Source organism: Arvicola amphibius, chromosome 10, assembly GCF_903992535.2.
Source record: "Arvicola amphibius chromosome 10, mArvAmp1.2, whole genome shotgun sequence".
Classification (NCBI taxonomy): domain Eukaryota; kingdom Metazoa; phylum Chordata; class Mammalia; order Rodentia; family Cricetidae; genus Arvicola; species Arvicola amphibius.
In genome coordinates this window covers 75,779,867-75,908,970 of record NC_052056.1, presented here as the reverse complement: position 1 = coordinate 75,908,970, position 129,104 = coordinate 75,779,867, and the positions used below count along the sequence as shown (strand labels likewise).

General features: G+C 48.4%; 2 protein-coding genes across 3 annotated transcripts; one reads left to right on the top strand and one right to left on the bottom strand.

The window, feature by feature from the left end:
- The first annotated feature begins 9,749 nt into the window (after positions 1 to 9,749).
- Gnb1l (G protein subunit beta 1 like) lies at positions 9,750 to 92,244 on the top strand. 2 transcript variants are annotated; one of them, XM_038346865.2, is made up of 8 exons: positions 9,750 to 9,906; positions 10,026 to 10,106; positions 63,994 to 64,133; positions 64,484 to 64,609; positions 68,590 to 68,752; positions 72,718 to 72,816; positions 77,672 to 77,887; positions 91,738 to 92,244. In XM_038346865.2, the coding sequence occupies exons 3-8, from the start codon at positions 64,009 to 64,011 to the stop codon at positions 91,987 to 91,989; spliced, it is 981 nt and encodes a 326-aa protein (XP_038202793.1). In that variant the 5' UTR covers positions 9,750 to 9,906; positions 10,026 to 10,106; positions 63,994 to 64,008; the 3' UTR covers positions 91,990 to 92,244. The 2 variants fall into 2 exon arrangements, with proteins under 2 accessions (XP_038202793.1, XP_038202792.1); XM_038346864.2 differs by lacking the exons at positions 9,750 to 9,906; positions 10,026 to 10,106 and adding an exon at positions 15,307 to 15,325.
- Positions 92,245 to 112,975: 20,731 nt separating this feature from the next.
- On the bottom strand, positions 112,976 to 119,190 carry Tbx1 (T-box transcription factor 1). The gene is made up of 8 exons (XM_038346186.1): positions 119,007 to 119,190; positions 117,552 to 117,894; positions 116,025 to 116,126; positions 115,080 to 115,251; positions 114,450 to 114,605; positions 113,905 to 113,972; positions 113,720 to 113,820; positions 112,976 to 113,445 (listed from the first exon to the last, which is right to left on the bottom strand). Exons 1-8 carry the CDS (start codon positions 119,188 to 119,190, stop codon positions 112,976 to 112,978), a joined length of 1,596 nt encoding a protein of 531 aa, XP_038202114.1.
- Between the last annotated feature and the right edge of the window lie 9,914 nt (positions 119,191 to 129,104).

Below are 129,104 nucleotides of genomic sequence, written 5' to 3'. Positions count from 1 at the left end.
GCCATGATGAAGCTATGCTTCCCGCCATGATGAAGCTATGCTTCCTGCCATGATAAAAATGGGCTAAACCTCTAAAGATGTCAGCCAGCCTCAATTAACTGCTTTCTTTTCTAAGAGTTGCTGAGGCCACGGTGCCTTTTCACAGCAATAGAATACTTCCTAAGACACAGCCAGACCCCATATCAAGATAAGATAGCAGAAAGGGACATACAGGAGGAGTATATACCCTAGGAAATGCCTCTGTTGAGAAGAACGTTCTGCGTGTGGTTACCTAAGCACTTCCAGATGACAGGAATTCAGACTACTTATAGACAATGTATAGACTACTTATAGTCTATACATATAGACTACTTGTAGACTACGTATAGACTACTTGTAGACTACGTATAGACTACTTGTAGACTACATATAGACTACTTATAAACTACTTGTAGACTACTTATAGACTACTTCTAGATTACTTATGGACTACTTATAGACTACTTGTAGGAGTGAAAATAAAGATGGATAGGAAGCAGGGCTGTGTGTGTAGCTCAGATGGTACAGTGCTTGCCTAGTATCCATGAAACTCTGGGTTTGACCCCCAGCACCCCGTAATACTGGGCATGCTGGCACACAGCTGTCAACCTCAGCCTCCCAGAGGTAGAGACAGGAGGATCGGAAGCCCATCCTTTGCTACAGAGAAGCTGAAGCCCAGCCAGTGCTGTATGAACATTTTTTTGTTTTGTTTGTTTTATTTCCCGAGACAGGGTTTCTCTGTAGCTTTGGAGATAGTGCAGCTTGTCCAGGTGCTTGTTGCCAGGTCTGAGGACCCGAGTTCAATCCCTGGGACCTACATGGTAGAAGACGAGAACCAATTCCCGTAAATTGTCTTCTGACTTCCACACATGCCCTGTGGGGTCTCTCTCTCTCTCTCTCTCTCTCTCTCTCTCTCTCTCTCTCTCTCGCTCATCTCTCCTCTTCTCTCTCTCCTCTCCCTCGTCATCCTCTCTCTCTCAACTCTCTCGCTCTCTCGCTCGTGTGTTGTGTGTGTGTGTGTATACATAATAAATGTAATTTTAAAATGTTAAAGTCTGAAAAAAATCAAGTGTTGGGTATTTGAAAGATCTCCAACTTCAGTTATGAAAGAGAACACTATCGCAAAAGGCGCTACATGACAAGAAGAAGGGCAGGACGTGACTGCTCCGGGGGATGGAGGAGGAGGAGCTTATTATAGATAAAGGCAAAGCATAGCCAGAGCGGAAGCATCTGGCAGAGTCCAGAATGGACATTGCTCTGAGCTAAGTAAAGACATGGGTAGGGGAAGGGAAAGAAGAGAAGGTGAACCAAGTGCAGCAACCCATGGAGGCCAAAGGTACAAAGGCTAGTAACCAAAAATGTCTGAATTATATAGGGATGAGCCTCTGGGGGAAATAGCAACCCAGCCCTGGGCTGATAGTTCAGGGTAGAGGGCAGAAGTGTGCCAGCAAGTAAGGATTGAGGGACCCTGGGAAAACTGGAGCCAGGTCAGCTTTGATATGTTAAATAGCACCTGAGCCATTCCTCCCAGGTTTGAGACTTACAGGTATTGGTCACTGGAAGGCTAGTAGAGCACCCACCTCGCACATGTGAGCCCTTGGTTCATTCCCAGTGATGTGCACACATGTACACTCACAGTAATGAGCTAATAAAAGGAAGCGAAGTTTAATTCAACAAATTCGACAGTTTAGATGAAGTGGACATGCCTTAACTTTCAGAAATGGGAAATATAAGGAGGTGCTAAGAGTAGTGTATTAAAACTATATTATTGCCGGCACTGGTGGCGCACAGCCTTTAATCCTAGCACTGGGGAGGCAGTGGCAGGCGGATCTCTGTGAGATCAAGGCCAGCCTGGTCTATAAGACCTAGTTCCAGGACAAGCCCCGAAGCTACAGAGAACCCTGTCTCAAAGAAACAACAAAAAATTGTTATTTTTATTAGTTTTTATAGTGTATTACGAATGGGCTTTGTTATAAAACAGTTAGGTTTGTTTTAAAGTCTTATTTTTATTCTACATGTAGAGAGTGTTTGCCGAATGTCATAGATATTCACATGTATGCTGGTGCCCTCGGAAGGAAACAGAAGAAAGTGTTGGGACCTCTGGGACTTGCATTAGGGATGGTTGTGGCTTCTGGGAACAAGACTCGGTCCCACAATCAATTCCTTTAAGAAGACTTTTTTTTATTTGTTTAATTCTTTTGAGACAGGGGTCTCATTGTGTAGTTCTGGCTGGCCTGGAAGTCATATCCATCTGCCTTCCTCTGCCTCCCAGTGGTGGGATCAGGGGTATGGACTACCATGCCCAGCTTCACAGTTAAATTCTTGAAGCTGAATGTGGTGGTCTGGAATCCCCTAACATTCAGACTGAGGCAGAAGGATTGAGTTCAAAGCCAGCCCAGATCATATAGTCATACACACACACACAGAGGCATACACATGTGTATACACACATGAGAGAGAAGGAGGGGTGGAGGGAGAGCATCTCATAAAGAAAGCTCCCAGATAATTTAATCAATTTTTTTGTCAAAATATTTAAGGAAATGTAATGTCAATCACAGTAATTATTACAGAAAATACAGGAAAAAGAAACACTTTCCAAGTTTTGATCTGCTATCACTCTAGAAGGAAAGCCAGACACATCCCAACTTAGTGGTTCACATCCATAATCCTAACACTCTGGAGGGTGAGAAGGGAGTATTGTAAGGTCTAGCCTTGACTATATTGAGCCTTCCTGTCCAAAAAAAAAAAAAAAAGACAACGGGAGGGGTGGGAGTGGTCAAGAGAACCTCCATGGGTACCTGCATACACACACAGAAACATATAAAATACATTTAAAAATAGACAAAGACAATATCAATAATATATATATATATATATATATATAATATATATATATATAGAGAGAGAGAGAGAGAGAGAGAGAGAGAGAGAGAGATTTAATCCTTGTCTGGTCTACAAAAAGTTTCGGGGCCAGGCCAGAGACCTATATAGTGAGACCCTGCCTCAAAAATACACAACAACAAATAAAGAGATGCTGAGTGCTAGGAGCGCTTGTTGCTCCTGCAGAGGACCCAGGTTCCATTCTCATCACCCATGTGGTGGCTCACAGTCATATGAACTTCAGCACAGGGAATCGGACCTGAGGTCCTCTCTGACCTGTGAGGATACCAGCCACACAGAGGGTGCACATATATACATTCAAGTGTTAGGAATATTTTCTAATGCAAGCTCTCTGCCTACGCAAAAAGCCCATTTGAGGTGAATTAAAGGATATCCAGGTGGCCCCGAGGGGAACCACGAAGCCACCAACGAGACCATGGGGGGGGTGCACACACGACCACAAAGGGACTTTCTGGGGAGCAGTTTAAATAGACTTGGGGAGTTGTCCTGACCTCCTCTGAGGAGGGGCCAAGGTTTGGCGGGCACAGGGCCGGGATTTACAGCAAGCAAAACACACAAAATAAGTAAATCTAAATTTTTTAATTAATTTATTTTTATGTATATGTGTGTAGCAGTGTGAATGTGTGTGTACCATGTGAATGCAGGAGCCCCTGGAGGCCAGGGCAGGGCATCAAACCCTGGAAAAGCTGTTACAGCAGTTAAATTTAAAAAAAAAATAGACAATGACATTACAAACAAAGTTACAAACCAATACCTGTTTCAGATGTACATGTTAAATTCCCTTTAAAATATGAACATATTGAAGTTAGCAACACATACAAGGAATTTATTATGGCCAAATGGGATTTATCTCAGGAATCTAAGATGGTTTCTTTTGAACATTCAATTTATGTAGTTTAATACATTACCAAATGGTTAAAAAAATCAAACTACATTACTAGAGAAGACACATTTGGCTAAATTTATCATACTTTTTTTTTTTTTTTTTTGAAAACCACTCTCAGGAAAAAGAAAATTCTGGGGCTACAGAGATGACTCAGCAGTTAAGAGCACAGACTAAGGACCCACATGGTGACTCAAAAAGGTCTGTAACTCTAGTTTCCAGAGAATCCCATGCCCTTTGCTGGCCTCTGAGAACACCAGGTACACATGTGGTAAGATAAACATACAATACTAAACATATCGCATATAAAATAAAATTTAAGTAACAAAAGTTTAAAGAAAGAAAACTTCAAACTAGCACAAAGGTGGGATGAGTGACAGCAGCTGATGCTACACTTAGTTATTTCTGCTTTAAGATAGGAACGAGTCAAAGGTGTCCACTGCTACTATCCTTGTGTCACTGAAGTTCCTGAGCACTTCCAGGGGGCAATAGTAATAATAACAACAATGTATTTTTGCGATATGCACAGTGTAGGATGGTTGTGGTGGCTTGAATGAAAATGGCCCCCAAAGAGAATGACACTCTTAGGAGGCGTGGCCTTGTTAGAGTAGGTGTGGCCTTGTTGGAAGGAAGTGTGTCACAGTGGAGGCGGACTTTGAGGTCTCGTATACACTCAAGCCACACCAGTGTCCCAGTTCACTTCCTGTTGTGTGCCAATGAAGATGTAGGCTCTTAGCTCCAGCACCGTGTCTGCCTGCACGCCACCATGGCCCACCATCATGATAATGGACTGAACCTCTGAAACTGCAAGCCATCCCATTAAATGTTTTCCTTTATGAGAGTTGCTGTGGTCATGGTGTCTCTTCACAGCAACTGGAACCCTTACTAAGACAATGATATGCAGATGCCCTACATAAAATCTTTGTGGATTCTGAATCAATACATTCAATCAGCAGTGACAGAAAATATTTGGGAAGGGGGTGAGATAGTTCAGTGGGTAAATGTGCTCCTTGCTAAGCCTGAAGTCCTGTTTGATCCCTAGGACACACGGTGGAAGGAGAGAATTACCCCAAAAGTTGCCCTCTGACCTCCACACATGCACTGTGGCATATGTACACACACACACACACACACACACACACACACATTTAAAATAATGTTTAGATAATCTCTTGCTATAAAGGTCAAACTGGCCTCAAACTCAAGATCCTTCTGCCTCACCTTCCTGAGTTGTGAGATTACAGGGCTCTGATGCTATACTAAGTTTGCTGAAAAGGATTAAAGACTTAAAAAAAAAAAAAGAAAAGGAAAGGAAAAAGCATACTATGCTCACAGATTGGAAACTTAGTATTTTGTGCCGGGTCTCATTCATGCTGGCATGTGGGCTACTGCTGAGCCACAACCCTAGCCCAACAGTTTATTTATGGGGGTGGTGGTGAAACAGGGGCTTTCCTGGAACTTTCTATGTAGATTAGGCTGGTGTTGAGCTCACACAGATCCTCCAGCCCCTGTCTTCTGAGTTCTGCGACTAAAGGTGTACATCACACCTGGAGCCCCAGTCTAACGTGTGTGTGTGTGTGTGTGTGTGTGTGCGTGCGTGTGTGTGTGTGTGTGCGCGCGCGCGTGTGTGTGCGTGTGTGTGTGTGTGTGTGTGTGTGGTTTTTGAGAAAGGGTTTCTCTGTGTAACAGCCTTAGCTGTCCTGAAACTAGCTCTTGTAGACCAGGCTGGCCTCAAACTTAAAGAGATCTGCCTGCCTCTGCCTCCCAAGTGCTGGGATTAAAGATGTGCACCACCACCACCTGACCCCAGCCCAACATTTGAAAACATCAATATACTCTAAGTGATCTAAAGACTTAAGCAGTTACTAGTAATAATGGCATTTCAGAAAAATAGAAAAATCTACCCTAAACAGGACATGGTGGTACATGCCTGGAACCCCAGCACTTGTGAGAGAAGCTGAGACAGCAGGATTTCAAAAAAATGTGTGATATGCAGTATAGGTTGATATGGAGATATCTACAGTCTTCCACATCTGTGAACTCTACATCACACATCCAACCAGCGATGACAGAAAATATTCGGTGAAGGAATGAGATAGTTCATCTACAGAATGAGACTGCCTCAGTAAGAAAGAGAATAAGAGGAGAAGGAGAGGGAGGAAGGGAGGTAGAGAGACCCCAAAATTCACATAGTTTCAAGGAGCCTTTAGTAGCCCCCCTAATAAAAAAGTCAACTTGAAGGCCTCATACTTCCTAATTTCAAATTTAACTACAAAGCTACAGTAATCAAAACAGTATGGTACTGGCATTAAATCTGATATATAGACCAATGGAAAACTACAGAAAACCCTACAGATAAAGAAACACAGCTGGGCGATGGTGGCGCACACCTTTGATCCCAGCACATGGGAACCAGAGGCAGGCGGATCTCTGTGAGTTTGAGGCTAGTCTGACCTACAGAGCGAGTTCCGGGATAGCCAAGGGCTACATAGTGAAACCTGTCTCAAAAAAAAAAACTGAAAAAAGAAAAGAAACACACACATATTTAGAATCACTGGTGCTCATGTGATATTTGTAAGCTGTATGCAGTATCAAATGACTTCCTAAAAAAAGATTTTATGTAAGAGTATGGCTATTTTGTGTGTGTGTGTGTTCAGTTCCCAGAACCCACATGGAGCTATTAACAATCACCTGTAATTCCAACTCTAGAGGCACAAGGGGCAACTTCCAACACACACACACACACACACACACACACACACACACACACACACACACACACACGTATGCACTGACTTTGGAGACCAGAGGTGTTGAATCCCCAGGAACTAGAGTTGCAGCCAGTTGTGAGCTGCCGTCTCTGCAGCCCCACCAAATGACTTTTTTTTTTTAACGTTGAAGGAATTTATTTTAGATATGTGTGAGAGCATATTCAGAATCAGGGACATCTGAGAGAGTCCAGAGTGGACATGACCAGGCTGAGCTGGACCATATAGGGAGACAGAAAGGGGAGGGAGAGGAGAGAGGGGAACTAGGTGCAGCAGCCATGAGGCCAAAGGTCCAAAGCACCAAATAACGTTTAACAAAAGTGTCAAGACAGAGAAAGGACAATCTTTCTAGTAAATAGTTCTGGGAAACTAAATAGTCACATACCAAGCCAAGAGCCAAACTACTTTTTGGCAGGTTGTGGAGGAATTGGAACTCTTGTATGCTTCTGATGGCAATAGTAGATGATGCAACTATCTTGGAACACTGGCAGTTTATCACAAAACAAAGAAAACTTACTGTAAGACTTAGCAGTTCTACTCTTTTTTGGTGTATAGCTGAAGAATTAAAATTAGGGGCTGGAGAGATAACTCATTGCCTTAGAGCACTCGCTGCTCTCCTAGAGGACCTGGGTTCAGCTCCTAGCACCCACATGGCAGCTCACAACCACCTGTAAATCAATTCCAGGGATCCAGCACCCACTTCTGTCCTCTGAGGGTACCAGGCATGCATATGATGCAGGCATAAATGCACATAAAACATTCATAACACATGCATTTTTTAAAATTAAAACCAGGGACTCAAATCCATCTTTTACAGTGTGTCCTGACAGTCTTATGTCAACTTGATATAAACTAGCGTTATCAGAAAAGAGGGAACCAATTGAGAAAATGCCTCCATAAGATTCAGGTTTGTAGGGCATTTTCTTAATTATTGATTCATAGAGGAGAGCCCAGTCCATGGTGGGTGATGCCATCCCTGGCTGGTGGTCTGGTTTCTGTAAAAAAGCAGGCTGAGCAAGCCATGGGGACAAGCCAGTAAGCAACACCCCTCCATGGGCCTCTGCATCAACTCCATGCCCTCCAGGTTCCTGTCCTGTTTGAGTTCCTGTTCCTGACTTCCCTTGATGATGAACAGTGCTTTGGAAGTATAAGTCCAACTAAACCCTTTCCTCCCCAAGTTGCCTTGAGTCATGGTGTTTCATCGCAGCGATAGAAACCCTGACCAGGACATAGTGACTCCACAGCACTGTTACCCACAATGGCCAAGGTGTAGGCAATTTCAGTGTCAAGAGGGAATGAAAGGGAAACAAAATAAGAGGAATCAGTCACTTTAATCTTATTTTGGTGTTTTTGAGATAGGGTCTGACTATATAGACCAGGCTAGCCTGGAACTCACAGAGTCCACCTGTCTCTGCCTCCTGAGTGCTGGGATTAAAGTCTGGCTTTTTTTAAAAATGTTTTTGTTTATTTTCATATGTAAGAGTGTTGCCTGCATGTATGTATGTGATCCATGTATGTGCCTGGTGCCGAAGAAACAAGGAAAGATCACCATATACCCTGGAACTGAAGTTAGGGATAGTTGTGAGCCATCATGTGGGTGCTAGTAAACAAACCGAGGTCCTATACAAGAGCAGTTAGTGTCTTAATATCTGAGCCAGCTCCCCAGTCAGCACTGAAAAGGAAGACGATATAGACACATGCTATAGCATCGATGAACCTTGAAAACATACTAAATGAAATACATTCACAGATGGACATTGTGTGAGCACCCTGTGTGTGGGGTACACAGGCAAATTCAGACTTACAGTGGTGGACGCTCGGGGTTCGGAGATGAGGACTCTGTTTAACGGAGTTTCTCGTGTGTGGGATGGCTCTGGGAATGGTAGTGACGACTGCACTACCCTGTGAATAGTAATACTACTGCTGTGGCTACTGTAATACACCTTGTCATGCACATGTGAAGTGATGCCCTAAAATAAAACTAAAAGGCAGTTTGGAAAAAGGCCTATGTAGGAGCGGCTTGGTTGTGTGGTCTTTTGTACAAGCCTCCTGCTCACTCTGTTGTTAAGTCCCGAGTTAGCTCCAGCTGCTTGGGGCCTGAGGGTGATCGGAATTCACAGAAACAGCCCCTCCCTTAAGGGAGGAAGTTTAAATTATCAGGTCAATTAAGAAAGATACAACCGAAAAAAAAAAAACCCAAATTTCATTCACACTTCAAGGAGGTGTTTCCTGGTTGGGTGCCACTTTTATTATTTTTGGCTCAGGCTACTGAAAGCCCCACAGACCCTTGGAAGGTACAATGTGATCTTTGATTCCCGTTTCAGGGATCAAAGCAAGTGAGTTTGGGTGTAAACGCAGATAACATTTCAGAGATCTTTCAGGAAAGGAGTCACCAGAGCAGGGCAGACAGGGAGCTGGTGTGTTATGCATGTGCTTGCTTTCAGAAGTATTACCGTGCAGCAGAGCCTTCCAATCCCATCCAAGGACTGGTCGGTGGACCATCTAAACACATGTGTCTGGGTTGTGGGATGGCATCACGAGTACACGAAGGAGCTAGAGGGACAAACTCTCATATGCATACGAGGGGCACAAAAGCTCATCTCCTAGTCTTTTTAAAATGTCTGGGTGCCGACTGGGCTCCCTAACGCTGGGCAGCACACTAGGCTAGGCACTGCCCTGTCCAAGAGGCGTTGGCAGCCACCCTTCATCGTCCTCTCTAGGTTCAGACACACACCCACGAGACGAGGAAAGTCACAGGCCTTGCTTGCTTGTCACATAGCCTGCAGCTGCTATGATTATAAGTGGAGGGAGCTTGCCCTGCCTCTCGCGGCTGGGGTGGAAAAATGCAGACACGGGGCCTTCTCAGGCTGTGAGCATGGGCACCAGGCGGTGAGAGGTACTGTGTAGACCTGCCACTCAGAAGATGCGCTTCCCAGGTCTGCAGGCTCAGAAGCACCGGAGCACTCAGTACCGGAGCTTTCGCGACCCACGCTGGCGCAGGGCAAGCCTCCAGATGACAGCAAAGACTGCGAACGCAGCAGCCCCGCCTCTGCTCCTGGAGGCGTGGTACCAAGCGCGCGCTCCCATCACCCCCCGCGCCGCGCTGTCGCGCTGGCACGGTCGGACGTCTGCAAGGGAGCGGCCTCGCGGTTCACGGCGCAGGCGCGGCGAGCCTTGCGTGCGCGCGCAGCCCCGCGGGAAGGCGAGCGTGAGGCGTGCGGGGTTCCAGAGTGGGCGCGTCCGTGGCTGTGTGCACGCCGGAGGGGGGCGTGGCTGACGAGGCGCTCAGCGGAATCCTAGGAGCCGGCTGCGGCCCGCTAGGATCTCGGCAGCCGGGTTAGTGGGGCTGGGTCAGCGCGAAGTGGGGCGGCGGGCTGAGGTGTGGGCTCTGTCCCGAGGACTCACGCCCCGCTCCCCTGATCTCGCTCAGGCTCTTCTCTCTCTTCACTCTGCAGGTGGCTGTGGGATCTTGGCCTCGGAAGCACGCCGCTCTGGCCGATGTCGGTCTGCAGATCCTCTGACCCTGGCGGCCTCAGGTAGGTGGGCTTCATTGACCCGAAGCTTGTGAGCTGGGTGCCCTGCATGGCGGTTGCTGGCGGGCAGGTGGGCGGTGCAGATAGTCTAGCCTCCATTCACATTTTGGCTTTGGGCAAGTTGTGTTCCCGGGTTTCCCAGGTCTTGGAGCAAAGAACTCAGCCAGTGTGTCAGGTGCTGCCCAGCTTGCGGAGAAAGATTGCCACGCGTCGCGGCCCTCAGCCTTCTAGTAGATTGCTGTTCAGTCCAGGAAGAGAAGCGAAATTACCTAATGCCAGGCAGGGTTGATGGAGAGAAGAGAGAGTGTTCCACAGACTGCTAGGCAAGGGCCGTGTGGGGGAATCTTGAGCTCAGCAAGTGAGTGACTGGCTCAGGGATAGGAAGACCTAACTGAAAGCAGGAATTGATGTCTGTGCAAGGGTGGGGGCGCCTCTCTCCTAGGTTGCCAGAGGCACTCAGGCACCTAGGACAGACAACATCTAAGGTTCATAGTTGGGGCGGGAGGTCTGGGTGGCACACTAGCTTCTGGGCATGCGAAATGGTGTTCGTGGGCAGCCTGACACCTAGCTTTGGGAACTGGGATCTGACTTGTGGGCATTACTTCTTGAGAACTCACTGAGAGACTGGATCTGACTAGTGATTATGATGAGAATCCCAGGTCAAGGGCTGGACTTTGAGGTGTGAGTCAGGGGTCTGTGTGGGATGGTCCGGAATGCTTGGGTGCTAGAGGTAGGTGCTGGCAGTACTGGCAGCCAAGTGTTGCAAGCCCCTTGGGAGGTGCTGGCACCAAGATCAACCTTGCTGTACCTTTCTGGAGAAAGTGACTGGGTCGGGGGTAAACACATGGAAAGCCAGGTGTGAAGATATATGCTGGATTTGATGGTCCTAGGGAGAGCTTGTGGAGAACTGGGCTGTGTATGCAGGGATGAAGCAAAGAGTTGAGAGAGGTCCCAGGTGGTGGATTTCCCTCTCCAGAGAGACTGGAGCAGTGTGAGAACCCGAGAGGAGGGCTCCTTGTCCTCCTTCCTTGTGTGGCCTTGTGACCACAACTTGGAATAAGGGTGGGTCCAACCATTGAAGGGAGCTCTGGCCAGGTGCTGGTGGTAACAGGAAGAAACTCCAAATTGGAATTGCAGAGTTTCACCTTTGGGGGTTGTGCCAGGTTATTGACTGGACGGTGAGGGAGGTGTGCTCAGGATTGGGTAGATTTGCCTGCAGGTGGTCTCTGGAATCCTGGGAGCAGGATGAAAACAGTTCAAGCAAGGCAGCCTGTTTAGTCAGGTGTGTGTGGTGCTGGGTGTGCAAGGATGTTTTGGCATGCTCCGTTCTTAGCAGTTTATAATGTTCCAGCAGCCAGGAGCCCACTCATTCCACTCTAAAGGGTAGTCCATAGCCTGTGAAATGATTTGTGGTTAAGTTTGGCTCTATAGCCAGGTTCTCCTCTCTGCCATTTACTAACTGGTGTGTGGCTGCACACAAATCACTTTGCCACTCTCCGTAGCATGATAATAGTATCCAGTCGTGGGTAGTGGGTGGTCAGCATTCAGCACAAGTGGTACTGTGATATACCACAAATGGTACAAATGATAGTTGCTACTGTCATTGCGCTAATATTCCCTGATGGTCTGATCTGGCCCCTTCTAGAGTTGACAGTGTCTATCACTATACCTTTAAAGTCACAAGCAGCATTTGTTGTTTCTTTCACCCTCCCAGGCCAGCCCCTGGGCCCCTCCTTCTACTCTGAGCAGCTAATCAGGTCCCTGGGGGTTTTCTGCCTGATGCCGCCCTGCCAGCTCAGTGATGATGGTTGGGCCTTGTTCCTGCTCTTCCCCACCTTGTTATTGGACAGATTTCCTTGGATGATGGCCTGCATCTGACAGTCCCTCAACTCTTACCAGCTCAGCTCCCCTGGTCCTCAGCGTTTCCCTGGAATGGCAGTCTGCCACACCCTGTCCAGCTGCTTCTTGGCCCGTTGTGTTGTGCCTGCCTCTTCTGTCTGCACCAGGCTCTGAGTGAGCCCTTCTTCCCTCTACTCCCTGGCATGCCTCATGGCAGGTGCCATTGGCAGAGCCCTAGTAATCCCTACCCCAGATGGCAGCCAGTTCACCAGTGGACGCCGTTGTGCAGCAGACGGATGGTACCTCATGGCATGACCCCTTGGTGGATTCCTGGATTGAGAGACCCCTGCTGTGGGAACCCCTGTGTGTGTACACCACCATGGATTGGAATAGCACAGCTAATGATTCTTCTGGCAGTAAACCTACAGAAAGGGGCCCTCCAGCTGGATGTTGGCCTGTGACCCCTGGACTCTCGGGATGGACTTCTACTGGGTTCTTGGCTCCAACCTGGTACTTTTGATGGCTGTCAATGGCTGCTAGACTCCTTTTTTGGCCCAGCTGGGAGAGTATATGTCTTTCACTTTGAACACTATCAGGACAGTCTCAACTGTATCTGTGAGAGCCTCACTTGACTGACAGGTCTAGCCTACCTCAATAGGGACCTGCCCTTGCCTGATGATTATGAATTGTTCTGACAGGATCTCAAAGAAGTTATTCAAGACCCAAACAGTTTTGTTGCATACCAGGCCACTGGTGGAAGGCTGAGGACAGGAGACACTGTCCTTTGCCTTCCAACAGTGGCCCCATAGCTGCCCACAGTAAGACACTGCATAGTTGGGTTCAGGCCTAAATACACCCAGAGTTCTTGGCCTTAGCAGCAGCTGGACAGGGAGAGCTCCCTGGCCCCCAGGGGCCCCTACCCAGTCTGGTTCTGCATGCATCCATGATTGTAGTGCTGTGAGGCCAGCTGCTCCCGTTTTCAAAGGAAAAGGACCCAAGCTTGGCTCAGTACTTTCAAAAATTCGTTAACTCCTGTTCTTAGAAGCTAGTATCCGTCATCCAGAGAGCTGAGAACCTTGGAAAATAGAAGAGTTCTAAACCCTAAGGAGAGCAGGAAATACCTCTGAGTACCCCGCGGTGGCTGGACAATGTCCCAGGTGTGCTCTGAACATAGTCTAGATGTGCAGCAGTACTCCTCCTGATGCACAGCGAGAGGCCCCACAGCACCCAGACAGTCAGCACAGTGCTGCTTACAGATGACTCCGCCTACCCACGGCTGGAAAGTCGCTGAGGTCCTACCCCACACTGGCGTGGCTGCTCCACCTGGCCACTTCCTACAGGAAATACCCTGTAGTCAGCCCCCATCAGATTGTAGCACTGTTGGTGTTTCTGGGCCCTTGCCCTGCTCTCTGACCTGTGATGCTAGGCTACAGTGGAAAGAAGGCTGCTTAAAGGAAGCCTCTGCTCCTTTTTAAATCGTTAGGTTGGTTGGTTGGTTTGGTTTTTTGTTTTTGAGACAATGTTTTACTCTGTAACCTTGGCTGGCTTGGAACTTGATATGTACTTGAACTCACAGAGAACCCCCTGCCTCTTTCTTCTGAGTGCTAGGTTTTTTTCAAATGGTGTATCTGTGGAGTATAATATAATTGGATGCAGAGATATATAACGATCCACTCTGATGATTGCCATTTTTCTTTTCTTAAACGTTAATCATTTCTTTGTATAGGATTATATTTGCACTCCCCATGTGGTTCCTTGTAATATATGAAATACATTATTGTTAACTCTTAAGTGCACAGTGTGCTGTGGAGTTATCTAACCTTCATGTCTCCTCCTGGTTTTTCTGTCCTGTTAACCAATATCTGCCTTCTGCTTCTGCTAGATCAACTTTTATAGCTTCTGCATACAGATATGTGGCATTTGTCTCTCTGTACCTGGCTTATTTTACTCAACAGTGCCTTTGGTTCCATGTTGCTTAGATTTGTTTTGTTGTTGTTGTTTTATGGTTAAATAATTTTATGCATATACTGCCTTTTTTAAAAAAAAAACTCATCTGTTATTGTACACTTCAGTGGATTTCATTTCTAATTTGCAGTGCAGAAGCTACCATATTCATTTTTTTAAGGGATAAGATGACATCTTGGCTGAGAACCATCTTCCTGTGGGCTTATTTGAAGCCCCGACCAGTTGGAAGGTTTGAATGCAAGAGGATAGGAGCCTCTTGCTAGACTCAACTCTAGTCATTCCCTTTTTTACACGGCAGCGTTCTCACTACACCTGGTTATGCTTAAAAAGCCCCTCCCTGCTTTGCAAGTGTACACACACACACACACACACACACACACACCAGTATTCCGCCACATTGATGCTTCAGCACTTAAAATCCCAGTGATAGAAATGACTTGAGCATCTCCTGGCAGATTGAGCTTCCATGCCAAGGTTTTGGCATAGATAAGTGTCCCTGAAAGCATTGCTGGTCTCAATAAATATGAGTTGACTTACTGCTGCTAATAGTTCTTGTTTGTGAACAGAAGTTCTATTCCCATTCTGTCAGCAGAGCCCAGCCAAGTGTCACAGGTGTGCAGTGGTGGTTCCCAAATGAGGCTTATAAAGGTCTGATCGGAGGAGGTGGAGCTAGATGGGGGAGGGAGTACCAGGTGTTGGGTGGTCTTGGGAGCTAACTTGTGAGAGAGCTCTGGGTAAAGAGAAGAGCAGTAGCAGATGGGAATGTGAGGCCTGGGGTTGGAATGAAGAAAGACCAGTTCTGCACAAGGATGAGGTTTTAGGGAAAGCTGAGCATACACACTCCTTTGAGCCAAATTGACCTGAGGATGGGGACACAGCGTGTACCTACATAGAGAGGAAACCTTCCTGGACACTTTGACAGAACCATAGACCGAAGAGCAGCTGGCTGCTGTAGGAGAGCCATGCTGAGCAAGCATCTGGTGAGACTCGGAGCAGGTCATTGGATTGCCTGGTAACTTACTAGGAGATGTTTTGGGTCCAGGTGGTTTATTTGTAAATTATTTCTAAGTACAGACATATACATGAAACAGCTGGGAATGTTGCTCACAGAAGTGATTTTGCAGTAGCCCTAGGCTTCTGTTCCAGGTTGCCCATCTGTTTCTATGACTGTCCATCGCTGGAACAAGTGTTCTCTTTAGTTGTCTGCAGCTGGACCTGCCCGTGGCTCTGATGGTGGAGACTGGAATGGCTCTCTGGGATGATGGTCTAGTTACTTGCTGGCCCTTGCCATCTTGCTGACCCACAGTGCATCTATCTGAAGTGAACCTTTCTGCTTGAAGTTGCCATCGTTCCTGCTGACCCTGATCGTTCTGGGGCATCTCTTGAAGGCTTGGGTGATGGTCTGCCTATGTCTGAAGGTCTGCTGCTCAGAGTCTTGAGAGCGGAGTCTCCGTGACCTGGGAAATTAGTCTGCTCTAATTTAGAGGAGGGGTCCACCCACTGTGGTTGGGCTCTTGCTCCTGAGAAAGGAGGGAGGGCCTTTTAGTTGCAGTGCCCAGCTTGTCTGCTCCTAAGTGCCTGGAGGTAGAACAGAAGGTTGGACTGTGGTCTTCCAGACCGTTACACTGTAGCTTGTCTACAGTGGCATCAGCAACAATCTTCCACCTCTTCCACCGGGTGATCCACTCCTCAGGAGAGAAGGCTATCAGATTAGACCTGTGCGCGGGGCCGGGGTCATTCACCCATGCTGGCATGCAGACTGATGGCCTAGAGGAGGACTCCCCTGGAGCTAGACAAGATGGCAGGCAAGCCTCTGATTAGTGTGTGCTTCTCACTTCCCTGGGGAATATCCTGACATTTCTGAAAAATAGGCCATGGGCCCTAGCAAAAGGCTTTTAGAAGACCTATCTCCAAGGAAAACCTTAAGCCAGAAAATACTGGTGATCATAAAGTCCTCTGAGACATTGACATTCTTTGTAAAGCTGCAACATTTGAAGCACTTAAATTTGGAATAGAGAAACAGTAGTGAGGCGAACCATTTTAGAGCCGTATAAATTGAAAATTTAGTACATTACTGATGGTGTTTCAAATGAATGTCAGTAGAACCATTTGATAACTAGTTGGCTTTCTGGAAAGTATTAGAACAGGATACCTGTTATTGGTTGAGCCAGCACACCTTCAAGGTGGATTAAAGACATTTTTTAAGGTTGTAAAAATGCTCATTAGCGCTGGGCAGTGGTGGCTCGCACCTTTAATCCTAGCACTTGGGATGCACAGGCAGAAGGATCTCTGAGTTCAAGGCTAGCCAGGTCTACAGAGTTCTAGGACAGCCAAGGCTACAGAAAGAAACCCTGTCTCAAAAAAAAAAAAAAACAAAACAAAAAAACAAAAAAAAAAAAAAACAATTGCTCGTAGCTTCCTATTGTAACAGGGCAGAGATAATCAATTTGTGAAGAGGAAAGGTCTGGGGTGACAATTTTGGAGGTTTTAGTCCACTACTTGTTGGTAGCTTATGGTGGCAACATGTAGCAAAACTATTCACCCCATGTTCAGGATGAGAAAAGCGTAAGGGACAGAGGACCCAGTATCCTCTTCAGGGGCACCACTGTGACTTGAAACCTTCCACAAGCCCCCACTTAAGGCTCCACTGTGTCCCAGCAGAGCCTAGGTGGGGACCAGGCCTTTAACAGATGCAAACTAGAGCAGTTCTCAGAAAACAGAAGTTCTGCGAGTTTAAGTTTACACGTCTGTTATTGCCAAGGGTATGGCCGATGGGCTCCTGCTGTTGGTGGGGATATAGAATGCTTAGGTTTCACCATGTCAGTGGTTCCGGGCGTGTATATGTCTGACCACTGCCCACGTGCTAATGCCGTGGGTAGTCATGGTATATAATCGTGTGTGTGGGATCTGAGAGTGGGCCTGAGTTTGGTCACACCTTGTTTCTTCACCTGACCCTGTTAGGTATTAAAGAGTTCGTCCTCTCTGGGTGCTCAGGAGGGTTGCCTGGGATATCCACTGTGCCCTGGCTGAGACCTCAGCCCCTGTCATCGTCTGTCATTACATTGTGCACAGCAAAACTAGAAGAGTTAAAGATCCGGCAGCAGGAGTAGAGCAAGTAAAGCTCTCATTCCTACAACTTTTGTCAGCACCAGCTTAGAACTTAAACGTCTCACTGACCTGAGTGGCACCTCGTTTGCTGTCCATCCGTGTGTCTGGGAAGGGACTAGATATGCTCTGTTTCCTGCTGTACGTCAGACACTTTCCACCAGGTCCCCCTTCTGCACATACTACCACACAGTCAAGTGATGCTGCGGGGAACCATGGGTCACCGCTGATATGTGTCACCCCACCTACACAACTGTGGCCGAAAGAAGCCACAGCTGCACCTGAGTTACAAAGGTCCTCATGTGGGGTGGCGTCTTAGTCACGCTTCTGTTGCTGTGAAGAGACACTAGGCCCAAGGCAGCTCTTTTAAAAGAGAGCGTTTCACTGGCGGCTGACTTAGAGTTTCAGCAGTTTAGTCCGTTTTCATCATGGTGGGGAGCGCGGTGGCCCACATGGCGCTGAAGCAGTAGCTAAAGAAGTAATGAGAGCTGCATCCTGATGCGGGGAGACAGACAGACAGACTCCGGGCTTGGCATGGGTTCTTGAAGCCTCAAAGCCTACCCCAAGTGACATGCGTCCTCCAACAAGGCCACATCTTTTAATCCTTCTAACCCTTTCATATAGTGCCACTCCCTAGTGACTAAGTATTTAAATATATCAGCCTGTGGGGGTCGTTCTTCTTCAAACCACCACAGGTGAGTTACTCAGTATTATGCTGAGTAAGCTGCTGTTCACATTGGAGGCCATTGTGGAGTAAGGGTGGACCTGTAAGCTACAGTGTGCGTGTTCAAACCAGAAGTGTGTCTTCTCGTTGTTCTTGAGTGGAGAAATGCAAGGTTGAGTTGCAGGCAGAATGTTTTTCCTAAGGCCTCCCCTTGGTCTGTGGGTGGCCATCTTTCCTGTGTCTTTGCCCAATCATCCCTCTGAATGTGTTTCCATGTCCTAATCTACTGGGATACCAAGCATACTGGATCAGGCCTACCCGAAAGATATTTTACCTAAATTACCTCTTCACCCTATCCATATATAAGCATGTTCTGTCATACAGTAGGGATAAGGACTTCAGCTGAAGAATTTGAGGTACTTCAGCCTAGAACAGTGCCCAAGATGGGTTTAATTTTCATTTTGTGGTTTTCAACAATGCTGTGGGCAGCTCTCTGTACTGTATGCAGGGCCCCTCAGGGCCTTGGTCTTGGGGTGAGTTCTGAGGTGTGGAATTGCTAGTTTCTGCCCTGAGTAGGCTGTTCTAGCTGTTCTGTACACCATCTTGCTTCATTTATTATTTAAGAAAATTTTCCCTACATGAGGGTTCAAAGGCATTGTTCTGTTTTCCTAAAGTCTCATGTGTTGCCTTTGACATGAAGCCTGGACTCTCCTTGTTAGTGAGACTGGGATAAGGGAGGTCTTCTGTCAAGGCCTCTGATGGGCAGGGAATCTGACAACCATAATGGCTGTGTAATCTGAGCAAGCAATAAATTTTTCATGTGTGAGACCACTGGAGGTGTGTGTGCGTGTGTATGTGTGTGCACACACATGCCAGAGTGCAGCCTGTTATATCCTGACTGGCAGAGGATCCTGTTTCTCCTTTTCCATGGAGCATAGACTGGGTCTGGCTTCAGCCACTGACTATACTCCCTGGCTGCACTCTGGTCTGGTCTGTCCTTAGCTGGTTTTATAAGGAGTCCTGATGTTATGATAAAGAAATGTCCACCTGCACCTTGTTCCTCATGTTGGGTAATTTTTAAATCACATTTGGTCATAGGGAGAGGAGAGTGTAGTGAGCTCTGGTGTGCTCCTCACGTCCTGGGATCACTGTGTCCGTGGGCAACATGCTTGAGCCTCCGCTCTAGGACGGCAGGAGCCCTGAGTTATCTGAGCTTTCCTTGAACCACCGCGTTCTCTGGAGCAGACACTGAGCCCTGGAGGGCCCTGTGGGTGGATGAGGCCAGCAAGCTAAGAGCTGTGGCGTGTAAGTGGCTCTTAGATGCATGTATATTTGTCAGATTCTTCTGCTGTACCAATGGTTGACATACCAGGCAGATGGAAAGAAACATCTGACTTCTCCCCTTCCCCCATTCTGTCCCTGGTGTCTGTCTGTACAGTGCAAGGGCCCAGACGTTTGGTGCTGATGGACAGTTGTCCCCACCACCATGGCTAAGGACATTTTCTCCAAGGAGACTTGGTTACTGGGCTAAAGCTGGTTCTAGCACAAAGGGTGGTCACATTTCCTTTAGAGCAGCGAGACTTTTCATGTGTAGACACAGAAGGGCTATGGCCTGGTGCTGGCTGGGTTCCTACCTCTGCCCATAAGTGCCTTAGAGCAGGTTTCTTTTCTTATGGCTTAGGTTCCTTAGACAACTCCTAAGCAGTGAGTAGCCTTAGGTGCAGCTTGAGGTGGCCGTTCTTGGAGAAATCCTATCTGCCCTGCAGCTTAGGAGCTCCATCCTGGTATTATGTTTTAGCTCAGTCAGTGCCTGAGTCTTTAGAGGCAGGCTCACCAGTACTCTGTACCTCACATGCTCCAACCAAGAGGCTAAGCAGCAAGGTGAAAACCACCTCATGTACTTAGCTCCTGAGACCCACCCATGCTACGCCACTGGCCTGGCCTTGCCACTGTGACAGTTGTTAGCTATAAGGACTCAGATGTGTACCTGACAGGGACTCGATGGTGGCACTGTTGGAAAAAAGAGATAGCAATGGTGGGCTGGTAGGAGGGCTGTGCATATTGCCCTGGTCTGTCACATGGGCTGTGTCTCTAGCAGGGCAGGCCTAATAGGAAGCTGGGGCTGTAGCTGGTTTCTGTCACCCAAGTCACTGGGGCCTGTTGAGAGGGGGCTATAAGGCCTGATGGGATGAGTGATGGAAGGTACTGTTGGCCAGGAGGTGTAGAGGTACATAAAACCTGTTGTGGTAGCGCCACCTCAGAGCTAGAACAATGCTTTTGCCAGGTGCTAGGCCTCTGTTGTAGAATGAGAGAAGTTAAGACTGGCCCAGGCTGCAGGGGTCACCATGCCTGCTCAGGGCTTTCAGGGATATAGTGTCAGCTCAGCATGGAGAACGTCCTGTGCAACCTCACAAAGCTAGTAAAAGGCTTCCCTGGGTCTCAGGCCGAGCTGTCTACCAAGGCCGCAACCTGCCTGCCTGTGTCATGGGAGATGTCCCAGTGCAACCCTGGGCTAGCTTGCCCTCCAGGGGGAAGAGCCACTGTCAGTGGTCAGCCCTGGAGTAAGCAAGGTGAGACAGTGATTGGAGTGTTGCTCTCCAAGCCTTGGGGAAGGTGCCAGTTTCCACGTTGGCACTGGGCTGCAGATACCCACCCTCTTTGCTGTTTTCCTTGTCTTCCTGCCATCCTCCTTGCCTCCCTACTGCCCCAGAATGCTTCCTAGGTTCTGTATCTTTGAAGCAGTGCCTCCCTGCCTGCCTGGGTACTTCCCAAGGCGGAGACTGACAGAGGATTCAATGAATCGAAGGTCGCCAGTTGGGGCGTTGACAGATGCCCAGCCATGATACCATTTCTGATTTAATAACCGAATGGGAGGCTGGCCCTTTGTAATAATTAGGGCTAATTACTGAGGAGGTGTTGACAGACAGGCTGAGAGGAAACAAACTACCTTTATCCCGTGGCTTAGAGTCAGATTACTGGCCCAGTGCTATCTGCTCCTCAGAAAGTAGACGCTTCAATCACTCAGCGAGGCTTCAAAGGGGAAAGGCCCTGACAATGCTTGGGATTTGGAAAGCAGCAATGAAGTGCGCCTTTGACTCTGAGTCGCCGAACGGAGCCCCATTCCAGAAATGGTTTCTTTGTGCATCTTGAGTTACCTCGGCAAACCTGCTTCCCGCGCACTTGGGGCAGGGAGGGGCTGCGTGGGCATGGTCAGGGATGTGGCTGGGGCAGGTCCTGCCTCCTGGGGTCTTTCTTGGGCTGAGCTGCAGCATTTGATGTAGGTAGAGACCAGGTCTCGGGATGCCAGAGCCGGCAGCACATGAGCCCTGCCTGGGAGTATGTTGAGTTCTTTTGTAAGACAGAGAGCACAACTTTTTTGCAGCACACGGAGGCAGGTCTTGCCTCGATGGAAATGTTTTTGGTGTTATTTATGGCAAGACCACCCCTCAGAGGCCTTGAGGTCTCTCCCTAGCTTGCTCTGGAGGCAGCTCCCACCCATGTCTTAGGCTCAGAGCCAAGGCCACAAAAGTGATATTTCTCAGTGGGCTTTCAGTCTCAGAGGCTGAGAAGGTATTGGAAGCTGGTATGGAAGATGAACTGTATGAAATCCATGGTGTGCAGGTCACACTGCACTTCACAAATACAGAGGGCCGTGCCCAATTCTGGGTGCCTGAGTTTTAAGCTGAAGCACTGAGCAACATGCCAGTTGTCTGGACAGCTCAAGGCCACTGCCTCAGCTACAGTACAGCTCCATGGAGGAGAGCATGTAGAACTGTCTATGCAGTCAGGGGCCAGTTCTGGGCCTTGATGCTACTGATTTCTCCCATCAGAGAGGCCTCTGCTGAGACCAGAGTTGCTCAGCAAGTGCCTACTCTGTTCTCAGCAGATCCTGGATGGTGCTGGGCAAACAGGAGCAGGAGGAGCCCCCTTTCACCTTTATGTGCATCTCCTGTGTGTCTGCTTATGGCCTTGGCTGTGTTCCTGCAGACCCGACCCGGCTGGTGGATTCTGGATTCTGAGTCTTTCCCCTCTGTGACAAGTGCCATGGGCTGAAGGGAAAAACCTTGGCTTTCTTTCCTGGCATGCTGCTTTGTGTCCAAAGAAAGTGCCTTCTGAGGCTAGGAGATGGCTTGGTGGTTAAGAGCCCTTACTCTTGAAGAAGACCTGGGTTCAGTTCTCAGCACCCTCATGGTTATGGTTCCAGGAGTTCTAATGCCCTCCTTTGGCCTCAATAGGCACTGCACATATACACATGAAGGCAAAACACCATACACATAAAATATAATTAGTCAGGTGTGATGGTGCACATCTTTAATCCAGCACTTAGGAGGCAGGAGGATCTCTCTGAGTTGGAGGCCATGCTGGTCTGCATAGTGAGATCCAGGACAGTCAAGGCTACATAGAAAGACCTTGTCTTAAAAGCAGAAGCAATGTTGTTTTTAGCCAGATATGTCTAAACAAGAACTGAGTTTTCATTGTATAGTAGTGGCAAACTAAATGCCACTAACCAAAGTACAAGAAAATGACCCCACATATATTACATAATATATTTTATTTGAAGGCAGTCTCCCAGAGAGTGGCCAGGTGAGCAGGGGCTGAGCATTTTAGCATACACAGAAGAGGGAGCCCTCTCTCTCTCTCTCTCTCTCTCTCTCTCTCTCTCTCTCTGTCTCTCTCTCTCTCTCTCTCTCTCTCTCTGCCTCTCTCTCTCTCTCTCTCTCTCTCTCTCTCTCTCTCTCTCTCTCTCTCTCTCTCTCTCTCTCTCTCTCATATTGAGATCTTAAGTTGGGCACCACTGGGGACTGAAATCCAGGCTAAATGCAGAATCCCAAGCTGAACCTATTGTCCTTTTCTGTCCTGGGACCTCTCATTGCATTTCCTCTCTTATCTCCTTCGCCTCTGAAAGTCTCTGCTTCTTACTGTTGCTAACTAGGCAGCCATGAGATGCAGCATCCGGAGCTTGGAGAATGTTCCTCAGTGGTTTGCCTCTTGTTACCCTCATGGTCACACCAAGGCCATGGCTTTAGGGAGGAAGAGGACAAAGATAAGGTGCCTATGTTTTCACTTAAAATCACTAGTGTGTGTCATCCATGACTCCCACTGCCAGTGTTGACCTTGGTCGGCTGGCAGAGGTGCTGTTCCTCAGGCTCTCTGCTGCAGTTAGGGGAAGGGAGGGAGTCACCATGGAGCCAGAGCCTACAGTGTGGGAGCGAGACAGCTACCCCGGGGACTCTGCTCAGGAGTTCTCTCCAGTTCTCTACTCTCTTCCTCTCCCTCACACTCCCGGGGACTGGCAACATACCCGAGACTGGCCTGAAATTTACAGTTCTCCTCCCTCAGTCACCCAAGTGCTGGGATTTCGTGTGCATACCTCCATGCTCGGCTTCCATCAAATCTTTACCTGAGCAGCAGCAGCAACGTTTGCCCCAGTGAGGCTTACCATGACCACAGCAGCATCAGGCTGCAGAAGACTCATTCCCTCAACAGCCTCCCTCTCCTCTGACCCCAGTAGCCTCCAGTCTCTCCTCCCAGCTCCACTTTTGTCTTTTCCAGAATGCTCTATAAACAGGGCCGTACGTCATGTATCCTTTTACTTACAATAATTTTCTGGACACTAATCCACACTATTGGATTGGTCGATAGCTTGTTCCTCGTTGTAACCCATTTGCCTGAGGAGAGTCTTCTGGGTTATTTTCTCTGTGCAGAGATTATGATGAAATCAAACATTCATATATAGACTTTTGTTTGCACTTAGGTTTTCATCTCTCTTAAAACTCTAGAGATGGAACTGCTGGGTAGAACGTGGTGTGTATATTTAAGAAGTTGCCATTTAGAACACTCACACATACCTTCTCATCAGCAACCTCGGAGTATCAGCTGTGCCACATTCTTGGCAGCATCTACTTTTGTCTGCCTTTTCTTCCTTTTAGACACTCAGTAGATACTGGTTCAATTCTTGTTTAATTTGCATTTCCCTGATGACTATGGGTGAGCAATTCTTTCTGCTTATTTACCATTTGTGCATTTTAAACAGTGTTTTGTGGTTTGTTTGTTTGAGAAAGGGTTTCTCTGTGTAGCCCTGGCTGCCCTGAAACTTACTCTGTAGACCAGGCTGGCCTTGAACTTGAGTTCCACCTGCCCCTGCCTTCCAAGTACTGGGATTAAATACACGCACCACTACCACCCAGTTTGTGGTTTATTTTTTAAATGATTTATTATTATTATTTTATTTTTGTGTATGCAAGTGTTTTGCTTACATGTATGTATGTGCACCACATGTGTACCTTATACCTGCAGAAATCAGAAGACGGTGTCAGATCCTCTAGAGCTGGAATTACAGGTGGTTGTAAGCCACTATGGGTGCTGGGAACTGAAGCTAGGTCTTCTGCAAGAGCAGTAACTGCTTTTAATCACTGAGCCATCTCTTCAGCCCTTTTTAATTGGTTTTAATTTTGTTTTAGTTGTTAAGTTTTAGAAAAATGAAACATTTATATACAATAAACTGCCCATATTTAAAGTAACAGCTTGATAGTTTTCAACACCTGGGATAATATGCCACACGATCTTGAGCACAATGGGTACATTGTCCTTAAAGTTTCCTCCCGCCCTTTGTGTGCATTCCCCTCCCCCTTCTCTACACTTCCCTTCCCTAGGTTCCCAGTAGGTCAGTTAGCATTTCCTAGAATTTTATATAAATAGACTCAGAGTATTTACTCTTTCTGATTATTTTGAGATTCATTCACGTTGAAGCGTGTGTCAGCGCTTCCTACCGTTCACAGTCAAGTGTGCATATGTTCCATTGTGTGCATTGCGGCTGTTTGTTCAGCTGTTGATGGATGTTTGGGTTGTTTCCAGTTTGGGACTGTTTTTAAAGAAACGACCAAACTTTATTTCAAAGTGGTTGTACCACTGTATAATCCCATTACAGAGTGTGGTTGTTTGTGCTGCCTCGCAGTTTCCAGGAACTAGTGACAGCTCCTTCCATTCCAGCCAGTCTGCCAAGTACACGTGACATTTTAGTATAGTCTTATTTTGCGCTTCTTTAATGACCAAATGGCCAAAAAAACTGTTTTCATGCTTTTATTTGGCAACCACTTGATTATGGTGAAATGCTTGTTTAAATGTTTTTACTATTTTTTATTTTTATTTAAATGTTTTGTTATTGTCTTATTTGGAAAGTGTAAAATTCATTTTGTTGTTGTTTTTACTGTTTTTTCCACAGGCGCTTTCTATGTAGTAGTTAAGCTAAAACTCAGGATCATCCCCCAGAGTGATGGAATTACAGTTGTATGCCACCCTGTCAGCTGATAATAATAACACTGTTTTTGGTTTGTGCTGGTAACCACACCCAGGGTCAGCTGGTAGGGTCTTGCATGGTAGGCAAGGGCTGTCCCCCAACTGCAGTGTCAGCACTGGTTTTATTAGTTAGGTTTTTAAAGACAGTTTCGTTTTGTATCCTAGGCTGGCTTTCAACTTGCAGCATAGCTCACTCTGACCTTGAATTCTCACCAGTCCTTCTGTATTAGCCTCCTGAGTGTTAGTGGTATAGTCATGTGTCACCATGGCTGGGACATGTTTAAAAAACTTAAAAGAATATTTTGCTTATTTGTGTGTGTGCATGTGTGTGTTAACACACATACTACCATTTATGCTCAACCCTTAGAGTATTTATTTAAAGAGCAAAAGTTTGATTCTGTTTAAGTCAAGTTTGTTGTTTTCTCCTACGATTGTGACTCCTGAAAGTTTTTTAATTTGTTATTATGTGTGTATGAGTGCATGATGTGTACGTGTGCACATACTTGTAACAGCATGCGTGTGGAGGTCAGAGCATAGCTTTGTAGAGTTGGATCTCTCTTTCCACCATTAATGGGTTCTGGAACCAAACTTAGGTCTCTAGGCTTAAAGTGCCTTTACCTGCTGAGCTGTCTTGTCAGCTCTGAAAGTTTCTTTTCTTTTTTTAAGATTTTACTTTTACTATATATACACACAGTGTTCTGCCTGCATGTATGCCTGCTATCCAGAAGAGGGCACCAGATCCCGTTGCAGGTGGTTGTGAGCCACCATGTAGTTGCTGGGAATTGAACTCAGGACCTTTGGAAGAGCAGGCAAGTGCTCTTAATCACTAGGCCATCTGTCCAGCCCTGAAAGTTTCTTAAAAATCATGAGTGAGTGTTGAATTTTCCTGTCAGCTGATTTGGCAGCTTTCTTTAGTGTTTTGTGTTCATATCAATTTGTTTTTAAATATTGAATCAGTTTCCCACTCCTAAGGGAAGCTATAAGTGGGTAGCGTATACACTTTTGTTCTTTGTTTGTTTGTTTGTTTTTAAGACATGGTTTCTCTGTGTAGACCAGGCTGTCTTGGAACTCATTATGTAGACCAGGCTGGCCTCAAACTCATAGAGATCCACCTACCTCTGCCTCCCGAGTGCTGGGATCAAAGTCATACGCCACCACTGCCGCTTGGTTTATATGCTTTTGTAATGATGGGTTCTTTGCTATTTTTTTCCCAGGAGTTTTTGGTTGTTGTTTTGTTTTATTTTTGGTTTTTGGTGTAGGGTCTGATGCGGTAGCTTTGGCTGGCCTGAAACGTGTAGGTGGACCAAGCTGGTCTTGAACTCAGAGAGATTCTTAAAGGCATATGCTACCACACCTGGCTTTTTAAAATATATTTCTTATAGTTTATTTAACTTTATTTTATGTGCATTGGTATGAAGGTGTTATACCAATGGAACTGGATCTTCAGACAGTTGTGAGCTGCTGTGTGGTGCTGGGAATTGAACCCAGGTCCTCTGGAAGAGCAGTCAGTGCTCTTAACCGCTGAGCCATCTCTCCAGCCCCTGTCTTTTTTTTTTTCCAGGGCTTTTATATCTTATTTTCATGGAGAATATTGTTTTATGTATCAGGGAAGTACTTCTCACCTCATAAGGTTAGTTAAGAACTTCTATTACTATTTTTATTATTTATGGTTGTTTTGTTTTCTGGAAGGGATTATACAGAATTAGTGTCTTAGATAATCACAGTGGGCTGGATTACTATTGTTTGTGCTTTGTTTTTGCAAAAATTTAAACAGAGCATGTAGCATGTGGGTTAGCAGTTTGCCTTGATTGTAGCAGGCCCTGGATCCTGCCCTCGGTGCTGCAAAACAAAACAAAGCTCAAAGTGCAGATGCTCCCTTCAGCCAGTGCAGCACTTAGGCCGCCCTCACCTGAGTTGCTGATCCAGAAGCAGGCTGGATTCTGTGGTTTACAGTGTCTCACTTTCTCAGTGTTTGCCATCTGAATGACAACCCCTTTCAGTTAGTGTTTAATTTATTCCTTCTCTCTCTCCTTTTATCTATCTTTCTATTTATTGGTTTTTTTGAGACAGAGTTTCTGTGTGTAACAATCCTAGCTGTCCTGGAAATAGCTCTTGTAGACCAGGCTGGCCCCGAATTTACAGAGATTCGCCTGCCTCTACCTCCCAAGTGCTGGGATTAAAGGCGTGTGCCACTATCACCCAGCGATACTGTTCTTATATTCTTAAATGTTTCATTACATTTACCCATTGTATGTATGTTTAGGCCTGTGCATGCCATGGTGCACATGTGGAAGTCAGTTCAGCCTCTGGTGGTTAGTTCTCTCCTTTCACAGTATGGGTCCCAGGAGTGGAGCTCAAGTCGTCAGGTCTGGTGGCAAGTACCCTTAATTGCAGAGCCAGCGTCTGGTCCCCTTTCTTCTTTTCTAGTGTTGTCTTTTAATGCTCTCAATTTCCCCGTGGAAGAGAGATGTTGGCCAAATCACTGTCCCCACAAAAAGGAGACAATAGAGTGGAGTGACTGGCAGCATCCTCTGGAAGGCGTGGAAACAACAGGATCCCTGTGGGGCACAAAAACAAAGCCGACCTTCTGCTTACAAGGAAACCTGGAGTCCCTTTTGTCTCCGCAGACAGACTTCCACAGCCCTCACAGAATCTGAGCCATTTAGAGTTGTCTGGAGTTCATAGGGCTGTCAGGCTATGGGGTAAGAGCTCGCATTTTTTATATCTTCACACACTATGACCTAAGTATCTGGCTTTGGGCCATCGAGAATCTAAATCTACCTCGACAGTGCAAGTCCCCCCAGAGACCAGCAGATGCTGCGTGTCTCCGTTCTTGAGGATCTGCAATTACTCTGTCACATTCATGGTCAGCTGTAGCACCCCAGCCCCAGCTTCTGTGGCCCCATGTCTCAGAGAGCAGAGTGAATACTGACAGCCGCAAGCCTGAGGCCTGTGAGCGCTGCGCACGACTTGGGAGCCAGTCTGCTGGCAGCCTCACTCTGCCCCCGCGAGCCAGCTGGCCAACCCACAGTGCCCCCAAGTGCACAGACCCAGTCTGACAGCCCCACCCACTGGAGAGCCTACCACATAGCCACCAGTCTGTGGCTCAACAGTCCACCAGGCAACAGCTTTATTCCTAGCAAAGCCATACCACACAACTACATCACAGACGCCCACAGGCTTGACCACTGACAACCAAGTACATTACCAGTGAGCATCACAGTTACAGAAACTACACTAGTGTGCCCACTTGGAATCTAAGCTAGCAGTATGTCAAACTGATAAGTTGAGGTATCTCCAGTTGACAAGAAAAAGTCTCTTTCTTAGGGAAATGATTCCTCAATAAAGTTGAAAGAGGTAGCTTCTCTACTTGCTTCTTGTGTAAAGTCACAGGCTGAAAGTAAAGGAATAGGAAAATATACTTAATGCCAATAGAAAAGCCTGTAAGAAAGTGAAGATCCTTATATAATGATAAAAATTGTGTGTACCCAACGCAGCACCACCCAGATACATTAAGCAAATGTTACTAAAGGGAGAGATAGGATCTCACACAGCAACAGTTGGATGTCAGCATCCCAGTAGACAAATTACCCAGGCTCAAACAGTGAAACACCAAAGTTAAACTGTAGTATAGACCAAATAGACTGGTGTACATAGAACATTCCTTCCAGCAGCTACAGAATACATCGTCTCCTTGGCACATACAATTCACCAGTGCAAATCATAGAGTAGACCAAAACACAAGTCTCTGAAAGAATTTTTGAAAATCTCTCTCTGTCCATAAGACTAGAGACCAACTCTAGTTGGTCTAGAGGAGCTCTGGAAATTATAAAAGTAAATGAAAATTAGACAATATACTCCTGAACAACTAATAGGTTAGAGAAGACATTAAAAGGGAAATATTAAAAATGCTTTGAGATTTATGAAAATAGAAATGCAATATACCAAAATTATGTGGGGTGCAGCAAAAGTAGTGTTAAGATGTTTGCCACCATAAATTCCTACACCCACAAGGCAGAAAGGTTTCAAAAAGCAATGCATAGCAGCATGGCTTAGGAACTAACCAAGGGGAGGTGACTCAACTGATGACCCAAGTACAAGCCCCAGAATCCATGTTGAAAACACAATAACAAAGGCAAGAAAACATAGTTGTGGTAATGGTATCTGTAATACTGGCATTCCTATGGTGAGCTAGGAGGCAGAGACAGGAAAATCACTTAGAAGGTTGTAGGCCTACTAGCCTGGGTTATGTATTGCAGGGACGGAAACAAGAGAGACCTTGCCTGAACAAGATGGAAGATGTAAACAAATGCTGTCCTCTGCCCACTACAAGTGAACTATGGCATATGTGTATACATATGCGCATGCACACATGCACTCACACACACATTAGTCAATCAATTCCTTTGTTTGTTTTTGTTTGTTTCGAGACTGGGTTTCTCTGTAGCTTTGGAGCCTGTCCAGGCTGGCCTTGAACTCACAGACGTCTGCCTGCCTCTGCCTCCTGAGTGCTGGCATTAAAGGCATGCGCCACCATTACCCAGCCCTAATTAATATATTTTTAAAAGAAATGACTAGCCAGGTAGTTGGGAGTTAGAAGCAGGTGGATCTCTGAACTCAAGGTCAGCTTGGTCTGTCAAGTTCCAGTTAGCCAGGAATACATAGTGAGTCCCTATCTCACAATACAGAAACAAGCCCCAAAGTAGTAGGAGGAAAGAAATAATAAAGATCTGGCAAAGATAGATGAACTGAGAACAGCATGATGCAAAATACCACTGGGACAAAGTTCGGTTTTACAGGGAACCATAATTAGCACTAGGGAAAAGAAAAAAACCAGAAAGATGAAAAATGAGAAAAAAAGAGACATTATTACTGATACCCCAAAAGTAAATATATATCAGAAAACAGAAGAAATGGACAATTTCTAGATGTTAAATGTGAAACATGAATACCAGAAAGAATAGTTTGGAATTCTTCTCTAAAGTTAAAGGGATTTTTTTCAGATTCATTTTATGAGACCGACATTCACTGCAAACTAGAATATGTCCCTAATGAATGTGTGTAAGAAAATGTTAGCAAGGCAAGCCAACTGAAAGTGTTGTTTTTCTATTTTACCTTATTTATTTGCATATGTGTGCATGTATAGGTTTCCACAGAGGTCAGAAGGTGAACATTGGATCCTTTGATGCTAGAGTACAGGTGTTTGTGAGCCACCCCACTGTAGGTGCTGGGATATGTGCTCCAGGCTTCTGTTGAAACAGCAAGCAGTCTTCACCACTGAGCCACCTCTCCAGCCCTTACCTTGTTTTTTTAAGATGGGTCTCTCACTACTTTGCAACTGCCTGAGTAAGCCAGTATGGATCAGTAAACCCAGGGATCAGCCTGTCTCTGCCTCCCCAGCATTGGATTGCAAGTGTGCACCACCATGCCTGGCTTTTCACATGGGCTCTGGAGCTCAGACTCAGGTGCTTAGGTGTGCACAGCAAACACCACCAACTGAGCTATATCAGAAGTCCCTTGTATCCCAACCACAGTTTCCCTTCCTTCCTCTCCTTTCAGGCCTCCGCCCCTGTCTCTCCTCCAGATCCACTCCTCTGTTTCCCTTCAGAAAAGAGCAGGCCTCCCAGGGATATCAATCAAATATGGTATAACAAGTTACAATAAGACGAGGCACAAACTCTCATATCAAGGCTGGATGAGTCAACCCAGTAGGAGGAAAAGGGCCCCAAGAACAGGCAAGAGTCAGAGACACCCCCACTCCCACTGTTCAGGAGTTCCACAAGAGCACTGAGCTACACAGCCATAACATATAAGCAGAGGACCTGGTTCAGCTCCATACAGGCTCCATGAGCCACTTTAGTCTCTGTAAGCTCCTGTGTGCCTGCTTAGTTGATTCTCGTGGTGTCCTCGACCCCTGTGGTTCGCACAGTCCTTCCTCCCTTCCTTAGTTAGGGTTTCTATAGCTGTGAAGAGACACCATGACCACAGCAACTCTTATGAAGGAAAAATATTTAATTGGGGTGGCTTACATTTTTAGAGGTTTTGTCCATTATCATCATGGTGGGACGTAGTTGACATACAGAAAGACGTGGTGCTGGAGAAGGAGCTGAGAGTCCTACATCTTGACCCGCAGGCAACAGGAAGTGGTCTGAGACACTGGGCATGGCTTAAGCATAGGAGACCTTAAAGCCCACCCCCAAAGTGATACATTTCCTCCAACAAGGCCACACTCCCAATAATGCCACTCCTTATGAGCTTATGGGGGCCAATTATATTCAGACTACCACGCTCCCCCTCTTCTATGAGGTTCCCGAGCTCCACCTAATGTTTGGCTCTGGGTCTCTGCATCTGTTTCCAACAGTTGCTGAATGAAGCTTCTCTGATGACAGTCTGGATTCTGATCTATGATTATAGTAGAATATCATTAGGAATCATTTCATTGAATTTTTTTGCCAGTCATGTTTAGTTCTATCCTGGATCTCTGTACTGTCCAGTCTCTGGTGCCTAGCCATTCAGGCAGTGTCAGGTATGGGCTCCCTCTTGTGGGGTGGGCCTCAAGTTGGACCAGCCATTGGTTGACCACTGTTGGCAGAGGCTGCTTCTTTGTTTCCCGGACCCAAAGTAATCACACAGAAACTACATTAATTGCAAGACTGTTTGGCCAATAGCTTATGTATATTTCTAGCTAGCTCTTACATCTTAAATTAACCCATTTCTATTATTTTATATTTTACCTCGAGGCTCATATTTTACTGATACTGGTGCATGGGCATCTTTCTCCCCTGGCGAATACATGGCATCTTTGACTCTGCCTTCTTTCCACCTCATATCTGCTTGGAATTCCCACCTTGCTCTATTTTGCCAAGTCACTGGCCAAAACAGCTTCTTTATTGACCAATGGCAATAAAACATTCACCGCATACATCACCTCCCACATCAGGCCACTCCCACAAGTACCTTGCCACCATTGCACCAGCACATCTTTCAGGCAGAACAAATTGTAGGTCAAAGGTTTTGTGACTGGATTATGTCCCAGTCCCACCAATGGCAGCCTTGCCTGGTAACAGAAGATGACCAGTTCAGGCTCTGTATTCCCTATTTCTAGGGTCACCCTCACAGATTTTAGGGATTTTCCACTGCACTACGTTTTTACAGGGCCTTGCAAACCCCCAATTCCAGTCATATCTCCCAGTACTTTCTCCCTCCACCCCACATCCCTCTTGTTCCATCCCCACTGGCCCAGTCAACCTGCAAAATCTATGTTCTTTTCTCAGGGAGATCCATGCATTTCCCCCTTGAACACTCCTTGTTACTTAACCTTTCTGCATCTGTGGATTGTAGCATTGATTATCCTTTACTTAATAGCTAATAATCACTTCTGAGTGAGTACATACCATGTTTGTCTTTCTGGGTCTGGGTTACCTCACTCAGGAAAATTTTTTTTCTAGTTCCATCCATTTGCCTACAAATTTTATGATGTCATTTTTAAATAGCTGAGTAATACTCCATTATGTAAATGTACCACATTTTCTTTATCCATTCTTTGGTTGAGGGACATCTAGGTTGTTTCCAGGTTCTGACTATTACAAATAAAGCTGCTATGAACATAGTTGAGCAAGTGTCCTTGTAGTATGGTAGAGCATCCTTTGGGTATATGCTCAGGAGTGGTGTAGCTGGGTTCCCAATTTTCTGAGGAACTGCCATATTGATTTATGTAGTGGCTGTACAAGTTTGCACTCCCACCAGCAATGGAGGAGTGTTCCCCTTGCTCCACATCCTCACCAACATGAGCTGTCACTTGTTCTTCTGATCTTAGGTGTTCTGACAGGTATAACTGTAATCTCAAAGTAGTTTTGATTTGCATTTCCCTGATGGCTAAGGATGTTAAACCTTTATTTAAGTGCTTCTTGGTCATTTGAGATTTCTGTGTTGAGAATTCTGTTTAGATCTGTCCCCATTTTTAATGGGATTATTTGATTTGTTGATATATAGTTGTTTTAGTTCCTTATATATTTTGGATATTAACCCTCTGTCAGATGTGGAGTTGGTGAAAAATCTTTCCATTCTGTAGGCTTCAGTTTTGTCCTGTTGTTAGTGTCCTTTACCTTACAAAAGTCTTTCAGTTTCATGAGGTCCCATTTATTAATTGTTGATCTTAGTGTCTACACTATTGATGTTCTGTTCAGGAAATTGTCTACTGTGCCAGTTCATTCAGGGCTTTCTCTTCTATCAGGTTCTGTATATCTGGTTTTATGTTGAGGTCTTTGATCCACTTAGAGTTGAGTTTTGTGCAAGGTGAAAAATTTGGTCCTATTTGCATGCTTCTACATGCCAACATTCAGTTAGACCAGCACCATTTGTTAAAGATGCTTTCTTTTTTCCCATTGTGTATTTCTGGCTTCTTTATAAAAAATTAGGTGTCTGTAATGTGTGGATTTACATCTTGCTTTTCTATTCAATTCCATTGATCAATGTGTCTGTTTTTATGCCAATACTATGCAATTTTATTACTATAGCTCTGTAGTAGAGTTTGAACTCAGGGATAGTGATAACCAGTAGAATTTGTTTTATTGTACAGGATTGTTTTAGCTCTCCTGGTTTTTTTGTTTTTTTCATATGAAGTTGAATATTGTCCCTTCTAGGTCTATAAAAAATTGTGTTGTAATTTTGATGGGGATTGCATTGAATCTATTGCTTTTGGTGAGATTGCCCTTTTTAATGTATTAATCCTACCAATCTATGATTATGGGAGATCTTTCCATCTTCTGATATCTTTTTAAAAGACTTGAAGTTTTTGTCATACAAGTCTTTCACTTGCCTGGTTAGAGTAACCCCATGATATTTTATATTAGTTGCAGTTTTTGTGAAGGATGTTGTTTCCCTGATTTCTTTCTCAGCCCATTTGTTATTTGTTTATATGAGAGCTACTGATTTTTTTAAAGTTAATCTCGTATCGAGCCACTTGACTGAAGGTGTTTATCAACTGTAGGAATTCGCTGGTAGAATTTTTGAGGTTGCTTATGTCTACTATCATATTGATGGGGAAACTCTGTCAACCAATCACATCTAATTGGGGCATGGCAACCTGGACCCCAGGAAGAAAAACTGGGAGATCCAGGTGCGCCCTCTCTCTGTGCAGTGCCCGCCAGACCGATTGGAAGTCAGACCTCCCACTCTTATAGTATGAGTTTCCCCTCTTTAACCATTAAAATATAGCTGTTATTCTTGAGCTAGCTTGGTTACTTATCGTACTGGCCTAATTCACTACCTCATATCATCTGCAAATAATGATACTTTGACTCCTTTTTTCCAATTTGTGTCACCTTGATCTCCTTTTGTTGTCTTATTGCTTTGTCTAGAACTTCAAGTACTATATTAAATAAATATGTAGAGAATGTACAGCCTTGTCTTGTTCCTGATTTGTGTGGAATTGCTTTGTGTTTCTCCATTTAATTTGGTGTTGGCTATAGGTTTGCTATAAATTGCCTTTCTTATGTTTAGGTATATCCTTTGTATCCCTGATCTCTCCAAGACCTTTATCATAAGGGGTGATGGATTTTGTGGAAGACTTTTATAGCATTTGATGAGATGGTCATGTTTTTTTTCTAGTTTGTTTATATTGACTATTTTTTTATGTTGAACCATGAGTCATTCCTGAATCTCTGGTATGAGGCCTGCTTGATCATGGTGGATGATCTTTTTGATGTGTTTGTGAGTATTTTATTGAGTATTTTTGCATCTATGATCATGAGGGAAATTGGTCTGTAATTCGCCTTATTCGTTGTATCTTTGTGTGGTTTGGGTGTCAGGGTGACTATGATCTCATAAAATGTATTTGGCAATGTTCCTACTGTTTTTATTTTGTGAAATAATTTTAGGAATATTGGCATTAGCTGTTCTTTGAAAATCTGGTAGAATTCTGCATTAAAATTATCTGGCCCTTGGCTTTTTTTTTTTTTTTTTTGGTAGGGAGACTTTTAATGATTGATTCTATTTCCTTAGGGATTATAGGTCTATATAATTTGTTTATCTGATCTTAATTTAACTTTGATAAGTGACATCTATTGAGAAAATTGTCCATTTCTTTTATATTTTCCAATTTTGTGGAATAAATGTTTTTGAAGTATGGCCTAACACATCTTTGGATTTTGTTGGAGTCTGTTGTTATATCCCCCTTTTCATTTTTGATTTTGTTAATTTGGTTATTCTCACTCCATCTTATAGTTTATTTGGATAAAAGTTTGTCTATCTTGTTGATTGTCTCAAACAACCAACTCTTGTTTCATTGATTTTGTGTGTTCTCTGTGTTTCTACCTTACTGATTTCAGTCCTCAGTTTGATTGTTTCCTGCCTTCTGTTCCTCAAGTGAACTTGCTTCTTTTTGTTTTAGAGCTTTTAAGTGTGCTCTTAAGTTGCTAGTGTGAGACCTCTTCAATTTATTTATATAGGCACTTAGTACTATGAACTTCCTCTTAGGGCCGCTTTCATTGTGTACTGTAAGTTTTGGTATGTTGAGCATTCATTTTCCGTGGCTTCTAGGAAGTCTTTAATTTCTTTTATTGTTTCTGCTTTTACCCAGGAGTCATTCAGTAGAGAGCTGTTCAGTTTTCATGAGTTTGTAGGCTTTCTGTTCTTTCTGTTATTGTTGAAATTCAGCTTTAATCTGTGATGGTCTGATAGGATTTGGGGGATTATTTCAATTTTTTTATATCTTTTGTGATTTGCTTTGTGACTGAGTATGTGGTCAGTTTTAGAGAATGTTCTGTGAGGTGTTGAGAAGAAGGTATAGTCTTTTGTGTTTGGGTGAAATGTTCTGTAAATATCTGTTAGGTTCATACCATCTGTTAGCTCCAGTATTTCTCTGTTTAGTTTTTGTCTGGATGACCTGTCCATTGGTGAGAATGAGGCATTGAAGTCTCCCACTGTCAGTGTGTGAGGGTCGATGTGTGATTTAAGCTTTAGTGGTGTTTCCTTTCCAGATGTGGATGCTCTTATGTTTGGAGCATAGATATTAACAATTAAAAGATCATCTTGGTGGATTTTTCCTTCGATGAGTATGAAGTCCCCTTCCCTGCCTCTTTTGATTAATTTTGGTTTGAAGCCTATTTTGTTAGTTTGTTCCTTAGGTCCATTTGCTGGGAAAATCTTTTTTCAACCCTTTACTCTGAGATAATGCCTAATCTTGATGTTGAGGTGTGTTTCTTTTATGCAACAGAAGGATGGATCCAGTTTTTGCATGTCTTCTGTTAGTCTGCTTTTTATTGGAGAATTGAGTCCATTGCTATTGAGGGATATCAATGACCAATGATTGTTAATTCATATAATTTTGGTGGTAGGGGTGGTGGTGTTTTTCCCTTTTGGTTTTGCTGGTGTATGTTTTTTTTTTATTTCCTGAGGTTTTTGTGGGTGTAGTTAACCTCCTTGGGCTGGAGTTTTCTTTCTAGTATCTTCTGTATGTCTGGATTTGTAGATAGATATATTTGAATTTGACTTTATCATGGAATATATTGTTTTCTCCATCTATAACAACTGAAAAGTTTTGCTGCGTATAGTAGTCTAGGCTGGCATCTGTGGTCTTTTAGAGTCTGCAGAACAGGTCCTTCTGGCTTTTAGAGTTTCTATCGAGAAGTCAGATGTAATTCTAATAGGTCTGCCCTTATGTTACTTGCTCTATTCCCCTTACAGCTCACAGGTCTAGAGGTGCCAGTCCTAGGTCAGGTACCAGGACTTCAGGAGTGCCTGATGGTTGTGATGGAGCGCATGCAACAAAGCAAAGGAGGAGTCCTGCTCAGGGGCATGCCCCATAATAACCTAAGAGTCTCCTACTAGGTCTCACCTGCTGAAAATTCCAACACCATCCAACAGCAGCACTCTGAAGACCAAGTCTTTAATGTGTGTGAACTCTATAAATCTTTTGTTATTTTTAAGTTAGTCTTTCTTGTGTATGGGTATTTTGCCTGAGTATATGCCTATGCACAACATGTGTGCAGTGCCTATGGAAGACAGAATATCTTCTGGTACACTGGGTCCCCCGAAACTGGAGTTACAGATTTTGTGAGCCACTATGTAAATACCGATTAACAGCCCAGAAGAGAGTAGATGTAGAACAGCAGGGTAATGGGTTGATGATAGTCCATTTTGAAATAGCTGGTAGAAAGGACTTTGAATGTTGTCCAGTACAAAGAAATGATAACTGTTTGAGCTGATGGATATGCTAATTACCATGATCTGGTCATGGCACCATGTGTACGTGTGTTAAAATGTTACACTGTGCCCATAGTTACATACAACTGATTCAAAATGAGGACATTTTTGAGAAAGTTGTGTAAGTGTGATGCTGGGGGTCAGATTCAGAGTCTTGTTCATGCTAGGCAAATGCTCTACCACTGAGCTACACCCTAGTCTACAAAGTGTTCCCTCTAAGCCAGTGGTTCACAACCTTCCTAATGCTGCGACCCTTTAATACAGTTCCTCATGTAGTGACCCCCCAAGCATAAAATTATTTTCATTGCTACTTCATAACTGTAATTTTGCTACAGTTATAAATTATAAAGTAAATATCTGTATTTTCTGATGATCTTAGGTGACACACCCATGAAAAGGTTGTTCAATACCCAAGGAGGTCACGACCCACAAGTTGAGAATCACTGCTCTAAGAAGTTTTAACTGCAACTACAAATATTCATATGTTGCATTTTCATTTTTATTCAGTTCAGAATATTTTCTAATTTCTCTCCAGACATCCCCCCTCTGAACCGTAAAAGATTGTTTTGTTTTCAAATATTTGGAGACTTGCCTTTCTGTTGCTGACTTCCAGTTTTGTTCAATGTCCAAAGAATAGATTTGCTGTAATTTTGGTTGTTTGAAATCCGTTAAGACTTATTCTATAACCCAGGGTAAGGACTGTCTCGATTATACTCTACATGCTTGAGTTGTTGATGAAATTGTGTGTTTGCGGACCTTGTCAGGTAGATGGATAAGCTGGCCCAGCTCTCCATGTACTTGAAATAGCATTTTTAATATATTTATTACATTTATTTTGTATATATGCACATGTGCGACATGTATGTTGCAATACACGTGGAGGTCAGAGGGCAACTTTGTGGAGTTGCTTAGCTTCCTCTGTCATGTGGTGTTTTAGTTGAGGTTTCTATTGCTGTGAAGAGACACTATGACCATGGCAACTCTTATAAGAAAAACATTTAATTGGGTGACTTGCTTACAGTTTTGGAGGTTCAGTCCATTATCATCATGGTGGGGAGCATGGAAGTGTGCAGGCACATGTGGTTCTGGAACTGAAAGTTCTTACATCTTGCCTCAGAGGCAACAGGAAGTTGACTGACTGTCACACTGAGGGAAGCTTGAGCCGAAGAGACCTCAAAGCCTGCCCCCACAGTGACACACCTACTCCAACAAAGTCACACTTCCTAATAGTGCCACTCCCACTCCCTTCGGGTCCCCCCCTTTTTTTCAAACCACCACACATGGGTTCTGGGGATCAAACTGAGGTAGTCTGTGTTGATGGCAGCACCTTTAACAAATGAGCCGTGTTACTGGATTCTAACTGGGCCTTTTTGTGAGAAGTTTGGCTTTTGACGTTAATATGTTAAACACTTGGGAGACTGAGGCAGGAGGATTGTAAATTGGAGGCCAGCCTGAGCAACATAGCAAGATCCTGTCACAAAAAGGAAAAAAAATAACATGCTAAGACTGTTTATGTTAATGATAATATAATGTTTACTATAATAATATGTAATTTTTGCCTTATTTAGGTTTTTTTTTACTTTTCCTCCCTTAGGTTTTGTTCCCCTCTTCCTTTCCTACCTTTCGTTATTTTATTTCTTTTCTTGTTATTATTTTTATTATGTGTATGTGTGTTTTGCCTCCTTGTGTGTCTGTGTACTATGTGGTGTCCTCAGGCCAGAAGAGGACATCATGTCCCCTGGAACTGGAGTTACAGATGATTGTGAGTTGCCATGTTAGGTACTGTGAATCAAATCTGGGACTCTACAAGAGTAGCAGATGCTTTTCACTGCTGATCTATCTCTCTAGTACTGTCTTTAAAAAAAAGATTTTGATAGTCTCAGGTAGTCTAATTTTTATTTGTTTGATGGAGGAGTGTCTATGTGTTACTTTCATTATTAATAAAGAAAACTGCCTTGGCCCTTTAAGAGAACAGAAAATTAGGTAGGCGGAGTAGACAGAACAGAATGCTGGGAAGCAGGAGTTGGAGAGACGCTTCAGGCAGTCACGATAGTGAGTCTCCATGCTGCTCCTCTCCGAGATGGACACAGGTTAAGATCTCTCCTGGTAAGCCACACCTCGTGGTGCTACCCAGATTACTAAATATGGGTTAAAGGAAGATGTGAGAATTAGCCAATAAGAGGCTGAAACTATGGGCCAGGCAGTGTTTTAAAAGAATACAGTTTCCGTGTAATTATTTCGGGTGTAAAGTTAGCCGTTGGCCGGGTGGCGGGACGCAGCCCCACCGCTTCACACTACAGATTGGCGCTCCAATGTGGTGCTAAATCCACTTAAAAACCTTGCCCGCTTGGGATCGGAAAGAAAGTACTTTGAGACCATGCCAATGGCTCACTGCTCCCTGCCTGCACCTGGGCAGATGGCGGAATCAGGCTTAGGCGAGCAGGACAGCATTTGCGGATTCCTGCCGCCATAGAGAGAGAGGTGTTTTCAGACTGCGTGGTGCTCTGCGCATCAGATTTGACTGTAACTTGGATAAAGAGTTTCTGTGCTGCACGCTCAGTATCAAAATTAAACTGCTGAGTGCAGCTCCAATGTGGACTGCTGTGTACCTGTAACTGTGTGCAGCTCAGGGACACCAAATGACTGAGGCAGTAGCAGCTCTGGCTCTGCTCCACCATGCTGAATTGTGCTGACCTCAGGCAGGAACTATCGTAATTACCATGATAACAGCGCAGTTAAGGTTTAGACTTGGCTATAAACAGGCAGTACCGTATTATTTTAAGAAGTGGTTAACCTTTTAAGAAATGCTCCTGGATAGTAAAAAATTACAGATTCACAATAGAAAAGATTCAGACATAGAAGGCCTTTAAATGGCTCACGTAGGCTTAAAAGAGAGAAAAAGAAAATATAGAGAATAAAGTTAATGCCTTAAAAAAAAAAGGTTAAAGTCTTTAAAGAGACAGAGTACAGATAGTTATAGATTAAAAGAAGTAAAGTGATAGAGTAAAAATAAGCCACGTAAAAATGGAAAATTCACAGAGAGTCTGGATTATGTATTTTGTTGTGTTTTCTTTGATTTTTTTGACTGTAAAGGAGCTAAGTACAGAGAGACATTTCATTATATGGGCTGCCAGTCTAGACCAGAATGGACATCTTAACGGTATGACTTCAGGATTTGGATCTAAGAACATGATGCTTTGGAAAAGAGTTTCTTCTTTTGTTTTCACAGAGGACGAGACTCTGTGGATTGCTTCTATCCCAATATGGTATGATAGACCACGCCCTCCTGAAAGGTTGCTGTGAACATCTTCAAAAAATTACTTCACTCAACTGCCAACTGAGAGGAACCTAGCACACAGGTTACACCATAAAAGACCTAAATAACAGCGCCCCCATTCAGCAGGAAGCAGTTTGGAGAGAAATAACTGCGCCCATTTTCCCAAATATTGTTTATAAATGTTCTTTTACATTTAAAGGGGGAGATGATATAGATATGAATAATTTGCATTGGTATAGATTTTTAAGGTCAATTTTGTTATATGTATATGTATTTCTGATACTGATTAAGGTATTGTGATTGTGTTGTTCATTTAAGAATGTAATGTATAATTAGGAAATATAGGTTGTTAATGGATAATCATCAATAATAGTCAAGCTTGTAGTCATGTTAGTTAGATTTTCTAGATGTGCATAGATATATTTCAGTTAGGCATTCTTCATATCTTTCAAAGACTGCAGAATATGGCATTTAATGTTTTAATAACTTAGGGTTTTTCATGACAATGAGACACGTCTGCTCCTGGCAGCACCAATCTACTTCGAGAGGAAGATGGGCATCGAAGAGGCTACTTATGGAGTTTGTTAGCCATTTGGACAAGGAACTGCTCTTGCCTGGACTGTTGCATAAACTGGACACAGGAACCCACAGAAAGAGGACTGCTGAACTTGCCTAAAGGTGAGATGGCCTTTTGGGGTTCCTGATTCATGAAAGAGTCTGTGAGACGTTCTGCAGGACATAGCAGAAAGTGACTGAACTGTCTTTGGAATTTCCTGCTTCATGAAAAAGTCTGCTGGACACTATGGGCCTAAAGGCTGAAGATGGATGCCCCAACGGTACAGAGGAACTTTGGGTGACTGTCCAGGCAGCGAGTTGTCTCTGTCATTTCTAGAGTTTTATAAGTTACTTATTTCTTGTTTACTTAGGTAGCATTATATCCTTCTGGAGTCTTTGATGGAGTTGAAGAATAAATAGTTATAGCTTTCCTTAGTTATGATAAAAGATAAAATAGATTTAAATATTGTAACTGTAATACTTGCTTGATAACTGTTTTGTTATATGTAATTTTGCTATGTTAAAGTTGAAGCCTTTCTTTTTTGTTTAAACAGAAAAAGGGGAAGTGATGGAGGAGTGTCTATGTGTTACTTTCATTATTAATAAAGAAAACTGCCTTGGCCCTTTAAGAGAACAGAAAATTAGGTAGGCGGAGTAGACAGAACAGAATGCTGGGAAGCAGGAGTTGGAGAGACGCTTCAGGCAGTCACGATAGTGAGTCTCCATGCTGCTCCTCTCCGAGATGGACGCAGGTTAAGATCTCTCCTGGTAAGCCACACCTCGTGGTGCTACCCAGATTACTAAATATGGGTTAAAGGAAGATGTGAGAATTAGCCAATAAGAGGCTGAAACTATGGGCCAGGCAGTGTTTTAAAAGAATACAGTTTCTGTGTAATTATTTCGGGTGTAAAGTTAGCCGTAGGCCGGGTGGCGGGACGCAGCCCCACCGCTTCACTACATTTGTTTGTCATTATGTTTTGTTTTGTTTTTGAGACAGGTTCTCTCTATGTAGCTCTGGCTGTCATGAAACTCACTGTGTAGAACAGGCTGGCCTCAAACTCATAGAGATCCACCTGCTTAAATCTCCCAGTATAAGTGCTGGGATTAAAGGTGTGTGCCATTATGTTTAGGTAGATATCCTAATTTTTTATTTTGTTTTTGGCTATGTGTTTTATATATATTAAATATATATATATATATTTAATATTTCCGTTAGGGTATATTAACTATACATAGTAGTAGCTTTCATTATGACATTCTCATACATGTCCATAATGAGTTTTGAATATATTCAGCACTCCCATTACTCTCTGTTTGTCCTCCTCACCCCACTGATTTACTTTCTTCTTCCTCCTAGCCCTCCTACTTTTCTGTTTGTGTGTGTGTGTATGTGCGTGTGCGTGTGTGCATGCGTGTGCACATGTGCATGGGTGAGAGATTATGGTATCATGTGTGTGAGCATGGTTAAGGGATTATTTACAGGGTCATTGTGTGTGAGCATGGGTGAGGGATTACTTACAGGGTTATGTGTGTGTGTGAGCATGGGTGAGAGATTATTTTCAGGGTTGTGTGTGCACATGGATGAGAGATTATTTACAGGGTTATGTGTGTATGAGCATGGGTGAGATTATTTTCAGGGTCGTGTGTGAACATCTGTGAGGGATTATTTGCAGGGTCGTGTGTGTGTGAGCATGGGTGAGGGATTATTTATGGGATCATGAGCATTTTACCAGTAGTTCTACTGGCAAAAAGTTTCCTTCCCTCCCCCAGTAATTATAAACTGCTTCAGTAAGAGGTGGAGTTCCTCCTCCCTTTTGTCTCCAGATGTGGATGGGCCCAATCTTGCGCAGATGTCAAGAGTGTCATGGCCATGTCATGCCCAGAAGATAGCATTCTATGACTCTTGGTTTCTTCCTTTGTCTCTTATCCTTTCTCTGTCTTCTGTGTGTGTTCCTAGAACCTTGGGTGGCCTGAGATGGGCTGTTGAGGGCTGAGCATTGCTTTGACCAGTTATGATGAGCCTCTGCAGTTAGTTACTGTCGACCACTGCGAAAAGAGGCTTCTCTGAGTAGAGCTGACAGCAGCTCTGATCTACACATAGTTCTTTAAAAGGCACCGTGATAGGCACATCGTGTCCAGTTTAGCAGGACAGTAGCTGCAGCTTGCCCACTAGGATCTCTGATTTCCCCAGCCACAGGCTTTTAGCCAGATAGATGGTCCAGACATGAGTTTTTTTCTGTGGAGCAAACCTCAGTTCTATAGAATGCAGTTGTGGGCACATCTTGTCTAGCAAGGTCTACATCTGAGTAAGACAGTTTTCCCCAGCAGCCTATAGTAGCACCTTTTACCATTGTGAGAGCTCGCTGTTGAAGAACCTTCCATCTCAGTTCCAGTTTTATTTATTTATGTCCTAGGACTGGGGCACATGGTGCTTTCAGCAATAGGGTCTTACCATCTGTCATAGTTCCAATAAGAATGGCCACCAGAGGATCGTGTAATTGAATGTTTAGTCCCAGGGGAGTAGAACTCTTTGAAAAAATTAGAAGGATTAGGAGGTGTGGCTTTGTTGGAGGAAGTGTGTCACTGGGGTTGGACTTCAGTGTTCGAAAGCCCTTGTCAGGCCCAGTCTCTCTCTAACTCAGGATATTGATACTTCTCTAGCACCATGTCTGCCTACAGGCTACTATTTCCCGCTATGATGATAATGAACTAACTTCTGAAACTCTAAGCAGGCCCCCAATTAGATGTTTTCTTCTATAAGAGTTTTCTTGGTCAGGGTGGCTCTTTGCAGCAATAGAAGAGTGACTAAGACACCATATAGTTCTGGTAGGTAGCCAACCACAGTGGCACCTACTGACGTTGTTTTGAAGACCCAGAGGGCTTCCCTGACAGCGTGTGGCAATAGCTCACCCCTGGAACTGTTTGTTTTTTTTTTTTAAAGATTTATTTATTTATTTATGTATATAATGTTTGTCTGCTTGTATGACTACAGGCCAGAAGAGGGCACCAGATCTCATTATAGATGGTTGTGAGCCACCATGTGGCTGGTAGGAATTGAACTCAGGACCTCTAAGCCATCTCTCCACCCCCTGGAACTAAGATTTTCATTTAATAACTTATGATTTCTGGGAGCAGCTTTATCCTCCCATTTATGGTACCTCCTCCCCCCCCCATTTACTTATTTATTTTGTGTGGAAGTGTGGCATGCTCATGCTATGGCATGTGTGGAGAGGGATTTGGAGGACAACTTATGGGAGCTGGTTCTCCACTACTTGGGTCATCACTTGGAAGCAAGGGCTCTTACTCTATTGAGCCATCTCTATTTTTTAAAGTTTGCTTTATCAGATATCACGTCTCCTTGTGACTTTTTTCATATGTTCTTAGTTTGGGTGACCCTCCCTCCTCCTCCTCCTCCTCTTCCTCCTCTTTCTTCCTCCTCTTTCTTCCTCCCTTCCTCTCCCCTCTTCCCCCTCATTTTACTGTTCCTATTCCCTACTTAACCCTTTCTATCCCCAGTATTTCCCTTCTACTTTCAACTTTCCTTCTCACCTTAAAGCCTTTTTTCTCCCCTCTCAGGGCCTCTTTGTAGGCTCCTGGTGTTTACGTGTACTCATGCCCACATAAATGCACATATGTAAAAATCAGAAGCTAGGGTCTCTGCATGAGAGAACATGTTGTGTTCAGCTTTCTGAACCTTGGTTACTTCACTTAATATAATGTTTTCTAACTCAATTTTCCTAATTTCATTTTTCTTTACAGATGAGTAAAATTCCTTCATGTAGCTGGGTGGTGGTTGTGTGCCAACCTGCTCTACAGAGTGAGTTTCAGGACAGCCAGGGCTACATGGAGAAAACCTGTCTTGAATAATTTTTTTTAAATTCCTTCATGTATATATACCATATTTTTATTAACATTCATCAGTTGGTGGATGTCTAGGCTGATTTCATTTCCTATCTTTTGTTAATAGAGGAGCAATAAACATGGAGTAACAAGCATCTTTGTGATAAGATATAGAATCCACATATTAGTTCAGTTTTTCTTCAGTTTTTCAGTCATACTCTCAGGAAACTTGGGTCAAGTGTCATGGGACTGCAGGCTAAAACTTGACCAGCTGAATGCTGGGAACTGTGAAAAAAGTTTCAGTTCAGTCCACATGGCATTCGGTGAACTGAAAACCTGTTGAGAGGGAGCGTTTTGCTGATTGAGCTATTCCTTGCCCAGCTACTGATCTTATATGCTAATGTTACATCTTGACACTTTGTTCAATGTGGTTATGGTTCTAAGAGTTTTCTGGTAGAGTCTTTAGTGTTTTTTATACCAAGATCATTTCACCTGTACATAACAATACTTTTTCTTTCCTGTTTGTATCCCTCTTATTTCTTTTTCTTGTCCTGTTACTGTAGTTAAGACCTCAAGTACTATATTGAACAGGAATAGAGAAAATGGTTGTCCTTATTTTGTTCCTGGTTGAGTTTTTTCTCCATTGTAACATAACGTTGGCTCTAAGTTTGTCATATATATTTATTATGTTGAGTATGCTTCCTCCATCTATGATGTCTTCATTATTATCATGAAAGGATTTTGGATTTTATCAAAGCTCTTTTTTTAAAGATTTATTTATTATGTGTACAGTATTCTCAGTCTTCTGTCTGCATGTATGCCTGCAGGCCAGAAGAGGGCACAAGATCTCATTATAGATGGTTGTGAGCTACCATGTGGTTGCTGGGAATTGAACTCAGGACCTTTGGAAGAGCAGGCAGTGCTCTTAACCGCTGAGCCATCTCTCCAGCCCCTCAAAGCTCCTTTTTATCTTATCAAAGGCCATCTATTTAGGTGATTATAATAATCATTTTTATATTTTTAAATATATATTTGACTTTATGTGTGTGGGTGTTTTATATGAATGTCTACTGTGTGCATGCCTTGTGCCTGGGAAACTAGAAGAGGGTATCATATCTTCTGGGATTGTAGTTACTGTCGGGGTCTAACCTCAATGGGGTTCTCACTTTCCAGGGTAGGGGTGTGTGGATTAGAAATTTTAGGCAGAAGGAACAGGTTTATAAGCATTTTCCATATGCTTATAAACCCAGTCCAAAAAAAGAGGAAGAAAGCTAAAGACCTCTTCTTTTCATGCTACAAGGAACAAAGTGATTACTATCTTAATACCCCAAACACCAAGTAACCATACCTTAGGTCAAGATATCCTATTAGTAGGCACACCTAAATCACAACTTTTATCAGTAGCCTTGAAGGAGCAAGAATAGGCCTGAACTCTCTGACCTTTAGTCAAGGTAGAATGGATCCACTTCTGTGGGCTCCCATATATTCCTCACTTTTTAATCTATTTATAAAGGCGTGTGCTTCTGGTACAGGACAGATGACTGTGCCTGTCTTAGGCCATCTTCTTCTACTTTCCAGACTTAATCATCATCAGTACTGTTGAAGGAATGGCGGGGCTGCGTCCCGCCACCCGGCCACCGGCTAGCTTTACACCCAAAATAATTACACGGAAACTGTATTCTTTTAAAACACTGCCTGGCCCATTATCTGTAGCCTCTTATTGGTTAATTCTCACATCTTTCTTTAACCCATATTTAGTAATTTGGGTAGCACCATGAGGTGTGGCTTACCAGGAGAGATCTTAACCTGTGTCCATCTCGGAGAGGAGAAGCATGGAGACTCACTATGGCGACTGCCTGAAGCGTCTCCCCAACTCTACTTCCTTGTTCCCACAATTCTGTTCTATCTACTCCACCTACCTAATTTTCTGTCTCTTAAAGGGCCAAGGCAGTTTTCTTTATTAATTAACCAATGAAAGAAACATAGACAGATAACTCTCCTCCATCACAGTACATACATTCAGTCATGCACATCCTGTCTTAGATTGCCTGGAGGGAAACTCTTACCTGGCATTAACTACCAGCCTCTGTTAATAAAGGGTTAAGGAAGGGTGTGCAGCTAGGCACTGTGTATCTCTGAGCTCTTCCTTCCCTTCTCAGACTGCAGCATGATGACATAAGAGAGTCAGGAGCACAGGCTCAGAAATCTCACTCCAGTTCCTATGGGAAGGCCTCAGCAGCTTCTGTATCATCAGGGCTGGCATTTTTCTGCATACACTGGACCAGATGTTCAAGAAGCCATCGAGCCTATTCTCCTATTTAAAAAAAAAAGCACAAACTTGCCATCAACTCCATAATCCAGTGCAGGGTCTTTCTCTTTTGCTTTAGTGAAGGTTGCTCTGATGCCATCATGCCAAAGTCTTTCCCCAGCAAATTGCTCATGGGCATCCACATTCAGGAAATTTAGAGTAAAAAGAGCATGATTTAAGTCATTATGTGGTGACTGAGGTTATAATTCCATTTTTATCTTTTAAAATTGTGTTTTCAAGGAGCCATGGACATGCTCCACAATTCCTTGTCCTTGAGGATTATAAGGAATGTCTGTTTTATGTTCAGTATTCCACTGGGAACAAAATTGCTGAAATGCTTTGTTAATCTATCCAGACTTATTCTCTGTCTTTATTCCCGTATATGAAAAACACTTTTAGCAGTGAGTTATCACATGCTTGGTAGCTTCTCCAGTCTGTGCAGTAGCCATTAAGAAACCTGAATATGTATTGATTGTCACATGCACATATCTTGATTTGTCATATTCTACAATATGAATAACATCCATTTGCCATAAGTGATTAGGAGGCAGGCCTTAAGGATTTGCTCCCTGATGAGGTACAGATAAATACTGTGGACATATATCACATTGCTTAACCATCTGACAAGCAATTTCTCTTGTTAATCCAACTTGGTTCCTTAAACTTTTACTATTTTGATGATGTAAAGCATGTGCTTGCTGAGCAAGCTCAACCTGAGATAAAGCAATCAATTGGATAAATTTATCAGGAAGGTGTATCTATAAAAGAGAACCGTTTTGCCATAATACTGCCATGGGAGTAAGTTTTGTAGGTAAAATACATGTTTACCAAGGTTGATCATAGTTGATATAATGTACCTGCTGTTTTCGTATTGCATATCCCACCAGCTCCAGTACCTGTCTAGTAGCATCTGTAAGGTGTCTGGTGGAATTGGGATCTGCAGTGGATCCTTTATAAAGGTCAGTAGAATTCTGCAGTGGATCTTTTTGAGCCTAGACTTTTTTTTTTTTAGTTTGGAGGGTATTTTTTAGTTACTCTTTTAACCTTACTCTTTGTTACAGTTATGTTTATTATTTATCTTTTCTTGGTTTAACCTTGGTCCTAAATGTGGTGAAGTATACGTTTTAATGTTCGCCTTACTGATTTGGTGATAGCTGGGTCTTCTTTTCTTTAGTTAATTTGACTAAGAGCTTGTTTATTTTGTTTACCTTTTCAAAGAATTGACTCATTTTATTGATTCTTTGTAGTGATTTTATTGTTGGTGTTATTTCCATTTCATTAATTTTGCCCTGACCTTGATTGTTTCTTTCTGTCTTCTCCTTTGGGGTTTGACTTTCTTGTTTTTCCCAGGCCCTAAGATACACCATTAAGTTATTTATTTAAAATCTCTAATTTTTTTTAATGTTGGCACTTATAGCTATGAAATGCTCTGTCAGGACTACTTTCATTGTTATCTTACATGTTATATTTTCTTTATTCTAGGACTTTTTTATTTCTTTCTTGATTCCTTCAGTGACCTATTCATCATCCAGTACTGTGCTGTTCAATCTCCCTGAGTCTGTGAATTTTCTCTATTTTCTCCTGTTGATTTCTAGCTTTATTTCCTTGTGGTCAGATAGGACAAAAGAGGTAATTTCAATTTTCTTGCGTTGCTGACACTTGCTTTGTTTCCTAATATCTATTTTAGAGAAAGCTCCAGGGGCTGATGGGGAGAATGTGTACTCTGCAGTATTTGGATGTAATGTTCTGTAGATATCTGTTAAGTCCATTTGATATTTATTCTGATGTTTCTCTATTCTTTTTTAGTTGTGATGCACTGTGTACCAGAGAGAGTGGGTGAAATCATGTAGGCAGAGACTGCTCTTTCTCTTCCCGGCTGCCCAAACCTGAATAATCACATAGAAACTATTTTAATTGCAACACTGCTTGGTCTGTTAGCTCAGGCTTCTTATTAATTAACAGTTACATCTTAAATTAACCCATTTCTATTAATCTGTGTATCGGCACAAGGCTGTGGCTTGCTGGTAAGGGTCCAGCATCTTTCTCATTTGTCACCTATGTGGCCCCTCTCTGACTCTGCTTACTCTCTCTTTATATATCTTTTCCAGCCTGGCTATATTCTGTCCTGCTATAGGCTGAAGCAGCTTCTTTATTAACCAATAGTAATAAAACGTATTCACAACATACAGAGGGGAATCCCACATCAGAGTCACTCAGTGTTACTATGCTTAAGTTAAAATCCATTACCTTATATTTAGTACTGTTTCTTGTATAAAATTAGGTTCAACCCTGTTCATGAGTATATGTTTAAAATTCTAATTCCCTCTGTTTTTTTCCCTTCTGAGACAGGGTTTCCATGTATAGCTCTGACTGTCCCGAAACTCGCTCTGTAGACCAGGCTGGCCTCAAACTCAGAGATCCACCTGCCTCTGCCTCCTGAGTGCTGGGATTAAAGGCGTGAGCCACCACTCCCAGCCTGTAATGTCATCTTGATGGGTTACTCCTTTTCTCAATATGAAGTGATCTTCACCTCCTTTGACTAGTTTTGAAGTTTGTCAGATGTTAGAATGGTGATATCTCACTGTACCCTACTTGGAGAGGTGTCTTCTTGCAGTAGATAATTAACATAGACTCACAACTAGACAGTACACAAGAGAGGGAAACTTTGAAGCATTTAGTCTCAAATGGGATGTTTTCATAAAAGCCATCAGAGAAGGCAGAAAAGCCATAAGTGGTGGATGACGCCAAGGAAACAGTGGGGCTGATGTATGTTACGAACTTGCAGAACTGTGACAGCACGCTCAAGACTTGCACAGATTCACAGCAGACCAGAATCCCAGTACTTCAGCTGGGAGAGGGAAAATCAGTTTTCTCCAATTGAGTGGCACTGGGTATATCAGCCACACCCTAGGGCAGGTTCATGCTCAGGAGTGGTTGGCCAACTCTGTGGTTTTGTTCTTTTGTTTGTGTGTGCTTATTTTTATATTTTCTTATTTGTTTGGGGTTTGAGTCTTTTGTTTTTGTAAGAAGAAAAGAATATGAAATTTTCCAGACAGTGGTGGCACATGCCTGTAATCCCAGTACTTGGGAAGCAGAGGCAGGTGGATCTCTGAGTTTAAAGCCAGCCTAGTCTACAGAGAAGAGTTTCAGGACAACCAGACCACACAGGGAAACCCTGCCTCAAAGAAAGAGAGAGAGAGAGAGAGAGAGAGAGAGAGAGAGAGAGAGAGAGAGAGAGAGAGAGAGAGAAATTGAGAAGTTGAGAAATTGGCTGTGTAGTAGGGAAGAGGAATCTGAGAGGACTTGGGAGAGCTGGGAAAGTATGACTAAATAAATTATAAAAGATTATTTAAAAATAAAACGAAAGAACAGGGAAAGGTAGACTTGCGGCACTGCTTGTTTCTGTTTCTTGTTTCTGGCCCCTTGCTTTTCTGCCTTTCTCTCTGAGGTGGTTTCTGTCCTTCATGGTGAGCTGTGTTTCTTCGAGACAGCAAATGGATGAGCCGTTTTTTAATCCAGTCTCTTAGTCTGTGTCTTTTGATTGGGGAATCAAGGTCATTAATATTCAGTTATTACCGAAAGGAGTGTTTAATTCCTGTTCTTTTGTTTGGGTTTGTACTGTTTGCTGTTTTCCTGATCTTTATTTGATATTGTTCTAGCATTGTTTATTTTTACTCTATAGCATTTTGGATGTGTTACCATTCTCTTCACTGAAGACTTCCTTGTAATATCCTCCTTAGAGCCAGCTTAATGATCATGAATGTCTTAAGACTGCTTTTGCAGGGAAAGATTTTCTTGAAGGAGCATGGTGGCACACATCATCCCAGCACTGGGAGGCAGGGGTAAGCGGACCTCTGAGTTCTAGGACGGCCTTGTTTACAGAGCAAGTTCCAAGCTAGTCAAGGTTATACCAAGAAACCCTGCCTCAAAATAAACAAACCAAAAAACCTTTTGTTTTTCTTGCCATTGTGATAGACAGGTAGTTTTACTAGATGTAGTCTGGGTTGACAGCTGTGGTCTTTTAGAATTTGAACTACATCATTACAAGTCTTTTTGGTGTTAAGTTTTTGTGGGAAAGTCAGCTGTCGCTCTGAAGTTTATTTGACGTGGCCCTTCTCCCTTGCAGCTTTAATGCACTTTCTTTGTTTTGCATCTTTACTGTTTTAACTCTAACATGATGTAGGAGATTTCAGTGTGCATACAGGTCTCTTCCCTGGATGGATGATTTTCTGCTGTGATTGTATTGATAATATTTTCTTTATTACTTTTAGTGCGGTGTTCTTTTTCTTCGTGGCTCATTATTCATAGGTTTTGTCTTTTGATGGTGTCCCACGTGTTAAGGTTACACATCTTTATTAACTTTTGTCCTGAATGGCTCAGCTCTCCTCCTTGTCTTCACGTCCTGACGTTGGTGAGGCCTTTTACTGAGCTTTTATTTGACTTACTGAAGTTTTCATTTTCCACATTTCAGTTTGGTGTTTCTGTAAACCACACTCTGAGGAAACTCAGGGGCTCAAAGTTGACAAACTGCTGGGAACAGTGGAAAGAAGACAACAGTCAGTGTCCAAGGGTAGAACCTCTATGAAATCAGCCGGGCGTGGTGGCACACATCTTTAATCCAGCACTTGGGAGGCAGAGGTAGGCGGAAATCTGTTAGTTTGAGGCGAGCATGGCCTATAGCACAAATTCCAGGACAGCCAGGACTACACAGAGAAACTCTGTCTCGAAAAAACAAAAACAATGGGCTGGAGAGATGGCTCAGCAGTTAAGAGCACTGTCTGCTCTTCTGGAGAACCCAGGTTCAGTTCCCAGCCCCCACATGGCAGCTCATAACCGCAACTCCAGTTCCAGGGGATCTGACAACCTCACACAGAGATACATGCAAGACAAAACACATATGTAGTAATGAGACGAGCAGGCCTGCTTTGCATACCGCCCGGCTTCCGGCCGCCTGGCTAGCTTATGCCCTGAAATAACAACACACAAACTGTATTCATTTAAACACTGCCTGGCCCATTAGTTTCAGCCTCTTATTAGCTAATTCTCACATCTTGCTTTAACCCATATTTAGTAATGTGTGTAGCACCACAAGTGTCTTACCGGGAAAGATTCAGCATGTCTGACCTGGTGGCTGGCTCCATGGCATCTGTCTCACTGAGGAGAGGCATGGCGATTGACTAACTTCCCTTCTTCCCAGCATTCTGTCCTGTCTACTCCACCTATCTAAATCCTGCCCTATCAAAAAGCCAAGGCAGTTTCTTTATTAACCAATGAGAGTCCTCCATCACACATAAAATAAAAATAAATTATTAAACAATGATTGAAAATAGACCCTCTATAAAACATTCACACCTTATTTTTCAGTCACTTTAAGGAGTAAAGAGACACTCTTTCCATGTATGTATACTAATATATTAGTTATTACATATATATGAGTGCAACAGGAAAGAAGAAAAGCTGGGTGTGGTGGCACATATCTTTAACCCAGAACTCCAAAGGCAGAGGCAGTTAAAGGCAGCCTGGTCTACATAATGTGTTCCATGACAACCAGGATTATGAAGAGAGACCTTTTCCCATCTAAAAAAAGAAGAGGAGGAGGAGGAGGAGGAGGAGGAGGAGGAGGAGGAGGAGGAGGAGGAGGAAAGGAAGAGGAGGGGGAGGAGGAGGAGGAGGAGGAGGAAAGGAAGAGGAGGGGGAGGAGGAGGAGGAGGAGGAGGAAAGGAAGAGGAGGGGGAGGAGGAGGAGAAGGAGGAAAGGAGGAGGAGGAGGAGGAGGAGGAGGAGGAGACTCATGGCGAGTGCTGCTTCACTAAGGGTGTAGAGTGGGATTGTACCTGGAAGAAACTGTAGGTAAGGTGTAGGTGTTTTAGCTACACAGGACTGGAAATAAAGAGGTAAAGACACTTTCAGGTAACAGAGAACTGCCCCGTGTCAGGAGGCTAAGCCATAGAGACCCTGCAAACCACTCCCATCTGTGTTCTTTGGGAGACAGAAAAGAAAAAAAGAGAGGGTTGAAGGGAAAAAAATAGTGAAATGGGACAAGAACAGTGGGGCCAAGTTGACCTGCTAACTTAGCATTGGACATTAAATTAAGAATAGATGTGGGGTGTAGAGGTATAGGGTATGAAAATGTGAGTGTCTGACTGCCGAGTTCTGGAGTCTATTCATTCCTTCCCCAGCTCCTAGAAGCCTATACCCCTGCTGATGGCTGCTCAGTGATGGGAGGTCCGGTGGGTGCCCCTCCCAGCCCTCCTTAGGATGATTGGGCAAATGATGCTGTCCTGGATTCTGGCCGTTCCTCTGCATGCTCCTTCAGGACCCCAGCTTCTGTGCAGCCTTTTCCTCTTTAGATGGGTCCTGGACACTGCTTGGGTCTGACTCGAAGCTCCCTGTCCACAGTCTTGCAGTGCTCAGGGTTGTCAGGTTTCCGAACAGAGGGACACTTGGGCCGCCAGGTTGCTGTACACTAGAAGTTTTTGAAGTGGCTCCCTTCTGCTCAGGAAGCTGGGAGTGCTGAGCACCGAGTGAAAAAGGGCTTTCTGGAGTCTCCTGGCAATGCTGCTCCTGACCTGGGTGTGGCATTTTCCCTCCCAGGAGCTGTTTTCAGCGTTTCCAGACTGTTCTCTAGAGATTCTGATGGCTGTGCCTGAGTGTCACCGATGTTTTTAGATTTAGGAAACTCACCTGTTTAAGGTTTTCTCAGAGTCAGTTAGTTTTCTTTCTCATTTCAAGTAAAGCCTTAGGACTACATAGTTCCTGTATCAGAGGAGGACTCTGGGCATCCTGTTCTAGCCTGCTCCACCATATTCTCTTGAGATACAGTCTCTAGCAAATGTGGAGCTCAGCCATCAGCCAGTCTGCCCAGAGAGCTTCTTGTCTGCTCCCACAGCACTGGGGTTTAGGGGCGATGACCAGGCCAGCTTTTTACATGGGTGCCGCGCACTGCGCCCCCGTGTCTGCACTCCGTGCGCTTGAACCCAGTTACCTAGCTTCGGGCAAGGGGCTGGAGGTTAAAATACACAAACACATACAGACAGAGAGACAACGACACGAGTCATACTTGAATTCCTCAAGAATGCCCCCTTTATTGTGTTCAGGGGCAGATTATATAGAGATAGCCACGCCCCAGCCAAACCAACCAGAAACCACTCTCCTGCCATCAGGAACTCCTGAAGGTCTCATGCTCAGAGCAGCTGTAGGCACTCAGATCAGGGGATTACAAGAAATTCAGAATCTGGGGTCTCACTGCTCCCAACACATGGGTGCTGGAAGTTTGAACTCAGGGCCTCACACTTCTGTTGCAAGAGCTCTTACCCAGTGAGCCATCTTCTCAGCCTGACAATGTTGAAGTTTTTGTTTTTCTTTTTTAAATTTTATTTTGTCTGTATGGTATTTTGCCTGAATGTCTATCTGTGCACCACATACATGCCATGCCCACAGAAGTCAGAAGAGGACATCAGATCCTCTTGAGCTAGAGTTATGGCTGCTTGAGAGCCCCTGTGTAGGTGCTGGGAACTGAACCACTGGAAAAGAAGCTGGTGCTCTAAATTGTTGAAGCCCAGCCCCGGTGTTATTTTGTTTGTTTGTTTTTGAGACAGGGTCTCCCTACATAGCCCTAGTTGTCCTGGAACTCACTGTGTAGACCAGGCTGACCTGTAACTCATGAACTCAGACCTGCTTCTGCCTCCTAAGTGCTGGGATTAAGGGCGTGTGCCACCACACCTGGCTAATGTTACAGTTGTAAAGGTTATTAATGAAGAGATGGCTCATTGGTTAAAAGCATTGGCTGTTTCAAGGACCTGGGTTTGGTTTCTAGCACCCACATGACAGCTGGGCCACCTGTAACTCCAGTTCTAGAGGATCTGACACCTTCTTCTGACATCTGTGGACACCAGGAATGCACACAATCTTGCATGGAGGCAAAATACCTATACACATACAAATAAGGCCATTCCTGCTCTTGAAGGGGCGAGAAGCTTTTAGATCTCCCAGATGGTTTTCGTTTCTCCTCTGCCTTCCTGAGGGCACACATTGCCTTTGTCCAGAGGTAGTTTCCTTTAGCAGTTCTGCCAGTGCTCAGCTGCTTAACAAGAAACCCTCTTTATTTTTCCTCATCTGAGGACATCTCTATGTTCAGTATTTTTGTTTTGTTTCAATTTCAGAACTTTAATGTCTAGTTTTTCCAACTGTAGGTCACAAGTAATGGCAATATCAAAAGGTTTCTGAGCCTAACAACCCAGAATTAATTGAAAATGAAATGCATATGGCGGCTTTTGCCCCAGTAGCACAGCACAGTTCACTCAGCTTTGGTTCTGAACACCCCCACACACACTTGTGCTGAGTGTTCCATCCTCCCACCCAGAGCCAGGAAGTGCCATCTAAGACAGCAAGGCTCTTCAGATGCAGCGTTTGGACTGCATGTACAGCTTACAGCCATGATAAGTTGGAGAAAAGAAAAATTCTTAATTTTTTCCTATCATTATTCTCAATCATGTAAGAATCAAATTAGTGTATTATATTTGGATTGTATTTGCTTAACTTTTAAAATTGTTGTTTGAGTTACTGATTGGAGCTAGATAAAATTTGTTTAATAAAATTTAGCTTGGTTATTGGGGGACAGAATTTCCAACAATTTTTTTGTTTTGTTTTGTTTTTGAGTCAGAGTTTCTCTGTGTAGCCCTGGCTACCATGGAACTTGCTCTGTAGACCAGGCTGGCCTTGAACTCAGAGATCCATCAGCCTTTGCCTCTCAAGTCCTGGAATTAAAGGCATGAGTCACCACCGACCAGCTCCAACAATTTTTGAAATAAACCTAAACATTCTTCTGCCGTTTTATTATGTATTAATAGAAAGTCATGTCCTCAAAATCAACAGTAATAAAATTAAGTTCTCTTTCAGCCCTGAAAACATTAAAGATTTCTTATATCTTGCAGTATTAAATGTTCAGACAGGATTTAACTTTTTATATAAAAATAAGTGCATTCATCTCATTAGCTTGTAATCTTGCTTTTTATCTTTAATAAGTGTATGTATATCCAAAAATTGTTTCAGAATAAATTTGTAACTTACTATCAGTGAATCCATTGTTTGTATTTATAGACCCAAGGCTGTGCAAAATTTTCTCAGGTGTAAAGGGTTTGTAAGTTGTAGCTGGAGACTTTTCTCTGTCCTGCCTGGTCCTGCTGGACCGGTTTTTCTCCTGCCTACCGGTCCCCGCAGCCACTTATAAAATAATAATTCGGAGGCTTAATATTACTTATAATTGTTTGGCTGATGGCTCAGGCTTCTTATTGGCTAACTCCGCATAAAACTTAACCCATTTCTAATAGAACCTTTACCAGACTCTCATGGATTCATGCTACAGTAACTAGAAGTGCAAGAAGGCCTGGCTTAACAAGGATGCTTGTTCTCTGTTACCACAGTGGAGTGCTTGCCGGATGCTAACCTAGAACAAAAGGGCTGCTTAGCACACAGTTTGGAGGAATGAAAGTCCCCCAGTAGGCGGCCCCAGTGGCAGCCTCAGGTAAAGAGCCAGAGGAGATGGCATCATAGTGTATGTGTGTGAAAGAGGGAATGAGCCCATCACAGACAGGGATCCAGAGAGCAGCTCAGGGACCTAATTCTCTCCTTCAGTTCACACCCAAGTCCTGGAGGCTAGTATTCCCTCCTGAGGGCAGAGCTCCCTTGACAGTGAATGTGAATTGTAAATAGATACCACCATACAAAGGTTCCTGAGCTATGTGGGGACTGAGCTTTAATACTATGTCCTTGAGATAGAAACCCCATCAGATCAGCTGCCCTGGCTCCCTTGCTGTGTTCTGCCACTTTTCAAAATGTGATCATGATGTATTCATCAATGACTTGAGTTTACTTTGTCCTCTTTGAATGCTCATCTTTCCCAAACTTTCAGGCATTACTTAAGTGCTTTTTTCCCTCTGATCTCTTTTTCCTCTCACTCATTTCTTGAGCTTTATTGCCCCAGTGTTTCTGCTTTTCTGATGCTTTTTTGTTTGATTTTTTGTTTTTTTCTAGACAGGGTTTCTCTGTGTAACAGTCCTAGCTCTTGTAGACCAGGCTGGCCTCTAACTCACAGAGATCCATCCCCCTATCTCTGCCTCCCGAGTGCTGGGATTAAAGGTGTGTGCCACCACTGCCCAATTTCTGATGCTTTGTTTCAGTATTTTGTCTTTCCAGTTTTATATTGACTTTCTGTTGATCCGTCATGATGTTCGCAGTTGTTTCCTGGTTTATCACCAAATTAAAAAACAAAACAAAACACAAACAAGACCACCAACAACAAAATGGCTGGGCAGTGATGGCGCACCTTTAATCCCAGCACTCGGGAGGCAGAGGCAAGCAGATCTCTGTGAGTTCGAGGCCAGTCTAGTCTACAGAATGAACTCAAGGGTAGGCTCCAAATCTACAGGAAACCCTGTCTTGAAAAAAAGGAAAAAGAAAAAAACAAACAAGAACAAAAAAAAGGAAAAAATACCAACCAACCCCCCCCCCCCCAAATGCCTGGAGAGAGGGCTCAGTGGTTAAGATCACTTTTTGTTGCAGAGAACCCATGTTCAATTCCCAGTACCCACATGGTGGCTCAGAGCCATCCATAACTCCAGTTCCAGGAATTTAACGCCCTCCTCTGACTTCTGCAAGTAACAGATATGCATATGGTGCATAGACATACATGCAGGCAAAACATCTCTAAACATAAAAAAATTAAATCTAATGCAAATACACAGCAGAAATAATAATGCCATATGATCTATTGTCCATACCCAGAGTTTCTCATATATCTCCAAGATCAGCTGTCCCCAAATATCCTTCATGGCTCTCCCTTTGATTTTTATTTATTTATTATTTGTGTGCATATGCATGGTATGGGAGTGTCACAACATGCATAGGAAGGTGGGAGAATAACTTGTAGAGTTTTCTTTTTTTTACCATGTGGTTCTGGGGCTCAACTCAGGTTGCTAGAAGTACCTTTATCCACTAAGCCATCCTTCTGATCCGAGCCTCCCCTCTCCCCATTTTTGAGACAAGGTATTTCAATAGCCCTATCTGTCTAGCCTGGAACTCTGATTAGACTAGGCTATCCTCAAACTCGTAGAGACTTACCTGCTTCTGCCTCCTACAGAATGGGATTAAAGGTATGTGCCTTCGTGGACCAGCCTAATCCTCTCTGTTTTGATCCAGTATCTAATCTAATATCTAGTATCTTAGTTGTGAAAAACAGACTGTGCTCACAAAGAAGGTTTTTATTTGGAGAGAGGGAATGGAAAAAGGAGGGAGTCCGGCCTCTGGGGACAGGAGCAGCAGAAAAGGAGAGAGGGGGAGAGGGGTTGAGGGAGGGAGGGAGGAAGAGAGAGAGAGAGGCACACAAAAAGCCTGGCTGCCTCAGAGGAGCAGTGGGAAAAAGAGAGTGGGAATGGGCAGAGTTTGTGTACAAAACCTCCCTCCCTCCCCTCCCTTCACCCTCCCTTCCCTCCAGGCTTTCTCTGTATAGCCATGGCTGTCCTGGAACTCACTTTGTAGACCAGACTGGCATTGAATTCAGAGACCTGCCTGCCTCTGCCTCCTGAGAGCTGCCTAGCTGGTTTTGATATCGCTTTAAGTTTGTAGTTTCTCTTGACCGTGTCCATTTTCACAAGCCTAAACTGAATTTCTTGTGTAGTGTCCCATGTCTGGATGTGTCTGTTTCCATGGCCAGGTTCATGTCTGAAACTTGTCAGCATGGGTTCATGCAGATGGTGCCATTACACCTTATGGTGTCTCATCAGGAGATAAGCAGTGCCTATTGTTTATCACTAGTGGCATAGACTTCTATCATTTGGGGAAGGTGGTGACAGCTAGATGTCTCCATGGTAAAGGCACATTTCCTTCTGTGGCTAGTAACCACAAAAGAGTACCATGGAAACCTACTTCCCAGCAACCTTTTACCAGATTGCATCTTTTTTCAGATCTGATTTGGGATATATTCACTCCACCCCAGTTTGCTTTCCGTTGCTGTGACCAAAAGCATCTGGGGAGCAAATAGTTTGTCTGGCCTAGTTGTCTACTTGCAGACTGTCATTGAGAAAATTCAGGGCAGGAACTCAAGAGACCATGGAGGAACACTGCTTACTGGCTTATCATCCATGGCTTGCTCAGCTTGCCTTTTTTTTATGCAACCCAGGACCACCTGCACAAGCATGGTACCACCACCAGTGAAGTGGACCTTCCTACATCAACCATTAATGAAGAAAATGCCTCCCACATACCTGTCTGCAGGCCAGTCTGATGGATGAAGTTCCCTCTTCATGGATAGCTCTAGCTTGTGTAAGGTTGACATGAAATTAGCAGCACAGGAGAGTCAGAGAGAGGGAACTCTCCACCAGAATGACCCTGAGGCCTCTAGACAAAGGCTGCTGTGATTTGCCCAGGGAGGTGCTGTTATTTTCAGTGTGTGGGCCAAGGGCCTTCGGCACTTGTGGCATTTATAGGAAAGGTTGTCTCTTCTGGAATTTTTTTAAATAATCTGTCTAGCTTTGACATCTTGAAGAGCAGGCAGAACCAAAGTGTTCTCTGCATTGTTTTCTGATCGTTTGCTCTCCCACTCATGGAGCAAGAGATGAGAAGTAGAACCTCAGCACCACGCAGCAGCACTGCATGGGCCATGCACAAGGTCTGCGGCCTCCACCCAGGGTGGCCAGGGGCCAGGGGCCAGGAGAGATAGGATTATACAATTATTCTCAATTAGATTAATAAAGAATAATTAGGTGTCATAAATCAAGTAATCATAAGATATTGTCATAGGAAAAATATGTAGGTAGAATTAATTAGTTTTCAAATAAAGCATTTATTTTAATTGCCTGAAATGATGGAGCCCTTAATTGTTGATGCATCATTTTGGCCTGAACTTTTCGGCTGTTGTAACAACGTGACGTGACGGGTTTGTTCCCTGCATTTCTAGGGAGACAATAGAGGAGCCCTTGATTTCATCACCTCACAATGAGCCTTCTGCTGGGAGGCTCTGGAAACTCCCACCATGCCGCAGGCAGGCGGCAAGTGTGGGCCAAGCTTCAGCTGGCAATGCCCAGGGTCATGTGTGTGAGAACTCTTACACATGTATGTGCATGAGTGTGCATGTGAGCACAAGTGTACACATGTGTTCTGGTGTGTACCTGAGGGTCTGTATGCCCTTGTGTGTGGAATACATCTAAAGGGGCTGCATCTGTGTGTGTGTATGTGTGTTGATGTATGCATGTGTAAATGTGAGCATCTGTGTGTATAACATGGCTACAGTGTGTGGGGTATCTGGACTGCACTTGTGTGCCTACAGAAGTAGCCTCCCACAGGGGGTGGCCTGCCAGAGCTCATTGCTTGAACGCAGGTGGCAGGATGCCCCTATCCTGGCCTTGGAGTTTCCCTGCTGGGTGAATGAGCTGTAAGAGACTAAATTCTTGGCAGTGGGGGAGCTAGGGCCTGTGGACTTGGATCTGGCAAGAACACAGCTGGGCTTTGGAGGGCCCACAGCTGTCCCCTGGACCTGTTGTTTGGACTACCTGCTCGAAGCAGTTCTTCTAGCATTGTGATCTTTTCAGGGACGTGTGTCTAGAACAGTGTAGATCGTGTCTTCTCTGTAGACATTGTGGAAGAGTTAGCGTTTAGCAAATGATGAGTTTTATATAGCTAAAGCTCTTTCCCTATCCTCCCCACCAAAAAAAAAAAAAAAAAAAAAACAGAAGAGGGGACTTGGCAGTTTGTACCTGCATTCCTGGTGACCCTGTTTTCTTTGAAAGCCCTTGGGGGAGTCAGGGTCCAAGCATAGAGTTAACCTAGAAAAGGCTTGACCTGGTGGGACCTGCATCAGGTCAGTAGGACGAGATATGTGTCTGGCATGGGTACAGACCTCCCTGGCCTTCCCCCATCTTGTCTACCCTCCATATAGGGCCTGGTGGTCTCCTGGGATCCTGGCTCTGGCTGCTGTATGCCTTCCACTCTGGTATGGATCAGAGCCCATACCTGCCTTTCCTGTTACAGAGGAAAAGGGAGGGCGTAGGATAGTGTGGAGGTACGGCACTGGGGCATGCTGGCCGAGATGGACTTGACAGGGCTGTCCTGGGGAGGCTGCCTGTTACAGAAGCCTTTGCCTCCCTGGCCTCTTTACTGCTTGTCGCTGTGTGTGGCCTCAGCCTGTAGTCCCTCTTTCTACATTCCACACAAGCCTTAAAGCCCAGTCTCCACTCTGGAAGAATCCTGCCCAGCTCTTTTGCTCCGTTCTTTTCCTTGCCATGTTCTTTTGATGGCTGCTGCTGCCACCCAAGTTGGGCAGACCTCCCTCTCCCTGCTGTGCAGGCTGCATGTAAGTAAAGAGTAGGATGCGCCTTTGCCCAGTGGAAAGATGCCAGAAACAACCTGCTGCCCCCCTGCTGTCTGCCTCTGACCTTTTATCCTCTACCTTCATCCCAGCTTGTGGCCTTGGGGCCACCCCTGCCTCTGAAGAGTGGCCAGCTGAGGTACTGTGGTACTGTGAGGGGGTAGACTACAGACAAGGTTGAATGTGTGGTCTAGGGCACTGGAAATTTCTTCTTTGCAAGGTAGACCCTAGCAGGTCTACCTTGAATACAAGTCCTGTGCTTTGAGGCGTGGTCTGTCTGCTGAGACAGCAGTTCTGTGGGTGTGGCCAGATGACTTTGTCCTGCCCTTTCACATGTACCCTTCCTGGCTGCTCTGCCACTTGGTGGCACATGCCTTGAGAGCATTTCAGGTCCATTCCCAGGAATCTGGGGCAGCTCACCCAGTCATTTCCTGCCTCAGTTTCTCAAAATTAAAGAGTATGCTATTCAGAGTGGTTATAATTAGAAGTTCTGGCCTGGTAATGGTGGTGCACACCTTTAATCCTAGCACTCTGAGGTAGGTGGATCTCTTGAGTTTGAGGACAGCCTGGTCTATAGAGAAAGTTCCAGGACAGCCAGGGCTACACAGAGAAACCCTGTCTCACAAACAAAGGAACAAAAATAATTAAAAGTTTCGGCGGTTCGGGCCAGGACCCAGTAGGGCTGCTTGTGGCACTCTCAGGACCGCACGCAGCTCTCTTTGTAAGCACGTGTCTGCTGGCAGGTGCTGGCGCTGGGGCAGGAATGGTATTCCTCCTCCAGGCATTACTCTACTTTAGGGAGGAAGGAAAAGGGACTGCAGAGTAGAGAGTGCCCAGGGGAGGCACAGCAGTGAAGCCTGCTGGTAGACTCAGTCCAGTGGATGTCAGGATGAGTGCCTGTGAGTATGCAGGGTCAATCTTGACCACCTGACTCGTGTACCACCATAGGGACAAGGACGTGGGCTCTCGCGGGAAAAGGAGATTAGGCCTAACTCTGAAAAGTGTGACGAGTCAGGGTTTATAGCAGGGAGCAGGTGAAAGTGTAACAAGTGTTTCTCTGTCCTGCCAGTTCCCAAGTAATGACAGAAACTTACTATTTATGAAAGCTCAGCCTATAGCTTAGGCTTGTTCCTAACTAGCTCTTAAATTAACTCATTTATATTCATCTGTGTTCTGCCATGTGGCTTATGACTGTTATGTCTCCTGGAGTCTCCACCTTTCTTATTCCCAGAGTCCTCTCTGTCCCCAGAAGTCCCTCCTATACCTTCTGCCTAGCTATTAGCCATTCAGCTCTTTACTACACCAGTCCCAGCAGCACATCTTCACACAGCACAAATATATTCCACAACATGCGGGGAGGACATGGCAGGAGTCTGGGGATCCAGGCTGAAGTCGGACCAGGGTCAGCAGATGGCTTCGAGAGCACGCAGATAATGGGTATAGGTGACACTAAACTGACTGAGGTTTTGCTAAAAGTCTTCACGTGGGCCTACAGGAAGGTCCAGGAGCCCGAATCAAGTCTGACCAAGTGAAGGCTCCTTTTCTGTGGTTCCAGGAGTGGAGTCCAGGGCCTTGAGCTTGGTAGGCAAGTGCTCTACTGTAGAGGCAGCAAGGCTTCTATATTGGACTCCCAGGATGTGATTGCCAAGGAGGGGCTGCAGACCCCTGGCCCCTTGACTTTCTTTGCCTGCCTCAGACCCTTTGCCTGCTGGAGTGAACTGAGCAAAACAACTTGTTTACCTGTGCCTGCAGCTGCTCTGAGCACGAGACCCTGACGGCAGGGGAGTGGGTTCTGGTGAGGCTTGGACCTTTGTGATACCAGAGCTGATAGAAGAGATGGGGATTCGGGGATGAGGGGGGCTGGAGGTGCCGAGCAGGAACTATGACAGGTTGGCAGTTGAGGCAAGGATGGGCTGCTGTAGTGCCTGCTCTACGGGACGGTACGTGAGATGGGAATAAGCTGGAAACATAAACACACACACAGACAGGGACACGGGTCATCCTTGATACAAGAGTGCCAAGTTTATTGTGCTCCAGGGAAGCTTATATAGGGATCCTTAACTGAGAACCACACCCCAGCTCTCGGGATCTTTCAGCTGCAGGCCTCACCAGAACCCACTCCCCTGCCGTCAGGGTCTCGTGCTCAGAGCAGCTGCAGGCACAGGTAAACAAGTTGTTTTGCTCAGTTCACTCCAGCAGGCAAAGGGTCTGAGGCAGGCAAAGAAAGTCAAGGGGCCAGGGGTCTGCAGCCCCCAACAGGCTGCACTTCTGGCAGCCGTGTGGTCTATGCCAAAAGCTGGCTGTTCCTCAGCCACAGAGCCTGTCTGCATGGTGGAGAATAGCAGCATCCCTTTCCCAGAAGGGACAGAAGTTGAGTACTGAGCCAACAGCTTTCTAGATACCTCTTTCCAGCTGCCTTCTGAAGAAATAGAGACCTCTCTGCCACTCTGCCACTCACATGTTCTCCCTTGCACCCCAGGACTGCGTCCACCACATGGCAGCCCTGTCCCCACCACCGCCTGGTCCCACGTTTGTCCTCCGAGGCACACAGTCGCCTGTGAACACACTGAATTTCGGTCCACCATCCCAAGCTCTGGGGAGCCCACTCCTTTTCTCGGGGTGAGTAACAGCTGTCCTACCCCAAGTCCAGGGTGATGTCCAGTACTGGATTTCCTAGAGCATGGTGCTTGCCTAAGGTGCTGGCAGAAGGCCCTGTGCTTGCCTGAAACACTGTCCACTCTGGAACTCCTTGGAGGAGCAGAGAGTCTTGCCTCTGTCTCACACCACTGAGTTCTGACAAAGTACCCCAACCCCAGGCCCTCTGGCCACCTCTGCTGACCTTCAGTTCGGAGTCAAGTCTCCTCCAGCTGATGTATCACCTTCCACTGGCTGTGTGTGGTGTTGGTCAGGAGCAGTTCAAGATGTCTACTTTCTGCTGCCCCTGTTCCTGACTTGCCTGTCTCCAACAGGTCTCAGAGTGGCCTGGTGCACATCTGGAACCTGCAGACCAGAAGGACAGTGGCCACCCTGAATGGCCACGGGGGCCAGGGTGTGACCTGGCTGAAGACACTGCCCCAGGGGCACCAGCTCCTCAGGTGGGTCACAGTAGCACAAGGGAGCAGCAGGGGACCTCTGCTGGGGACTCTTTTGACAGGCCCCCGTGACTGTCTTTAGCTAGAGCAGAATGGCAATGAACCAAAGGTGTTAGGGGCATCCTGCCAGCTTGGCTGTAGTTTATAGAGAGTATGGGGCAGTTCCAGCCTTTGGGAAGTAGACAGCTCTGACTTCTCTCAGGTGGGACCATCTTCTTCACTGGGGTTCTCTGGAGGTGTCATCTGAGGTAGCTGACACCAGCCAGAAGGCAGCTGATAGAAAGGCCCTGGGCTGTGACTTAGAAGTGGGCAGAGGTAACTGTACCATGTGCTAAAGGGACATGGATGAATAAAGCAGGACCCACGCTCAAAAGAGCTGAAAGTTCAGCCCTGAGGAGTCCCTGCTCACCCAGGGCCCAGACACTTGGGTGGCCTTGGTCATAGGGCTAGGACCAAGCCAAGTGGCTTACAAGGCATGAAGGGTAGCATGGGACTGGCACGTATATAAACACCCTACCTCCCAGCCAGGTGATGGTGCTGCAGCCCCACCTACAGTCCCCACTGAGGGTCAGGAGGCCTATAGTGCGGGCTGCAGGTGTGGAATGCCCAGGTGCATTTGCACTGCACTGGAGGCAACGGCCCACCAGGGCTGCCTGGCCTCAGCTGTGTTTGGGTCCTGGTTTCTCTGAGAGGCCCTGGAAGGGGTTGTGTGCTTTCATATCTAGCAGGGCTGAAGGACCCCCAGCCCTACTTGCACCTGGGCCACGAGAGCTGCACCAGCTAGCATTTCTTTACCTTCTTCATTATGAAACCACTTCTTTCCAGGCTGTGCAGGAGGACGCAGACCCTTTAGCACCTGAGTAACCACTGCCCAGTCAAGTACAGCACCGCAGCACCACCCGCTGTGCTGGCAGCAGCAGCCCAGGGCTGCTGTGTGTCTTGAAAAAGAGCAAATGGTTTTATGAGTTTTTCCTAACTTTAGGTTAGGAAAGCAAAGCAAAAGACTGCCAGATATTTAATACACACCTGTGGTCCCAATGCTCAGGAAACAGGACAGGATTGCTGTGAATTTGAGGCCAGTTTGGGATATACCAGTGGTTTCTGCCAATTATTCTACTGAACTGACTGCATCTTTCTTATTGATATGTGAAGTCCTTTTTATATTTTAGATAGCATCACTATTCTTCTATCAAAGATTATCTCTGCAACAGGGTGACATATGTTTATACTCTCTTAGGGGTGACTTCGTGGTAATGGAATCACGTTGGCCAGACCGTCCATGTGGTCGGACTCCTAGGTCTTATGGCGGAGACTGCGCTAAGACATGAACATACTTGGCCTATCTCCAGAGCTCACTGTTGCTTCTTTTAGACCCGCAGTCCCTCTGGAGTGTGCTGCTAAGGTGGGATGCAGGCAAAGCCCGCTGCCTATCATCCTTTCTGTGCTTCCCCTCCAGCTGAACCCTGTTGACATCAATGTCCAAGGTCACAGACAGGAAGCAAATGCTAGCAGCTACACATGGGCCCTGGGATTGGTTCCCTAGTCTGTGTTTCCCATGATCTCGGTACTTTTCAAGGGCTCGGTAGAATGTCCCCAGGTTCAGGATAAGACTGAGGCCCTGGGTTTGGAAGGAAACCCAGTGTGGTGACTGCCAACCTTGTGGTGCCGGAGGTGCATGAGTCTCTCTCTCCTTGGCAAGTGAGACTGGCCTTGGTCACATAGGTGGGTGGTGCCTGCTGGACCCACTATCAGCATTCAAGAAGTTGAATTTCCCTAATCTGAAAGCTTGTTTCTTGTTGGTTTTTGAGACAGGGTCTCACTATATAGTTCTGGCTAACCTGGAACACCTTACATTGTATACCAGGCTGAACCTGAACTCACAGAGAGCCACCTCCTCTCTGCTGGGATTAAAACCATGTGCCACCACTCCCTGCATAAAAATCTGAAAGGTGTAGAGTGTCATGTCAGCTCTCAAAAAGTTTCAGATTTCAGAGCTTTTCCTAGTTCCTGTTTTCAAAATAGGGGGGTTAACTGGTGAAGTTTACACAACTATTCCAAGCTCTGAAAATACCTGAGCACTTGCAGTCCTGTGTGTTTTAGAAGGAGGTTTTTGTGCAGGGCCTGATGGCCTTAGCAGACAAATTAACAGAAGATGCTATTGGCAATGAGCCCTTTGAAAAGTGGGGGAGCAGGAAACTTTTATCCCAGTACTCAGAGGCAGAGGCCCAAGGATCTCTGTGAACTTCAGGACAGCCAGGAACTATATAGAGAGACCTTGTCTCAAAATACCACCTACCCTCCCCCCCAAAAAAGGAAAAGAAAAGAGGCCTTCAACCCATAGTATTTCCTAGGTCCCTGAGAAGCAGGTTGTAGTGGGGTGGGATCCAAGAATATGCAGGCCTATTAAAACCAGCACAGGCCCTAGAACATTCTAGGGACACTCTGAGCCTGTGCTAATACCTGTTTTCTCCCACTGCTGGCAGCTTCCTGCAGTGGCTTCTGCCTAGAGTAGTTCTGTCTGGTGTATTCTCATGGAACTCTGTCTCCCTTATACTTGCTCACTCTGTTGGTGGAATACTGCTTTAGTCAGAACAGAAGAGCTGTCCCTGCTTCCTCTTTCTTAAAGGGCTCACTGCCAATAGCATCTTTTGTTTCATTTGTTAATGCTGCCTTCTTTCCCTGCGCTGCAAGACACTTGAACCTCATCTTGGCTTTCCCTTACTCCAGCTGTAGAATCAACATCTCTCCAGAAACCTGGCTGTTGTGCTTAGAAAACTGATAAGTTTTAGCACTGGGCTATCCATAGGTGGCACAGGGACAGAGACTTGAACCTACATTCCCATCCTGTCCCACTCACCTATGTTCAGCTGTGTGTCCTGTCTGCATGTGTCTGGCCACACACATGTTCACGCTGACCTCCAGTTCTGTATGCTCACCAGCTGTACCACAGCTCTTTGGAAAGGAACTACATCCCTACATCCACTACTGCTCCAATATTTGCTCAGCCAGAGAGGGAGAGCCAGTGCCTGTAAGGATCCCTGCCTGCTCAGGGCCACTGTTTTTACAGTTATGTACATCTTTAACCATATAGGCTTCAGTCAGCACCTCCCTGTGTGCCTCAGGTCAGCCTGTTTGCTCTGCCTGCACCAGCGCCCCGTTATCCACATAGTCACAGTGCAGTCCTTCACAGGCTGTGCTCAGCTGGCTGGGCTGTTTTCATCGTGCACAACGACAGTCACGCTGTCTGTGGGTCTGTGGGTTTGGCATAGCACTGCCATGTGTCCATTTCCTCAAGGCCACATGAGCATCTTTTATCCCACAAAGCCCAGAGCTACCCGCTGTGGTCAGTTCTCTCATGGTTCTCCATCCTGTGCCTACTCCTTTTCTAGAATGTCACAGGACTGGAGTTACACGCTACAGAACTTCAGATCTGGCTTCTTTCACTTAACAAATCGTGGCTCAGCTGCCTTCCAACTGTTGCATGTGTCAGCAGTCGGCGCTGTCCCTTGCTGAATGGCACTCTGTGGCACAGCATACTTGGCCATTCTTTTGCTGCAAAGCAGCTGGATTTTTTCCAGCTCTGGTGGTGACGCCTGGAGCTGCTCTCAATATGCTTGCATGGCATTTTGAGTTAATGTAGGTCTCAAATGCACTTTGGAAGGGACCCAAGTGAGATTTCTGAGTCCTTAAAGGCACTTTACAGAGAAGAAAGGGGTGCAGATATCCTTCAGTGGCACTGAACGGCAGGAGGCTGGTCATAGGTGCATGCATGTGTCCATATTCTTAGTCTACTGAATTATCTTGGCCTCAGTGCCAACTCAGCTGTGAACCCTGAGGGAGAAGTCCTCTTCAGCTGAGGCTTCTGGCCTGGATGATGCAAAGCTTACCTGGCCCACTTTGGAAGGGCTATAGGCCAGATACCAGTTCAAGTGGGTCCATAATGCTTACAGTGTCTCATAGACCCCCTCCCCTTGTTTCATCAGCCAGGGCCGGGACCTGCGGCTGTGCCTGTGGGACTTGGCAGAGGGCAGGAATACCATCTTGGATGCAGTTCAGTTGGACAGTGTGGGCTTCTGCAAGAGCTCTATCCTGGCCAGGGGACAGCTATGTTGGATGCTTGCTGTGCCTGGGAAGGACAACAATGAGGTAAGGACCAGCCCTCATGCACTAATGACACTGGGTTTGTCTTCACCAGACACACTTGTCCTCTCCCAGCAAGGAGGGCCCAGTGCTGCCACGGGACTCTTGTCAGGTCTGCAACCTACCCGCTTCACTGCAGCTCCAGTAGCCTCAGGCTGATGCCCAGCCTGGTCACCTGTAAGCTCTTAGCCTTCCAGAGCAATGGTGAGAATCAGGAAGGGCTCAGGCAGACCTTGGTACTCGGCATAATGCTGTTCCTGGAGGAGGGCCACTCAGGGCTATGTCTAGACCTGACTGTGCGCACACACACATACACACACACACACACACATACCACACACAAGCAAGCGTGTCTATTTACATATTCATGTACATACATGGTTGTATACAGAGAGGGACCTCCAGAAATTGGGGGCCTGGATGCACTGCTAGCCTGTTGGAAGAGGCAACAGAGACACCAATACAGTGAAGCAACAGGGGAATTCACACACGGGTGGAGCTAGTGAAAATGCAGGTTCTGGAGGCTGAATGAGGATGGGAGTGGCCAGGGAAGGGAGGGTAAAGCCTGTATTTCAAAAGCCAGAATGAGAGCAAGTCTGGCGGTAAGAAGAGCTTCAGAAGAACTCCTGGGCACCCGAGGCTTCTCTGAAACAAGCTGTTCCACAAACTGGCAAAAAGCAAAGGGACAGGAAAAAAAGACATTTGAAAATGGCAACCCAGCAGCAGTGAGGCTTGAGCAGCAGGAAGTCCCAGGAGATGGATTCAAAACCAGAACCCTCTGCTTTCTGTGAGAGTAAACTAGCCCCGTCTCAGGCTTCTTCCTATAGAACTGCCATCACCCTGTATGCAGAGCTATGGGTACGAGGCATGGCCAGTGATGAGCAGCCAAAAAGCGAGGACTGTGCTTCAGCTCAATACATGTACATTCTGGAAAGGATGGTGCATGAGGAGGCAGAAGTCACAGATAAAATCTGCAGAGCCCACAGGCCATGACAAGGACTGTCCCTACCTAAGAACTCAGGAAGACCCCATTGTGGCCGCAGGGAGAGGCTGGAGCGTAAGGGGCCTCAAGTGGGAGTTATTGGTGAACTCAGGACTGTCTAGGATCCCAATCTGGGATATGCATTGAGAGTGTAGAAAGCTCAGCATCCATCCTACATCAGAAAAGCAGGTTTCTAGGGTCAGACCCAGGGCAGCTACCTTGCCTAGCCTGATTCTCCAGGCCTCTGGGAGCCAGAAGAGCAGTGCCTAGCCTTCCTGAGCATGGAGCCTCCTACAGACATTGGAGCTTTCCATCTGGCACCCACTGCCAACTTTTGTTTCCAGAAGGAAAAATGCTAAGTTTGGGCAAGTGTGGCCACCCAGACGGCCGCGAGGGGTAGGAGCATGCTCTCAGGCATTGTTTGGGCCTAAGCCAGCTATGCTTTTCCCGGGCCCAGTTTAGGCAGATTCCTGGCAGACTGGAAAACAACCATTTGCTCAGGATATGCTGGTAGCTTCTGAAAATACAGCGTCCGGCTGTTCAGATGGCTCAGCGGTAAAGGTGCTTGCTGCCTAGCCTGACAGTCTGAGTTCAGTTTCCAGACTGCACATGGTGAGAGATCTGTGTCATAAAAGTTGTACACATGCACAGAGAGAGAGGGAGGAGGGAGGGAGGGGGAGAGAGAGAGAGAGAGAGAGAGAGAGAGAGAGAGAGAGAGAGAGAGAGAGAGAGAGAGAGAGAGAGAGGTAATAAAAACTGTTTTGAAAATCCTGCGCACCTGCACTGAGGGCTAGAGCCAGGAAGCTGGTTAAAACTGTGCAGGAACCTGTGACCTCCACAAAGGAAGACTGTGCTCATCAGCAGCCTGAGAGTAGCTGAGCTCTCTTAACCCTCAGAGTGGCATCTTGTGGGCCTGTGGCTTGGGGTGACCTGGCACTGCCTGGCCTGCTGTACAGGCGGAAACAACTTCCCCACCCCTCACATTAATAAAACTTTTAACAGGTTTTTGGCAAACTGGCAAGAAAAGTATATGTAGCTCCTAATTGGTGATTTAAATGCAATCATGAACAAATAAATGCCTGTTACTATCTCATTATTTATGAACTAGATCTGCTTGGAGACAAAATGACTTTTCTTGGGCAAGAGCCAAGCCTAACCCAGTACACGGGCCTGATCTGCCAGCACCAGCAGGAGCTGCCTGCTCAGTGCTGCTGGCTGTGGAGGACCATGGGCCTCAGGAGGCAGGACTGTGGCTAGGATCTCCCTCCCGTTTTCTCCCTGTCACACTGTCCATCTCTGCTTCCCCTGTGGCAGTCCTACCTCCTATTACATGTTTCCTCTGTCCCGCCTTCCTCCATACCCCCTTCCCATGTCTTGGACACTCTTTCCCTTGGTGGGTTCTGCTCCCTCTGCCCTTGGGTGCTGGGCCTGCTGTGTCGTCTGACTAGTCATCAACCCCTCTGCTCACCGTAACCTCTCTGCCTCCTTAGAACCATATCTTCTGGGCACTGTCCTGCTTACCTGTCCCTGGAGCTGTGACATCCATCTTGTTGCCTTGCCCTCTACATCTAGGGCCTAGGACTCTCCTTTATCACCTCCCATAGGCAGCCAAGTGTTTTTCAGTCTGTCTCCTAAAGGCCTGAGCAAGTTTCCTCCCACTACAACGGCAGGGGCTATAAGACTCAGCAGCAGATGTGACAGGGCTATCACTATGGGGAGTCTGGTGAGATCACCCTGCCAGAGAACACCCTGGCCCCCATTTATCAGCAGGACTCTAACCGAAGGACCAGGTTGTGTGCTTGCCATTCTGCACTGCCTGAAAGCTGCCCTGGACCCAGCCCAGGTGACTGACATAGAATCATCTCTGTGACTGTGACAGATAAGGTTGTGGCATAGGTTGGTAAGGACAACACAGCTGTTACTTGCCCAGGCTCTGGCCTCTCAGACATTGTACCAGCCTGGCCATACTGGGTATATTCTGTCCAGTTTATACTCTCCATCCCTTTGGAGCGCTGATGCCTTGTGTGCAGACTTGGGCATGCTAAGCAGGCTTGTATTCATGCACTTGATAGTTGCCAAGGAGAATTTCTCTTGCTGGTACCTAACGAAGCTCAAGGATTTCAGAATCCACTCAGCTCCCATGACACCAGAAGGTATAAATAGGCACAAAAGTGCAGTAGAGCCCCAGGCGGATAAAAGGCATAGGAAACATCTGGTCTGTACTGGGATGCAGCATGTCATGTGGAGCCCTTCTATTCTGCTGAGCTCACAGAGAGGTGACACAAATGAACGAGGGTACCAGGTTGGCACCTTAGATACAGGATGTCTGGGGACCTAGTTTAGTCTGGTCCTTGTGGATGGTGCTGGCCAGCATATAAGCAGTCTACTTGGATTTGCATACCCACATGGGAAGCTGGGCCATAAGGCCCATCTCAGCCCAGGCACAGAAAGGCCTGGCTTCTAGGTAGTCTAGGTTGGTAAGTTGGGGAACCAGGATTCAGTGGAGCTGGCCTTAGCTTTGGCAACATGATAATTTCCTAGGTGGGTAGTGAATGAGTCCCAGGCCTTCCACACAAGATTTTGCATCATTTTATATGCCTGCGATTGGTCAAAGAAGGCCATTGGAGATTCTAACTGAGGCAGGAGAGACAAGTGAAGAAGGGAGGATGGCCAGAGTAAGCAGGACCAAGTAAGTCAGGCCTGATTTACCCAAATGACAAACTGGGGCAAGGTGTGCCATAACTGCTTGCTGGTGAAGGGCTGGTCATTCAGGAATGATGTGAGCATTTGTTTTGCAAGGACCCCAGGAGCATCTAAGCCCTTTAGCCTGTGCAAACTAATTAGAAGGGCTCTGCTCTCAGGTCCGTACAGGGAGAGGAGCAGACAGAAACTCACAGCAGCCTTGGCTAATCACCTTAAACGTCTCTTGTTTGCATAGCATAGACTCGGCTTGGCATCAGCCCAAATCAGCTTGTTTTCTCACTGTCAGGTTCAGATTCTGGAGATGCCATCCAAGACGTCAGTATGCACCCTGAAGCCGGAGGCAGATGCCAAGCCAGGCATGCCCATGTGCCTGGGGCTGTGGCAGGTAAGACAGCGCGCGCCAGCCACACCCGACAGCCCTGAGTCATGCCCCACTCGGTTGCATTTGTCATCAAACCTATGGGCACTATCCTTTAGAGAGTGTGTACCTGTTGTCTTCTGGACAACACTGACTGGACATCGGCTTCTTCTGGGCTCCTGCTGGTGCTTGGGAGAAACCCCAACAGAAAGACTGCAAGGAAATCACCCTCCACAGGCCCTGGCCGGCTTGCTCAACGGTGCCCAGATGTGGTTGTGAGGAGGAGACAGTTAGGTCAGCTGTGGGGCTTGCTCCCAGAAGAACACATGCCCTTTCCTCAGCACCTTGGTCCTCGCCTCTGCTGAGGCTGAGGGAAAAGCTGACTGATGTCGACAAGCCTGCGTGGCCCTCACTGTTCTGGGCATTTGCTCTTGCCACGTCTTTACCTCACAGAGGTCCCAGGAACATTAGCATGACAGTTTCCCGTGGCCATTCCAGGGAAGTCTAACGTTAGCATGACAGTTTCCCTGTGGCCATTCCAGGGATGTCTAAACTGTAGCTGTTTCCTTTGTTCTTGATATTCGTTTCTCCTGGGGCTGCTGCAAAAACTAGGACCCAGACAGTCTTCACAGCCTAAGGTCTGGAGTCCCTCCCTACACACAAAAACAGGCCCAGACCTTCTCATGGTGTCCAGGCCAGCATCTTCTACTCCTGGGTCTCTATTTACTGTCTCATTGCAGAAAATCCAGGAAGCCTCACAGTCTTAACTGGCACAGACACCACAGTGGGCGGGTCACAGGGCAGCGTCCATGCAGGGAGGGGTTGTAACCCTTTGGCCATCTTCTTAGTTCTCATTGGTGATCTCTTCCTCGTGGCTTGCTGCCTCCTTGAACACTTTTAAACGTGAGGTGAAGTGGGCATGACCACATGATTCAGTTTGGAATCACCCGCATGACCCACAAAAGCATGGGAGGGCACCTCTGTGCCTACCCCAGGGGTTCTGTCTGGACAGAAGGCAGATGTCTGGCCTTCTTTCAACTGGCTTTCCTTGCAGTTTCTTGCTTTATTTTTTTTATTTTTATCTTACTTGTATGAGTATTTTGGCTTCATGAATGTTTCTGCACCACTTGTGTGCCTGGTGCCTGTGTAAGTCAAAAGATAACTTCAAATCCCCTGGAAATGGAGCTATAGATTATTGTAGCTGCCATGGAGGCACTAAGAATTAAGCCTGGGACCTCTGCCAGAGCAGCCAGTGCTCTTAGCCACTAGGCCACCATCCCTCCAGCTCTTTCAGTTCCTTCCTTCCTTCCTTCCTTCCTTCCTTCCTTTCCTTCTTTTTTTTTTTTTTTGTTTTTGTTTTTGTTTTTCGAGACAGGGTTTCTCTGTGTAGCTTTGGTTCCTGTCCTGGAATTCACACTGTAGACCAGTCTGGCCTCGAACTCACAGAGATCCGCCTGCCTCTGCCTCCTGAGTTCTGGGATTAAAGGTGCACCACCACCATCCGGCTTCTTGCAGTTTCTTAACTAAGAGTTGAGTTTAGATTTGAAGTCTTGAGTAAGCTGATCCTAGTGTTCAGCTTTTGCTGTGCAGCTTCCTGGAGGAAAGCCTTAGCTGACAGAGCTTCTGGGCCCATGAGTTTGCAGCCTGACTCAGGGGCAGAGCTAGTTCTTGGCCTCACCGTCCAGATGGGGCTTCTCAAGAGTTTCTGGGCACTGAGAAAATAAATGTGTCCTCATCTTGCCTCCCGACTTTACTCACACTGAAGTACCCAAGGAGGTGACCATGGTACACACAGGCCTGGCACAGGCACCTGTGGCTGCACCACTCCTATTCTGTACCCTGGAAAATGTGGGTCTTTGCCCAATCGTGTAAAAATTCCATCAGAGAAGAGAAGTATAGGAAGGGATGTACCAACATGTTACGGTAATTAATATGGTTGACAGAAGGACAAATCACAGTTTTGTTGGTGATACAGATCCAATGTGAAGCTCACAGCTGCAACAAGCCTCTGGTTATAGGAATGCTCTTTGTTTTCTCCTAAATCCAGAAGTCCTAGGGCATGAGCTCACTGATGGGAGTGTGGCAAAGTATCCTGACCTCCAATGTTATGATTTTTTTAAAAATGCTGCAAGATCCCCGATGGCAGTAGGCAGCAGATATGCTGTAGGTCCCTAAATGGTGATAGCGGGCCATGTGGCGGCAGGCAGCGGGCTCTGGGAGCAGCCAGTCCCAGGCATAGACTGCTGCCAGTCCCCGAGCGGTGGCTGGTCCCAGGCAGGGAGACACATGGTGGGCGGGCAAGAGACAGAGACATGGATAGGCACGACATACAGAGTAAGATTGAATATTTATTCAGGGGGTTATGGAGGGGGAAGGGAGAAGGGGAGAAGAGGACAGAGAGAGAGAGGGAGGGAGGGAGGGAGGGAGGGAGGGAGAGGGAGGAGGAGAGGAGAGAGAGACAGAGAAGGGGGAGCAGAGAAGTGGGGAGAGAGCAGAAGTGAAGCTGCCTCTCTGAGAGGAAGATGGAAAAGAGAGCAAGCTCAGGCCAGAAGCTGAAGATCAGCCTGCCTCAGCGGAAGGGGGAGGGAGTGGGTGTGGCTTGTGCGAACAATCATAACAGACCTGATGCATCTTCTGAAACACTCATGTCCATCTTTAGTTCCTGCTCTAAAGTAGCAGTCCTGCATTGCCACAATAATAATCACAGGACAGATCAGGCTGTATGTCAGGTCTGAGCAATATCACCAGTACCCACCCTCAGAGAAAGCTCCCATCTGAGTCTTGGGGCCTCTCAACTGAGCTGTACACACCATTGGGGTTCCTATAGGCCCTGGCCTGTTACTGTCTCTCAGGCTTATTTCAAAGGGCCGGAGCAGCTACCGGACCAATCTTTGTGTCTAGGTCCCAGCTGAAGGCAAGGGGAACTGCTAGGGAAGGCAAGGCAGGGTGACTTCTTATCCTCAGTCCTGAGCGTCAAGGCTGTGGCCACCAGGGACACTGTGCAGCCTGTGGTGCCTGTCACTGAAGGCTACAGAAACCAGGGAGATCCAGTAGAGTGACATGGTGGGGGGCTACACTATGGTGGTAGCTGGCAGGGGCTGAACGACCAGACATACCTCCTAGGCCATCTGGCTCCTGCGCTGGCCACCCTTGGCACCATGGCAGAGGGACCTTATCTAGTCACTCCTGAATAATCTGTGTTGCTCAGAACTCAGTCACGAGCTTTGTACAAGCAGTTAGAGCTGACATCAATGATGAGGACTCTGAACTGCCCAGACTCAAGGCAAAACAAAACAGCAAACAAGGAAAGCTGCAGGGGGAAGAAGGCAGAGTAGCCAGAGCTGTAGAGGTGGGTATAGATGTCACTGCAGATCACTGCTGGGGCTCTAGCCAAGTAGTGAGAGGGTTCTCTACGTGGGCTTCCAGGGTAGCATCTACCAGGGGCCCATGCTGTGGGTGGTGATTAAGAGTGGCAACAGTTGGCCTGTATTCCTGGTTGGGGTGCAGAGGGTTCTGGGATTCTTCAGCCTGGTGCTGCCCCTGTCCTGGTCTAAACAGCAGCAAACACTGTAGGCCTGCACAAACCGCTTCCGAGCAGATGACCTGAGAAACACCAGCAGGGAGTTCCTCCTGTGACAGAACTCAGGGGCAGTGCAGCCGTGCAGCCAGGGCCCCTGTAGAGCCAAGCAGAACCACTCTGCGGGGCACTGGACATACTCTGATACCTGGGGTAGCCTGCCTCTCAGGGCTGTGGTCAAAGGACACAGTATGGACGCTGGCCCTAGCAGGGAGGGACGGAAGATGATGCGAAAAGTAAATTGCCCAGGAAACACAGGAAACTTCATTTCTCCTCCCAGGAGCCCCACTCCTTCCCATTTTGTATACTTAAACCTGGATCGCCAGCGGGATACACTCATTTACACGCCATTTCTGGACATATAGGGCCCCCTTGGTGGCAGCTCTGGCCTTGGCAAGTTCACTGTTCTTGCGGAAAGTCTGGTCATTGTGTCGTCCTTTCCTTATCATTGCCGTCTTTCCAGATGCTAGTTTACTGTGTGCCTTGCCCCCCTCCCACCAGGCTTATACTACACCACACCTCAGCCACAGCCTGACCCAGAGGGCCCTGGCCCCTGTGCTGTTTGTTAGATGCATGCCATAGGCCTCTAGCTAGCCCAGGCCTCCTGTGCAGTTTCTCTTGGGCTGCTGTGCAGTACAGGGACTGATGGCATGTCCCTGAGGGTGACTTGGAATCCTGAAGCACTCTTCTTTTGTAGTTGTTTCAGAGGCTAAATAAACGAGCGTCAGCCCAGGGCGCAGAGCCCTCTGACCCTCGCCCTCATCCATCACGATAGTGAGGGCCTCTCACACCAAACTTCCAGGAGGTGGGGGGGCTCCTGCAGCTATGTTAACAAAGCCCAGAAAGTCCATCTCCGTGAGCTTGCAGCTTTCCTGCCTCGGGTTCTAGAAGATGACTGGTCTCAGCCAGGAGGGACTTCAAGTCTTACATCTGGAAGAGATAAGGAAGACGTCTGAGTCCATACCTGGCTGCCCCAGGGTGCTGGTGGGTGGGTGCCAGTGGGTGTCACGTCATCCTTGCTTTGGACAGGATCCAGTGTGGGTGAAAATGCATGACAATGTGAGTCCTGGGGGTTCAGACTGCTCTGGACTCCACCCCCAGCTCCTCAGGTACTTAGCAGCGGCCCTGCCAGCCCCATGAGAGGGATGTGGACGGCTGCTAGGTTACATGGAAAGCAAAGGGACTCTTGCTCTGACCAGGCCACCCCCGTTGTGGGCATGGCTGGAGAGAGAGCTGATCCTGCAGTCTTAAAGTTCAGTGAAGACAAGACTGTTTGGGAGCCAACCACTGTGCTGTTCCCTACAGACTAACTCCAGTCCCCGCCCTCTCCTTCTGGCTGGCTATGAGGATGGATCGGTAACCCTGTGGGACATCTCAGAGCGGAAGGTGTGCAGCCGAATCGCCTGCCATGAAGAACCCGTCATGGGCCTTGACTTCGACTCTCAGAAGGCCAAGGGCGTCTCAGGCTCTGCCGGGAAGGTACTAGCTGTCTGGAGTCTGGACGGCCAGCAGTCCCTGCAGGTCAGTGCACAGGCCCGGGCCTCATTTATCCTGCTCTGCACTAACAGTCTGATAGGCCGAAACAATATTTAGGCATGAAGAGGAGTGGCTGCAGTTCCCTAGCTAATTAATCACTCGGAGGCAGTAGGGGAGCAAGGGCCAGTGGGCGTGAACTCTCCATTCACATGGTTTGGGTTTCTCCTGGACCTCGGGTTAACAGCCATCACGTCTTGTCCATCTAGAAAAAAGGCACGCAGTGTCCAGGCAGACCAAACTCCTTTGTGAGAACTCAGAGGAATTCGGTCAGTAAGGAACTGATTAATCAAAGGGAAAAAAAGGAAAAAAGAAAGAAAAGAAAAAGAAAAGTTATGGCAAATCCTGCAAAGCAATGGCCTGGTGAGATCTGTAAGCTGGTCCTAGGGACACTGTTGCTCACAGATCACAGGAAAGCCCACCAGGCAATAAGGCCTTGGCGGAGCAAGGCCTGCTGGAGACAACTCCACACTGTCTTGTATGGCCCCAGGATTGCCTCTGTCCCCTAGAGTGCAGCATAATGGGCCTCGCTGGCTTGTTCCCCATTTGGGATGGAGAGATGATGGCAGGGGTTGTGAAATATATATCCAGGACTTGGTTTTGTACAGGCCTGGCAGACTACAGGCCACCAAGACACCACAGGTGGCCTGGATACCCCGACTCAAGGTAGGAAAGGTGCCTGTTCCCAGGAGTCTCAGAAGACAGACCTGGCCTTGGCCAAACAGTGGAAATAGCCCTGGTGGGAGAGCCACGTGCCTTATGGAATATCATATGGCCATAGCCCAGCTCCCAGTCTCACTGGATTGGCTAAAGAAATAAGGTCAGTGGGGGGCCATGCCAACTCTTCTTTGGGGGCATGGTGGTCCAGGTTGCCTCTACCCAATAGGAGGTGTCAGAGGTCATCACTGCAGCTTTCCCAAAGTGGGAAGGAAGCCTTGCTCAGCACACTCATGCCGCCCTGCTCAGACCTTGCAGCCAAGGATAGGGTTTGCTTTGTGCACATCAGGCTCAGGTCTAAATGACTTACCCCAGTTCCTGAGGGGTGTGGTGGGGAAAGTCAGGGCTAGGTTGGTGCTGGGTGACACCCAGGTTCTTGAGGGCATCACTAAACCCAGGGTAGAAATTAGGGCCTTATCATGAGGCCATTCTGGGAAAGGGACTGATTGTGGACAGTAGATAAGGGGTAAGGGAAGTCCCAAATCAAAAGGAGGCTGATGTGGAATAGAACCATAAGAGGTACCCAAAGACGATATGCCATGGCTTGGGCACAGTGACTGTAGCCAAGTAGGGGCAGATCCGGGAAAGTAGAGACAGCATAGGTAACTTGGCCTCCCCACCAGCAATGCCTAGCAGAAAAGGGAAGGTAGGCAATGAGACCCAGCGGTAAGGCAGGCACATACCCATAGCGCTGAGCATTGACCATCTCTAGGGTCCAGCTGTGCTGGGCAGATAGTGGATTGAAAGTAAAATTATCCTGTATGTCCATCCATCCTTCCCTCAGTGTCTGAGAGACCCACAAGTTTCCTGTAAAGGGATGGGTCTCGAACCTGCAGAAGAGCCCCTAAGCCCCCAGAACCATGCCATGCATGTGAGCACAAGAGAAAGCACAGCACTCAACCACTGCATCTCTGTGTCCTGAGTCCCCACCTCAGTAGGTGCTGAGCCCAGCAGGTAGGCTTGGGGGTCTCCTTCACACACCCTCCTGCCTCTGAGGCCTGGTAAAGGGTAGCGGCACCACCCTGTGGGGTCCAGCATCCATCTCCTTGTGGCTTGACTCATCAGCCTGAAGACCGAGGATGGACACCTAGGCCCCTTCTGCAAGAGCTGGGCATCTCCTACTCTCGTACCCTGCACCCGGGAAAAGCCCTTCCAGCCCATATCTTCTTGGAATCTCCCTACATGTTTGGGAAACAGCTGCTGGAACTTAAGACTTAATTTATGGGCATGTTTCAGTCCAGAGATGAACTTTTACTCTACTAATGAATTGAAAAGTTAAAGCAGAAGGGGAGCTAGGAACTGCAGCCTGGAAGTAGTTGGGGTGAGGTGGGCAGGGCCCGACTCAGCAGTATACATCAAAGGAGGTAGGGAGCCCCAGGCCCCCTGCTGAGCTTGCCTTCCTGCTTGGGAGGGTGAGAATGACTCACGAATCTGATGAAGGACCAGTGCTGTTTAACCCAGAGTCAGGTCCAGTGCTGGCCTTAGAGCCCCAAAGAACCTCGTTCTTATAGCCCAGGTCTCAGGGAAGGAAGCATCTGGTAATTTGCCAGGGCAAGCTATTTGAGGTCATTTTTAACACCTGAGCCAGTGAGATGACCTCTAGTCCACAGCATCCTTGCTGGTGCCATAGCACCAGAACATGGCCGCCCGCCTTGGCCCACGCCCCGCTGGTTCAGACGTGCTTTCCTCACATCCTCCTGCTAAAGCCTCGGAGGAACCCAAATCAATCTCCCAGCCACTCGGGACACAGATCCCTGGCTGAGGCGCCCGCAGCCTAGCATGGGTAATCAGAACCAGATGGTGCCGCGCCGAGCATTCCTGGCACCTGAGGTCATGAGCTGTAAGAGCCACTGGTGGCCAGAGAGCCTTTCTGGAGGGTCCTGAGCCCAGGCCAGGGCTCAGGCAGGGAGGGGCTGCTATGACCAGTAGGATGCCTGCAGAGGACAGCATACTGGAGAGTGCCTGGGGAGCCTCGGGGACGTTAGCTCACTCCTGCCTCCCTGAGGTGGCTCTGCTGCTAGCCATCAGGTTTGGGCTGAGATACAGGTGGTACCCAGGCCCTCTCCTTCCTCCACACAGAGTAGGGCCCACAGCCTTGAAGCAGGGACTGATTTACAGCCCGTAGTATTTTAGGTCGTTAAGTAATAACAAGGCTCCCTTACCCAGATCAGCCCAGTGTGCTGAGCAGAGTCCCAGCCTCGTATCCATCGGCAGTCCTGGTTGTGCCACAGCCGTGGCCTCAGCAGAGCCACTGGGGCGGCTGGTCAGAAAACTGTAGGGTCTTCTCCATGGGTACCAAGAGGGACTGTCCATACTGGAGCAGAATGTGAGGTCCTTCTCACGTGAAGAGTTAGTAGGGAGGCAGGAAAAAAGTCAGCATGAGACCTCTTTGCCTCTGAGGATCACAGTCGGGGCTCTCCTGGACCTTCTCGCTGGAGCTCAGAGTAATTAGCAGCCAGGCATAGGGTTAAAAGCTGCCCTCATCTCTCTGGAAATCAGCATTGTTAAGTTCCTAGGACAAGGAGGCAGCAAGGAAGTGTCCTTGAGACAGGGCCCTGAGTGGGTCCCCGTGGGGCCCCTCTGTGCCCGACAGTCCCCTCTCTACTTTGGCCAAGCCAGCATTCCCAGAGAGACAAGGATAAAACAGTGTCAATATAGTCTGATGCATAGGTTCCCAGCCCCCAGTTCTCCCAGGATCATATATAGCAACCTCAGTCTCAGGAAGAGCAACCGGGTCTGTCTGCAGGCATGGGCGGGCCCCACATGCATGCTCAGGCGCACCACGCCACAGCATCTGCTCCACACCCTGCCCCAGTGCAGGCTTTGCAACCTGTGTGTGGAGCCTAGTGAGGTCAGAGAGCAATGGAGGGTCTGCATCAGCAGACAGATGCCTCGCACACAGAGGACCCACCTGAGCTCTTGGACTGATGTGACCACACACGGTTGGGAAACATTTAGAATAGGCTGGGGCTCTGAGAACTTAGAAGATGGACAGACTATTCAGGCCACAAGAGGCATCAGAGGGGCATGAAGAGGTGGTCAGAGCCAGTGGGCAGAGGGTGTCAGCAGGCCATGAATTGGAGCCCAACACTGGAAGGGCCAGAGAGGGCATGGCAACAAGAAAGCTGGAGGACTACGTTGCTGGTGGCGCTGGTTGGGACTTGTCATATGAAGCAGGTCACTTTGGATGGAACTGGGTAGTGACAGGTTCTCACTGGGTGAAGTTCCTTCACTGTGGGGGATGAACTGGATTGTGAATGGGTGCTGGGTTTTGACAGATGTGTTTACTGCCTCTCTCTGACTGACACAGGCTTTCTTACTCTTATTTGTATATGTGTGCTCATGTATGTATAGGTATACGTGCATGTGTATGTATGTGCTTGTGCACGTAGAGGTTGACCTCTGGTATCTTCATTGGTTACACTCCACTCTGTTTTTTAAAAATTTATTTTAAAGTGTGTATATGTGCATATGACCAGAAAGGGATATTAGATCCCCTGGAGCTGGATTTAAGAGGCAGTTGTTAGCTGCCTGACGTGGGTGAAAGAGCTGTTAAGACTCATTCTTAAGTGCTGAGCCAGCCCCAACCTTCCCTCCCTCCCTCCCTCCCTCCCTCCCTCCCTCCTTTCCTTCCTTCCTTATTTATTTATTTCTGAACCCGGAGCTCACCAGTTCACCTAGACTCGTTGCCAGCAAGCCCCAGAGACCCTTCTGTCCTTTCCTCCGCAGTACTGGGATTCCAGGCCAGCATCACTGCTCTGGATATTTTTATGTGGATGCTAACAGCCCAAACTCAGGTCCCTGTGCTGCTTAGCCAACACTTTTACCAACGGAGCCATTTCTATGGACTTGGATGTTCTTCTTGACTCTGTTAATTTAGAAAATGCAATTGTTTTCCCTTTAGTATCAAAACAATGAAGTAAAGGCTGCTGTGGCAGTGTACACATGTAGTCTCGGCTCTCCAGAAGGCTGAGGCAAGAGGCTCACTTGAGCCTAGGAATTGAAGACCATTTTGGCCCCCTAGTGAGACTCCATCTCAAAGAGGAATAGTTCTAAGGGAACCCACTGCAATATGTGTCTCACTGACTCCGCTGGGTCAGAGTTTGGGCTGCAGTTGACTGGCACCCAAGCTTCCTATCATGTAGTTTTGCTGGTGGCATTGAGGGGCTAGAAGCTGCAGAAGAGGCCCCTGCTCTTCTGCTCAGAGGCTAAGTCCGGGCTGCAGGGCTGGGTGTCCAGGCAGGAAACCTGGGCCTCTTGTTGTTCCTCAAACACTTGGCCTGAGCAGCTTTAGTCTGGACTCGGCATGCTGGACTTGGGGATGGGGGCATGTTTTTCTAGACTTTTAACTTTAAGTGTGAAAAATCTCTACATACTTGTCTGATGAACATTTTGTAGTTGTTGGCGACTGGTATGTGAGTGTCAGCCACATTCTTCAGCCCTGTTCTTGGGCATACTCAGCCATTCCAGCTCATGTTGGACGTGGCACCTATCAGTCACAGTTCCTCTGCCTGTTTCCCCATGGCTTCCCGCTGCCAGGTATCATCACCCCTCACTTCTAGGTGGACCCTGTGTTTATTTGTTCTCTGGCCTCTAAGCTGAGCTGATTGGAGTGTTTTTTATGGTTCTAAATGTTTGATTCCCCACCCCACACCCCAGTTATCTTCTGGTTTTCAAATTCTAACTTAATTACATTGTGGTCAGAGAACAAGGTCTGAATGATTTCAGTTCTTTGAAATGCAGAGCTGGTTCAGTTTGCATCAGTGGTCCACATGTGCTTGAGAAGAATGCGGCTGTCTCTGTAGATGCACACAGACACCTGCCTAGGCACACACGTGGCCAAGGCCCTGGGGTACAAGAGAACCTCACTGCTGGCCTCTCCCTCCCCTAGTCCCTGTTCCCATTGTTCCTTGTTTTATGCATTTGAAAACTAGCTTAAGAACAGCCAGTAAGGTAATTATCTTCCTAGTTTCCTTCAGTCCCCTGGGAAAGAAGTCTATCCACCAGCTGTTCATGAGGCTTACACCGAGTTTCCTATGTGGGTTTCAGTTCTTCTTAGTCCTTCCTGGCCCTTAGAGATGTAGCTGTGTCCTATGGATCTAGCCTTTACCCTACTGCTGATTTCTTTTTCTTTTCTATTTGTTCATAAATTTTCTTTTATTTTAAAATTTTTAAATATTTTTATTTTATGTGTGTGAATGTTTTGTCTGTTAACCATGTTGTACAGTTCCAGGAGAGGCTAGAGGAGGGCGATAGACTCCCTGAAAATGCAGTTACAGGTGGCTGTGAGCTAACATGTGGGTGCTGGGAAGCAAACCTGGGCCCCCTGGAAAAACAATGAGTACTCTTAATGGCTGAATCATCTCTCCAGCCTCCTTATTTTAATTTTTGAGACAAATTCATGCAGCCCAAACTGTCCTCAACCTCTCTTTGTGGCCAAGGATGAGTTTAAACTCCTGATCCTGCCTCTGTCTCCTAAGTGCTGGGGGTAGCATGTGTACCCAAGGGTTGCATTTTACACCATAAACAATCCTGGGGTTTTGCTGTTGTTGTTTGAGATATAGGGTTTCTCTATGTACCCCTGGCTGTCTTGGAACTTACTACAGGCTAGATTCAAATTCACAGAGATCTGCCTGCCTCCGCCTCCCGAGTGCTAGGGTTTAGAAGCATGTGCCGCCATGCGTGACATGCTGGGGCATTCTTGAATGGTAGCCCTCGTCTCATAAATTAAGACCGTGTTTCAACCCCTTGGTGCAGTGGCCTCTGAGTGTGTGAGTTGGTTCTAATGTACCTGTGTCTGGAAAGGCTTCCTTGGGGCCCACAGTTCTGGATCCATGTGCACGGGCTATTGACAGGTCAACCTCCAGCCTAGATATCTCCAGAAATGGATATCATACAGGTTTCTTAGATATTTTATCTTTGTTTTTTTGTTTTGTTTTTCAAAAGAGGGTTTCTCTATGTAGCTCTGGCTGTCATGGAACTCACTCTGTAGACCAAGCTGGCCTCGAACTCAGAGATATGCCTGCCTCTGTCTCTTGAGTGCTGGGATTAAAGGCGTGTGCCACCACCAGCAGCTAACGTGTCTTTGTTTTACATCAACTTCAAAGCCAAGTCTGGTGCTTCATGCCTGGAAGAGGAGGCAAGACTATCAGGAGTTCAAAGCCAGCCTTGGCTACATAGTGAGTTCACGATCCCTCATGCCCGGCCTAAATCTTTTCTTCATGTGATTTATTCTTTGATCCATGAATTCTTTAGAAGAAATTAGCTAATTTCCAAATACTTGTTGATTTTGTCAGTATCTTTAATCTAGTTAATCCTGTTGTCAGTCTCTGATTTGTGTCCTGCATGTGGCACTGTGTGTGAGAGCAGACCTCACACACCTAGAGGAGACAGGTGCGGTACAGATGCTGGCCATTTTAGTCGGTCTGACGTTGTCATGTGAGCCATTCTACAGTTCAGGTCCTTACTGATTGGGGCAGTCTGGTTTTCTACCAGTTCCTGAGGAAGGCTCTTAGGACCTGTCCTCTACCTAGTTCACCCTTTATTTCTGCCAGTTTTCTTTGTCATCTTTGAAGTGCCGTGAGGTCTGTAAGCATTTCAGACAATTGCTTCCCCCTTGCAAATGAATCGTTCTTTCTGAAGTTACATGTAGGTGTGTGTGTGTGTGTGTGTGTGTGTGTGTGTGTGTGTGTGTGTTGCATGTAGAGTGAACACTTGAGCTGGAACCCAGGACTCCCATGTGCTGGGCAAACACTGCCCCTGAACTGCACCCCATCTAGAGTGTCCTCTGCCTCCTGCTGCTCTGTGTCTCAGCGTCAGCCTGAGCAGATACTGAGCACAGCCTCTGTCTTCTGAGGTTTGCTCTGTGTCGCTCATCTTTTCCATGCGTCTACCTTCAGCCTGTCTTTATGTATAATTGAAAAATTATCTTTACAGATGACTTGTTATTTCTTGCCCTTTTTTTTTTTTTGGACAAGGTCTCACCACGTAGCTCTGGCTTGCCTAGAATGCTGGCCTTGAACTCACAGAGGTCTGCCTGCCTCTGTCTCATTCATGATGGGATTAAAGGTGTGAGCCATAATGCCATGCTATATGTTGCTTTTTTTAATGCTGTCTGAAAAACACTGATTTTTAACTGGAGTCTTTGATCCGTTAGTACTTAGTGTTCTGATCAGGAGTGGGATTGGGTCTGTACTCTTAGTATTTGCTTCTTTTCTGTGTTTCTCCTCACTGACTCAGTCCATCTGTGTCTGTCAAACAGTGGCTGTGTTCTGAGACGTGCACTGTGAGGTCTTCCCACTACTGTTCACTGTCAGAGCATTCCTGGGCTTCTGCGTACATCACTGTCTTTTATTAATTTTGCTTTAAATAGTTTTTTAAAGCTATTTTTAGAACTACAGTATTTTTTAAAAAATTGTTTTTATTAAGCTATATATTTTTCTCCGCTCCCCTCTTTTCCTCTCCCTTCCCCTTCCACCCTCTACCATGGTCTTCATGTTCACAATTTACTCAGGAGATCTTGTCTTTTTCTACTTCCCATGTAAGTTAGTTATATCCATGTATGTCTCTCTTAGGGTCCTCTTTTGTTGTCTAGGGTCTCTGGGATTATGAATTGTAGACTGGTTTTCTTTGCTTTGTGTCTAAAAGCCACTTATAAGTGAGTACATATGATGTTTACCTTTCTGGGTCTGGGTTACCTAACTCAATATGATGTTTTCTAGATCCATCCATTTGCCCACTAATTTCAAGATGTCATTATTTTTTTCTGCTGTATATTACTCCATGGTGTAAATGTACCACATTTTCCTTATCCATTCTTCGGTAGAGGGGCATTTAGGTTGTTTCCAGGTTCTGGCTATGACAAACAATGCTGCTATGAACATAGTTGAGCACATGTCCTTATGGTACGATTGAGCATCCTTTGGATATATACCCAAAAGTGGTATTACTGGGTCTTGAGGTATCTTGTTTCCTAATTTTCTGAGAAATCACCATAATGATATCCAAAGGGGCTGTACCAGCTTGCATTCCCACCAGCAATTCAGGAGTGTTCCCTTTTCCCCACAACCTCTCCAGCATAAGCTGTCATCAGTGTTTTTGATCTTAGCCATTCTTACAGTTGTAAGATGGAATCTCAGAGTTGTTTTGATTTGCATTTCTCTGATGTCTAAAGATATTGAACATTTCCTGAAGTGTCTTTCAGTCATTTTAGATTCCTCTGTTGAGAGTTCTCTGTTTAGGTCAAACTACAGTATTTTTTTAAAATATTTATTTTTAGTGTTTGTTTCTGTGTTGCATGTGAATGCATTCCGTGTACACAAGTGCTTGTGGAGGCCAGAAGGTGGCATTGGCTCCCAGAGCTGCAGTTACAGGTGCTGTGACCATCATGCGGGTGCTCAGGAGCAGCCAGTGCACTCTTCCTGCTAAGCATCTCCTGCCCCACTGCAAACATGCACACACGCACTCACACGGAGCGTTTGATATTTATCAGCAGCTGCCAGCTCTGACACGTTCCCTGTAGGCCCAAGTCCTGTCCGGAGTCAACCCCTTTATCTGGAAGAAGACATTATTTATTTTGTGTGTTTGTGTGCTGTGCATGTGCACAGTGACCATGCAGAAGTCAGAGGGCAGCTTGCAAGCGTAGGTTTTCTCTGTTCTCCTCCCTGCGTTCCCCACCCTTCAACCCTCTCCCAAGGTCCCTATGCTCCCAATTTACTCAGGAGATCTTGTCTTTTTCTACTTCCCATGTAGATTAGATCAATGTATGTCTCTCTTAGTGTTCTCATTGTTGTCTAGGTTCTCTGGGATTATGGTTTGTAGGCTGGTTTTCTTTGCTTTATGTTTTAAAATCATTTATGAGTGAGTACATATGATAGTTATCTTTCTGGGTCTGCGTTACCTCCCTCAAAATGATGTTTTCTGGATTCATCCATGTGCCTGCAAAATTCAAGATGTTGTTATCCATTTCACTTTTTTATAAAACAATTTCTAGTCTGCCCTGTCCTGTCCATTTTATTCTATTTATTTATTTATTTATTTAAATTAAAAATTTCCGCCTCCTCCCCGCCTCCCATTTACCCCCCTCCCCCTCCAGTTCCCCTCCCTCTCCTATCCAGAGTATTTTTAGTCCTCTTGTAATTCTTACTCTGTATTAATAATTCATGTCTGCTTAGTTCATATAAATAAGTTTATAATATTTTAATGTATTTTTCTTTAGTTTTTTTTTGTGTATGTGTAGTGTGCATGCATTTGTGTATGTATGTTCACATGTGTATGGATACATGTGTGTTCATATATGAGCATGGACATGTGTTTGGAGCTCTAAAGTTGACATTTTCTTCCTTAATGTTTCTCCACTGTGTTTATCAAGGCAAGGTCTATTGCTGAACCCAGAGTCCCCAGTTCCAACTGGTCTGGCTAGCCAGCTGGTCCAAGATCCAAATGCTGGGATTACAGGTGGGCCGCCCTGTGTTCCCAGTGTCTACCCCCTTCCCGGTGGCTGCCCCACCTTCCTGGGTGTTTCTGTGGGTCCCGCGGATTCACACTCAGGTCTTCACACTTGGCGCCATCTGCGCAGCCTTTTTCCTTTCATAGACATCTTTATTGGATGTGTTTGGGACCTGCACCATTTCGGGGATAAGTTTCTCCTGACGTGATTTCCCTTGATTAGGGAGCACACAGTCGTGCTTTCTGTGTCCAGTAAGTACTGTTGATGTGCTGGACATTGTAAATGGCATGTGATGGAGACCCCGAATTCTGCTCCTTTGTGCTGATGCTCACTTGCCTCCAGTCTAGGTTAGTGGCTGGCTGTTCACATTGGGCTTGTGTGGGCATGGCCTCATGCTGTCCTGGGCCAGGTTTGTGGAAAAGCCATCTCAGCTATCTACCTTCATTGTGGTGGCACTGCAACCCCAGCTTCCCGCAGACCTTGCCAGTCCTGGCTTCTCACCGTTAGACATCTGGAGAAGGCACACTCTGAGGTCGGATCATTATTCCTGATGTGGGCGCTGGTGGCTCAGCCTGTCATCTGCTGTGAACACACAGAGCCTAGACCTCAAACAAGGTCTTCTAGGGAACCCACATCTAGTCCCCAGCCCCCCATCATATCTCCCTCCATTCCACCACCTTATCCTCACAGATCTCAGCCTTCTAGATGCCCCAGATTTTTATCTGTCTCCTCAACTTAATGTGACTATTATATTCTGGCTAGATTTTGTCCCCAGGCAGAGAATGCCAGGGCTCCACCCTGCCTGCTGTCCAGGGCCTGTCAACAATTACCTTGTGTGTTTTGTTCACCTTCATGGTTGTTTCCAGCAAGATGACTAGTTACTTAGGCACTGAATGCTTTGTTTTAACCACTTTATGAAAGATGAGCCTCTTTGCTGAACATAGTCGCACTCTTGAGTGTGCACTGTACCTTGATCAGTATTAGGTACCAAGTTTTATCTTACCTATTGCTTTGGGTTTGAAACCCAAATGACCCCTGCTTCCCTCACTTATGTTCTGGCTTGTTGGCTTGTCTGCTGTTTGACCCTTTCAAGTTCCTTTCTACATGCTCAGATTTAGATACCTTTAAAACCAGAGAATGTTTATTCTTTATTGCTTTGGTGTTTTGGTATTATCATATACAGATATGCAAAGCAAATACCAGAAAACCAGAACATCTCTTCTCAGCTGTGAGAGGAGAAGGAAATATGCTGAGCTGCCATCACTTATGGCGAGAGGTCAGATCACCTCAGATGTGAGGTCAACGAATAAGCAAATCCTTAACAGCGCCCCATCTTTCTCATTACCCGCCCATGCTTCTACTAGTTACATAACTGGTTCTCCTAGCCATAATCCCCGTGTCTTGTGCCTAATCCTGTAGGTAAGTAGACTCAGTGCTGTTTGCCAGACCGTTCACTAGAGTTCTCTAGCCGCCATCTGCAAGACGGGAGTTAATCTTCTTGTTCTTCCAGAAGGACTTACGGGAGCAATATTCTTTTGGCTCTTACATGTTCAAAAATGTTTGTCTACTGTTTTCACAGTTGAGTGACAGTTTGGCTGGATATAAAACTCTTGGACCACACTCCCTTCTGCCTGCATGAGCATTGCCCCACTCTCTGCTGGCACACATGCTGGTGACAGCTTCTGCTGTGCCCTCATCTTCCATGTGATTCTTTTGCCTGGCTATTAGAAGGTCTCTCTTCACTCTTAGCCCTAAGAATTTTAGAGTATGTCTTATTCTTGAATGCTCTTGCAGCCTTTCTTTGGAATTACATCCTAAAATTTCTCTTTCAGTCAATTGAAGTTACTCTTCTGTTGCCCTGCATGTTTTCTCTGGTCCCTTGCAACTGTCTTGTTCTCACCTGGTTTATTTTCTAATCTTCCTGCCCTCCCGAACCCCATCCTACCTCATTCAAGGTCTCCACTGGTGCTCATTCCCTTTATCGTTCTTTTCTTCCTCCATCCTGAGCCCTGCCAAGGCCCACATGACTGGTTTAAGAATGACCTACTTCATCTGTTGTGTTTTGTTAATTTGCAGCTAAATTGTTCTGTGACGGTTTCTACTGGCTTCCATGGATGCTGTCATTCATTTTTCCTACTTCTTTCCTTATGTTTCCTTATATCTTCTTCCTTCCTCCCTTCTGTCCTTTCTTCTCCCTCCCTTTCTTCCTTCATCTCTCCCTCCCTCCCTCCCTCCCTCCCTCCTTTCCTCCTTCCCTCCCTCCCTCCCTCCCTCACAGAGACCACCTGTCCCTCTTCCAGAGTGCTAGGATTAAAGACATAGGCCACTATGCCCAGCCTCCTTCCCATCTTTGTGGAGATGAGCATTGTCTGAAAAGGGTGATGTGGTCCTGCTGGAAGGCACTGAAGACCAAGGGACTAACAGAAAGCTTGTGGCTCAGGCAGGCCTCTTGTAGGAACAGAGCTGTCAGGTCGCCTTCAGTGTGCAGGACAGGCCTCTGTAACCAAGAGGCTGCCTTTGTTACTATGACAAAGACCTTGAGGCAGGCTAACTTTATAAAGAACTTTTTTAATTTAACTTGAAGTTATAGGGGTTTAAAGTTTGGGTGGCTGAATTGGCCTTGCGTTTGGCAAGGACACAGTGGTGAATAGCACTGCAGAGGATACACAAGGAATCGACCACACTGACGAACAGAAAGCCAGAGAAATGGGGGCTCCACAGCCAGTGAGGAGCACATCGGGATTCCTTCCTCCTCCTCTAGTGCCGTTTCCCTCGCCCTCTGCCTTACTCCATTTTCTATTACAGCAAAACGCCCAAGCCTGCTAAGCCTGCACGGTGTCTTGAAGGATAAAAGCTTGGGGCCAGAGAGATGGTTTACATGGCAGCTCTCAGCTCCAGTACCCAGGGATCTGATGCCTTCTTCTGGCCTCTGTGGGCCCTACACACACATAGTGCACAGATATATGTGCAGGCAAAACACTCAAATACATAAAATAAAAATAATTTTTTTGTTTAAAAACAGTTGATTTGGCTAGTGGTGCTGAAGACCAGGAGGCTCAGAAGCTTGCATCTGCTGAGTGCCAGTCATAACATGGGGACCATCCCTAGACAAGACAGAACAGGCTGCCAGCTCAGGTCTTCACTGAGAAAGCCACTAATAGGCCTCATCACCTGCCAAATACCCCACCTTAGATAGCGTTAATAGGTGAATTTGAGAATTCTGTTTCTGACTGTGAGTTCTTGAGGGACACATTCAAGCCATAGCACACTGTACACTCTGCCAACCGCTTCTCTGGGCGGTCTGGGACCCACTACCGTGTTTCTGGGTCTCACTTGAGTCTTGGTGTTATTGTTGATGGCATTTGCATTCCCCACATGCCGTAAGTTTCCTCCAGGAGAAACATTGACTGTGCATCTCCTTCACACTGAGAACCCAGGACCTGGCCTCCCAGCTTCTTCCAGGGCTGGGAGGAGCTCAGCATAACCTTGTGGCCTTGTGTGTGCTTAGGGAAGTCCCTGCTATGACCATGGGGTTGAGGAGGAGGCCAAATGGACAAGAATGTGTAGCTGTCACAGAGCCTATGGCAGAGTAGGGCCAGGGGAGCGATATTTGTGGCCAAGGACTGCAGCAGACCTAAGAGCAACCTAGTTCTTCTTACTGTCCTGTTTATAGGTGTGCAAGACTCACGAACTCACCAATCCTGGGATTGCCGAAGTCACCATCCGGCCAGACCACAAGATCTTAGCCACAGCAGGCTGGGACCATCGCATCCGTGTGTTTCACTGGAGGACAATGAAGCCACTGGCTGTTCTGGCCTTCCACAGTGCTTCTGTGCACTGTGTGGCCTTCACCACTGATGGGTTGCTTGCTGCAGGGTCCAAGGATCAGCGCATCAGCATCTGGTCACTCTACCCCTGCCCATGACTCAGCTGTCGGACGCTGCTCTCTTACTCCAGTCTTGACCCGGCCCTGTGGAAAGTCCTCAGGGGCCTCTGAGGACAGCAAGTTGTGGCCAAAGGTCTATGGGATCCACTTTCTTCATAAGGTTCTCTGTTGCCTTTGTGACTCACCATTCAGAGGACAGTACCTGATGACAGACACCTGGCACCTGTAGCTTGGACCTGGTAGTATGGTCAGCCTGAACATATTTGACAATAAATTTCCCGTTGCCAACATGGAGGCTCAAGGTGGGAACTTTCCATGGAGATATCCCTGTGTTCTCCTCTTAGGGTCAGAGCAGTTGGAGCCCCAAGCAGTTCCTCCGGCAGTCTTACTTTTAAGCCGGCAGTTCTGGGTGCAGGTACGCAGGGCTTGGCCCTGGGAGGCTGTCAGTCCCGGGGCAGTGGCTGTCGGCCACATCCCCCTGACTCAGTGTCCCAGAAATGTTCAGGAAGCCCTGACATCCAGGACTGAGGCCGGGGCGAGGAAAGGTGAAACTGGGATCCATAGAGAGGAAGGGAGGCAGGAGCAGGTTCATGGGGGTAACCCGTGGTCATGGAAGGAGGCGCTGTGGGATGCAGTGCAAGGCCAGAAGACCAAGAAAGGAGGCCTAGCCTCTGGCAGGAGAAGGTAAAGGGGACAGGCCACAAGCCAGGGTCCTCTGTAGTGCCCAGGGCACAGCATAGCCCTGTGGGACACGGAAGAACAACGCCTTACTTCGGAGTGAGTGCCCAAAGACACTGAGTATGTGGCTGACTGGCGGGCAGCCTCTGAGGTAGTGTTGACTGGGGAGACCAGACTGCAAGGGTGAGGATGCAGCCAAGGAGTGGGGACCTCGGACTTTTCATCTTCCATCAACAGCAGAAGAATCCTGTACCCCGAAGAGCTGGAATGCCCCGGCCCTGCTCTGTCAGGCTCTTCTGACGTTAGAGTCTCGGCCTCTGGTCTGTAACAAAACACGACACGTGGCTGCCAAAGCTGAATGTGTCTGTGCCGCAAGGATTGCGCTGCTATGGTGCAGCCTGATGTGCCCAAGCTGGGGGACACATGGGAGAACAGGAAAGGAGTGTGTGGTCCCCGTGAGATACATGCCGCAAGAACTATGGCGTGGTGTCACGGCTCCAGGGCCACAGAAAGCCCAATTGGAGAGGAGACATTTGGGAGGTGGGAATGTGGCCGTCTATAGGTGGGTTGGGAGGATGCACCTTTTGCCCCATACTAAAGGAGGCAGTTGCCACAGGAGCTCTGAGATGTTACCACGGCAACTGAGCCCCAGCCCCAACTGCAGTGGGGATCTAAGCTGCCAGGTCTATAAAAGGTGGCGCTTGATCACCAAGGACAAGAAGGAATACTTCCTGTAATAGGCTATGAATTGGGAGCCACTTCAGCAGAATCTGACCAGCAGTGCTCTATAACAGGGGTGGACATCCTGGAGTCCCTAGAGACAGGGCAAGCCAACTGATCCACATAGACAGAAGCGTGTAGACCTGCTGAGCAGTCTGACCCAGTCCCCAAAGCAGCCCTTGGTCACGGGCACAGAAGAAAGACACACTGCTCATCCCTCTCCAGACTTCCCCAGGAGACCTGACACCCTGTCCCAAGGGTCCTGTTTGTGTTACCCTGATTGAGTTCTGACACCAAGTCCCTAAATATTAGGCTCTGTAGCTTCGAGCCTCTGAAAACAGGACAAGGCCCCAAGTTTCTCAAGGTAAAAGATGGGTTGCCTCAGCCTCCCTCTACCCTCTTCCAGAATTTCTGAAGGAGGGGAGAAAAAAAAAGGACAAATGAGAGGGAGACTGGGAGATGTCAGAGCTTCTTGTGTGTCTTGGGCAGGGAGAAAGGAGCATGCCTGCTACAGTTTGGATGTGAAATGTCCCCATCAGCCTATGTGTCTAAATGCTTGGTCCGCAGATGGTAGCTCCAACTGGGAAGGTCGTGGCCCTATCGGAGGGAGGGACTCTGGAAGAAATGGGTCCCTGGGGTGAGTTCATAGCTCAGCCTCTGTCCTCCCACAAGCCAGGCTTCAGTGACCCCTGTATGAAAAGTTGCAGTGGAGCCTGGACAGAGTCAGGTGGATCTCAGCCATGCTTGGAGCCCCAGCAGCACTGAGCAGCGCTGTCTTGTGGAGTGCTCCCATTGCCCTTTTTAGTTGCCTTTTCCTAGCACCTGTGGAGATAACCTCCAAGCCTCTGCAGGTCCTATGGATACCCTAGGAGCTTCGCACACCTGGATGTGGCAGCCAGTGCACAGCTGCCATGGGCTTCCTGGGATTCTTCTGTGCATGGGCTGGTGGTTAGATAGCTGTTTCCTCCCAATCAGAGCATCCCCTCCTGCCTCCGAGGAAGGAGGCTCAAAGGACTCTGGTCTAAGACCCCTCCCCAAAGCTACAGAAAGCATTATCACTTACTGGGGAGAGAGCACTCTCCAGTGGCACTGCCTGCAGGTTGGACAGGGATCTCCAGGCGTGCAGCTTTCCTGAGAGACCCCCAGTGCTGGTGTGGGTGACCTCAGCTGCCTTTGAGCCACCTAAGCTCCTACAGGTAACCCCAGGAAGTCATTGAGATGTATTCTTTTCCTGTCATCTGTGTCCAGTGTAGGGTGGACAGATGTCTCTTCCTCCTCAGCATGAGATTATCCGTCTGCATCTATACCCAACTTCCACGATGTTCTTATTGGGCATCTCCCTGAGTTAGGATCCCAGGCGCGAGATGACTGTCCTTAGTATATCAAGGAGGGCAGTCGGGTGATTGAAGGATGGTTCCTTACCTTATCCTAGCAGATCCTGTGGCCGCCGAGCAGGGCTCTGAACTCCAGAGGAGCTGCTCCAAGTCCTGCCCCACGTTCTGGCAAACAGAGTAGCCTTCTTGTCTGCTTGGTAACTTCTGTAGCTCAGTCCAAGTTTGGATGCTGCTGTTGTCTGTGAGCTCCACCAAAGCAGCTCTGCTGTTCTATCTGACCTGGTAGATTTAAAGACTCAAGCCCTGGCCTTGTGGCGTGGCCACCTGAGTAGTGTTGCCTTGGACCTCTATAGCCACCCTCTCCTGACTCAGTTACTCTGGGACAGGTATCCCTGGTAGCACCTGTCTCTCTTTTTCCCTGGATAACTTAGTGTGTTGACTGGTTGGGTTTTTGGTTTTGTTTTATTTGCCAGCTTGACACAGCTAGGGCCATTTGGGAAGAATTCTTAAATTGAGAAAAAGCCTTAATAAGGCAAGTCTGCCTGGCACTTTCTTAATGAATGATTGCTTCTGTAGGACCAGCTCTGGGCAGGTGCTCCTGAGCTGTATAAAGAAGCAGGCTGAACAAGCCATGGGGAACAAGGCAGTAAACAGCAATCCTCCATGGCCCCTACTTAGCTGCTGCCTCCAGGCTCCTCCTTTGAGTTCCTGCTTTGACTTCCCTCAGTGATAGAGTGTGACCTGAGAGATAGAAGATAAAAAAAAACCCTCTCCTCCCAAGCTGCTTTTGGTCATGGTGTTTTGTCCAAGCAACAGAAACTCTTAACTAAGACAATTGGGATCACAGAGAATCTGGAGCTCTGGTCTTTGGGAGGAAGCTAGAGAGGCTGGATCTAGATTCAGTGCTGGACACTGAGGGGTCATTTACGTGAGGTCATCCAAGGAGGGGGTCCCAGCACAGCTTGCAGAGAAGCCACCTTGTTGCCCAGGGCTGGCTGTGCTGACATGTGGCACATAGCTCTAAACTTTGCAGGGAGTGAGTGATGCTCACTGAGGTGTTTCCCACCTGTGTCTGCCAAGAAGCCACAGAATTCCCTCTGCATAAAAAGACTGTTTGCACAAAGAGAAAATATCCCTTCAGGGCTCGTTAGAAATGCTTGATTCTCAACTAGGTATAACTTCATGCGGAACCCCGACGTGGCAGACAGCAAGCTGGCATCAATGACATCATTAAAGCTGAACTTGCTGTATGCCTGTGTCTCGTACAGACAGGGTGAGGAACCACCAACCCCACCAGCTCCAGGAAAGGCGTGTTGCTGCAGGGTCTGCCAGGCCCGGCTCTGCTGTGAGGCCTCAGCCTGCAAACCCCGCCCCCACCCCCACCCCCATAGGTGTTCTTCAGTTGCCTGAGGACTCAGGTGTCTCAGGTAAGCATGGTGGATGAGCTCTCCTAACACTTTGTTCGCTTCCTGGGGTCAGCAAGCCATTCTCTGGCCTTCAGCAAGGCCCAGGAACCTAGACAGGATGGATAGGTGAGAAGGGCAGGAGTTCACCTGGCAGATCCTGGTAGACACTACAGGAAAGAGTCCTCAGCTCTGCCCAGGGGACATATAACACCCAATGAAGGGGGACACACTGGACCACGAGGAGACAGGACATGGCTAGCAGTATCAAGCCAGGATTGGTAGCAGGTGTTCATTTCCAGTGAGTGTGGAAGCTTACAACATTGAGAAGTAAATGCAGGAGGATTGCAAAATTTGAAGCCAGTCTGGGCTATGCAACAAGATAACCCTGTCACAAAAAATAAAATTAAAAAGTAAATGAACTTTAAAACAGCATCAATCCTAGCACCTGAGAGGCAAGTAGATCTCTGTGAAGCCAACCATGTCTGCATAGAGAGTTTCAGGCCAGCCAGGGGTGCATAGTAAGGCCTCTCCCCCCAAAATAAAATAAAGAATGGGAGCTAAATGGGTGCTTCAACAGCAGGAGGCTATCTCAAAAACACAAAATAAAACAAGCTGGCTGCTTTCATGGTCCACCCCTGCCAGGGAGAGGGACTGGGCATTCCGGCACTCTGCTGCCAACCACCCCCACGCACGGCCCACAACACACACCCCCGCCCCCATGTGTGGCCCAACATAGCTTCCCCCACCCCCACGCATGGCCCACACTCCCCCCATCCCCACGCACAGCCCACAACTCCCCCCACCCCCATGTGCTGCCCAATATAGCTCCCTACCCCCGTGTGTGGCCCACCGTTCCACCTATCCCCACGCATGCCACACAGCTGCCCCATGATGTCTGATCAGGGATGACAGAGCCCTACGAGCCACAGCCAGTATTTACAGAGAAAGCATGTCAGGCTTCACTCTAAAAAATGCCCACCTCTGCTATATGTGGATGACGGGGGCCTGACTGCTGCTACCAAGCACTCTGGGTCTCACAATCTCCGGGTCTTCTGCGTGGACCCGAGGCACCTCAGCATCAAGGCAGGCCCAGCACAGCTGGGGCAGGAGATGGATGCTAGACTTCTTCCACGCAGATGGGAAATCTGACCTGTAGGAAGGCAGTAGGGCATTTACCCAGGTCATCAGGCCAGAGGCGTTTAGTTCTGCCTTTCTTTCAGAATTGGCTCATCTGACTTTGTCACTGTTGCTGGATAAGCTGATGGTTTCACCTAGAGACCGTGGTTGGGGTCCAAGAGGAGCTTGGCCACAGGGTGTCTGGCACACGGCAGTCATGTGTCTGAAGCACGCGCTCTCCCTCTTCAACCTTTAGCATCTTCATCTGTGTCCCTGGCCACTAGGTACTGGCGACCAGACCACTGCACAGATGACTTCCTCTCTCGGTGGAATGATATCAGGGGAGGCACACTTCCTTCATGGGGTTCCCAAAAGTGTAGTGTGAAGCGGCAGGGCTGCGTCCCGCCACCCGGCCGCCGGCTAGCTTTACACCCGAAATAATTACACGGAAACTGTATTCTTTTAAACACTGCCTGGCCCATTATCTGTAGCCTCTTATTGGCTAATTCTCACATCTTTCTTTAACCCATATTTAGTAATCTGGGTAGCACCACGAGGTGTGGCTTACCAGGAGAGATCTTAACCTGCATCCATCTCGGAGAGGAGAAGCATGGAGACCCACTATGGTGACTGCCTGAAGCGTCTCCCCAACTCTACTTCCTTGTTCCCACAATTCTGTTCTGTCTACTCCACCTACCTAATTTTTTGTCTCTTAAAGGGCCATGACAGTTTTCTTTATTAATTAGCCAATGAAAGAAACATAGACAGATAACTCTCCTCCATCACAAAAGCATCTCCAACAATCCAAAGCTCTCTATGATGTATGTGTTTCAGGGCAGCTTGGGCTGTGCAAGACACTTGTTACAGTCACTGTTCTATTGCTGTGAAGAGACACTCTGACCGCAGCAACTCTTATAAAAGAAAGTACTTAACTGGACCTAGTTTACAGTTTCAGTGCTTTAGTCCATTATCATCAGGCAGGGGGCATGGTGACATGCAGGCAGGCACTGGAGCAGTAGCTGAGAGCTACATCCTGATCCACAGGCAGACAGACAGACTAGACCTGAAAAGGACTTTTGAAACTTCAAGGCTCACCCCCAGTGACGTGTCTCCTCCAGCAAGACCAAGCCTGGTCCTTCCTAAATAGACCACCAACTGGAAACCAAGCATTTACATATATGAGTCTTTGGGTGTGGGGGGGGGAATGGGAGAATGGGGGGGAAAGGTTGGGGGGGCAATTCTTATTCAAACTACCACATTCAACCTCCTGGCCCCCATAGACTTGTAGCTATACCATAATGCAAAAATGTATCCAGTCCAACTTAAAAAGTCTCCATAGTCTGTAACAGTCTCAACATTGTTTCAAAGTCTCTTCTGAGACTAATTGTTATGGTTTTGGTCCCTGTCCCTTTAAGAGACAAGCCACGCCCATTCCCTCCCCATCCACTGCGGCAGGCTGATCTTCAGCTTCTGGCCTGAGCTCACTCTCTTTTCCATCTTCCTCTCGGAGAGGCAGCTTCGCTTCTGCCTCTCTCCCCACTTCTCTGCTTCCCCCTCTCTCTCTCTCTCTCTCTCTCTCTCTCTCTCTCTCTCTCTCTCTCTCTCTCTTTCTTCCCCTCCCCCTTCCCCCTTCATAACTCCCCTGAATAAATATTCAACCTCACCATGTCTCTGTCTTCTGCCAGCCCACCATGTGTCTCCCTGCCTGGGACCAGCCACTGCTCAGGGACCGGCAGCCATCTCTGCCTGGGACTGGCTGCTCCCAGAGCCCACTGCCTGCCACCACATGGGCCGCCACCACTGCTCAGGCCACCGCTCTAAGACTGGCAGCCTTCTCTGCCTGGGACTGTGCAGGGCCCACTGTCTGCCGCCACATGGCCTGCTACCACCATTTGGGACTTTATAGCATTTGCTGCTTGCCTACAGCTGCTGCCTGGGACTCTGTAGCATTTTTAAAAGAACACAACACTAATGGCAATCTGTAAGCCCCTGTAAAATCAAAATCAAAAAGCAGATCACACACTTACAACATACATACAGTAGCAGAATATACATTACCATTCCAAAAGGAAGAAAGGGGAGCATAGTGAGGAAATACTGGACCAAAACAAGGCTAAAACTCAGCAAGGCAAGCTCCAAACTTGGCATCTCCATATCTGATGTCAAAATGCTCCTCAGATCTCCAACTCCTTTTAGCTTTGTTGACTGCAATGCACTTCTTTCTCTCGGGCTGGTTCCACTCCTTGTTAGCAGCTTTCCCTGGCAGGTGTCCCACGACTCTGCCATCTCCAACATCGTGGGGTCTCCTATATAATCCGTGTTTCACCCTCACAGCTTCATACAATGGTCTCGGTGCCTGGTCACCCCTGACACATGCCTGGCCTCAGTGGCTTTCCTTAGTCACAGGAATTCCACAACCCCTTTCTTCTATCTTTGACTCAAAAGCCGGAACCGTGTGGCTGAACCTGCCTAGTTCTGTAACTTTGCTAGGACAGGGAAATGGCCCCTCCTTGTTCAGTCTGCAGCAGCTTTCTGTTGTTGGTGCTTCCTTCCCTGCTTAAGCTTTCCTTTAATTCCTTTCCACAGGTTGGGAGCTTAGCTGGGTGGGGTCCTGCCCTGAAGGCACCACTCCCTTTATTCCCTTTAACAGCAGGCTTTCCTTTAAACGTTTTATCTCCTTGAGCACAGCACTTGGCTCCAGCAAAGCATTTCCTGGTGCTTCTTCTTTCCTCAAACTGTACATTTTGCATTTTCTTTGTTAAACTTGCTTCTTTTCATTATAGATCTGTGTAAGAGGGATTAGTAAAAACCACAGGACAATCAATATTAAGTTATCTTGAAATCTCCTCTGCCAAAGCCATGAATCCAAAACTCTAATTTAACCTCAGGCAGGTTTTTAGGACAAGGGCAAACGCAGCCACCTTCTTAGCCAAAATATTGCAAGAATTGTCTCTAGGTCTCTTACTAATACTCTTCCCTTCTTGAGCTGGGCTGTTATAGTGTACATTGCTCTCTGCACCATTGGCATCCATGCTCTACTAGTATAGCATCTTAAGTTATACTTAAAGCATCAGCAGTTCCCCTCATCCCAAAGTTCACATTCTGCCAACAAGCAGCATGGTCAACCTGTCACGGGTACCAACTTCTGTGCTGTGAAGAGACACCACAACCACAGCAGCTCTTATAAAAGAAAGCATTAACTAGGGGCTTGCTAACAGTTTCATAGGCTTAGTCCATTGTCATCATGGTAGGGGGCACAGCATGGGGGCAGTACTGATCCGCAGGCAGAGAGGGGAGGGGAGGGATATGACTGGACCTGGAATGAGCTTTTGAAACCTCAAAGCCTACCCCCAGTGACACACTTCCTCCAGCAAGGCCACACCTATTCTAACAAGGCCACACCTCCTAATCCTTCTAAACCTTTTCAAGCAGTCCCACTCCCTGATGACCAAACAGTCAAATATATAAGCCTATTTGAGGGTCGTTCTCATTCAGACCACACAGTACTGTCTCAAAAATCAAACAAACAAAAATCAGTTGGGGGTACATGTTATCCCAGCACAGTGGGTGGTGAGGCAGAAAGACTGACTTCAAGTTCTAGGCCAACTTGATCTACAGAGCAAGTTTCAGTCCAGCCAGGGCTGTACTGTGAGACCTTGTCTCAAACAAAGAAACAAACAACCAAAAATAAAACAACAAACTTAGCCTGCGGATGTGGCTCTTTGACAAAGCTTGCCCAGTTTGCCCAAGGTTTGACTTCTGATGTGGGATGGACTTCTGTATATGTGTTGCTTTTATTGGTTAATGAATAAAGCTGCTTTGGCTTATGGCAGGGCAGAATATAGCCAGGTTGAAAGGGATTTATATATAGAGAGAGAGAAAGTAGGCAGAGTCAGGGAGACGCCATGTAGCTGCCAAAGGAGACAGACTGGAACCTTACCAGTAGGCCACAACCTTGTGGTGATACATAGATTAATAGAAATGGGTTAATTTAAAATGTAAGAGCTAGCTAGAACAATGCCTCATTTATCAGCCAAACAGAATTGTAATTAATATATTTTCTGTGTGATTATTTGGGCCCAGGCAGCTGGAAATGAACATGCAGTCTCTGTGTAGACTTCCATCCACGACGCCATAAAAAGCAGTTAAAGAAAAGTGTGGCTATGTGGTGGTGGTGCCTTTAATCTCAGCATCCAGGAGGCAGAGCCAGTGGTGTCTGAGTTCAAAGCCAGCCTTGTCTACATCTCAACTGCCAGACCAACCAGGTTTACAAAGAAGGAACCTGTCTCAAAATAACAAACAAGACAGAAGAAAAGCAGGTCATGTTCATTTGCTGTTATGTCCCTGGGGGTAAAGCTGAGGCAGGAGGATCTCCAGTCTGAAGCTAACCAGCCTATGTAGTGACACCCTATAGACAGCAGAAGGGAAACTCTCGCTACAGTCCCTGGGACTCATTCTTCCCTGACAAATGTGTCTTCCCTCAGACGCAGAAGTGTCTTCAGGTCTGAAGTGCTCGCCCACCCTCTGGTTTTAGTTTCACATTTACAGAGGGTTGACTTTTGTTTCGGGCAACTTTGATTTGGGTGCTTCTGTTTGCTACTCAGTTGGTAGGATTTTCTGCAGTGCAGGATCAAACTCGGGGCTTCATCACGGTAGACCAGCACTGGCCGCTCAGCTCCGGCTGGTTTATGTTTCTTTTACATCCACAGTCCTTGGATGTGAACGTTCCACTGAGTCAGCCTGTGGCTGGCTAGAGAGTTGCTAGCTGTGCAACACAATCCCCTAACCCTGGGCATTTACTGAAAGGCTAGCTGGCGTGCTATGAATGAGGTATCACCCGTAGTCTCAGGTACTTGGATATTTGGTCCCCAGTTTGCGGCCGTGTTTTGGGAGTCTTAGGATGTGCTGCCTTGATGAAGAGAGTCTTCCCCTGGAGGCAGGGTTTGAGTTGCATCCCCAGTTCACTGTTTCCTGGCTTATGGCTTGAGATATGAACCCTCAGCTGTTCCTGCCGTCAAGTCTATTGTCTGCTGCTACATTTTCCTGCCACGATGGACTCTTAGCCCTCTGGAAGCATAAGCCAGATAAACCCTCCTTCTATAGGTCACCTTGATCACAGTGTTTTAGGACAGCCGTGAAAGAGTGACTGATACACTAGCTTTTTGGTTTCAGACATTTCCAACATAAATCAAAGTGAAGGAAAAACACAGGCCTGCAGCCCTTGCCTATCTCCAGTGTGAAACAAAGGCCTTGCTCATAGTCCCCTCTCAGTCCCTTGTCCTTCTGGCTCTGCAGGCCCTGGGGTAGTGAAACCGTGGCATTTGCCTAAGTGGTAGAGTCCCTGTCTGGCATTCTTGAGCCCCAAGGTTTGATCCTTACCTCAAAAACAACATCATCAACAGATAATAATACTACCCAAGGCTATGCCAGACACACCATGAAGCTCAGGGAAGGGGCTGAGAGGGCAAACGATGGCTTGACTGACTCATTTTCCATTGCTGTAACACAATAGCAGAGACAAGAAGGATAATATAGAAAAGAGGCTGCCAAGTCCAAGATTGAATAGCTCCATGTATCTGGCCTTATGCTACTTCAAGCAATGGCACAGGGTAGGATGCAGGGATGTGCCAGGACAGAGCACACTGCAGCCTCCCTGCCCAGCTGCTCCTGAGAGACCAGATCACCCTGCAAAGATCATCAGCCTTCCTCTGCTGTGAGCCGCCTAACGGCAGCAGAATACCAGTCAGTCTGAAGAGACAAACCATGTTCATGCTCCAGCAGGGGAGGAGGAGCAGGAGATACGTCAGCAAGAAGCTGAAGTGACAGGAAAAGACCCCAAGCAAGTTGTTCTTCATGCACAAAAGAAATTGCATTTGGTAAAATTCACCTTGCCTTACCATCCAGTTTTGTGAGTTTTGACAAGAGGGGTGTGTGTGTGTGTGTGTGTGTGTGTGTGTGTGTGTGACATGCACTCACCTGGATATAAGGCCAGAGGTCACATCATGTGTCTTCCTCAGTCACGTCCCATGTTAAACCTAGCAGGGTCTTTCACTGAACCCGGAGATCATAGATTCAGCTGAGTCAGCCAGCCAGTGTCCCAGGGGTCCTCCTGTCTCCACTTCTCCAGGGCTGGGTCCCTGGCGTGTGCCGCTGCACCCAGCTTTCCACTTGGGTTCTGGAAATCAATTCATATCTGTTCAGCAAGCACTGAATAGATTTACTGATTGAATCATTGCCCCAGTCTTGACAATGTTTTAGCAAAAGTTCCATTCCCCAGGAAAATCCTCCTGCCCTGACATGACTGGCCTTTCTCACGCCTACAGCCTTCACATGCGTTGACCCTCACCATGGCTTGTCCTTTCTGTGTGGCATGTGTGGAGTCCTGCAGTGTGGTGCCAGCCAGACCAGGCTTCCTCTACTCAACACCGTGCCTGGGGCCTCCTGTGGTCCCCTATGTCAGCACTTCCTTCCTTTTCCATTGCTGAGCTGTTCTTCCTGGCAGTCACCGTGCTGCTGTTGGGCTTTGTCCTGGGATGGACAGGGATAGCTGTGACATTGAGTACACATCTCTCTGTATCCCATCTTCTTTTCAGTCGCGCTTGCTCCCAGCCGCACCCAACCAATATTGTTGCCTGCCAGGCAGTATGCCAGCTGTTCCTGGACTCCACTGCCTGATCCCAGGCTGATGTGGACCTCAGATGTGGGAGCACCATGGTTCCCTACATCCATCCCCTACCCACTACTGAAGTCCTACATCCTTTTTGACACAGCAGCCTGTGAACTTCCAGACACTGGCTACCCGTGAATATGACCCCTCTCCTCACGGTGACTCCTGACCCTCTGTACTTTTGCCATCCACCTGCTCGGGCATACCGGGTCCACCCATAGCAAGGGTGTCACTGGTCCTCAAGAGTCAGGGACATGAACTATGCATCTATGATCTCAGTGCTTCATGAGGAAGGAACTGAAAGCGAGATACCACAGGGCCACAAGTGGCCAGGAGCTGGGGTAGACATGAGTCTCAGTGCTGTTCATTGGAGGAAGGCCACTGGGACATTTCCTGACTTCTTGATGACAGTGGCATGGTAGGACTAACCAGCCCTATGTGTGGCTTCATGGATACCCTCCACTCTGGGACCAAGGAGACATGGCCAGAGCAGGCGTGTCTGCAGAGGTCACATCTAGGGAATGGTATTAATAGCCTTCTGCTCCCTCAAGGCAATCACCAGCCTTATTAAGTCTCTCAAGGCTACATCTATTACAGTTGGGCCCCCTCGGGTAATCCAGTCTGGGCAGCCTCACCATGCAGCAGATGTATGGCTCCCTGGGGCAGAAGCTCCAGAAGACAGCTCCCACGGAACAAGGCAACTATATGCTCAGTAGGACTTGGGGCTCCAGGCTGAACTTTTGCCTGGGACATACTAGCTGTCTGAAGGGTCTACACAGGCCTCTCCACTGTGGCTTTCTGATGCTTGAGCCAAGAGCTGTGTGTTAGAGGCAGTCCATGCATTGTAGGGTATTGAGCAGAGCTGGGTATGGTGGAACACACCTTTAATCCCAGAACTCGGGAGCTAGGGACAGGTGAGTGTCTGTAGCTTCAAGGCCAGCCTGGTCTACAGAGAGAGTTCCAGGACAGCCGGGGTTCTGTAAAGACTGTGTCTCAAAAGAATGCTGAGGAACATTCCTGGTCTCTACTTACCATTTACCTGGATACAACCCTGCCTTAGTGACAAACAGCAAAAGCATCCCAGGCATTGCCAAAAACTTTCAGGGGAGGAAATCACTCCTGTTGGAAAGGGACACAGGAGTGGTGGGGTGGGGGTCTGCAAACTCTTCATTTTTTTAGTTGTCAAGTATATATAAATGCACACATATTGTAACTAGGGGTTTGCTCGGTGGTACAGGATTTGCCTAGCATGTCCAAAGGCCCTGAGCTCTAGCTCCAACACCGCCAGAAAACAAAACAATATTGTCATCTATGTGGCCCCTTTATAAGCATTGCCACCAGACCCAACAACACTGCCACCCAGCTGACCCATTAGTAAGTGTGGCCCAATGGTGCCGGATGCATGACAGGCTTGTGCAACTGTCACCAGCATCCATCTCAAGAATTTGTCATTTTGCAAAACCGAAATGCCTCAGTAACCAGCCCCATCCTCTCCTCCTGGCTCCTGGCACCCACCGTTCTACTTTCCTTATTTTAGATGAAAGGGGTTTTTTTTGTTTTCTTTTTGTTTGTTTGTTTCTTAAAAGTACCAACCTGAGCTGGATGGTGGTGGTGCATACCTTTAATCCTTAGGACGCAGAGGCAGGTGGATCTCTTTGAGTCTGAGGCCAGCCTAGTCTACTAAAGTGAGTTCCAGGACAGACTGGTCTACTAAGAGAGTTCCAGGGCAGCCAGGGCTGTAACACAGAGAAACCCTGACACACACACCAAAAAAAAAGGACTAACCTGTTCCACTCAAATTCCCCCATTCAGAATTTTTATTTTCAGATTTATTTTACTTTCTGTACATGAGAGTTTCGCCTGCATGTATGTATATGTACCACTAGTGTGCACGGTGCCCACAGAAATGGAAAGAGGTCTTCAGCTCCTCTGAAACTGGTGTTACAGATAGCAGTGAACTGTAATAAGAAGCTTCTTGTTGGTTCCCAGCTGATCAGCCCCGAAATAATCACACAGAAACTATGTTATTTAAATCACTGCTTGGCCCATTAGCTCTATCTCCTTATTGACTATCTCTTACATCTTAATTTAACCCATCTCCATTAATCTGTGCATCACCACAAGGCCGTAGCCTACCAGCAAAATTTCAGCGCATCTATCTCCGGCAGCAGCTCCATGGCTTCTCCCCTGACTCCCAGCATTCAGTTTAGTTTTCCCCGCCTAGTTCTGTTCTACCCTATCAGGCCAAGCCAGTTTCTTTATTAAACAATGGTATTCACAGCATACAGAGGGGAATTCCACATCAGTGAACCATCATGTGCTTCAGGTCCTCTACAAGAGCAACACATATTCTTAACTGCTGAGCCATCTCCCTAGCCCCCCATTCAAAGTTTTAATTCAGGCAGTCATTGTTCCCCACACCTTTAATCCCAGCACTCAGGAGGCAGAGGCAGGGAGATAGCTGAGTTTGAGGCCAGCCTGATCTACAGAGTGAGTTCCAGGACAGCCAAAACTACACAGAGAAACCCTGTCTTCAAGAACTAAACAAATAAATAAATAAAATGAAACTTTAATTACTTTCTGTTTTTAATTTATTCTTACTTCATTTAGTGTATGTGCATGTGTGTGTGTTTGTGTGTGTTGAGATGCAGTCTCTCTGTATAGCCCTTGACTAGCCTGGTAGCCTCTGTGTAAGCCAAGCTGGCCTTGAACTCACAGAGATCCACCTGCCTCTGCCTCCAAGGCACTGGGACTAAAGGTGTGCACCACCACCACCCGGCTTTTTATTTTATTCTATATAATTTGCATGGGTATTTTACCTGCATGTATGTCTGTACACCAGATGAGGACCTAATGTCTGAGGAAGTCACAGAGGGCATTGGATCCCCTGGGACTGGAATTACAGATGGTTTTGAGACACATATGGTTCTCACCCAGAGCCGTCTCTAGACCACTGGTGGCCTCATATACACGGCATCACATAGAACTTGTCCATTAATCACTGGCTGATTCACTGAGCAAACTGCCAAGGTCCCTCTGTGCTGCAGCAGGTGTCAGGCTCCTCCCTTTTGAAGGCTGGGTAATATTCCATTGTATGGATGCACACACTGCCACGGGTCACATAGGTTGCTTCTGCCTCTCCGTTATTGTGAGTGATGCAGCTACGATCTTGGGTGTGCACATACAGGGTGGTGCCCCTATTTCGATTGTTTTGAAGTGTCTCAAGGAGTAGAGCTGCTAGATCACGTGATAAAAGCGTACTGAATCTATGCCCACCCCAGCGGCTCTGTTGTATGCCTGTGCCTGAGCTACCTGAGAGCTGCCATTGCTGTGCTCCTTCAGCTGCACTGACTGCTCTTTTATCTATTTGTGTATTTTTTTTTTCAGACAGCATCTCATTATGTAGCCCAGGCTGGCTTCAGTCTTGTCTAATCCTCTGCCTCAGCCTCCCAAGAGCTGGAATTATAGCTGTGAGCCACCACAGCTGGCTTTTGTGGTGGGGGTTGTTTGTTTTTGGTTTACTTTGCAGAGCTGGGGACTGAATGCACGTGGGTTCTGTCTCTCCAGCATTAGGCATGTGCCTACCACTGAGCCACACTCTCAGCCACATTGCTATTTTCTGTTTTGTTTGCTTATTTTGTTTTTAAGACTATCCCTCTTGGGCTGGAGAGATGGCTCAGGGGTTAAGAGCACTGACTGCTCTCCCAGAGCAGTGCTGAGTTCAATTCCCAGCAACCACATGGTGGTTCACAACCATCTATAATTAAAAAAAAATCTGGTGCCCTCTTCTAGTGTGCGGGTATGTGTTCCGGCAGAACACTGTATACTAATATCCCTCTTTCTTTAATCCCAGCACTTGGGAGGCAGAGGCAGGGGTATCTCTGAGTTTAAGGACAGCCTGGTCTACAAAAATGAGTTCTAAGATAACCAGAGCTATACAGAGAAACCCTCTCTCAAAAAGCAAGACAAGCAAGTGAAAACCCAACCAACCAACAAACAGTGACAGTAGTGTGAGGTAGTGTCTCCTTGTAGCTTAACCCAAAGCTTTGTTACTGTACGCGAATCTTTGGTGATTGGATCCTTGCCTTCCAGACAATTAGTCTAGAGAGAGGCAAGGCACTAGGCTGGGAATCATCTGAACCAGTGCTGGAGGGAAACCTAGACACCAAGAGCCAAGGCCAGTCTGAGACTGAGCAGCAGGTCAGTCCCATGCAGGGACCTGGAGGCCGTCCTAGCCCAGCAACTGGTCCCCTGGAGGCCACACCCTCCTGGAGCTGCTGGGCAGCCTCCTGGAAGGAGAACAAGACTGTACTTGGTCTCAGAAGGCCGCTGATAGCTTCTCGAGCCAGGAGAGAAGCAGCCAGTTCCTGTGAGGTGGGCTCTGACTGTGGGCTTGACTCTTCTTGGGAATACTCCCATCTAAGGAAAACTAGCTCACCTTGAGGGAGGGGCCTTCACCACAAGAGCCCAGGAGAACCAGAAGCTGATGGGACGGGAAGAGCAGGGTAGCGGGTCTATGCCCCCAAGCCTTCCAGGCTGTCCCTATCCACCAGAGCAGCTCACCAGCCTCCGAGAGTCAGCTCTACAGGGGAGGATTATAGTCCAGCCACCTAGAAGCAGAGTCGGGGCCTCAGGGTGAGGGTCTAACTCACAGCCATCTCAGGAGCCTGGGTGCTATCACTGGCACCCTTGCTGTGCAATGATTGCACAAGAGACACTGTCTTGGGGAAAACTCAAAGAAATGTGTCTGCAGTAAAAGGCAGGGGTGGAAGGCAGGGTGCTGCCACGAACCAGGTCTAGAATGGCAGGAAGAGGAGGAGGATACGGGGTCTGTGCAGGGAGGAGCCCCAGGAAAAGACAAAAGCAGTCACATCTCAGACAGGTGGGAACACTGTGGGGCTGAAGCCTGAACCCAAAGTCCAGAGATGGAGCATGGAATGGTAGACGGGGGGTGTGGTGTGGTGTGGTATGGTGTGGTGTGGTGTGGTGTGGTGGGGTGGGGTGGGGTGTGGTGTGTGTGAAGCTAGTACCTGAAACTGGCAAATGAAAACCGATAAAGGATGTTGCAATGCCATCCATTAATTCATTCTGTGAGAGACCCCCCCACCGCCCCGGTGCTGTGAGAGCTCCCCCTCACCCCCCGCCGCCCCGGTGCTGTGAGAGCCCCCCCCCCCCACATCGCCCTGGTGCTGTTAGCCGAATACCTCTGCCGGTTCCCACACACAGACCTGGCAGCATTACACAGACACGGAGTCTCCAGACTTCATCTGAGGAGCCCATCTGGTTTGAAGTAATACAACAAGCAGGAAAGGGAACTGAATCAAAGGCTTGATGTGTGGTTAGGGAAACGCAAAGAACGTGAGACTCACTGCCAGAAGGTCCCACCAGCCTTGCAGGGCCAGGGGCCCAGTTTCTACTTGGTCTGGGCTAGATCCACAGCAGGATGCAAAGGTGGGTTGAGAGATGCAGGAGGAGGGGTGGCGTGGAGTAGACTCATTGATCAAGCTCGGCTGGAACCCCAAGAAACACACACAGGACCGGAAACATAGACAAAGAGTGTTCCAGAGTCCACACAGATCCCAGCACCACCACAGCACCATGGAAAAACTGAGCCGCACAGCCCAGGCCACGTAGCCTGCCCTGCTATCCTGCCTCCTTGACCATCCCTCAGTGCCTGCCAAGGTCATGCTGACCCTGTTCCCTCTGGCTGCCACTTTGATCTGAAGTTCACCTGGAGCTGGGTGTCTTGTCCTGCACACTGTCATCAGACAAATCACGCACACTCCCAATTCCCCAGCTGAGGCTGGGGGCCGGAGCTGCAGAACAGCCAGGGTCTTCCTGTCAACACCACTATAGGCACCGCTCAGCAGTCTCCCCTTGTCCTCTGCATCCCAAATGTTTCCCTGGGGGAAGATCCAAGCCCGCGGTGCTCCCCCACTCTCCTTCACACAAAGGCACCATTGCCGAACAGGCGCTCCTGGGGGTCCCTAGCAGGCTGCATGTGGCTCTGGACATCGTCTCTTCCTCCACTAGTGGTAGCTAGTTCTCCAGTTGGGTGTTTATTATATTTCTGAAGAATTTTGAGGCATGAACGGGAGCCTAGACTATCTGTACCATCTAGGGATCCCTGGGAACAACACAGGGGAGAGCTGAACAGCTGGGGTGTGGTAATGAAGGAGATGCAGGTAAAATACAACATTCAGTCCCATGGGACAGCAAAGCAGCCTGCAGCACAGCAGGGCAGGCAGCGTGGCTACAGAGGAAGCTAAAATGAAAGGAAAAGATAGTGGCTCTCTTGGTCATCCAAGTCAACTCTAACAACTGACAACAGTCCATTGGTTAGCAGCAGGAGCAGGAGACATTTCTCCTTTGGAAAGGAGAGTCTTTGTAGCTCTGACTGTCCTAGAACTCTCTATATAGACCAGGCTGACCTAGAATTCACAAAGAACCACCTGTCTGTCTCCTGAGAGCTGGGATTAAAGGTGTGCTCATTTCTCTTTCTTAGTTCTGGAAGCTGGAAGGGTCTGCTCTCATAAGGGCTGCAAATGGCTGTATTCTTGAGTCTTCCTGTGGCACAAGAGTGAAGGGCCCCCTTTTTAAATTTTATTTTTATTTTATGTGTATGGGTGTTTTGCCTGTGCCTATGTTGTGTGCAGTAGAGGCCAGAAGAGGGCATCTATCATAGCTCCTGAAATTGGCTGTGGCCCATCGAAAGCGACCGTGGGGTGCTGAGAACTGAACTCCAGTCCTCTTGAAGAGCAGCCAGTGTTCTTAACCACTGAGCCATCTCTACAGAACCCCTGTTGTCTTTTAAATGGGTGTTAGTCCTTCTCAGGGGAGCTCAACATTCTAAAGGCTCTCCCTCCAAATACCATCACATTAGGAATGCAAAGTTTGTGCTGGGGTTGTACACAGTCAGAAAACAAGGCAGGACATGGTGGGGCAAGTTTTTAAAGGATGAAACCCCTCATGAAGCAGAGGCAGGTGAATCTCTGTGAGTTTGAGGCCAGTCTAATATACATAGTTAGTTCTGGGACAGCCAGGACTACATAGCAAACCCTCTATCTATCTATCTATATCTATCTATCTATCTATCTATCTATCATATATATATATATATATATATACATATTCATATACATATTCACCAAGCAAACAAACAAAAAGCCAGATTGGCTATCACAGAAAAAGGAACTTCTGAAAATCCACCTCCCATAAGGCAGTCAAGGGCTGTTCAGAGGCAGCTGCCCATAGGAGGTCAGCTCCCTAGGATCAGTGGCCAGGAAAGTGCCAAGCAGACCCACAGTAAACCATAAAGGAGGAAGGAGAACATGACAGCGGTGTGCCCCTGCATGGTCTCCTGTTTACAAGATGCTTTTAGGTTCATCCCTGGGGAAGAGGGAGAAGCCCTTGGTCTTTGAGGGTCACTCCATGATGCAGAGAGCACCTGCCTCTGCTGCCTCTGGTCGACACCAGGAATCACACCAGTGAGGACCTCAGTCATAAAATGTGCTTTCGTGTGGCTAGTAGAGGCCCGGTTCTCCTCGTGAATGTGCCAGCTCTGTGGGAGCAGGGATATTTTCAAGGTCAGTGAGTTACACACTTAGGGTCTCTGCTCTGTGATATGTTCCACCCCTATTTAGAAAAGCCGGGTGCTGGGACAGCTTGCTTCAGCCTTAAACACAAAAGTGGAGCTCTCTGCTGAAATGGTAGAGAGCTCGTTGAAAGAATGTGATATGGCTGCATTCCATGGGGGAGAAGGGCTGCCTAAAGCTGACCATTGCCCTCTGCAGGACAAACCCCAGGCTACTACTCCAGTAGACACGAAGCCCCTGGCTTCCTAGGGACAGAAGTATGAGGTGTGGAACAGAGTCCACTGTCGCTTGCAGAAGGAAACTTGCTGCCCTCAGAAGAGTTCCCTGCAGCTATGGCTCCTCTGGTCATGTGGACAGATGCTTCAGAAGTCTTCACACCCTGGTGCTAGATGCCCTTGGAAGGAAGGGGCTGGCCACCCAACCTGGGACAGGTCAGACATGAGACAAAGTTGGACTTGGGGCTAACATCTGGAAGTGCCTGGGAAAGGGGTGTCTCAGCTGGCAGCAAGCGCCATGAACACACTGAAACAGAAGGCCAGGGATAGAACCCGGCATTTCCCATTTGTTTGAGGCAAAAGTCAGCCTTGACTCTGGCTGGCCTTTGGTTGGCCCTTCCTGCCCAGGAAGGGAGGGATCAAAGGGCTCCTTTGGCCACTTCGATGGTGTTGAGTTAATGGAGACAGGTCACCCAGCCACCTGGCCTGGGGAAAATTGCTTCACACGGGAGTTTCAAGATGACTCACGGACCACTGTCATTGTATCCCCCCACCCCCTCCCTCTGTCACTCCGTAGGGACTTTTAGTGAATAAAGTCAATAAACAGGGGAAACGCAACTCTGGGCTCGTGCCAAGCCAGGGCGATGCTGGAAGAGGAATCCTGTTTTTGTCTTTTTTGTCTTCTTCCCACATGCCATCTGAGGCCAGATGGACAATGTCCTGTCCGAACCATCATTCCCGGCTTCCACGGAAAAACTTGTAGGTCTAGTCCTGTAAACTGGTCAGCGCTCAGGCCCGAGTTCTGCAATAGGAGTTGCAGGTGTGAAGAACTGAAGTGAAAGCCACTGCCTGCTCTGGGGACAGCCTGTGGGGACCCGGGGAGGGCTGGTTAGAGCTGAGGAGACCCCTGCTCCACGCCCCCCATTAGTGATGGGGCTGGGAAGACTAAGTCCCTCACTCCCAAAGATGCCCGCTCGAATTGGTTGCAAATAAATAGCCACACTGACAGTTTCCAAAAGAGGCGAAACCGTTTATGAAATCGGCGCCGGTGCAGTATCTACAGTATCTACACATATCTACACATATCTACACCGCCCGCAGGCGGGGCTCACTCGGGTCGTCTACACTGCTTTTGCCGGCCGGGCCGGAGGCGACGCGGTCTCGCAGAGAACAATAAATACCACTTCCTTCCGCCTCGGACGGGAGCTTTGGCACTGGCGGGCGGGAGGCCCGCAAGGCTCCCCAGCAGGGGAGCGCGTCCTTAGGTGGCCCTTGGGGCCCGCGCGCGGGCGCACTATCTGGGGCAGTAGTCGTAGGCACCCGGAGGCGCGGCCGCCGACGAGTACACGTTGGCTGCTGCTGCTGCAGCGGCTGCGGCGGCGGCTGCGGGGTTCACCGCCGGGTGGTGGTGGTGGTGCGGGTGCGCGTGCGGGTGCGCGTGCGGATGGTAGCCGTGGCCGCGTAGGCCGGGCAGCGGATAGGGCGCTGGCCGGCTCTTGGCCCCGAGGTAGTGGTCGTAGGCAGCGGCCGGGTACTTGTAGGGATGGTGGTGCAACGGCTCGGACGCACCCGGCGCTTCTAGGCGCAGCTCCGGATGTGGGGGACTATGTCGGCCTCCGGACGCTCCGGGTAACGGGACGAGGCCGCCGGACCCGGGGAGTGCGGGGCTCAGTACGCGCGCCAGCAGCTGCGGCGGATGCGCGGCGTCACCGAGCGCAGCGGGTCCGGAGTCACGGTCGAATTCTCGCCGGGCTTCGGCCGCGTCTGCGGGGAGAGCCGGGGATGAGAGCCGGGCAGGGACTGTCCGGGACGCACCTGCCGGGCCACGGCCCCCACCCCCACCCCGGGTCCGCGACGTCCGGGGCGCGGCGGGCGGGGCAGAGAGCGGGAGGACGAGTGCCCGCTTGCCCGCCCGCCACCTCCTTGTGCAACGGGTGAAGCCACGACGCCCCGGGATGCAGGCGAGGCCGGGTGCGGCGGCAGACTCGGGCGGAGCGCGCACGGGCAGCGACCGCGATCCCACGACCCCAGATCCTACCTTTCTCCGCGCCGTTGGGCTGCGTGGGGGAAGCCACGGGGTTCCGAGAACGAGCAAAGGCACTCACAAGCGGCAGCGTTCCGGGACGGTGGTTCCGGGGCCTACACAGGGGAGAGGGTCACTTCGGGCATCCAGGCCAAGCGCGGGTTGGGGGGGCACTAACCTTTTCTTTGGGGGGCACTCACCAGTCCTCGGGGTCGCAGTCCCGGAAGCCTTTGGCGAAGGGATTGCTGGCAATCTTAAGCTGTGTGATCTGCGGAGAAGCCAGTGTAAGCTAGCCGTGCTAGCAGCCCGACCTCGGCAGAGGCGGATAGGGGGAGTGTTTTCAGCTTTAGAGGGGTAGGTCTTCTGCGCTGTCTGGAAAAGAAGGGGCCCACAACTGCCTCCGCCCCTGCATGATGCGCCTCCTCTCTCGCTAGACCTATCTTTGCCTCCCCAAATAAGTGCCGAGGAAGAGTGTCCCTGGCTGGGATGGGAATGTGGTCACCTCCGTCCTCCTCAGCCCCCCCAGCACAAAGAGGGCAGCGGAGCGGGTGCTCTAGGAATCTGGGTGAAGCTCAGATCAGGCCTCTGATGGGGAGTTTCCGGAATGGTTTGGAAAATAAACTTTGAGACTGCAGTGACAGTTGCTGCTACAGAGGTCAAGCTGATCTAGGAGGCTGGGCCGGTCTATGGAGGGAGAGGGCAGTGGTGTGTGCCTGTCCCAGGACCCCCCCCAACAGGCCCTCACCCGGTGGTTCTGGTAGGCAGTGACCGCAGTGAAGCGTGTCTCCTCAAACACAAAGGTTTTAAAGTTCTCCTCTGCATACTTTTCGCTGTCTTTGCGAGGGTCCACGTAGACAACATGGAAGCGGGGCTGGTATCTGTGCATGGAGTTGAGAATAATCTGGAAGACAAGGGTGGGAGTCAGTTCCAGCCCAAGGCTGGAGGAAGATTCAGGCCAGAATCATGAAAGTGAAGTCTAAGAAACTGTGCATTTCCTTAGTTTGGGCAAACACCCTCATTCTAAAGACGGCATAGGGCCTTGCAGCCCATTTAGGCCCTCCAGAGAAAGACTCTGGCAAATGGTGGGGTTGTAGGTTCTTTTGTAGGTTCTTTCCTTCGGACTCCAAGGATGGCCCAAAGCTCCACCCAGCAAGAAAGCGCCCCCCACCCCCGGGATTCCACAGGTCTCCTGCCCTCTTCTTGCGAAGGGTCCATCCTTTCCAATTAAAGAGCCCCCCACGGTGAGCTCAGAGTCGGTAAGAGAAGTCAGGCCAAGGCCACCCTGTCAGAAGCCTGCACCTGCCCCAGCAGTGCCCCAGTACTGCCTCTGTCTCTAGTCGGTGGGGACAGCCCAGAAGGAAGAAGGGTCGCCTACATGGCCGTTGTCATCCAGCAGGTTATTGGTCAGCTTCAGCTTGTCGAAAGACACGATTTGCTTCATCCACTGCGCACCCTTAGCCGGCGAGTCAGGGTGGTAGTGCACTCGGCCAGGTGTGGCAGGGTCTGCCTTGCCAGCCACCAGCCAGGAGGAACTATGGAAGGCATACCTAGGGCAACATAGTGGGAGGGGTCCAGCTATTTAGGGGGAAACAAGAAGACCCCTGCTTCAGAATTGTTTCTGTTCAAGGCGAAATCAAGACTCCCCAGTCACGGCAGCTAGAGAGGGGGCCGTGGGCAAACCAGAAAACTTCTGAAATGTGCAGGGTGGGTGGGGGGAGTCTGGGTCCTACTGCTGCAAAGGAGGAAGCCACTCCCCTCTTAAATTTCGCTGCAAGCGGGTCAGCCTGCCCCAGGGCCCAGGAGGCAGGAGTCTGGATTTGGCGTCAGTGGCTAGTGGCTTTGGGCACAGGGCGGTCCATGTTCCCTTTATTAATTACTGTTAATTGTCCGGGCAGCCCAGGCCCGCCCTGCATAATCTTTACCAGCCACCCCACCTTTCCGGCCCAGCTCTGGAACTGAAGGTTCTCTAGAGAAGGGGGAAGGGGACAAGACGGTCACCAGGAGACTGGGGTAAAGTGGCCGGCCACGTAGGCAAAAGCATCTGAGCTGCCGGTCGCCAGAAGCTCAAGAAGTTAACTACAGTGAGTTTCTGAGGAAGCTCCTAGAGAATAAATAGGGATGGGATCTAAGCAGGGAAGGGGGAGCGGGGCAAGAGCGGTCTGTGGAGCAGCCAGTACAGGAGGACCCGGTAATGAAAGAGTTATTTGGCTGGTGTGGTATTTGTAGTCTATCAGCGGTCAGGGAGTCGGGTTTTCCCTAGCACACCCTCCCTGTTCCTTGAGCACACAGCTTGTCCCAGTGGTCCCAAGAGCTCGCTCACCGGTAGCGCTTGTCATCCACAGGCACAAAGTCCATGAGCAGCATGTAGTCAGCCATGGGATCCATTCCAAAGAGCTTCACTTGGAAAGTGGGAAACATTCGCCTGGGGGAGGTCAGATCACCTCAGGTAGGAGCGGACAGGACAGTTCTCTACTCTTGACTTCTCTGACCTGGCAACCCCTAGCCCAGTCTGTCTGTTGGTTCCCTCTTCAGCCTAGCCCTTCAGTCTTGCCCTATAACCTCAAGTAGGCCCTTATCCGACTATGGGCAAGACAGCAGCAGGCTGGGCCCCAGGTCCTTCTCTGAAAACACAGAAACTGCTAACCAGGCGCCTGAGCTGGACAAGCCCAGAGCCTGTTCTGTCTTCTTTGCCCACTCAGACAGCCTTGTCCAAGGAATTCCTTAACCTTCTGGACTTAACCTAAGCCAGCAGCAGGATACCTAAGATCCTGGCTTCTCTGTCCTTCTCAGAGCCTCCCTTGCTTGATCCAACAAAGTGAAAGAGTTCCCGGCTCTGACAAAATGAAACCGAGTGCTGCAGTGATTCCAAGTCTCCACTGCAACTGTTGTCTAGTGTCCCCCCCAGTAAAGAAGACACCCCAGAACTCCTACCTCCGGCTCTCAAGACCCATCCAGACTCTCACCACCTTCTGTAGGACACAGGCAAGTCCCCACTTCCCCCTAGAATATGCTTGCAAAGGACTTAGACTATGCCTTTTCTCCCTCTCCTCTGAACCCCTCCAGTGACATTCAAGGCCCTTCTTCGTCTGCCTCGGACCAGGAGGCCAAGCTGCTCTCTTCAATAGGCTGTGCGGGTATGGACAGCAAAAAGAGCCTGGAGAAAATCCACAGAGCCACAGGGAAGGACGGGCCCTAGGTTCCCCAGGGAGGGCTGCACAGCAGGGAAACAGAAACCTCGAGAAGGCTTTGCAAACAGGCCCTGAGCCTCCTTGGCCACGGAGCTGGTGTGTACATTAGACACAACCCAGCACCCGCCTTTGTCTACTGGTCAACTCTAGAGCATCTGCAATTGTTCCCTTTCTCTCTCGGCCCTTAAAACAAATAACAGGGTGACTGGCACAGATACCCTGCCAGGCTTAAGGAAAACTGGGCCCAAGAGCGGCCGAAATTGAGGCCCAAGAAAACCGGGTCTCAAGTTCCCGGAAACTGGGCGCACTGGCTTTTAAGGGTCTTAATTCTCTCCTTAAATTATCTATACAATTAGGGGGTGTTTGTTCTTGAGATCGCCGTGTAGACTTAACCCACGCGGGAGTTTTCTAGGTGGCGGCTGCCTGACCACAGTCGGGTGCACTCTCAGCCCATAGATTTCCCTCGCGGAGTCCCAGGACTCGCGGTTGGTGCTCCGCGGGTTGTCGCTGGAGCCGGGTCAGCAGGGAGGCCAGAGGGACCCGCAGGTGGCGGGCCGCACCTCCACCCGCTTCTCGGCCAGGCTCCAGCGCATCCCTTGGACATTCAGCTAGAAGCGCCGCACGCACGTGGGCAGGGTCGCGGGGAGGGGGTGCCTGACCTGCCCGCCTTGGTGACGATCATCTCGGTGCCCAGCTGATTGAACTCGTCCCACAGCGCCTTCATCTCCAGCTGCACGCTCACGCTGGCCACCTTCGGGTTCTTCTTCACCGGCGCCTTGGCGGCGGCGGCGCGGGTGGCCCCCGGACCCTCGGGCTCCGCCGCCGAGCTGCTGGCCGCCCCAGGGGCGGGCGCGAACGGGTAGGCGCGCGGCGGTGGCGGGCCCGGGGCACCGGGGCCGGCGGCGCACGGATCGTAGCGCGGTGGTGGCGGTTCGCGCGGGCCGAACGGGTCGGCGCCAGGCGACGGGGCTCCCAGGCCGCTCAGGCTGCTGGCCGCGAAGGCTGCAACGTCGCAGAAGTGCGAGAGCTGCGTGAGCCACGGGCTGGACACGGCGGAGATCATGACCCGAAGGCCGCCCGCCGCAGATCAGTGCGCCGTCCCGCGCGGCGGGCCGAGTGGCGGGCGCTGCGCCGCACGCGCCCCGGGCCGCACCGCCCCACCCCGCGGGCCGGCCCCGCGGAGCCGCCCCGCCCCGCCCCGCCCCGCCGAGACAATGGCCCGTGCCCCCCCCCCCCCCCGCCCCCCCCCCGCCGCGGCTCCGCGGGCCCGGGCCCCCCGACCGCTCCGACCGGCTCCCGGGACGACGGGACCGGTGTGCGGCCCCTGCTCGTCGCCAGCGCGCGCAGGCTTCTGCTCTGTGCCAGATGCTCTCCCAAGTTCTTGCTCCTCTACCTTTTGTGTCCCCGGTTTCAACTTATCACAGTGCTGTCTCCTCTCTGCAGCTTCTCCTGAACTCCCTGCCTCTCGCTCTTTGCTCAGTGACACTCTTTCCCCTCTCAAAACTCTTTGCTCTCCCTTTCGTCTAACCTCTTTTTATTTCTTTATGTTCTCTAGTATTCGTCTATTTGCCCTTTTAAAAGTAAATAAATCTGAAATTTTTCTCTTGTTCTTTATCTTTAGTGACGTTATTTTTTTCTGTCTCAAAATTTCCTTCATTTTCTCTTTCGTTATCTTTATTTTCTGCGTGTGTATCTTCCTTTTTTCTTTCTTACCTTTGTTGCATTTTCTGTTTTCTCAATTTCTTTTCCTCTAGGCTGATCTCGATGCTTTGTACTTTTATTTGTTTGTTTGTTTGTTTGTTTGTTTTTGCCCCCCCCCTTTTACTGTGTTCCCTGACTCTCCTCTAATTATCTTTCCTCCTGCCGGTTCAAAGCCTCCCGTTGTCCTCTCTCTTGAAGACCTTGTTACTTTGCTCAGTACCCAAGGTTGGCGTCTCAGAATGGTGGGTAGATTGACTTTGGGGAATGCCGGCCCTTCCTCCCTGTTCCAGAGTCCCAGCTTCAAGGTTGGCGCCCACCCGGCCTAGAGCTCCTTTCTACCCGCTGGGCCTCAGGGCCTCACAGCAGGGGGCCGGCGAGCGGCCAGTCGGTGTAGACGCGGACAGAAGGCTCACCTTCCATGTCCCTGGTGACTGTGCTGAAGTGCATCCCGGCTGGGGATCCTGGTAGCCGGCGAAGTTTCGCCCGGTCCGAGGGCCTGGGGCCCCGGTGGGCGGCGCCCTCCGAGGCCTCGGCTGCAACAAGAGAGGCGATGCTGAACGCGCTGGCCCGGGCAGACAGCGGGCTCCGCGCGTCCATAGGCGCCCGGGCCTGACCGGCGCCGCCTCCGACTGCGTACGCCCAGCTGAACCGCGCCCAGCCCAGTGCAGGGGGCCCGGGGGCGGGGGCCTGTAGTGCCACTCACAGCCGTCGGTCCCAGGCCCAAGGGATTATGGCGTCATGAGACCCCCCATTTTCAGCCACTATTGGCCCGGGAGTCCGAACTCTTGAAGCGCCCTGGAAATTCAGGGCCCTCCTGCCTTCCAAGCTCTCTGTCCCTGGCCTCTGCTCCCTGGGCTCCGTGTGACCAACGCCCCTTGAACATCCCGCTGCTTCAGCGGAGGCCGGGCGTCCCCTCTATTCGGCGAAGCCACCACTAGAGTTTACAGCCAGCCCCCAAGGAGAAGCCGCTATGTCAAGATCCTCCGTCCCAGGCTGAAATGTCAGGGCACTGGTGAGGTACTGAGGGGCTGCCTGAGTCTAGCCCTGCCCTTGGCCCCACCTGCCTCCACCTCCTCCCCGGCGGCCCCTGCACCTGGGTAGAGTGGCTCCGGCTCTCGCACAGGCCACGGGCAGATAGCCCCAGGGCTGCGGAGTCCTTCGTCCCTCCGTGCCGCAGAGCTGGACCTCACCAGCAAATGCCCCTACAGGCCCTTTGGGTCAGCTTGCTTTCGTGGTGGGGAAGTGAGCCGTGGGACGCCGCCCAGGCCGCACAGCCCGGGAGCCCCAGCGTCACGCGCACCCCGCGCGCACCGCCTGCCTCTGGCCAGGACGCTTTTACATCCGGAGGGTGGGCAGTGCCCGCTCCTCCGACCTCCCTGCGCACCAGCGGGGCGCAGGGAGGGCCGGGGGCGGGGCCTGGCCGGCCGAGGGAGCTGAGGACACGTCGGAGAAATTCAGACCACATGGTGGGGTGCTGTCCCCTCTCCTGCCTGCAACCAGCCTGACCATAGCAAGGCCTAGTTGCTAAGGTGCAGGACCAGGCCGTAAGCCTTGGGCTTCAAGGCATCACTACGCCAATGCCCCATTTCTCCTGCACCTTCTCTACACCTACCATCTTTAGGGCCTCTCTGACCCGTTCAGTATGGCCATACCCTTTGTGCTCAGGATATGAAGCCCAAAAGCTCTCTGACTCTGCTGAAGACTAGTAGACAAGGCCCAGTCAAGGCCTTTCCCCCAGGTCTTCTGCTGAGCTGACTCAGGATGTGGCATGATGCAGACAGCCTCTCCTCGGGTGTTTACAGTCTCAGGGCCTCCATCCCTGGGCTCTAGTGACTACCGGGTGGAGACTTGATCAAGGCCAGGGGTGCAGGGAGTGGGTACCTGGTAGCTGTGTGAAATGGGTCGGGGTGAAGGTGTGTGTAACTGAACTGGTATCCTCAGGCTGCCGCAGCCTACGCCTGAAAGTTTAAGAGCAAGGCATGTGAAAAAGGGGGGCTGTCGCTGGCTCATTCCTGGGTCCCTGAGTGGCTGGTCATTCAGGGGACTGAGAGTGACAGTGACCTGTGTTACTGGCCCGGGGATAGATCTAAGGAGTGTAGTGTGGAGACTAGGTGGGCCGCAGGTTCTTTCCTTCTTCCCTGAGCAGGGCTACCCCATTGCCTCCGGAACCCCAGAAGGGACTGCCTCCACAGGCTAGCCCAGCCTTGGGCAGGTGGGCAGGTGCACAAGGGTCAGGGCAGTGGTGCAGAGATGGAGCAGCATCAAGATCTTTGCCCACGGAGACTGTGTGGAGGTGTAGAGGAGGGCTCGGGCGAGTGACTTTGCATTGTTGGGATGTACATCGTCCCAGGGTGGAGTAGCTGAGCTCTTCCCCCGCACCCCTTCCTAGGGCTGCAGTCAGATCCTGGGCCTCAATGAGGCCAACACTGAGAAGTGAAAGTGAAAAACCTCTGGAAGCCCTGGTTACTCTGGGCTGGCCCTGGGGTCTGTCCTGACGCCCCAGACCTCACCTGCTGTGGTGGGGGAAATCTGCCTAGTTTCCATTAACCCCTTCCTGCTGTGGCGGCACTTGTGGGCCAGCAAACACTTCACAGCAAAGACACGGGCAGGATAAGAACAATCCCCTGTAGCAGAGGCTCTCTGGGAATGGGTGAGAGAGCCTACTTGGCCTGTTCTGTGTGGCTAACGGGCTCCACTAGCAGCAGATACTCACCCCTTTCTTTGCCACCGGCATCCTTCCTCCCTAACTCTCTCTACACTAGCAATACCGTAGAAAGTTAGAACCCCTAAGAAGACTGGCTAAAGAAACCCGAAACCCTGCAAGTGAGAGTCCACCCAACCCTCCAGCTTGCAGTAGAGCAGCCACCTCAGGACCTCAGGACCTCAGGACCTGACTCTTAGGACCGCCCCCACCCTGGGCGCTGCCCCGAAACTGTTGGGTCGGTGCCTGTCGCCCAGTAACTGTCCTGCGCTCCTCTCCTCCCACCGCTGCCTTACGACGGGTTCTCGCCCGCAGCGCAAAGGAACGAACCCTTCGGTAGCCTTACACCCCGCGCGCGCACCGGTTCAGAAGGAACGCAGAGCCTTACCCTCGGGAAGTGCTCCTCCCTCACCTGCACCGGCCGCCGCTCCCTTCCGCCTCGCTCCCCCTGCCGGCCGCACTTCCACCGTGGCGGTAGGAGGCCTGACTGCGAGCCGGCGGTCTGCAGCAGCACAGAGCAACGCTGCACGCAGGGGTCGTGGGCTGCACGTCTTGGTTCTGAGGGCTCAGTGCATGGCTGGGGCCTGGCTGCACACCTCCGCTCCTCCGCATGCCATGAAGAGCGAGAGGAACATTTCTCCAAAGCTGAGGCAGGGGATTGACATCCCTGACTAGACCATATCACGGGCCCTAAAACTGAGATTTAGCGTCGAGACTGACGGCTGGTAGGAAGGGAGCGGGGAGCAGAGGCTTGAGACAGGAGGTGCGGAATGGGACTGAGAAGCTGGGCAGCTGTTTTTTGCCTTGAACCGTGGGCCCTGCGGCAGGCCGTACGGGCGCATGGCTGCACCCCAGCGCGCCGTTGCTGGACTCCGCCGGCCGCCGCTCACACACCCCTTGGTCGGCCATCTGCAGGGTCTGGAGGCGAAGCCGGGCGAATTCCTGAAGTTCCCAGTGCGCTGGAGTCAGACCCCTAGAGAATCCTGCGGGCCTGCATCACAGCGGCTCGGCTCCGCCTCCCTTGGGCACACGTGGCTGCCCCAGGGGAGCGGGCAGACCAGCCCCCCACCCACTAGCCCCACTCCTCACTCCCCGTCTGTTGTAAAGACGCGGGCCTCTTGGAGCTTGGCTCCCAGCAGCACAAGTCCCTGCGCACCGTCGTCGCTGGCGGCCTGACAGCCCATGGGTCTAAGGGCTTACCGGCTCCCCGAATAAAGTGTGCGGGATCCAGCTGGCTCCCGGTGTCGACTCCTGGCTACTTGGAGCAAACATGCACACAGGTGGACCCGTGCAGAGGTCGGACCGCTGGGGTCCCCTCCTCCAAAATTCAGAACATGGAGGGTAGTCTCAGGCGACGTCCCTCAAGGCGCTGAGGGAGGCTCGGAGAGAGGCTGGTCTTTTTGTGACCCGGTTAATTCACTTCAGGATTGATAGCTGGCAATTGCCTCCAGCGCCTGCCTGGACGCGGCCTCAAGAACTCAAAGGAAGCCGGTGGCCATGCCAGGAACAGCTTCCCCGGCTTCTGAGTTGACGTCGGCGGCTCTGCCTGGACGCCCCAAACGCGAACGCGCGAGAGTCTCAGAGGCGCCGGGGTGGCAGTTCGACCTTCGCGGGAGCCGGGAGCCGCGGACTGCGGGGGGCTCTGCGCTCTTTTCCACTCAGCCCCCTGGCGGCTGCCTCCGCAGAAACCCAGGCCCCTCGGGCTTGCTCTGTCGGCGACCGTCCACGGCCATTACTGGTGACTCTGGGGGACAAGGGCAGATCGGGAGACCCCAGCTCTGGAGGCATACAGGTAAGAGCCGTGCCTCACAGTCTCTGGGGCCGAATGACTGTGGCCTCCTGCCCTCCCTGGTCTCCAGTCACCCAATCTAGACAGGAAAATTGTGAGGGTAAGTTGTACTGGGGAGAGCGCTGACGGCTCAGGATCCCATCAAAATCTGGATCATACATCCCGCCAGCTCCTGCACGTGCAACCACTAGCACATGCGCCGCGTGTGCAAACGCTCTACCCGGCCAGAAGTAGGCGCTGGTGAGTCCTGGTGTGACTTGGAGGTAGGGATCAGGTCAAAGGCAAGGCAGGACTGGGCACAGGAGAGGCATGGCTCTTGTGCCCTTGTGCCATGAATTTTATGAGCAGCAGGGATGCTGCCCAGATAGAGTGGAGGTAAGCACTCCTTCCCTGCCTGGCGGATCCCGAAACCTCCCTTTTCTTAACTCAAATTTCCCTATTGGTCTTTGACCCGTTTCTCTCTTGGTTCCTTCCCTCTCTGAACTGGACCCAGTGCTGAACCTAAAGACCTGTCAAACCCACCTGAGTGAAGCCTTTCATTGGAACTTCTGGAGGATACTCCCCAGTTGGTGCTCAGCACTCTGGAGTACCGCAGACTGCATGCAGCAGGCATAACTCCTGGAAATGGGGGATAGCATCCCAGGTCTACAGTGAGCTTTCACAGAGGAGGATCAGGGGGTTCAGGGAGCCATCCTGGTGGTCTGGCTGGGCACCCCTGAGCAGGCTTTTGGGCAGCTTGACGAACAGCTTCCTGTGTGCATCCTGTAGTTGAGTGAGGGCCTGGAGATTTGTCTTTTGACATGCTGCTGACTTCTTCACTGAGACTCTTCCTGTGTCCCAGGGCCACCAGACTACTGTTTCAAGGCAAAGGTTAAACCATTTCAGATCCAGAAATGTCTAGGTCCTGGGGCGCTGGTGATGGCAGGGTGAACAGAGGCAAATGAAGGCAAGAGACACAGTCATAAGCAAGGTAAGGGGATGGGTGGAGCAGACAGGACCCTCACCTCAGCTAAGAGGACAGCTATGAACAGCTGGCCTCCTGCCTCCCACCCGCCTCCCACCCGCCTCCCACATAAACAGCCTGGCTGCAGTGTTCTGGGCTAAGTGTCCGAGATGTCCAAAGGGGAGCTGGTGAGAACGGTGGTCAGGCTGGATGGGCAATACTATCCTCCCAGGTCACCAGGGCCTCCTGCAGGCTAGAAGTCCCCACAACTCTAGAACAAACAAACAAACAGACAGACTGATGGACAGCTTGGGCCAGAGCCCCTCTCCAATTTCTGAGCCTGTTGATTTAGCTGCCCACTTGGCGGAAGAAGCCAGCCACATGGGGAGCCAGCTGTCCATCTTCTAGCCATGAGAGTCCCTTACCCCAGGTACTGTGAGGTGGAGGTGTGGCAGAGAGCCTCTGATGGCCGAGGTTCAGGCTACAGGGGTGGCAGGAGATGGCCTGTGGAGGAGGCAGCTGAAGACAACAGCCTCTCCCCTTCCCTTCCTTGGCCACAGCAGGAGATACCACACTGCCTAGGGAAGGAGTCAGCTAGCTCTGAGGAGGTGAGCTGACTCAGGGTGAGTGGCTAGAAAGCCTTGCCAAAAATCCAAGCTTCCCCTCGTCTGCAGGGCACCCCAATAGGTTAGGATGCCAGCTACACATACTGCCACACACACATGAGCACTCGGGAGCACTTTCTTGAACACGAATATGTATATGAGCATGAGTGCTCACACATGTGAACATACGATAACATATGTCACCATTGGTATAGCTGTCGTCATGCACAGACTGGACAGGGACAAAGACACATGAGCACAGGTACACACATTCATACTGTACATGCAGACACTTGCCCAGAGTGCATGCATACAGTGCATCACACATGTAGGCTTGCTACAACTGGTCCTTACTGATGTTGACACACATTTTAGAAACATAAGTGGACCTTTGATTGACAAGGCCCTTGTGGAACCTGCTGTTGCGCAGTAAGGGAAGAATATATCAGTCCATTCATGTTTGCTGCTTGCTAAAGGTAACGCAGTCAGATGACGGGCTGTGGGGGAAGGGCTTCTTGTCCAGCCCAGTGTCCTGAACACTATGTGCTGGTGTATCCCACAGGAAAAACATCAGTAAAGATGACCCGTTTGAATGGACCCACCTGGAGGGCCCTTTCCCTCTTAAGCTGCTAGTCCTGAGTCTGGCATGTTGGTAAATAATCCAGTTCTGAAGGCCAAGGATCCTGGTGATCAGTCATTCCGTATGTTGCTGTTCTTATACATATTCAAAGTAGCAAAATAAATATACTATACTGAGAATATTTTTCAAAAGATTTAGTTTATTTACGTGTGTGTATGTGTGTCTTTGTGTGTTTTATATAAACCATCTGTGCAGCACCTGGGAAAGTCAGCAGGGTGGGTCAGATCTCCTGCAGCGGCTATACTTACAGGTTGTAGTGAACCGCCATGTGGGTGCTAGGATTCGAACTCCGGGAACCTGCAAGAACAGCAAGTAATCTTAAACATTGAGCCCTTTCTCTTAGACCCCAAACTGAGAACATTTCATTTTTGTTTGAGACAGGGTTTCACCACAAAGCCAGTGATGCCCTTGAACTCTTAGTATTCCTGCCTCCACTATTTGAGTTGCTGGAGTTGTAGGAATATACCACCATGCCCAGCTAAACTTGGAATTTCTGTAAGTGAGCAGTTAATTCATGTCCTCTAATTCACTGCAGCAACAAAGCTGAACTGTTTGGAGAAATCCAGCTAGTGTGTACTGAAACCTTGTCCCACAAGGACTCTTGCCTTTCTCTGTCCACTCTGCCTTTTGCTGTCCCCCACCCCCTTCCAGGGCTCTAACTTCTCCACTAGCATGAACTATGGCCAGAAAGTTGTCTGATGTTCTGAACCTGCGTGCCCAGAGCCCATGCAGGCAAATCTCCGCCCTCTCTCCAGCCCCACTTTCTCAGGAAGCTCCCACTAGCCTGGAGCTGGAGCTGGCCAGTCTGTCACACACCCCTGACGGGGATGCTCCTGTCACACATCACGTTGGATAAAAGAGCAGAGGAGTCTGATGGGCAAGATGCATGGAGTTCCTCTGTCACAGGCCGGAGGAGAGCCAGTGCTTCTGTGGACTATACTGTCTGGTGGGGGACAACTGTGCCCGTCAGGTTCTGCCGGTTCTGCCAGTGTCTCTCCCACACAAATATGGAGAAGGCATGGAATTCTGTCCCAGAGGAAAGGAAGACTCCTTGAGACAATGGCCTTGTCTCGACCTTTTAGAGCAGTGAGGAACATGAAAGTGATGTGGCCTGTTTGTGAGGTGGGGCAGGAGCAGGGCTCACCATGGTGAGTATTGTGTCAAGAGACACCCAGGCCCCCTACCCCTGGCCTCTGTGTTTTCACCTGAACAATAGGAAGAATGCCAGAAGTACCAAAAAATGGACAGAGCAAGCTGTTACTCGGCTCCTCTGCTGAAGTCATCATCGTCAGTGTTCAGCCTTCTGGGACCTTCCTACATCCCAGTTGGTCCCTGAGCACCATGAGATGACGGCCATTACACTGCTCCAGGCTAGCCTGGGATGTCCAGTTAGGCTCCCTCCGCTCAGCTTCCATTGGTTCATGAGTCACAATGCATTCTGGATTTCCCAGGTCCAAGAGCATGGCCCAGCCCCACCCAGATCCTGACAAATCCCTTCTCTGAGGCTTTTCTGAGCTGGCTTGGAATTTCTCTAAGCAAACAAATGGGGAACTCAGAGCTGTGGTTCCCAGAGCTAAGGTTCTTCTTGGGTCTGTCTGAGTCTGAGTTGGCCGAAGTTTCAGACCTGCTGAGCTGCACCCAAGCTCAGAACCTCAAGTCAGGGCAGCCTAGTCAGTCCTGCCCCTTTAATAGCAGCCGAGGATGGCAGGAGCCTAGGCAGTCCGAGAACAGGATTCAGTACAGAGACAGTCACTGGCGATTGCTTGGGAGGGGTCACTGTAGGCAGGGCTGGGGCTTGGTAGAGGGCAGAGCATGGCCTGGCTTCCTGTGGAGGTGACTCCAGGAAGACGTCAGGTGGCAGTGGTGCTGAGGCCACAGCAGAACAGGGCGTGGAGGCTTTTTGAGAATGTGGGCATGGGAGAGGGGCTGGGGGAGGGGCTCCAGAGCTGGGGGACTGGGGCCAGGGAAGGCTATCGGGAGGGGGCTCTTGCCAGGTGGTCTTAATCTCTTCAGTGAAATAGGAATCCTGGGGCGGGTGGGGGAGATGGGAGCTGAGACAGCTGTGGGACAGGGAACTGTCCTGACAGCTCAGGGGCCCCAAGTCAGAGTCCCTATTTGTAGTGCCTTCTCCCTGGACCATCCTGGATCCCTATAGAAATCTGGATCATCCCAGGCTAAGCTGGTTCTGCCATCTCCTCCACTACAGGCTTTGCTACAAAGATTTCCTCAGCTAGGAGGACCTGGCATGCAACCTTGCATGGGGATCTCCAAGGCAGGCCAGAGACTGGGTCTGTTCTGCTTCTGTAGGAGTCACTAACCCATGTGGGTTCCCACTAAGCTGTTAAAAGCTCTGGGGCAATGTGAGGTACCTTTGGTCAGGAGTGGACCTTCCAGCCTGCCCAAGTCAGCTCAACTCTGGGACTAGGATAGAGGGGAGGATCCATCCTACTTAGTCCTTGGTCTTTTCCCCCAGAGCATCCTCCTAGAGATGGGGAAACTGAGGCTGAAAGGAGGAGAATGGAGCTGGCCAGGTGGTAGGAAGGGAGGGTCAAGGCAGCAAGGAGGCAGCGTCCTTCTGAGTGTGGTTTGTACCAGCTGTCCTAGGAAGACAGACAGGTGGACAGGAGCCTTTATTGGAGTCCCGAAGACAGTCCAGCCCCTCCCTCCTTGGTGTCTGCCAGGACCCAGTGACCAGAGGCCACCCCACAGTGTGTGGGCGGGCAGGCGCCAGGCTGTCTCATGCTTCACTGGGAACAAGCAGGCCCTGAGGCTTTAGGGCGCAACTACGGTGCCCATTGAAGCTGGAGGTCAAGGCACACCTGAAGAAACTGAGGCAGCACTCCCTTAACAAACCAGCAGGGAGCAGCAGGCCAGGCAGTTGCTCCAGATGGCACCACATAGACTTTCTGCATCACCTGTTTGCTGAGTCCTGGATCTCATGTGGACTACCCTGGCTCTGTATCCCTTCCGGGCTTTTCCGTCCTGTTCTGTGGGGAGATGCACAGATTTTGGGATTGCGCTCTGGAGGCTCAGGACTCTGGCCTCTGTTCTCACGCTCCTTTGCTCTCTGGGACCCTCAGGACAGCTCTTATCCCCACAGCATTTGCCGGTGTGTCACCTTTTCCTTCCAGGCTAGCTCAAAGTCCCCAAGATACCAAGGCTAGGGACCTGACTCACATCTGAGAAGTGTGCAAAAATGTCTTGGCGAGTGACCTCAAAAACCATGAGGGAATGGCCCAAGAGGCCAATTAAGGCAACACTCACAAGGTGGAGCTGGAGCTGTGTGGCCTGGGGGTGCAGGGAAGTCCCCCTTTGTTTGAGTGGAAGCAGAACCAGACTATGGGTCTTCTTGCTCCAGAACCCTCAAGTTAGCACAGGAGAGCTCATGTCACTCCCACCAGAGCTCTGTACCAGAACATTGTGTGGTTGTCACGCCCACCTCCCAAGGAACTTCTGCAATTGCACACCTCACAAACATTTGCTCTGAGTAGCCAGAGTTTAACAGTTTTTACTTTTAGAGTAGCCAAATGTTTTTAAGTCTTAAATCAACAAGTAAGATAGTATTATGTATTGTAAGATACAGCACAGTGAGGTGTGTATATGTGCCCTGTGGAAATGTCAGATGCAGCCAGCAAACACATGACCTTGGAGAGTTACAAAATCTGGTCTTTTAACATTCTTCAAGAATATGATTTATGAACCACAGTCGCCATGCTGCTCCATAGCTCTCTTCACCCCTGTCTAACTGCAACCACTCATCCTGGTCCTCGTCTCCCCAGCTCCCCTCAGCTCCCTGAGTTCTGATGACTTGTGCTCTACTCTCCAGGAGATAA

What these genes read in the sequence shown, in the direction of transcription:
- Gnb1l (XM_038346865.2), top strand. Translation starts at nt 64,009, where the DNA reads ATGGCAGCCCTGTCCCCACCACCGCCTGGTCCCACGTTTGTCCTCCGA. An exon ending in CAGGGGCACCAGCTCCTCAG is followed by an intron (nt 64,610 to 68,589) that starts GTGGGTCACAGT and finishes TTGTTTCATCAG; the next exon opens with CCAGGGCCGGGACCTGCGGC. An exon ending in TGTGCCTGGGGCTGTGGCAG is followed by an intron (nt 72,817 to 77,671) that starts GTAAGACAGCGC and finishes TGTTCCCTACAG; the next exon opens with ACTAACTCCAGTCCCCGCCC.
- Tbx1 (XM_038346186.1), bottom strand. Translation starts at nt 119,190, where the DNA reads ATGGACGCGCGGAGCCCGCTGTCTGCCCGGGCCAGCGCGTTCAGCATC. An exon ending in AGTCACCAGGGACATGGAAG is followed by an intron (nt 117,895 to 119,006) that starts GTGAGCCTTCTG and finishes GCGACGTTGCAG; the next exon opens with CCTTCGCGGCCAGCAGCCTG. An exon ending in TGCTGGATGACAACGGCCAT is followed by an intron (nt 114,606 to 115,079) that starts GTAGGCGACCCT and finishes CTTGTCTTCCAG; the next exon opens with ATTATTCTCAACTCCATGCA.